The 144179-nt window shown below is 48.4% G+C and overlaps 2 protein-coding genes across 3 annotated transcripts; both read left to right on the forward strand.

Annotated features, from left to right (window-relative positions):
* Positions 1-2432: 2432 nt before the first annotated feature.
* On the forward strand, positions 2433-66398 carry MEGF8 (multiple EGF like domains 8). Its single transcript, XM_078857194.1, has 43 exons — positions 2433-3441; positions 14609-14856; positions 16187-16350; positions 17148-17372; positions 17885-18065; positions 18652-18740; positions 19435-19651; positions 21770-21950; positions 22547-22692; positions 24693-24809; positions 25380-25549; positions 26914-27033; positions 27215-27395; positions 28024-28178; positions 29499-29708; positions 30084-30257; positions 30673-30915; positions 31408-31511; positions 32139-32270; positions 33029-33142; positions 33697-33948; positions 34728-34912; positions 35112-35325; positions 36509-36764; positions 39622-39766; positions 40291-40529; positions 41227-41337; positions 41828-41943; positions 42719-42950; positions 44470-44641; positions 45650-45813; positions 46549-46693; positions 47435-47675; positions 48166-48289; positions 49956-50166; positions 50808-51022; positions 54479-54740; positions 56874-57039; positions 61078-61270; positions 61755-61925; positions 62066-62196; positions 62812-62938; positions 63859-66398. The coding sequence occupies exons 2-43, from the start codon at positions 14640-14642 to the stop codon at positions 65323-65325; spliced, it is 8679 nt and encodes a 2892-aa protein (XP_078713320.1). The 5' UTR covers positions 2433-3441; positions 14609-14639; the 3' UTR covers positions 65326-66398.
* Positions 66399-87111: 20713 nt separating this feature from the next.
* On the forward strand, positions 87112-134446 carry LOC144932766 (uncharacterized). Of its 2 annotated transcripts, none has more exons than XM_078857195.1 (4): positions 87112-87218; positions 93163-93222; positions 116862-116968; positions 130421-134446. In XM_078857195.1, exons 1-4 carry the CDS (start codon positions 87120-87122, stop codon positions 130878-130880), a joined length of 726 nt encoding a protein of 241 aa, XP_078713321.1. In that variant the 5' UTR covers positions 87112-87119; the 3' UTR covers positions 130881-134446. The 2 variants fall into 2 exon arrangements, with proteins under 2 accessions (XP_078713321.1, XP_078713322.1); XM_078857196.1 differs by lacking the exon at positions 87112-87218 and adding an exon at positions 90601-90822 and having other exon boundaries at positions 130421-134444.
* The last annotated feature ends 9733 nt before the right edge of the window (positions 134447-144179 follow it).

A 144179-nucleotide genomic window follows, 5' to 3' on the forward strand; every position in this document is an offset into this window, starting at 1 on the left:
TTGCTCCACCCCTTACGCCACCACATTCTGGTACACGTGTGCGTATGTTTCAATTGGCGTCGGCTGGGCGCACGGTTTCGTGTAACGCTGTGCCATTAGATGCTTTAACTCTAAGGTGAACATTTCTGACGAATACCAACATAAATCCCTGCCCCCAAAACTTCAACTGCCAAGCTGCAATTTTCGAGGGGTGTGTGTGTGGTTTTTTTACGGAAAGCAAGGACTTAAATAGCAGATCGCATCATGATCTCGTGCAGTACAAGCAGACAATGCCTGGCACAAATGCAACAAAACAGGAACCCCCCCACCACCAGGGGTTAGACAGGTAATAATCGCTTGTGTCTGTGTACAGGAATGGCAGGCTAAAGCTGCACGCATGCAGACGTCAGCCAGCACCTGCCTACATAACCCTTTGACGGATTTTCCACCTCAGTTGTGATTGCCAAGTGATGTTTTCACGCGAGCACAGTCTTTCAGGCGCGGACACAACACATTTTCACACATTTCTATTCCCCTCTATATTTCACCAGAGGTGTATGAAATATTTACTTAAAAGAGTACACGAGTTATCTATCGTCCTCTGTAGCATGTGTGTATGTAATCGTGCAAGAGGCTACAAGTCCTGACCGATGTATTGAACTATCTCTCTCACACACACACACGCATGCCACTATTTTCACAATGTAAATTACGAATTTTCTTGAGGATATCAAAGTAAACACAACATTGAGGCTTTATTATTGCCAGCCTAAAGCTCCAATTAAGGTGAAAGCTATAGTCCTTCCAGACCAATGTTTTACAGCAGTATTCGATTGAACAGGAAAGCTGTGGGTTGGTGCAGAGAAGGCATGATTGAGACGCAGTGCCTCAGTGTGACACCAATGTCATAAAACATATCACGTTAAACATAATAAGAGATGAGAAAATTCTAACTGACAGGGCACACATATGTAAATCACGTTGAGTTTTATCGTGGCATATTTTGGGGTCGTAATTTAAATGTAGTAATGCCAATCCAAATGAAAATTGACAGGAAAAAATTACATTGCCACCACACAAACGCTGGCTAAATGCTTGCGATCAGTATTAGTGTGGCATTTTGTTTAAAAAAATGCATCCGCAGATATTTTTGTACGAGAAAAAATTATTGGAACGTAGAAAGGCACTTGGGTTTTTGTGCTCATCACAAACCTGAAGGCGGTGAGGATTTACTCACACTATACCGTGCTTCCAATGCTGTAAACCCCCATAAACCCGTTGACACATTCCCTTGATGGACAGACACTTACACGTTCTCAGATTCCAAAACACGTAACAACACGTTAAAGACTCAGGGGCATGGCTCTGGACAAACATAGTAAATGAATGCGAGTTTACTCTAAAAAAAACTGTAGACCTTCCAGAGAAATGTTTTCCTGCACAAATGAAAAGGAAAACTACGGATGGCTTCAATGTCTCATCAACAGTGTGCACTGTTGCACGAATATCATTGGGTTGTCGGGGTTTTTTTTAGACAGGACCTAAACACTGATGGAAAAACAAACAACACTGATGGGAAAAACAAAAGTGGTCCGTGTATATTTATCACGCCTCGTGTCCATAAATGCAACGTTTAAAATAAATTATTTCAAAGTGATGAGAAGCAGCGATGAAATCAGCTCGCGTGCTGCTACCAGGTAAGGACTGTTACATCGCAGGAATATTTGAATTTTCGTGTGGATTTTCCTCCGGAGTTCCTCCGTTTTTTCCTCCTCCCTCCATATTCAGAAACATGCGTTCAGAGCATTTGTCTACCGCTATAAATGCCCACACGATAAGCCACTTTCGTTGAGATTCTATCACTTGTGACCCAGGTCACTTGTGGAACGAAAAAGAAACAGAGGGCTCTACAGCTCAGTGGTGGCACCAAGGGTGGCACAGTCGGGTTTTTTACAATCGGGTTTATTTGTCTTTTTATATTAAACCCGATCATCTGAGATTGGGAGAAATCCGGTTTAATTGGTTCTAATTGCAAAACCGCACTTCGCCAACTTCTCAACGATGAGCTTCATCCATTCCAAGCTAAGGAACTCACTGGCGCCCACGATTGTGGAGAAGTTCGTGTTCATCAAGACCAACCTGCCCGCCGCATTCTACGACTACCCCGTGCCCGACGGCCCCCCGAGTAGGATAGCAGCACCGACGAGGAAGCAGCCTAAGCCTGTCAGCGTTTCGTATTCATTAAACCAGGTTTTAATTCCCCGAATTCGGGTTTAATTGTATTAAAGAAAACACCCGATGCCTGCCGCTGGAAAAATCGTTTTTTTTCCACCCATGGGTGGCACCGACATCTCCAACATTGACCCCCACGCCCCCCCACGAGACTGACCCCCCTCCCTCCACGCCACCCTCCCACGCCTGGCGCCCTCTCGTGGCCGCAGCTGCGCTCCGCTTCCCCATCGAGCCGAGCTCTCATTCCTCCGCCGACAGAGACGCGGCGGGCCAGACGGCAAGGCGGGTAGACATCTTCCTCATCATCATCATCCTCTTCCTCGTTGTTGGTCGACCGGGCGAACACCCCGAACCAGCCGGGACACGACTGAGCTTCACAGACCGACCGAGCGACGGACTTGGACAAGACACGATTCAGTGATCGGGTTGAATCGCCGAGTCGACGGGTTAGTTAGCGATGTGATGCAGGTCACAGCCACAGCTACTTAGACCGCCGCCGTCAACATCAGCTACAGAAGGCGTCCACTTGAGCCACGACAGCCCAGCGATCACCTCTGCGGGCAGCTGAGTCGGAGGTGCGGCCAGTCGGACCCACACAGTCAGACGTGGCCACATGGACAGCCACAGCCGGGTCCCCGTGCCACCTAAGACAGGCAGACGGGGAGACGGCGCTTTAGCCATCTGATTAAGCCAGATAGGTGAGGCAGATAGGTAGATGTACGAGATAGCGAACTAGCCAGAGAGTTAGACAGACGGCCAGGTAGTAACTCAGTCGTCAGGTTAGCCACGGGGTCGCCTTCAAGCCAGACAGTCAGTCACTCAGTAATCACCTTTAACACGAATTCACATGGGCAGCTAGCGACTCAGCCACCGCGTTAGCCACGAAGTCAGCTCGCTGTGTAGTAATCTAGCCATCAACTCAGCCAGCCAGGCAGGCAGGTGACTGTGTCAAGCCCCCTCTGAACGACAGCTGCCTTGCCTGTCAAGGCATCTACGCGCCTGGAACTGCCTGAAGACATCAGTGGCAATGGCGAAGAGACCTCCGTGTTTTTAATTACGATGTGGACGGTGTGTGGCGAGTGCGTGTAAGAATAGTGAGTGAGTGAGTGGGTGAGTGAGTGAGTGATTGGTGAGTGAGTGGTGAGTGAGTGAATGGTTGAGTGTGTCGCCGGGTCATGCTGCGCGGAGCTGGCGGTGACTGGAGCAACGTTGACATCTCCACACGCAGCGGTGAGTGAGGGCACACAGGCATCATGCAGCCAACCTCCTCCAAGGCTGATCACAGAGACCTTGGGAGACACTCACACACACGCACAGACACGCAGAGAGACAGGCACAGACAACTACACACAGACGTCGCAGTAGAGGACGAGAGATGTGGCCGGGTGACATGGAAGTGTTGTGACATGTTAAGGTGGTTAAGGACGGTGACTATGGAGGGTGGATAACATGGTTGGGGGTCACAGGTCAGGGTGGGTGCTGATGAAGGGTGGTATGACTGGGTGAACGACGATTGCAGGGTTTTCTTGTCATTAACACGGCATTGTGAACGACATGATTGGGTGACAAGCAGGGGTTGGTAACGAGAGGATGACAATAATGGGTAAATAACTCGATAGGGTGACCAAGCAGGTCAATAAGGCGTGGTGATGAGGGCGGGTGACAATGTAAGGTGATTTGGGCTGGGTGTCAAGGATGAGAAGAAGCAAGATAAAAGGGTGACAAGCCATGGTGACAAAGATTGGTAATGAGGGTGGGTGATAAGCCAAGGTTGAGTGACAAGGTAGGGTAACAAGGCAGGCTGGCGACATAGGTGTGGGTGACACTGGGTGATGAGGGTTCGTGGGTGACAAGGCAGTCAGGCTGACAAGTCGGCGGGGGTGAATTACAAGGTACGGTGACTTGGCAGCTTGACATGTTAGGGTAACTGACAATGATGGATAAAAAAAGATGGGGTGATATGGGTTATCGACAAGACAATGTGACATGGCTGAGTGACGAACAGGGTGAGATTGGCAAAGCAGATACGCACCAGGGGACTGTTCTAAAGCACATAATCGCGGCCTCTGTGGGGTGTGTATGTAGAATGGAATGTGCATTATACATTTGAATGATTATTATTATTTTATGTGTTTTGGCCACGTTTATGATTTCGTTTCATCACCAGTGAAAATTGATACTATTTGACCCTGAGCTTGTCCTTCCCCGAGGTCCATTCCGCGTTACACGAGTGCCATGTGTGTGTGTGCTCGAACCAGAGTTGGATTTCTTGCGACAATCATCATCATCGTCGTCGTCATCATCATCCTCCTGGTTGCTCTGCCTTCACGGCAGCTCCTTGGCTGCCATCTTCTCCATCCTTCTCGCTTTTTCTGCCATGTTATTCGCCACCAAAAACGACACTTCTTCCTTCAACTCTTCCAACATCCCAATCCTTGGTCTTCCTCTCGTTCTCTTGCCTTCCTTGCGTAATATCCTTCTTCAAAACCATCCACAGTGTCCAGTCCAGTTCGTCCCATGACTTTTATAACCATTGTTTTTATGATGCCATGGAAACTTCTTCAATGATCTTCCCTGACCAGCGAGATAACTTTCTGCGCCACACTCATCGCCAAGTGGAAATTGGAATCTGAACTTTGCCTCATCCTCCCTTAGGTTGACTCAGCCTAAAGTGGGAGCACCTGATGTGACGTGATGTGACTACTTTGGCTGTATTCGTGGTCACAATAACCAATGGAAATTGGTTTCTAAACCATCAGATGTGGCTGCTCTGGTTGAATTCCTGGCCAAAGTCACTACTATTGTAAATTGCTGTCGCATGCTGATCCGAACCAGCCCTTGGTTGACTTAAAAAAAAACTCAACAGATTAGTCAATAACATTGTGGTCTTAAAAAGCAAAAGTATTTAAAAGGCCGACGTTTTGAGCAATGGCCCCTGACAGCACATAGGCCAGACAGAGTGGTTGGCTGAAACTAAATTAAGTACTACGAGGTGTGAAGACTTGGGTTCTATTTCTCGCTATGATGCAGAATAACAGTTGTAATAACTGAGCTTGTTCTGGACCTCAACTAGGTTGCCCCAGCCAAAAATAAGCACATTACTGCATCGGGTGCAGTGTGGTCACGAACATCAGCACAGGGGAGAGACAAAGGCAGTTGGGCATGCTCACTAAGCGTGTTATGTATACGTACATATGTTGAATTTCTTTCGCACCGTACGTAGCCAACCGTGCTAATCAGAGGTGCGGTAATGTATACTCTCCACCATCTGTATTAGTGTGTACACTGTGTTGACATTTGTTCTGTAAATGTACAGGACACTATATTGTATGTGTACGCAATGTACATTGTGAGCAGGGTTTTAGCCCAATGGATACTACGCGTGAATAAGCAGGCCAAGTGCTGTGTACTGTGCAAGAGTGCACCCGGGATCTCGGGTCGTGTTACTCCAGTCCCACATTTTCGAGGCAGGTCTTCGCTCGTCTCTCTCTCTCTTCTCCTACAGGGCTGGTGGTGCTCCAGAGGCTTTGCTGCTCCCCATCACGTGGCCAAACCATTGCAATTTCCTCTTGACGGACGGTGTTAAAGAGAGGGCGGCTCCTGTATTCCACCTATAGAGTGTTAATAATCGTCTGCTACACCCGTTCATTTGATTTCTGTTTCGGATAAGAAATCCGCAGGATCTTACAGTAACATTTAATTGCAAATGCTTGCGGACGTTTCTCCGTCACGGCTCTTAAGAGTTCACGTTTCACAGCCGTGCATGACAATGGGAAACAGCTGAAGCGATGGAATTGCGTAAAAATGAATGTGTCCAGATACGCCGCTTATCACACTGATTTGGAACTAAGCCTGATGATGATGGTGGTTGTAATCACCGGCGAAATGTCCTACTTGAAATTGTTAATGTCTTGGGTTTACTCTCCAACACACCGGTGTGCTGAACGAGTAACGAATTGTCATGTTTTGTTTCCGTGACAAACCTCACTAATTGGCTGTGTTGGTTGGTGGCGGGTATAACGACACATGTATATTTACGATCTAACCCAAAAACCTCGAATGGATAATATTGGTCGCAACAGCCGACGTGTTAAACTAAGCCGACTTGTATTTCGAAAACACGTCGCCCTCACTTCTCAAACCAACTATTACTCTGTGAAGCTCACCAACAGTTGAAGTGAGGTTTGTTGCAGGAATTCACAAAGAATCGGAGCTTCTTCGCAGATCGGTTGGTTTGGGACGTGTAAGTGATGTGGTTGTGAATATCAAACGAATCTCGGAAGTTCCTAACCAAATTCCCCAACGTTTTTCTTTCGGTATTTAGTGGTTTTTATTGTTTTTCGGTTGTTTTCGGTTTTTAGTGGTTTTTTTTGTGTATTTTGGGTGTTTTGTGGTTTTTGGGTTTCTTTAAACGGTTTTTGGGGATTTTAGTTTTTTTGGGTTTGTTTCTCCGTTTTTTGGGATAGTAGTAGGTACTTAATGTCAATAGTCGTATGTTTGTACGACGTACACATGGCATTATTTGCACGCACATGGGGTTACATGCCGTGTGTATACGCGGTGTGCATTCACGTCACAAGAGAGTGCACGTGGACCATCACACGCTCCCTCCCGTTGTTTATTTAATTGGCATATATTTCACTGTGACTATCTGCAGGGGAGGCCGAAGGTGTTTTGGGATTTAAAGATCGTGTTTGAGCACAGTGTGCTGTCCAGTGTGCTAATGAGCGAGAGTGTTTCTGTAGGTGCTGGAGAGTGGAGTGCGTGTGTGCGTGCGTGCGTTTGTTTGAGGCCCATGATTTATAACTGTGGGAGAGTGTGTCTAAGTGTGTGCTTATGGTACATTAGCAGAATAGTATGTCTGAGTGTGGTCTGCGTGAGGAGTGGTAGTGTAGCGGTTAGTGCGCACTGCGTTACGAACCCGGTAACCCGAGTTCGATTCCCGCTCACGGCCAACACCAGTGACAATTATCTGAGCGAGTCCTGGGCCTCGCTGAGGTCGTCTCTGCCTCAATGAGTACCCGATGCGATGTGTAAACATCGCCACTTTAGAGACAAAGACGGTCCGGCGTGGTTCTTGCCATCTACCCCCTCGTTTGCAGTGCCGGCCTTCATAGGTGCTCACTAACAGCACTTGCCCCAACAGTCTGTTAAGGCTATAGGGGGGATTTCTTGTCATTGTGTGTTTGAGTATGCCAGGCATGCTTTTGTGATTGAGTCATTGCACGTGTATTCGGGGAGTGTTCCCATATTTCTATTTCATTCAAATTATCATAACATCGGGCCTAGATGTGAAATTTCGGATGATCAATTTTTTTATGATTTAAATTGATAAAAAACGTGACATCGCTTAACATGATGTCACTTCCGTGCTTTTCCTGCTAATAGTGCAGTCATATGACGTAGTTTTTACATAGTGATAACTTTTTATTTAATTATTAAAACGTTAAATTATATACAGTACATGAATATTACAATTTTCCTGATGGAACTTTCTATTCAAAATTTAAATCAATGATACATTTCAATTAATTATTAAAGTGATTACATTTAGTGTATTAACAATAAGAGTTCTTAAAATTTAAATTAAACCCAAATTTGGGCCTGAAAACCAAAGATCTGAAATAAAAAGAATGTCATTAAAAACTCATCCCTCGTGTGTATATGTGGGGACAGTGGTGCAGCAACATTAGTTTGATTCCCACCATAAGATCAGTGGCGAGTGATATCCTAATTGGTTCTGGGCCATCCTGTAGGTCAACTCAGCTTTGAACACAAGGAGTTGGTGCAGTATGTAAGTAACATGAGCAGTGGGGAGACATCACTTCCGAGTTTACCGTGCTGGCCTTAATAGGCCCTCACTAACAGTACTTATCGCAACGGTCTATGTAGGCCATCCAGAGGAGTGTATATCTATGGCATTGTGTGTGTCAGGTTGTTGTGTATATGTTTGGTAAACTCTGCCTTGTGTATGTATGGTTTACGTCTAGGGAGAGTGGGTGAACATTTGAGAGAGTTTGTCTCGTGTATATGAGTCCGATTTGCCAGTATAGCATGGTGACTGAGCATGCATACATGCATAAGAAAGTGCGAAAATACGTGTGAGATTTCATATACATATAGTATTTGCCATGAAGCTGCATCTCAGCTCAATTATTCATGGTAGAGTTTTGGTGGTTTCATCAAGTAAAAGCCAGGTTCGTACCTCAAACTCAGACCTTTGTTTTTGTCCTTTGCCAGTCCCCCTTTCCAAATTTCCCCATCTCATACCACATTCGATTTCTTTCATATTACTCTTCCTCCTCCTCTCCAAAAGCCTGCTTTCCATTGTTAACTTTTCCCATCTGTTCCCCAATATCCTACCTAGCTCCATTTCAGTTTTCTTTTTCACTTTGTAAATTTACATCCGTTATCTCCATTTGAGACTTTTCTTTCATGGGTCCAACCCACAGCTCTCGTGACGTTTTGCTTTGCACACACCAAATACTGCGGTGGCATTTCGTGTACCCCATAAAGTACAACCATGCACAAGTTATGCTTTTTGTAAGCCAGCGTTTGGAAGCCAGTGTGCGCACTTCCAATGTGTCCCCATTGATGTTGTTGCCATTTTGTTCGGAACACTTCTTCTGTCAATTTGATTAACGGCTTTAATAGGAATGAGGAAGGATTAGCCTTTTGGTTCCCATGGCTTGCTGGCTGGTCCACATGGTAACACCGGTAACATTAGTAATTGCACCAGGCCCTGCATGATTGCTTTTTCCATCCTGCTGTTATTTGGGGCCGGGGCTGTGTCCACAAGACAAAATTGTACATAAAGTTTAACTTTGATACCACTTAAGTAAACAATGTATTTGGTTACACTGGCAGGAGCACAATTAACAACAAAACTTTACACGTTTGTAAATAACACCACGGTGGCCTTAAAAGTAAAACAAAATCTAATTACGTGACATTTGTGGTATTGGCCTTTCTTCATAGCACGTAAAATATTTTAATTATATTTATGCCATTCAAAACATTTTTATTGACGAATTTGTTGAGTTTTTTTTACCTAAATAAAACGCAATTTTATTGTCGCCAATACGGTACATCCAAGCTGGTGTTTATACAACATCTCTGGAATGGACTTATATTATTCCGTAACACTGTAGCATGTATTGATGCATTGGTGGATTTTTAAAAATATATAACCACATCATGTTTTGTGACACTCTATACTGCCCTACTATGCTATTATAAAGCAACTTAATGTGTCTTTTAATGGTCATGAGTGATAATTAAAATTAGTATAATCATTTGTATTTGTTGACAAGGGTCAGTGCTGGAAAATCCACATTCCTATGACTGAAAAGAGTATGTTTGGTCGTCACTGTTGACTTCCCAGACGGTTGACAGTATCAGGACACACCACACACACACACGCTATTCATGTGTACACAGCAAATAGGTCCCCATTGTGTGTGGTTTAATTTGTTAGGAACCTGAGATCGGGGGTCCCTTTTTGAAGCACTTCAAACACCTTATTTGCTTTACGTTTCATAATCGCCAACGCGGCAATTTCACTTGCTTTCGTTTATTTAAAGCGCTGAGTAAATGCAGTATTGGCAAACGTGTAAATATTACCCTTTTTCAAAGTACAGATGGGGGTAATGTTTTTTTGTTGTTTCAGAATCAGCCACAGCATTCGTATCTCGATAAAGCGGTTTCATGGGCTGGCTGCGTTTTAGCGCCCACATTTCACTCCACCCCACCCTAACCACCTCTGCTGTGGAAGACCGTAGTGCCACGTGCTGAAGAGAGGACTTTATGTGCCGTACTCTCATCCGGCTGATACAAGGCTCCTGAGAAAAGTAACAATCGCGAATAAATGACGTTGATACGTTTGTCATTTGCCCAGCTCAGGCCTAATCAAGAACGTGGTCATTTGTTTAGCAAATTAGGCACACAAAGACTTTGTCTTTACTTCATAACAATTAGTATAATTTACAATTCTTCGTCAAACCAACATCTGGACGAAGATCTCCCCGCGCCAAGTCAGTCACGAGGGTTGTCTGCGCTTTTACCACGCTGGTCGGTGCGGCCTGGTGAAGTGGGGGACCCAGGACTAGTTCCGATATCACTCACAGTGACATCGCTCACTGTGACACCCCTTACTGTAACAACACATTCCTCCTGCGGAGGGAGCTGGTAGGAACGGTCGGTTGCTCGGTCAATGGCCAGGGTCAACGGCGGCGTGGTGTATTCCGCAAATATGCCCAACTGTGAGGGCGGGCACAAGCCGGCGTGAGTAGGTTAAACGTTGAGTTTTATAAAGGCACCACGGGGTGACTAGTCCCTCCCCACCCAGCCCCACCCCTCCCACCCCCCACCCAGCCCCTCCCCTCCCCACCCTCCCCACCCAGCTCCTCCCCACCCTCCCCTCTCCACCCAGCCCCACCCTTCCCAAATTTTTGATGCAGGACGGACGGACAGAATAATCCCCTGTGGGCTGGTGGAACCCGATGGTTCCTACCAGTATCACTGTGACACTGCTCACAGTGATATCACAGTGATATCACAGTGACACTGCTCACTGTGACACAGCTGACAGTGACATCACAGTGACGTCGCTCACAATGACGCCGCTCACTCTGACATCGGTACTGCTTTGATATCGATTCGGATATCACGCACGACTGATGTTAGCTGCGGATGGGAATCAAACTCGTGTGGCCATGTTCATAGTGTTGTATGCAAACCACTGCCTTGTTTGGGATTATTTTAAGCTTGTTTACATGAATGTAATATAGCATATTTAGAGATGCAGTGGGAATATAAAAAAAAACTATAGTAATCACATGAATCTATTTTTGTTGGTCAAATTAGTGTGTAGAACACGCTCCCTTTAAATAGAGGTTTTTAAGCATTCATGCATTGTATATTTTGGCATTGATTTGATAACACGTGGTGTAAATTGTGTTCTGGAGATTAAGCTCATAAAGCCGAATACAGATTTCCTCGAATTAATTTAAAATGCCTGAGATTTACATTTCAAACCGAGTAATGCGGACATCACGGAATAATACGCCTGTGTTAAACGGAACTCTGTGGAGTTGTGATTAATTTGATGTTTGCTGATACTGGCAGATCTGCACGGGCTAAATGTAAAAAAATAAGTGCGTTTTTTTTACATATTACTACGTTGGCAGTGATGCACAAGTGCAAAAAAAATACAAAATACTCAACACATACGTCAAAAACCACTGCCCTAAAAGTGAAAAAGTACACATAATAGGCGACATTTTGGAAAATGGTACTTCTTTTAGCAAAGTGAAATTAAGATATTTTGTAAACATAGCAGAATGAATAAGAAAGTACACAATGTACACATTCAGAAACAATATATTGCATCAGATGATTGAGACAACTTAGGTAAACACTTTAGGATATTCAAATAACCATTTTCCAGCAATCGGCCTTCTTTTAGCCTCGGACCGTTACCTGAAACGTCGCGTATTACAAAAAAAAATCCCCATTTATTCACGAATGTGTTGAGTTTTTTTGTTGCTGTACAGGCGAGAGCATTTTTTTTTGGATGAAGGTATTGAAACTCTTTCAAAAGTGTGGCTTTTTCCATTGCATATGGTTCAACCATTTGCCCGTTCACCACAGCCAGCATTGATTTAACCTTTAAGAAACACAGCGGAATGAATAAGACCCCACGTTTTACAAATACGTCGTTGTAATTGAGTCGTGCATCTGATCGTAAGGCTAAGTTTTTGCATGCAGTACTGTAATTATGCTCAGCACTATTTAGAAAGCTCATATTTTGCTGAATTTAATGAGGTACAACTTGAATCGCATTGTATTTCAGACACAAACGTTCGTCCACGTTCTATAATGTATTTCATATTTAACAACCAGCAACATTTTCAGCGTGTTTTGATATTGCTGGTAACTTGTTCAAATTTAGCAGACTACACGGGACCAAATGACGCTACCTCACAGTGTCACTGCCAATCATGCCACGGTGTAATTCCTACAAGTTATAAAGTACCATTCTTCTATCCTCATTGGGATATTTACTACACAGCACCTCCTGAATTCACCATTGTAAATGTGTATACCGCAGAATCATCTCCCGGTAAATCCCTGTTCACTACTATCTTCGATACCCTTGTAACGATGCATGTAATCGCCCGTAAGCACTCATCCTATATTCACGATCAATCAAGCCCCTCCATTTGTAACTAGGTCAGAGTTACATTATTCTTTTTTGGTATGGCCGATGTAGATGCAGAGCAACGACTACAATTTCACATTCAGGTGGTCGGGCCAGACAACCGCATCAGGAGCAGCGGAGTGTATCGCTGTGATGTCTCCTTCGTATTTGTGGATCGGGAATTGCGTTGTTCTATGTTGTACAGTCTATTCTGGACGACCACAGTCGCATACTGGAAAGTTTTCCATTTTCCATGTGTGTGTCATGTATCCGCATCTTGCCATGGTTTGTGCAGCGGATGCGGTTTAGGGAGGGCCATGAGCTCTGTAGAAGATCAAACCCAGGGATATCGTTCCATTGAGAGAGACAGTGTAGGCAAGGGTCGACTATTAATAAATCGTCATCTTCGGTCGTAATCCATCCACTGCTGGATGAAGGCGTCAACATCCCTTACAGCCCTGTGATGCAACAATATACCTCCTGCCTGCACACAGGCAGATTTCGTCATTCCATCACAACGTTTGACGACCTGTCGGACACATTCCAGGAGAAATATCCAAAAAGTATATGAGTTGTCACCATAGCGCACGTTAAAAATCAACAAGGCGATGAAGGTTAACTTATTGTCCATCTGGGCAGAGCAGTGGTGCAATGGTAAGCGCACAGTGCTATGAACCTGGCTGACTTTAATTCGATTCTTGGCCATGGCTAACAGCAGTGCTAAGGGATAATCTGAAGTGGCCCTGGGCTTTCCTTCTGACTTCACCAGCCCAAATTGACCGGCAGGGTGACATGATATTTTATAATCTACTCTCTGACAACTGTCACAATCGTTTTGGAGCCTACACAGACTCCTCTGCTATATATACTGCGCCATGGATAAAAAAATACTATATTTCGCAGCGGTGAGCGCACGAACCCGGCAACCCGAGTTCGATTCCTAGCCATGACTGGCGTTGGTGGGGAGTGATATCTGAACCGGTCCTGGGGCCCCTTCCACACCAACTTCACCGACCCACATTAACCAGTTTGGTGAAGTATGGTCAATAAACCTCGATGGGCCGACATTACATGAGGATTAAAGCCTTCATCCGGCAGTGGATTGACAAATGACTCGGTATTATTCATCTCAATTGAATAATCACATTAACCGTGTCAAGCTTTTACATGTGTGAACTTTCACGTGGTAATACACAAGAGTTAGTCATTCTTCCCAGCACCCTCCGCGCGTCACTGTGTTCCCCATAACAACCCTCCCCCTGTGTGTGTGCGTTCGCCCAAATCGCCTGGTGTCGTGTAAAGAGCCTGGAGGTACGGCTGTATTTAGAATACGCCTGCAGTGTTTTTTCCCCTCTAAATCCAGATTCCTCCGCCAATCTGCTTAATTAAACGTGCAAACGTTCGACCAACATTGACCGATGTTGGCCCAACGAGAGGCCAACGTTGGCCCAACATTGGTTGACTGTTGTCCCAATGTTGACCCAACGTCGCATGTTTATTGGGATGTGTGCTTAATGCAATGGCAGTAAAACAACGCTTATCCACGTGGGGATTTGACCATTCTTTATTACACGGGAGCATGTAAGTGCAGTACAACCATTGCTTTTGCTACACTGTCCCGTCACATGGAATTCTTGAGTTAAACCACTTCATTTGAGACCTTAAAATGTATTTAATGAACACAGTGTGACCAGAGATCGATGTGCTTAAAGACACTATTATGATTTTGCGTTTCTTACAACCATTGCTTTTGCTACCGTGCCCTTTGCTGCCCACCATTTTGCCCGCTAATAAGCCCATTTAAAACCTGCGTCTGTGTGTGGTGGTCAACCGGGGAGCGGTAGTGTAGCGGTTAGCGTGCTGCTCTACGAACCCGGCAACCTGAGTTCGATTCCTGCTCATGGCCAACACCAGTGACAGTTATCTGAATCTCTCTGGGCCTCCCCTAGGTCGACTCTGCTTCAAATGAGTACCTAATGTAGTGTGTAAACATCGCTACCAGGGAGACAAAGGAAGTCAGGCGTAGTGCTGGCCCCCCACCCCCTCGTTTGCCATTCTGGCCGTCATAGGTGCTTGCTAACAGCACTTGGCCCAACAGTATGTTCAGGTTATACAGGGGATCTTTGTATTTGACGGTCACCCGACCGAGTGCAATCCAGGTTTGACTCAGCTTCGCTTCTTCTTGTTGTTTTTCAGCGTGGGCTGCCGGTCTGGCCAAGCGTTTGGGATGGGGTTTGGGCTGCTGCTGCTGCAGGGCTCAGGGCTGCGCAGGACCCTCCGGGGCTGCCTCTGCTGCTGCTGGCTTCTGCTGGCGTTGCTGGTGCCGTGCGCGAGCGGGGGTGACTGCCGGGGGAAGAGACTCGTTCTTAACGGCACTCACGGGGAGGTCACGGACGGACCGGGCAACTACTCTGCCAACGGCAACTGCGAGTGGCTCATCACAGGTGAAAGGGATAAATAATTCACACACCTTCGCATTGTTCCACCGCAGTGTGCCGAAGTCCGACACAAGACTAATGTACATATGCAGCCCATTAGCCAATCCACTGCTGGATGGCTGGCCTCACTACCTCATGCAGGTCGTGGGGGCGAGTGAGTGATGGTGAATGCGGGGAGCATAGACGTTGGAGTTTAGCGAGGACAGCACAATAATGGACGACCTGCAACAGGCCTGAGGAAGCCTTCATCCACCAGTGGATTGACAAAAGGCAGCGATGATTATATTCTTGCACATTTTTTGTGACATCCCCACATCAAGCAGGTGTAAATTATTGTTATTTAGACAGGGACAATGTTGGATTACATTTTTAAAATCAAATTGTTCGACTGCATCAACTGGCAATGCAATCACGTGCCTGTAAATCATACTTTGACTCACGAGCATCTCCACATTGCCAATGATAACAGCAGCAAGAGCTGTTGTAGCAGGAGCCACGTTGCTAGCACTGCACTACAGCGTGCACTACAGCCGTTACTGCAGTGAGTCTGTAGGTTAGGTTGTGCAAGCCCAAACGCATTGCCGTGCCCCGCGGGACAGCTGCTGTAAGTGTTTTCTGGCGTTGAAACGTGCCAAAGATTCTCATACACGGGGGGGGGGGTGTTATCGTGGTGAAAACCTACGCTTGGAAGTGTGATCTTCTCCAAGGAAACCCCGGGTCGAATTGTAACAACGTGTTTTCAATGTACGCACACTAAATTGGTCAGATTCTCATCACTTTAAGGTACCAACCAGTCCACGCGGGGAATTACGGGGAGCTTTTGCAATAAATGTAAGTGATTTTACAGCAATATCAAGTGAGATGTACCTTAGAGATGCTGCATAAATGGCATTGGCCAGCTGCCATGAACGTACATGTGCTGCATATTTAACATTGAGGTTCAAAACCTCGATGCATTCATTAGCGTTGCCCGTCTGTCCGTAACGGGGGTGGGCGGGGGGGCGGAGAGGTAGGGCGGGGGTAGTGGGGGGTGGGGGTTGGCGGAGGGGGCACTGTAACACTCATGAAGATGTTTCAGGGTGAACCGGCCTATGGTATTCAGTTATGTTGCTGTCAGGAACTTAACCAATTGAAAACCAGACAAATTGATCAAAGGGTTTTCCAGAAATTGGAAACCCAGTCCATGCTGCTAATCAAATTATTCCCGAAGACGGGACGCTTGTTCGAAGGCATTAGTTCGGTTAAAATAACGCCCGCGTCTTTTCTTCGTGCGACAAGGCATATTTACTTGTTTAACTGAGTGTTCAATCGCTTCACGTTGAATGTCGCTTTCTAGCTCCGAGCCAAGGTGATCACATTGTCCTCAAGCTGAGGGCGATCGAGACGGAGTGCTCCTATGACTTCCTCTTTATCTACGACGGCGACTCGTACAGCAGCCCTCTCATCGCGAGTCTGAGCGGAAACACTCTCCCAGACGTGATCGTGGCTCAATCGGGAAAGGTGAGCTTCCACACACACATCAGTACAAATGTCGGTGTCGTTGACATACAGTCCATTCTGCTAGAATGCATAGTATTCATCACGCAAATTGGATATAACGCTATGAATGTATTAGGGAACACATTTTTTATAATGCGAATTGGATAGAACGCCATCGAGTGAATGGAACTATGTCGCGCGAGTAGGAATAAGCGGTCGTACAGCCGGCTCGGCGTAGCATCACGCAAGGCTTTGGGATGCTGCAGGATGCTTCTAGAAGTTACCCACTTGCCTTAGTCTTTATTCAGCCTGTGTACGCACCTCACGTTTTATCGTGGACTCTGCTTTACCATATATTATACATTATTTATTATAACGTGTTCTAAAGGGCCGCAAGTCCCGCATTTGAGGAGAACAGACTGCATTGGATGACTAGAGCATGTAAAAGTATTCCCCAAAGAGGCCACATGAACAAACCAAATTTGTCTCTCTGACAGTCGATTTTGTTAGGCTTCCAGCGTATTGACTTAATTAACTGCTTAATTGAAAGGCAGTGAAATCTCACCGCTTTTACTCTCATTTGAACGGATCAGGTTTTTCAGGATAAATTCACGCTTCGCTAATTACCGCATCCCAAACGGCAGCTCGTCGTTTGTCACATTCCCTCTAAGCTTGCATTTTAGCACACGCTTTATCATTAGAACACGCTGTAATATTCTTACCGTGGCCGTAAAACACTGGCAGCTGCAATAAAAGTCTGTTCAATTATTAATCCGCCGCAAACTGCGCCCGTGCCATGGCGGGCGGGCGGTCTGTAGATGCTGATCCACCTCTTCAGCGATACGAATTACAACCTGGAGGGATTCCTGGGCACGTACTCCATCTCACGGTGCCCGGCCAATTGCTCCGGGCACGGCGACTGCACGGGCAGCGGCAGCTGTGCCTGCTCGCCAGAGTGGGTCGGCGAGTCCTGCCAAAGCCTGCGCTGCGACGTTGCCACGTCCGGCAGTGGCACGTGCTCTGGCCAGGGGACCTGCTTGTCGGTACGGGCGACCGCTTCTCTGTTTTTCGCGCTGTCGCCTCCAGCGCTCAGACGAACCCGAATGTGTCGTTCTCTTATGTCCTCTTATTGCGCCTGCTGCCTTTGCTCGCCACTCGAAGAGTCGTAAATGTTTTTTTTTACTGCCGTGAAGCACTTCAGTTGCCGACTGGTGATTTAATGGCATAATGAGCAAATGTTTATTCATGCTGTTCGGGTGGTGGGGGGGAAGAGTGTGCTCAAAGGGAAAGTCAAGCTCAGGATAAAAAAAACCCATTGCAAAGGCACATTGTCAGCAACAGAAGCTGACTGCTACACAAGGAGCCCTCAATCGAGCATTAGTCAGCCGATTGCCATTCATTTTAACTTTAATGGTCTTTTGGGCACCTGCTTTATTGTGGCATTAAAGTTGCAGTCTGCAATTCGTAATTACCAATCGCATGTTACAATCATTTTCTTATCGTTCCCCCTGGGGCTGATTGTTTTTATATATTTTTTTTTATTTCCCCCTGGAAGAACGGACAATGTCAGTGCTCCTCCAGCCTGCACGTTGGCGTGAACTGCAGCCTGGCTCTGCGCAACAACTCGGACGGGAACAAGTGGCACCTCATCGCGCACACGCAGGCAGCGTTCACGCCGCGCTTGGGAGCTGCGGGGGTTTTCATCCACTCCACCGGCTGCCTCTACGTGTTTGGAGGCAAGTCGCGGGTCTCCGCCCTCCCCGGTGTCAAGATGCTGCGGTCGGCTCTCCCGATTGCGTTTGTTAGGTGTCGCGATGCGTTGTTCGGCTTTGGTGTCCCGACGGTTTGATCCACGTGCTGGAAATTTCTTCTGTTCCTGAAGTTCCCAGGAGGTTGGGCGAAACGTCGCACGTCATGCCGGGCAGAGTGCGGGCCCAACCCGAGAAATACGTGGGAGAGAGCCACTCACTCAGCGCAACCGCGAACGCCTACACCGCACGCACTGCACTGTGATTGGTTCAAGGCCGGTTTGACTTCGTGACACATACATAGGCCCAGTGTAATTGTATATATGTATTTTGTGAATCTGTTTAGACACCACATTTGTAATGCATATGTACTTGATGTATAATCTGTAAGGAAGGCTGCCCACGCTTTTCACCTGTGCATGCTTGACCCACTCTTCCCCACTCCTTTGTACATTAACTGGAAAGCCTGAATTATAATAGTAATAAAAATACAATAAATTATAATGTGTGCACAGGGCCACCTTGTAAATAAGAGGGCTTTTCTTTCTCTTTCTCACCCCTGTTGCCCTGACAGGTTTCACACTCAGCACGGTGCTTAATGATCTCGTGAAATATAACATCACCAGCAGCAAGTGGGAAAATGCCACACCCCCTGTTTCACCGGTAAGCACTAACAATTCTCGCTCTTTGTGTCATTGGTCACCTTTACGTCACGTCCAAAGAAGCATGGAGGGAGAGGCACGTGCCTAGAATCACACAGACAGAGGAACAACACATGAGAACATACGCAAGTTTGAGACATCGTTCGGCAGGATGCGTCGCTAGAAAGGATTATGGCGATTGGTCAAGACTAGCGACGGGTTGGCATCCAAAGGAGAGAATGCGCTCGAAAGGAAATCCACCGTGGAGATGGAACAATAATCTCCGCTCATGTGTAAGAACTAGATGGATTGATTTATCTCAAGACCGTGAGAGATGTCGATGGCTTGGAAGGCCTTCATCCACCAGTGTATTGATCATGGGGACTGTTGTCATGAGTCCCAGACCATGCAACGTATCGCATCCACCTTCCCACTAAGATCTGTTGCGGGAGGCACTTAATTTCTCCACTTAGCATCTCAGGAAGCCATTGAGTGGATCGCCAAACTAGATGTCCAATGGTAAGCTTTTCCCATCGTACGAAAGAAGAAGATGATGATTTTTGTCCAAGCGCAAACATTTTCACTCATTACTTTTCCCTACGATCGATATATAACCTTAGCAGTGCTGAGCGTCCCCCCCCCAAACCCCCTAGGCGTCGTGGTTTTTTGACGGAACGCAAATGACGGCTGGCACGCGCGTGTCGCCCCCGCCATAGGAGGGGAGATACCTGCACACAGCGGTGGAGTGGCAGGGCGGCATGCTCGTGTTTGGAGGGGAGCTCGCCCGAGGCCGTCTGGCGAATAGCCTGTGGTTTTACAGCCCCGGCGCGGCGAACTGGACACGGCTCTCGGACGAGGCGGCGCCCCCACCGCCGCCGGGCCTCGCAGGGCACGCGGCCGCCTTGGTTGATGACACATTGTACATTTTTGGAGGTTGGTGAGACCCCATTGGCAGTCCATTACTTTTATTATTCTTATCACTTTTATAACGCACGTCTTGCTGAGTCAGGTGATGGCCCTGCGTGTCTGTGTACTTTGTATTCGTTTATTTGTTTATTTGTTTTGTTGTTTCACGGTTGATGAGCACAAGGCCCGAAGGCCCAAAATATCAAGCGGCCAACAACAAATCTGCACCATTGAAGTTGTAATAGATACGAGTTCATACGCTTCTTGAATTGAGCAAGGTTATTGTCAAGAGCTGAGGAAACGAGACGATGGAAGAAGGGAATTCCAGAACCGAACAGTGTGAGGGAAAAAAGCAGAAAGAGAAGTCTTTTAACATGCAAGTGTGGTGGTTGTACGAGTTAGTTCGTGAATGTCATGGTGTGAGTGAGTGTGTTGTTGTGGTGAGCGGTAGTGGAGCGGTAGTGTAGCGATAGTGTAACGAACCTGGCTATGACCCGAGTTCGATTCCTATTCACGGCCAACACTTGTGATGATTATTTGAACGAGTCTTGGGCCTCCCTTTGGTTGACTCGGCCTCACATGAGTACCTGGTGCAATGTGTAAACATCGCCACTTTGGAGACAAAGGCAGCCCGGTGTAGTTCGGGCCACCCACCCCCTCATGTGCCGTGCCAGCCTTCATAGGTGCTCGCTTCCAGCACTTGCCCCAACAGTCTGTTAAGACTATAAGGGGGTTCTTTGTCTTTCTTGTTGTGACCTGACATGCAACGGTGTCTGGTAGACCGAGTTTGTGTGAAGTCTTGACATGTGCTTATTCACTGTATATATTTGTAATGACAATGCATCACCTTCCAATATAGTGATTAGCTTTCTTTACCAAGGCGCGAGGGCAGATTGAGATAATGTGCATATTTTGTAATGGAGACCCGTAGAAAAGAATCGGGAAATTACCGGTGCTAGAGTATAGCGAGCGAAATTCGGCTGTAAGTGATTACAAGTGAATATAGTAAATCATAGTGCGTTGCCAATTTAATTTGAAACAATGCTTTATATGTATGCGATATGCTTTGTAGACTAGTTGGATGTAACATTTTTTTTATCTTGCCCTTTTCTCTGAAATAATTTTAAGGGGTATTTATTGTGGAATTAGAGAACTTTGACAAAATGCAGGGATTGTGACTAAAACCCTACACCATGTCATTACCCTAACTGAGAATATTCTAATTTGGACACCGCAGGCTTTACATAATTCCGGGCCTGCATATTTTGAAAAAATCTCAATGGTTTGAGGGAGTGGTGGTACTCTGGTGAGCACATTGAGCTATGAACCCAGAAACATATAAATTCCCGGCCATGGCTAACACCAGTGATGGGTGATGTAATGTATCAACTATTTCCCCCCAGCCCCCCATCATCCTGCTCTGACCAATGTGATTAGTTATGGCCAAACCACCCCACACCTCCCTTCCCCCGCTGCTCCACCAATGAACGACAGGCTGTGAGGAGGCCTTCATCCAGCAGTGGACTGACAAGATCAAAGTGATTGTCCTGCTCAAATGAGCACTGAGGCGGTGCTCGTTTACCGTTTTACAGCACCAGAGCCAGTTGTGTAAATTCCACGTTCCTGTGGTGGGGGCAAGTCTGTCCATGACACAACCACTGTTGGTGACTTGCCCACAAAGAGATATTCATGCCATGAACCCCGGGAGCGATGATTTTCTGAGCCAACCTCCAACCAAGATTTGAACTCTGAAACCTTCCAACTAAGGGTAGCTGGGTGGCGAGATGTTATCTGCCTCGCCTGATATGCAGGAGGTCGTGGATTCGATTCCGACCCTTGACGCCTGCTGTATATTTGGAGTTTGCAAGTTCACCCCGTCGTCGCATGGATTTTTCTCCGAGTCCTCCGGTTTTTCCCCCCCACATTTAGAATCAACATTCGTTTAGAGTGTTCGGCAGCTATAAATTTCCACACGATAAGCCACTTGGTTGAGCTATCATTCATGGCCAGGGTCACTTCTGTAAAAGAGCTACATAGCTCAGTGGGCCTTACCTAGTGATTAAAACAAAAACCGCGAGCCTCTTACACTACCGCCGTGCCACTCGGCCGGCTGACAAGGAGCCATTTGTGTCCATCGATTTGCAGGGAGGACCGAGCAGGAGGAATTCTCCTCGGCCATTTATGCATTTAACTTGACGAGCAAGGCGTGGAGGAAGGAGGTCCCGCTGGCGGGGCAGGCCCCGGCGGCGCTGGGCCACTCCATGGTGTTCTACCCCGAGGGCCGGATGCTGCTCGTGTTTGGAGGCCACCAGCCGTCCAGCACCAGGCCCGTCGCGTGACCACCATTGCGTTTCCCCCTTCTCGCAAATAATTCACAGCCGGGCTTTTCTCGTGGGGTTGTAACCTTAGTGTGTGATCATTAACTGCCCCCTAGTTTAGTTAGTTTTTTTATTTTATCTTTACATTGTTTGTTCGAAATGTAATTAAGTTCATGAAAGTGTGAGATATGGAATATCTTTGCTGAGAGAATCTCATTAACATTGTAAGCTGCAGAAGTGTCTTGGCTTTTTATTTGGCTTATTAAAATTGAGGAAATTGCTTCGTGTACTTTGCAAATATACTGCACAATTTATCCTGCTTATTTATTTGATAGAAATGTTGTTATGAAACATGGCACGTAACGTCTAACTGAATGTAATTCTTCAATAACAAATGGAGTGCCTTATTTTGAGATTGTCATTTTTACCTCAGCAATGATCCAGAGTTTGCATAAACTACAGTGATAGTACAGCTCTTACGGCTCATTATATAAAGATCTGTATGAATAAAAAAGCGCTATTTTATATATATATATAAATCAAGTACATTTTACCCTTTAATCAATGTTTTCCCAATGCCTGGCATCGCCCGCTAACGCGACAGGTTTAGCAATCGCGTGAACTCGGTCCACGCTTACCATGTGGACCGGCGGTACTGGGCTCACCTGGGCCGTGACGAGAGCCCAAGCGTGCCAATCGAGCGCGCCTTCCATAGCGCCGTCATCATGGGCACCTACATGGTTGTCTACGGTGAGCCCCTCCTTCTCTCTCTACCGTGGCTGAGTGGCTGCTGTTGTGAGAAGGTTCTGCCTCAATCGTAAAACCACGCAAGAGCTCAGTGAGGCTCGCAGGTTGGCTACGTACGGTGTGAAAGAAGTTCAACATACGTTTTCATGTTGGCTACGTATGGTTCGAAGAAGCTCAACATACATGCATGTTAGCTACATACAGTGCGAAAGAAGTTTAACATACACATACCTCCAATTAGCACGGTTGGCTACATATGGTGTGAAAGAAGTTCAAAATACATGTTGGCTACGTATGGTACGAAAGAAGTTAAAAATACATATGTTGGCTATGTACGGTGCGAAAGAAGTTCAACATCCACACATACAGGGTCATGTTTGAAGTGGAGTCAGGAATCAAACACAGAAACAAACAAACAAACAACCAATAAATAAACCGCTCAGAATCAAAAAGACCAAAAAGTCTGGATCGACCCAAAAATTGGCACGAGTAACAACGCAATGAGATAACTAATCTAAAGTAATGTTACGTGCTCCTGTAGCAATACATAAACATCATAAATATACGAAGAGAAAACAAAGAACAATGGGAAGCAATGATGTACTTATTGGCCAAGGGGCGAGTCTGTGTTCGTTCGAGTCTGTGCTCGTTAGACCCAGTGGCTCGGGTGCTCTGCCAATCGACTCGTTTGAGTGCAGAGACGTTGCAGTTGTATAGTGGACTTTGTCCAATTACAATGGAGGTGTAATTTTGCAGGATTATTCCACACGTAGAGTTAAACTTGATGAGTATAAAGTATATTTGGCAGCTGTATTAGTTAATTACCCAACAAATGTCCCCGCATTGTGTTTTTTAACCGAGTTATTGTCCACATAATTCAAACGATGTCTCATTGTGTGCAGTTACATTTTTGAATGATTCTTTGGTCATTGAAAGTGACTCAAACACAGACAACTTGAATTAGCCCACGGCATCTGGGATGACCCTGAAATGCTTCCAATTGTGTTGAGACCTTGCAAGCTAAGTAAGGACTGAGCTCATTTAGCGCTTGGACGAGAGATGGCCTGGAAATACCTGGTGTTGATGACTAGTGCTGTGAGGTGGCCAAGATATGGCATTAGAGCATAGGATATTTGAATCCAGCTGTTTGGAAATTTGAGTGTTAACCCCTCCGGCCTCTTGCGTGCATGGGTTCCCTGGCGTGCTCCCACACGAAGCCAAATCCTCGAGCAAGGCTGAGATGTTAACTACCTTACTTGGTATACAGGAGGTCGTGAGTTTGATCCCGACCCGGACGCCTATTGTATATTTGGAGTTTTCATGTCTCTCTCATCCCGTGATCGCGTGGATTTTTTCTCTGGGTCCTCCGGTTTTTCCCTCCAAATTTAGAATCAACATCATGCATTTAGGGTATTCTGCTGCTGTATATTTCCACATGTTAAGCCACTTCGTTGAGCTATCATTTGTGATAGCCAGGTCGCTTCTGAAAAGAGCTATATAGCTCAGTTAGTCTTACCTGATAAAATAAAAAATCGTGTAGTAGTTTTATAGTTTAGAGGTGCTTGACAATCTGTGAGGCTTTCCTGTGTAAATGGATGGAAGGGCATTATTCGGTAAAGTCACGTAGGTAGAATAAAATAATAATAGATCCACGTTTCAATTGCAACACAAGCGACTGTCATCAGGTGAGACAATCACAGCAGGGAAACTGCTGAGGCAGTTGCGATCGAAATGTCGTGATCTATTTTTTTTTCTACCTACGTGACTTTACCGAAAGAACCAAAGAGTATGGATTCCTGCAGTTACGAAAGCTTCAAATTTAGATGGAAGGGCATTATTGTCACAGTAGCACATAACAGAATAGCACACGGAGTAAAAACAAAACAATCCATACATATGAAGCATATCCTTTACCGCCTGGCTGTCGATTTTTAATAAGTGTAGAATATTAACAAAAATTTGTTTACTTTATATATTAATGTTATATCTTGATGCTGCCGCAGGTGGAAATGTTCACATTCACAATGGAGAAGAAAAATGCTTTGCCAACGATGTCTATTTTTACCACCTGGGCTGCCATCAATGGGTGAACAAAGATGACCTCATTCAGAGCATCCCTGGTAAGTTCTGATGTTTTCCGTTTGATCACTGGCACAGGTTCCATTGACTGACGAGATGAGAGCTTTCTTTTTGTGTGCCATGGTATCGAGTGAGATGATTGAACACCGTACTGTTGATGGAATATCCAGAAGTTCCTGAAATTGGTGTTTAGAATCATTGGCTCTAAGGCACCCGGTTTAGCTTCAAAGTGTGATAGGGTTTTGGGCGGCATTAGTGAAGGTGAGAATAATACCATTTTGTTTGAGCGAAACTGATTTTACAAACGTCGCGTTTAAAGGCTCTGTTGTTTCCTGCCTCGGGGCCTTGCACTCAAATCGAAACTATACCCAAGACAAAACAAACACACCACGTGGGCAGCCAGTGTAACGCTGCTACGCCGGTTTAATTGCAACGAAGAGGGTTGCCCACATTACATTTTAACTTGAGACGCGTGCGGTTATGCATGAGCTGAACGGGGTGGCGATTGTGCTGATCGCGGTTTCGTCCCCATTCCCCACCTCCTTGCCCCCTCTTCGATGCGAAACCTCCTGCACCGTCGTCAACGCCACCGGCACCGCCTCCGCACGCAGTTGCCGCCGATGACCACGTACCGCTGCAGGGCCGCTTCTCGCACGTGGCGGCCGTGATGAACGGGAACGTGCTGCTGGTGGCGGGCGGCTACAGCGGCGTGCCGCGCGGTGACCTCATTGCGTACAAAGTGCCCATGGCTGTCGCGCAGAACACCTTCGCCTCCAAAACGGTGCGGCGGTGGTGCGGTGGTGCGGCGCTGCGGTGGTGCCATGGGGTGACAGTGCAACTGTTTGTGTGTGCGGCGAGGCAGTGTCGCAGTGGTTTATTTTCATGTTTTGTGTGTGCGGGGAGGCGGTGTCGCAGTGGTTTAGTCACGCACTGCACACTGAGTTAAGTCTCTCAGCTATGGCTAAAATCAGCGGTGGGTGCATTTTGACCCTAAAAGACCTTTGGTTGACCTTTGGTAAGACAGCGACAGACGTGCAATTCCATACAAAAGTGATGTGGTGGAGCAGTCACGTTGTGGTTAGCGCACTGCGTGCCGGACCTGAGATTGATTCCCGGCCGTAGCTAAGATAAAGCAGCGAGTCATATCGGAACCGGTCTTGGGCTCCCCCACTTTTAACCAGTTTGTACTGACCAGCATGCTGAAACACAAACAACTCTTGTGACCGACTTGGCGTTGAGAGGGCCATCATCCAGCAGTGGATAGGCCAGGGGCTTTGCATTGTTTTATCTATCATGTGCCTGGTTGCCATGATTATGAATGGGAGGTGGACGAGTCCACAGCAATCACTCGCCCCTGCTTTTGTTTTCTCTCTATCTAAGAAGTCCATGCTTGCTTTATTTCGGTCCTATGGCGGAACGCTTCTCAAATTCCAATTTTCATACCTCTCTTCACGGTTTAGCTTTCTGTATAATTTTTTAGACCCAATTTTCATGTAAATTCTGTTTTCATTTTATGCATGTATAATTTTTTGGAGAGAGAAAAATGGAAATGATGTGCAAATACTACACTCCGCTGATTTTGGTCTTTGCCTCCAAAGGTTTATTTGGAATTGATTAACGTTTAACAAAGTGATGCCACGCACAATTAGCACGTTTGGCTACATACAGTGCAAAATAAGTTTCACATACATACACAATAAAGAATAAACGTGGTAGACATAGTAAAGTAAAGTCAGCAGAGCGAGGCATCCATTTGTATTTAACATTTTCATCGTTACCATTATCATTTCCCTCAGCATACACACTGCTTGTGCTGCCACTGCTTGCATTATTATTAACCTCACCATCGTCAGCATCTTCATCATCAGCATCATGCATACATTATCAACGTACATTTGTTGCCATGTTCTACCACATGCGTGAGTGGTTAATGCAGTCTCAATGCCTTGTAATAGCTGTCTAGTTGTTGTTGGAACACCTGAACACGTCTAATTGACAGAAAGGATAAAATCTTTGCTTTCTTTATCATCTTGCGACCGGCAAAATGGGCCCCGCAGATATCATCATCATCTTCTTCTTCGCTGAGGTGAATTTTAACGTGAACTCCGTGAACGGCATCCTTTGCCCATCTTCTTCCCCACGCAGCTGCTGTCCCCGTGCTCGTTGAACACCGCGCTGGAACCATGCACCAAGGACCCCGAGTGCGCCTGGTGCTCCACCAAGAGCAGCAACCAGGCCTGCATGTCCCACCAAGAAGCCCTCCTGGTGAGAAGAAGTCACAGGTCACGTTGACCTTCCGCCCAAACGGAGCGCTCCTCTCACTCACGAGCCGGCAGGAGAGTGCGAATTAACGAGTTTTGGCGATTAGTTGGTGTGTTAACCACCGGGCCCTCCAACACCCCCCCTCCCCCTTTTTTGCTGCGAAATTCCTCGTCTCCCGTCGCAGCTATGCAGGGAGGAGAGCACGGTGTCGCTCTGCCTCGGCATCCACCGCTGGCTCAGGGGCTGCCAGGCCTGCCTTGCGTTCGCCGCGGGCGGGAAGCGTCTGCCTGGCAGCGTCCCCCTGGCCCGGCTCGCGGAGCCCCTGGGTTGGTGCGTGCAGCGCCCCGCGTGCCTGCGCCGCCAAGGTGCGTGTCATGTGATCCCCAAATCGCCTCTCCTGGTTCTTTTAACGTTTTTTTTTCACATAAATCCGGATTCCCGCCGCCTGCAAATCAACCGGGGTTCTCTAGTGCAGTGAGTTAATGGGGTCAGCCTGGTGACCAACGAGCGACATAGAGAACCATAGACTCACTTAGAAACCCATAGACTGTCATAGACACCCGTCGATTTACATAGAGACCCATTTACTACATAGACCGAGTTGTGATGAAACATTGTTTAATTGTTTGTGAACTTGGCTTATCTTATATGCAAAACATTGCTTTGAATTTCTAACATAATTCCCGATTGATATTCAAACACTGTTAGCCTTTTGCTCGGACTGTTTGAATCACATTAAAAGGACCAAAGGCTTAGCTTGCTAACACATGTTAGACTTCGAGTAATGTATTTGTGTGGAAGAATTAAAGCAGCTTTCCTGAAAATAGGCAATAATTCCACGGCGATTACTTTGGCAGCTTGAGCAGGGATGAAATCTTCCGTCACACGCTGTAACTCCTCGCTTTTATAACACCTGTAGCACTCCAATTTGCATCGTCGCGGAATTCATTCAAATACCGCGACATGTAAAGCTGTGCCCGCTGCCACCTGTAGATAACGGCAGCTGCAGCAGCGGCGGCGTCTCCGGCTGGTGGGGCACCAACCCCTCGTTTCTCACCGCCTTCGAGGATTGCCGCTCGCGCGACTTCCCGCCCGGCGTTCACTGGATTAAGCATTTCCAGCCGCAGAACGACAAATATCCCGACGAGGTACCCCCCCCCCCCCCATTCCCCCCTTCCTCGCCCACCACCCCTCCTTTCGGGGGCGTCTCGCTGTGGCGTGCGGTGCAGGCCGGCACGTTGGGCGACGACGCCTCGCTAACGCTCGCCTCGCTGACACTCACGTTCACCTTCACTCTCGCACTTGAGGCGTGAGAGTGGCCCAAGTTTAAGGCTTCTCTATATGAAGTTTGATGTTATAACCGCGGCGGTTGTTTATTTGTTTGCGACGTGCGGAGCCCCGGCACGTGGATTCACGGTTATGGTGAGGGCGTTCAGAGTTATCGCTGCAGTCCCAGTGTTTACAGTTATGGCTAAGGCTCCATTATTCTAGTTATGCCTGTGGTACCTTTGCGCTTCGAGTTACATTTACAGGTCCGCTCTGGAGAGGTATGGTTAAGGCGCCATTGTTTATAGTTGTGGTTGAGGCGCCAGTGTGTGAGAGTTGTTGTTCAAGCTGTAAGTGTGTGGAGTTTTATGTGTTGAGGCCTCGGCATAAATTGTTACGGTTCAAGCTTCCCATGTTTGCAGTTATAGGTTAAAAAAAAAAAATCAGCGTTTGCAACTCGGCGGTGATGTATTTCTGCGTACACCGTGCTGTGCTACATGGTTCATAAGAAAAACAATTATATCAACCGACTTTGGATTCTCGACATGCCCCTTGATTACCGATTTTTTGCAGTGCACCCATTTAAATGCATCAGCGCCAGCTTTGCACATGCCCACGCACGCGTTCACATCGCCACTTTTAATCTCCCGGGGACATGTGCTGGAACACTGGACGTTTATCTCTGCTCATCCGCATGTTCCCAGCATCTCTGCATTTTTAATTTTAAATCATGGTTATTGAGCTCAGACCCAGAGCCGGAATATGCCACGTGGCCAGCTACAAGGGTTGATAGAGTTTTAGGGTTATTTTTATAATTGAGCAAGGATGTACGAACTTGGGAAAAGAGAATTCCAAAATGGAGATGCAAAAATAGAAGTATTTAGTCCTGCAGTGTGATGGTTGGGACGCAGTGTGAATAAGATGAAACAATCAGCCTGGTAGCGCAAGTCCTCAACATGGCTGGAGGAATGAAGTTTACGTGAACAGTAACTAGTTTTATGTGTTGAGGCTATAGAATAGTGATATGGAGGCGACGACCGCCGGCGAGCGAGTGACTGGAGTGCATACGGGAGCAACTGGGAGTGAACGAGCGAGCGACCGGTGGTAAATGAGCGAGCGGTCGGTAGTGAATGAGCGAGCAAACGGTAGTGAGCGAGCGACCGGTAGTGAACGAGCGAGCGACATCTGCCGACTTTCCGCAGGTGTATGTGATCCAAAACGTGAGCACGGTGCTGCCAGCGCTGCTGCTGGTGCGTGGCCGGGACGGCCGAGAGAACGCCAACGTCACGGCCGTCTACCGTGGCTTCTTCCACACTCTCGGATTCTTGCTCCAGCTCTCCGTGGAGGTGATGAACATCAACGCCCGGTTCCTGCTGGGCTCCACTCCAAACTCCAGTTCCCTCGCCAACCTGGTCAGTATCCTCAAGCTCGGTTACTCGACTCTATTTTCTGGCGGGCCGCATTGTAAAGATGAACATGCGATGGCGTGCCACGTGACGTCACGTGTCTCTCGTTGCAGAGGTTGCAGCGTCATATGGAGTCATGGTGTCTTTGAATCGTCACCTCTCATCTGAAACGTGTTGTCTGCAGATCTCTCAGTTATCTCGATGTCACCTGTCTCCACGTCTTCATCTCGGCAATCAATATCTCACTCTGGGGACCACTCCGAGAGCCCCTTGTGGGCCATGTCTGACCACCCCCTCCGAGCTGTCGGTTAGCAAACTCTAATTTAGACAATCGCGTTCCTGCCGTCTCACTGAGCTCGTCAACATGTTCCCTCGGCCTAGACGTTGGAGGCGAAAATATCGCTGTCGCCCAACCTGGAGAAGGACGACATAACGCTGCCAAACTCCGCCCAGAGCAGCCGATACCTGTTCGTGATGGAAGGCCAACAGGACAGCTCCTCCAACCTGGAGAGCAGAATGGCGCTCACGTGGAACACGGACAACATCGACAGTCGGGTGCGTGAGCGCGCGTCTTGTTGACCTGCCCGCTGTCACGACCTATAAAACGGGCAGGGGCCATCTCCCTGCTCAAATGAGCTTCGAGGCATCGGTGCTCATCACCCGGTTCGCAGCTCTGAGCCAGTGGCTGGAATTCCGCATCCCTATGGCAGGGGTGAGTCTCCCCATAGGACAACCACTGTTGACATCCCCACAAAGTGTTACAAACTGTATAGACCCCGCAGGTATGATCGTCTGAGTTAACCCCCTCCACCCACCCAGAATTTGAACTCGCACTCTTCCACTTGTGAGGCACTCGCCCGATCAGATGTTTCCCTAAACCAATGTGTGATGTTAACGCTCCCCTGTGAACAGCAGCAGCAGCTCGCAATGTGAATATGAACGTGCCTCTCCCTCGTCGGTCTCCCCGCAGCCAATCAAGAGTCTGCACTTGGAACCGTACAAATCGGGCGACTGCGACCAGCACTCAAACTGCCCGGCGTGCCTCTCCGATCAGCTGTGCGGCTGGTGCCCCGTTAAGGCGTCCTGTCAGCACCGGCTGGCACCGGCGGGAGCCGCGTGCGCTGCCGAGGGCGGCATGGAGGTGGCTCCGACGCTCATGCCCGAGGAATGCTCGCTGTGCTATGTCCGCACGGACTGTCGCTCCTGCACACAGGTGCGTCTGCACATGCACGTGTCACCGTGTGTGTCTCCGTGTGTGTCTCCGTGTGTGTGGGGAGCGGGAGTGCAGCGGTTAGCGCGCTGTGCTACGAAACCGTCGACCGGAGTTCGATTTCCACTCACAGTGACCAACGCTAGTGATGATTATCTGAACCGGTCGACTCGGCCTCAAATGAGTACCTGTGCAATGTGTAAACATCGCCACTGGAGAGACCAAGGCAGCCGGGCGTAGTGTTTGCCACCTGATCCCTCATGCGCCGAGCTGGCCTTCATAGGTGCCCGCTAACAGCACTTGCCCCAACAGCCTGTTAAGGCTATAGGGGCACCTTTGTCTTTGTCAGAGCCATGGTGGTGCAACGGTTAGCACACTGTGTTATGAACCTGGTGACTAAAAAATTATTTTAAATTGTTAATGTCTTTACAGAAATAACTCTAAATTCAAGGGAAAGAAAAAGTTATTTAATGAGAATGTACTTTCTCTGCCCAGGATGGCCTGTGTGAGTGGCTGAGCAAGGACCTGGTGTGCATACGGAGGGGGAGGATTCAAGGTGCAATACAAGACCCCAAGAGCTGCCTCAAACCCTGCTATGAGTAAGTCTTTGAAAACAGAACAAGCACACGTACACATAAGTTGTACACTCAAGAGCACAGTTCAATGAACACAAGTCCAGGAATGCTCATGAGAACACATCAACAACAACAGCCGCCATTCACCACTAAATGTCGGTGACATGACCACGGCGCTTGTGCTGGGCTACGTGCACTTTGAGGCCACTTGAAATGTCGAAGGCTCGCTGGCAGGAAGTCATGGGACAGACGCGGGTGCCATGGGTTCACTGACTTGCTTCCAAGGCAGCCTATGTTATCCACCACACAAGGAAGGATTGGGCAGAATGGGAATACGTTGGTGTCAGGGCAGGATATTACAGGAGGGAGGTGAGAAAGCAAGACTCAGCACAGCCTAGGACGGGCCCAGGACAAACAACAACGACTTACAACAACAAGCCTCAGGGGCAGCCAGGGCAGAACCACCGATTCCTCACGCACCGCTATACAAGTGTCCCGAGCATATTCTTCATCTCATGTACACTGACTGAACAATTTTTATAAAAATGGCAGAAAAACAATAAAATAACCATGTGGCTCAAGCACACTGTGGTTCCTGAGCGCGCGTGAACGGCACGTTGTGATGCGGCGTCTCTGTCTCGTGCCTTGCAGAATGCGCTCGTGCTCGGAGTGCCTCTCCGAATACAGCGAGTGCGCCTGGTGCGCCTCCACCTCCGAATGCTTCCCCTTTTCCATCTACCTCGCCAAGTACCCCAACGGGCAGTGCCGCAACTGGCTGGACAGGTGGGGGCACCGCTGTGGCTACCTCTCAAGTGCAACCGGGTTCAACCCCGGCCCCAGCTCTCAGCGTCACCCAAGCGCACATTCGTTCGATTTGAATCGATTGAAAGAGATGTTTACGATCATGATATAAATGCACGTGGAATTCCGTGTGTCCATAATGCACTGTTCTACGTCTATGCAAGTTGCTCACGAATGGTCTGCAAAACTGAATGTGCCACGTAATCGGGCAGATAACATTGACAGGAAAGTGAGAAAAAATGCAAACGAGAGGGGATAGACGAGACGCATTAAACCACCATTACCATGAATCGTAACTAATAACAATCGAATCCTCACCACGAACCCTCGCCTGAACGCTGAACGTGTCGTAGTCACACCAACAGTTGAACTTTTAATTCAAATCTTAGAAGGTCAATTTGTAGCGTTGTACAAATCAATTTCGCTGTATGAGTGCAACCAGATATTTTTTGTACACTTTACAGATTTAATGTAAACCCACCACACCGAGCACTCATTTTAGTTCCAGTTAGTTAAGGTTCGAGACCACGAGAAATAAAGCCGTGCCCTCCCAGTGGCTCAGTGGCATTTTTACACGGTAAACGCTTTTCGTGTTGTCCCCCTATTTGCATTCCTATTGTGTTTTTGTATTATTTGTTTTAACGTTTCTGATCTGTCCCTACTTGACGTCTGTGAAAAAAGAGCTTCATAGCTCATCGGATCCCTCCAGTATAAATCGGCCTGATTTTCATTCTTTGCAGTGTCACGTCATTACGCCTGTGCCCCAACTGCTCGAGCTTCGACAAGTGCAGCGACTGCCTGCAGAGCTTCCAGTGCGGCTGGTGCTGGAGCGTGGCCAACCCCACCAAGGGCCGGTAAGCACCGCCTCGGTGACGCGGTCCCGTCTGCTGGAAGGCGCCGCGAACGAACGGCGCGATGGCAAGCGCGGTAATCTCCACAGGGCGACGAGTTGCACTCGGAGATGTAAAGAGGAACACGCGGATCGGAGAGCGTTACGGAGGTTAGGAACGTTTAGTTTCACGAGTAGGATTTTACGATCAATATTGTAATTCATAATTAGATTCGTTTGCAAGTAGGGGTGATAGGAGTGGTCAAGACTAACGTCGGAATGGCATCCAGGGCAGAGAATTCACGCGAGAGGAAGTCCACCAAGGATAAGGAGCGACAAAATCAGGCTGTGCGTAGAGCCACCGTTGGGGGGAATGCCACATCGCAGAAGAGCTGGCACGACGGCTTGGAGAGGCCTTAATCCACAGCAAAGGATCAATCATGGCCGGTGGCGGCAATGATGATGAAGACAACTGGAACCTTTTGTCAAAATATTAATTCCAAGAACGGCTGCAGCTGCTGCGAAAGCGTTCCGAAGCAGGTCAGTCGTGAGAACAATGCGTGGGGGCTGTGCCCGCAGGTGCCTCCTGGGAGACTTCGAGGGCCCGTCCTTCGGAGGTAACTGCTCGTTGGAGGTGCGAGCGGCGCACGCGGACGTTGGCACGGACCAAGAGGTGGCCTGGTCTTACGGCGCCTGCCCCGATGTGGAGGAGTGTGCCCTGCGCCTGGACAACTGCCACGCCAATGCCTCGTGCGTCAACACCCCCGACTCATTCACCTGCCAGTGCCAGCGCGGCTTCCAGGGCGACGGCGTCGTGCACTGCAACAAGACGTACGTACGCGCTGCGAACCCGGCGACCCGACTCCCACTCACGGCCACCACCAGTGACAATTATCTGAACTGGTCCTGTGCTTCCCCTGGTCGACTCACTCTCAAATTAGCACCTGATGCAGTGTGTAAACATGTCCACTACGGAGAAAAAGGTGGCCGGGCGTGGTACTGTCCACCTACCCCCTTGTGTATGGTGCCGGCCTTTAGAGGTGCTCGCTATCAGCACTTTCCCCAACAGTCTGTTAAGGCTATATGGGGGATCTTTGTTGTTTGTGCTTGTGCACCACTGCCAATGCAGCAACATCGCCAAATAAGCTATTGTTTAATAACCTAGGGACCTTGCTTGATTATAATTTGCATCGACTGAGCTTAAATTGTCTGTGATGTAGCGCAGAGTGTGAGCGTTTTCAAGTTATAACCTCCCATGGGTGATGGAACGAACCGCTTGTGCAGGGAAGAATAATGTCTCATCGCTATTCGTAGCTAAAGCTGCTCTTGTTATTTTAAGGGTGTTATTAGCACCCATGTTAAAATAGCATAAAATAGCAGAGCTGTCTCATTCATGGACAGGGGGTGGGAACGTGTCAGAGAGAGGATAGGAGGCATAGCATGGATTATTTGAGAGGAGGGGCGATGGAAGGTTGGAGGTGGAAGCAGGATAAGATGGCGGCCGAGACTGGAAGCTGGACGTGTCAATAAAGAAGAGCCCTTCCCTGTGTGCTGAGCCTCTGTGTTCCTTCGTCATACATTCTTATTATGATCGTCATTGTTATTTGTAGGTGCTACAACCACTGCCAGCACGGGAAGTGCAGCGGGCCCCCAGACTTCGTGTGCCAGTGCGACCTGGGCTGGACGTCCACGTCCCTGCAGACCAACGCGTCCGGCGAGGAGTGCGACGTCAACTGCGGCTGCAACCTCCACAGCGCCTGCTCCGCGGGCGTCGGCCGCTGCGACGAGTGCCAGGGTAGGCGCCGTGACAATTCGTCCCGAGCCGATATTCGTTGCAGCAGAACGGCCCTTCTCTCACGCCGATATTCCATTAGTGGCATACCGTGGGTTGTTTTTGCTCCGATTTCTCTTCGCTCCGTTACTGTACTTAAATTTTTTTGCTCGCGCGGTCACTTTAACCGAAAGCGCGCGACCACGGCGTGCGACGCATGCAGAGTGGACGACGGGCGACCGCTGCCAACTGTGCCGCACGGGCAGCTATGGGAGCGCCGTGCAGAGGGCGACGGGGTGCCACCCATGCCAATGCAATGGGCACGGGGACTCCGCGCGCGGCGAATGCGACGTGACCTCGGGCGCCTGCTACTGCGCGGGCGACACAGAGGGGGAGCACTGCGACCGGTGCCGCCCGGGCTTCTACGGCGATCCGAGGTCAGCGCCGCGGGGCTGTGTGCCGCCTTTTGCTAGAACTTGGTGTGGGGGTGGGTCGGGGGGAGGGGGATGGCCCTGCAATTGGGTGAGACTGGCAATGGGATCATGCCCAAGAGGATGACCTCGCTTGGAAAAGGGAGGAAATGAGATGAGCTCGCACTGTCACGGGGTGGTGTGTACTGTGCGACCACTTGGGAAAGGCCTTCATGCAGCAGTGGATAGAACATGGCAAACGATGGGTGAAATTTGACCAAGGTGGCGTTGCATTATACCGATAAGGGGTATAGCACCACAGCACTCTCTTGTGGCCACACGCATTCTAAATCCATGCATTGTGCATGTGTTTTTTGCGTCTTGTACCGCTCTACAATCCTGTCAATCTGGGTTACATTCTCGGCCATACGCATCAATTTCAGCTGGTGTCTGTGCCTGGCTGTGGTTTGCTTAGCCTAAAGTAATTTCTTGGAGTGCTGCTGCGTTGACTTCGATCCTGCACTGGGCCTAATCGGTTCTTGCTAATAGCACGTGCTCTAGCAGTCGAATGTATGTATGTTGAGCTTCTTTCACATCATACATAACCAACCGTGCTAATCAGAGGTACAGAGATACCAGGGGCGTATTTGTAATTATCTTGGTGGATCCAATTTGTCCCACACGTCAGTACCACAAGTGTCATTTGGCGCCCTTGGTAGATGTGAAGCTCACACCAAACAAAGAATGTGATTGGAGAATTTATTGTTGGCCATGAGTAGCAACCAGGTTTGCGATGATTGATTGCTCAATATCGATTCTTACTCTCATAGTCTATGAGAGCAAATATCAACCAATTTACTATGGATGTAGATTATATGCAAATCATATGTTTGCGTTACATATATTCTTTTTTACTAACCGGTGGCAAAGCCACGTTGCGTGAAATTCACAGCATAAAAATACATGGCATGTTGGTTTTTCGCAACGGCTTGCAAAATCCAATCGTGGTATTCCTGGTTGTAGTTGACTCAACTCCTGAAATTGGCCGCGGTAGCGCGTGGCCTAAGCCCGAGAATAAATTCTCAACACGCAGCCCAACCAAAATAAAACCACGCTTGGGACAAAGATATTTTTTCGATTGCTCTGCAACCAACGCGCCACCGTCATGCGCGCCGTGCCGCCCTGCCGCCGCGTGGTTTCCCCCGCGCAGGGCCAGTGGGAGGTGCTACCTGGTGTGCGACGGTCGCTCCTTCCTCTACAATGTGGGCGGCTCGTCGGCACTGGGCTCCGCGTGGGGCGCCGGCGTGGCGCCCGGCGGCCGCGTCTACTGCGTGTGGGTACTGCACGCAGCGTCGACAGCGGCGGTGAGCTCGCCCTCGCTGCACCCCGCCAGTCGCTCCATCCAGCCCCGACTGCCGCCGCCCATCGTCTTCCGCCCGGAGCCAAACATGAGCCTGCAGTGTGGGGTGAGGTGACCCATGGCAACTCCAGTCCTCGCGGCCCTCCGCACCACCCGCCCAGTCCCCCACCCAGCTCCTTTCTGCCTCCCCCCACCCCATCGCGTCCTACCTGCGTCCTCTTCAAGGAGTCCCGTGTTACAGCCCCACCCAGAACGCTAACGCAATGTCCGAGCGCTGTAGGCAGTAGGTTAACCGTTTCACGTGTGATTAGTGCAGGGGTTGGCAACCTCCGGCTCTGGAGTCGTGTGCCACTCTTTAAGGACTGCTCCGTGACGTTATTTATTATTATTTAGTAAGTTTTTTTTTACCGAATTCGAAATAAATGGCTCTCGTTATTTTGTTTGCTGACCGCTGGATGAGTGTTCTGCAAACCCCTCTCATGACCAAGAGCAGTGGAAAATATTTCAACCGATCCTGGGCCTCCCCTAGGTCACCTCAGCCTTAAACGAGTACCCAGTACACTATGTAAAACATCGCCACTCGGGAAGACAGACGGCCCAATGTGGTGCTGGCCTCCCACCCCCTCGTGTGCCTGCCAAGCCTTCAAAGGTGCTCATCGTTAACAACCCTCACAGTCTGTTAAAGGCTACAAGTGGGATATTTGTATAATGATTCACCTCGCTTATGAATTGTCACGATTCTATTACTTGATTATTTAGCTGCCTCTAGTGGCTGCAGGGATCACAGGACCCCCATGGCACACGTGATTTGATGTGCGTACTGTGAGCTTAGAACAATAGTTATACTGGTAGGAACGAAGTGGACCAGCCTACAATAGATTATATCGTCCGTCCGTTTGTCCGTTTGTCCGTCCGTCCGTCCATCCGTGTAGCAACATCGCCCCCTACTGCAAACACTTGGCATGACCCTACAAAAACCTTTAGACTCTGTGAGGCTTTCCTGGCTAAACAAGTGTAACATTCCCTTATAATTCCCTCAGATAGCTTTTAATTAAAACATTTAAATTAATGAGGCTTTCCTGGCTAAACACGTGTAACATTCCCTTATAATTCCCTGAGATAGCTTTTAATTAAAACTTTGAAATTAAATAAAAAAAACTCACAGCGCCCGAAAGCCTACAGCTAGGCCTAAAGCCTAGAACTAGGCCTCAAAGTCTCCCTTCGTATCGTACCCCCGCGTGTGTGCAAGGGAGTTAATGTTTAACGATGTTACATTCCTTGATGCTTTTAAATAGAAACATTTAAATTTAAAGCTTTTACATAAATAATAAAAACATTTAAATTAAAAATTATCTCACGGCGGCCTAAAGCCTACAGCTAGGCCTCAAGCCTCGAACAACGCCTCAAACTCTCCCTTCGTATCGTTCCCCCGCGTGTGTGCAAGGGAGTTAATGTTTAACAATGTTACATTCCCTGATGCTTTTAAATAGAAACATTTACATTTAAAGCTTTTACATTAAAAACAACTCCCTACCCCCTCCTCGTCGGCGGCTTTCCAGCCTAGAGCCAGGCCTGGGAATCTCTCCCCCGCTAGGGGTGTATTGGGCGGGGCTACAGCGGCAGGGGGCGGGGCTGGGCGGGGCAACGGCGGCAGGGGGCGTGGGCACGAGGTGGAGGGCGGGGCTACGCGGGGTTGGGGCGGGGTTACGGCGGTAAGGGGTGGGGCAACGAGCTGGGGCCGGGCACACCGAGATGGGGCGGGGCCACGGGTGGCCGGGGCGGGGTTACGCTGGTGGAGGGCGGGGCCACGGGGCATCTACTTATTGGCGGCCATTTTTTGCCATTTCATTTTATTATAGCCATTCAATTGTTCGTTCCTACCAGCCCACCCCGCAGGGTCCTGTTTGGTCGATGAATCGATGCATTGTTACAGCCCTGGTGATCAGTAAATGGGGTGGGTCTGGATTTACTGAAGCAATCAATCAATCCAACTTTATTTCTTCAAATATGCCTTTTCTTAAACAATGGTTCCTGTACATAAATTATAAATAGACCATGCAATAAAAAATATAATTAAGTTAATCTAAAACCATACATTTCGTGACGTTACTTTAGTTTCGCATTTAAATGCCATGCTGAACTGGTAACATTTCAAGTACATTTTGTTTGTTACTTTGGACGGTCAGCTGAAGACGGTGCCGTGAGAGAACCATCTGTGAGAAGGAAAGCACTGATTTAAAAACGGGGCAGACAGATCTCGCAAAGCATTTTCAGGCTCATTAATTTCAGAGGATTACGCGATTATATAATTAATTATCGGAGTGATAGACTTGACCGTTTCTCTGCATAAACAAATGAAATGTTTTGTATTCAATCAGCTGCTTAGATGTCCAGGCCAACGTAATGCAGGAGCATTCGTTTAAGGAAACAAATTCTCAAATTTATTTCGACTTTATAATTCTCATTGGAAGTCAGGCTTGTTAAACAAATACTTCTTGGTTGCAAGATGTCATCGGCAAAGACTCTCCCTTGAAACAATGGGGCTCTCAAGCGTAAAAAACCTCTTTTAAAACGTATGTATTGTCATTGAGGATCATGGGTACATAAATAAAATAAAATGTTCACTTCAGTGTGTCCTCACAACAACAACAACAATCCATCAGCCTCTTGGGCAATGTTTAATGTTTGTTGGATTTTGTTACCAGGGCTTAATTTCAGCCGGGAATGTATGGGTCAGTGACCCTGAAAACGTCCTCGGCCAGAACATCACATCCATTGTGGCTAATAGCCACGTGTCAACTCCAGTCTATCAGCGACCTCGAAAATATTCGTTGAGAAATTAACCCCTGGCTGTTCGTGGCTTTGTGGATTTTCACCGGTTCCGACTGTAACATTTGTCAACATTTGTCATTGCCCTGGCCCCCCTCCGCCCTGCCATTCCCCCTCCCGCCTTGTCTCTGCAGAGGGACTATGTCTACGTTTATGACGGCGTCCCCAATTTCCTGAGCAGTGGCGCGACGCAGCAGGCCGTGTGGGCCGACCCCAGCCTGATCGCCGCCTTCTGTGGAGGGGGAAGTGGGCAGGCGCTCTCCGTGGAGGCGCTTTCAGGTTGGATGGCGCGACAGATGCACGGGGGCTCACAATTAAACGCCTGACCCCGCAGACAATTCTCACAATGGAAGTTTTATCTTTAAGTGAATTCATCATTGTCGTGTTTCTCGTTTGGTGTACGACTGCGAGCGGTTTATGGATTTTCAAATTTATACGTTGACATTCCCTGGTGGTGTCAAATGCGATGATTGAGAAAACATGCGTAGTGTGTATTGGTCAGTATTGTCTATTCACAGTGACTTAGTGACTTGATGTAAGAAGTAAAATAAGAAACAAAAATACACCTGTGAGGCACGTTATTGGCCCTCCTCTTCATGATTAAATTTATTCCCACATTCGTATGGATTAATCTAATCCAGAAGACCCATAGACTCAGAATGAGACCTACGATTGACTACCTCTCCATATAAAATTAAACACGCCCGCTCTTTCTGCACGGCTTACAGCATCGTGTTTAGACATCACCGATATTAATCCACAATCGCTCGCCGCATCGTTAACGTGTCCCTTCGTGGGAGCAGGCATCCTGACGGTGTACGTGCAGGGAAACTTCTCGGGCCCATCCGGCGGCACGATGGGCTTCAACGCCACGTTCACCGTGGCTGCGTGCGACGGCGAGGGGGGCGGCCGGTGTGCGGCAGGGAGGGTGTGCCAGGAGGGACGCTGCGTGTGCCCGGCCGGGTACGAGGGCCCCGACTGCAGCGCCCAGAGCTGCCCCGGCTCGTGCGGCCAGGAGCTCGGCCACGGCTGGTGCAACCCGGTAAGGCGTGCGGGCGAGCTATTTTTCGCGCGAGTGGGCGAGCTATTTTTTGCGCGAGTGGGCGAGCAGCACGATTGGCTCATCACGTGAGACGGGAGCGGAGCGCCAGGTGGAGAGACCCCCCCCCACATGCTTTTCCCGTGTACGCAGGGAACACATTTGGGGGTCTCTCCACCCAGAGCATCACGTGAAGGAGCGTTGAGCCATTGTGAGCAAAGCGCGGGGGCGGACTATTTTCGTCATCTTAGGACTTTCAGTGTCAACAATAGCGACGCGTATATAGGCATACCAAAGGCGTTTCTATTCGCGCCTACGAACGTTCGATTTCAAACAGTAATTTCCGTATTCTGTTACTTGCGTGTGATTTTCAAGGCTGGGTGACTGAAGCTTGGTGCAGCTGGTTTAGCAGGGGGACCGCCGTTACATTTGTTACAAAGCTAACAATGTTTTTTTATCTGCACGTCCTATTTTACAATAGCTACGTTCTCCCTTAATGAGTTCTCACATTCTTATTAAAATGTTAATTTGTATGCAGAATTGACTTTGCTATAAATTTTATGATTACTACTATGACAATGATGATGATAATGCTGTAGCTGAAGAGGCTCTCTTCACGCACTGTGAAGCAGGCAATTAATTATTGAGAGGCACTCCTGTTCCATTAACCCATGCCTCTGTGTCCACTGCCATCTTGCAGGTCAGCAGGACATGTGTTTGCAGCGCCACCTATTCTGGACCAGACTGCAACTCTACCAAGGACCCCGACTGGGGACTGTGGGAGCTACTCATGGACTCGTTCATTGAAGGGGTCAGACAGGGTTCAAACTACTTTAGCGTGCACAGTTCCTTGCCCCCGGGAGGTTTAAACTTCATAAATTGTACACGCAGACCTTACCGCTCATTGCACATGGATGTATCAAGACACAGGAAGCGCCTATGTAGGCACGCAAATATATCCTGGCCAGCTTTGCTTTTCTTATTAAAGAAATTACAAAACATACCAAAAGACTCTTTTAATGAATTCACATTTCAACTGAGTAGTCCGTATTTATGCGCTGGGTGACATAGATTAGCGAACTGACATGGAATTACGACGTAGGCCTGACATTAATTTGTGACACATTTGATTCTTAAAGTATGTATATATATAATCCTTCTGGTGTCTGCTGCTTTGGAAATGAGAGCGCAGTAGCGTATTAACGGCTAGCGATAACATTTTTAATTAAATAAAAAATATGCTCTTTTTAAATAAACGTGGCCTGTTTCCTGACCGCTTTTACCTCTGGTTGCCATCGCAGATAAACGGACACGTGGTTAAACGCTTTGGCCACTCGCTCGTGGCCGGGCCCAGCGAGACGTTGTGGCTGTTTGGAGGCTACTCCCCGTCGCTCGGGATAATCGGAGACCTGTACAGGTGAGACGGTTCAAACCGTTGTCATATTTTACCTTTCACTTCACGTTCATTTTTCGTCGGCTTTACATGAGTACGTAGGCTGCTTGTCCCTCGCCTTAGTTGTGCGATCGATGCCTTGAGATGCATTCACTGTGGATTCAAAGTTAGGGTCAAGGTGTCTCGCCGTGGCCCCGGTTGTTGATGCCACCACTCCCCGCCAGCGCTTTGCACCCCCTGCCAAATCCCACAGCTGCTGCACGGTAGACACGTGACCTCTAAGACGTGCCGTGACAGTCTCCCAACATATTGCTCTTTCGTTTTGTCGAAAGTCACACTAGAAAAAGAGATCGGTGATTAACACGATGCTGATTTTTCCTGCGGACATCTGTGATGGGACATGTCATTTGCTTTAATGTGAAATGTGTATTCCCTTTTGCTTCACTTACCGTACATTGCCAGCATAGTAAGCTGTGATCTACCAGGTGAAGGCCTTCCCAAGCCGTCGCCATCTCTCTCTATTTCGCGATCTAACAATCCATCTCACTCCTGCACAACAGCTGATTTAATCTCTCCTAAGCTCTGAGGTGCATGCCCTCTGGTGTGTGTTTCCTCCGGACAGTTAGAAGGGAAAAATATCCTTCCTAAGAAACTTTCAGGGCGATTGTTTGCAAATAAGTGGCCAGCCGTGTTGAAAAATGCCTGAGAGAGAATTCGTATTCAACGGTGTCCGACGATGGTTGACAAATCGACACGGTTACACTTTATGTGCTACATTTGCCGTGGTACGCGCGATCAGGTACAACGCTTCGGAGCTCGCGGCTGGATCGTGGGAGGAAGTGCAGCCATCGTTGACGGTGGCACCGGCCGGCGGCAGCGCCGCCTCGAGTCCCAGCGGCCGGTACTTCCACGCGGCCGCTTGGTTTGGCGCCAGAGGCCTCATGATCGTGGTCGGTGGGATCACTTCAGCTGGCGTCGCCAACGACACCTGGGCATTCAACGCGTCCGCTCTCACCTGGCAAAGAATTGAGGTGGAGGACAGTCTTTGTTTTTGATTTTTTTATCATCATCTTTCGACGGTTTCATACCGAGTGTACTGCCAGCGAAGTATCCATTTGGATATCTCCAAGAGCCAGCGCGACCCTTTCGTGTTGAGAAAACAGCCCACGGAAGTGGATATCGCAGTATTAATTTGGCTGGTCGAGCTGCAACGTTCAGCAATTCTCTGGCCAGAGAGAATGATAGGAATGTTGTGGTGTCCGTAGGAGAAGTAAAATATGTTATCTTAAAAACAAAGCTGCCTCGGCTGCACTCGAAGTTTATTTCAAACCGGTTTTCATGCTCAACGCGTAATAAATAGGACCAGACCGAAATTTAAATCCTTCGGTGGCCTTTCCAGTGATTGGCATAGATGCCCTCAGCAAACAATTCTTTTTCATGATTATTGTATTCCAAACCCCACGTTTTAATATACCCCTGCTGCAGTGGTTCTGTAAAGGATCGATCGCAGCGAGCGTGGAAGTGCAAGGTGGCTCCTGGGCTCCAGCCGCCGTCATTGGCAACGGTGTTGCAATGGCTCATTTAAATTACCCACGGCGGCCACGAAATAACCATTGATAAGCGTCATAGAAATGACACAAACGAAATTGGATATTTAACGCGGTGATTGAGAGAGAGAAAGAGAGTGCGTTTCTTCGGCGGAACAGTAACTGAAGCACTTTGCCCATGTTCCGGAGGAAATCACTGCTTGAGGTATCTGTCTCTCTCAGGGGGGGGAGGCCGGGGGAGCGGCTGTAGGCACAGCCGCTGCGTCTCCAGCCGAGGGACTCTCCCGCTCACTCGCGAGCGACAGTGTTCAAAGGCTCCGTCTCACCGAGCGCACATGGCGCACTCCCCCGCCGCCGCTAGCCATCGTTGCGTTTGTAGTGACTCATGCACACGGCTTGCTTTTTTTTTTAAGCAAAACTAACAACAAAAATTCCTTCTCACACGCGTAAATAAATAAATCTTCCGAGTTTGTGTTCCCTCAGGGATTAAAAGTTTTTTTAACGAAGTCTAAAATTTGAGGAATAAAAAAAAGCTTCAAAGCCATGTAATGGGAGCGAGGAGATTGTACCCCCACAGCTAAGCACTGTATTTTATTGGCAAGCGTTGACAACTCCGAGCCCTTACCTCACTTACGGTGGTGCACTGTCAGCCCAGCTAAACCCTCCTTGCGCTAAGAGGTAACACAATGAATTAGTTAGACCTCTACTCAGGGCAGCTCCCAATGAGATCTCTGCAGCTCAATGTTGCGCCGTAGTTAATGGCGGTTATTGAGTTTTGTGCTTCATAATGCTGTGCATTGCGTGCGTGTGTCCATGCATCCATGCCCTTGTGCTTGTGTCCGTGTATGGATGCGTGTATCTGCGTGTGTGTGTCTGCGCGTGCATGTCCCTGTGCTTGTGTCTGTGCATGCGTGCATCTATTTGTGTGTGTGTCCATGCGTGGCGTGTCCTTGTGCATGCGTGCGCGTGCGTTCCTGTGTGTGTGACACGTGTGCACCACCAGTCGGGGACGCTGCCCCCGGTGGCTGGCCACACGCTGTCGGAACGAGAGGGCGACTCTCTGCTGCTGGTCGGGGGATACTCGCAGGAGAACGGCTTCAACAGCCGCGTGTACGAGTACAGCGCGGCACGGGCGGCGTGGCTGCCCCTTGCCACGGGGGGCTCCCCCCCAACCGGTATTTTCCAAACAAGCTCACGCAGCGACTGCGAGCGGCCTTGTGCCCCAGGCGCGACATAAATCCACGCCTTGGGCCGCAGCCAACCCTGCCCTTATGCTCATTCGTGATAATAGTGCGGTGTTAAGGTTTACCCACTTCACAGCAAATGTATATTATCGGTGTAGCTCATTTACATTGCTGGTCTTTGAGCCGCTGTTGGACATTCCACGTTGAGCCCAAGAGCTCAGTGTTGCGGCCTCTGACCCTTGAGCCACCCAGGCACCTCCTGGCAGGCAGGCGCCGTTTGGTTTTGCGTCGCGATTCAGCCCAAGGTGTTCTCTCTGTGGCCGGCCCTGACTGTGGGCCTCACATAGTGCTGGTGACAGCATCGCCCCTTGCATTCTCGTAATGACATTCCATGTTGTTATAGCTCGACCAGTAGTAATCCAGTGGAATAGTGAGTGTAATTCTAGATTTGAAGCTTTCGTGACTGCAAGGATTCATATTCTTAGGTTTTTTCGGTAAAGTCACGTAGGTAAAAAATTAAAATTAATAAAAAAGGCTCAGTCTTTTGTTATGCAGTCTATTCTTAGTCTTAAGCCTCACCTTACCATATTAATAAAAAGTGTGCCGTACTTGGCCCTTCCCCTCTTCAACCATTATATATACGAGTGGTAGCTCTTGTAATCTCTCATTTACTTGATACAGCTGTCGTGGCTGTGACGGTTCCACCTGAAGACGGAAGCTTGTGTTGCCTCCGAAACGTCGTGATTTTTATTTTATTTTACTTTTATTAATTTTAATTTTTTACCTACGTGACTTTACCGAAAAAACCAAAGTGAGTGTAATCATTGGTAATAGTAGTAGTAGTCGTTTTCTTTATTAAGTCATTTGCATTCTCAATTGCCCAATAAGTACTTGAATGACACGTGCAAATACTAGTGAACGAAATGCCAAATCAAGCAACGCATTTGCGTAGCGTCACCACTGAATCGTTGCCGCCCCCCCCCCCTTTCCTGCCGCCAGGACTATATGGGCACACCAGCGTGTACCACAACGCCACCCAGGCCCTGTTTGTGTTCGGCGGTTACCGCTACGCCCTCAACTCCGTGGGCGTCTCCGACGAGCTGCACGCCTTCCACTACCCCTCCTCCAACTGGAGCCTCGTCAGCCCAGCGAGGAACGCCAAGGTGGGGGCCCGCCGCCACCTCGACACCAAACAGCTGTCCCCGCGGTCGCACACGCGGCGACGTCTTTACCTTTCTTACAATTTTTACACCAGATGCGCTCTCGGCTTTGCGCCACGAGGCGAGGCAAACGTCGATTCCGAAAGCTCACAGAGAGGTGCAACCGCGTTGTGTTTAGAAAAACGGTCGGCGGAAAGCGAAATTTGCCTCACTACTTTAGGAGATCCCTTTTCAAGTGATCCCCGGTACGCACAGAGTGGCGCTCTGCCCGGTGTTGGAGATTGGCCTCCGGGAAAGCCAGACGACCTCTGACAACTGTGATCCACTCAAGGGGGCCGCTGCACTTTCTCACGCATTGCCCAACTACATAGCGCACGGCATTCAAACTGAAACTTGATATTAGTAATGTTTTCATGAGAGCTGCAATTTTGGCCAAATAAAGTGAAAAATCTCATTTGTAATACGAACTCCACTTTAATGCAGGAAATGTATGGCTGGACAGAGGCCGTCGGCTAACGGCGCTTAATGCCATTGTGGTCGACTGCCCATTTTGAGCCCAGAATCTCAGTGTTGCCAGCTCGGTCGCTCCGACCCGGGAAGCCATGCGGGCACCCCCCCCGGCAGGTGCCAATTTATTTTGCCGTTGTGATTCGAGCCGCGACTGTGCCGAGTTGCGCTCCGTTCGCTCATCCCGATGGCGTTTTTCGAAAGCGGCGATCATCTCTGTGTCCTCCGCAGCCTGCTCCGCGGTATTTCCATGCTGCCGCCCTCCTGGGTGATGCCATGGTGGTGTTGGGGGGACGCACTGATGCCCAGAACTTCTCTCGCGCCCTGCTTCTCTATCGCATCGACTGCAATACGTGGATCAACGCAGAGGACATCGGTGATGACACGCACAGCCAGAGCGGCCCCTGAGTTTGTCCGCTGTAGACGGTGTGGTCGTCAAAGCTGCTCATGTCACTGGGCCATTTATTAGTGTAGACATCGCTGTTGATTCATGAACTTCTTTCACACCGTACGTAGCAATCCTCCCTAATTGGAGGTGCGGTATTAGAATTGCACTCTGATTATATTATAATCGCACTGCTCATTAGAACCGCTCTGTGCTCGTATTAGAATCGCTCTGTGCTCGTATTAGAATCGCACACAGATGTGTAGTGCGCTGCAGATTATGATAGGCCTGGATTAAGACGTGTCATGTGTTTTATTTAATATCAGTGGTTGTTTTAATCTTAGTTAAACGTCTAAGTGATGATGGAATGAATATCAAAAGAAATGGTGTTAGCTGGAATGAAATGCACATATCTGTTTGAAGTGAATTCCCATATGCATCCTTTGCTATCAATAAAATATGATGGCTTTTTATCTTTGATGCAGGTTACTCCCAGTTGAAATCCAGTAGGCATCATCAATTTTTATGCGTTGCTTTTTCCTTGGTTGAAAATAGAGAATTGTAAATAAACTGAAGATGGTGAAAAATAATTACATTTCAAATTATATTTTTTTATACAATTTCTTTTTTCACATTGATCTCTGAGAAAAGTAGAAATTGTAGAGATGTGTGCCTAATTCTTTACTCGCCAGGCAAGTTAAATGTATTTTTTTTCCATATTCTTACGTAAAGATGGGAGGATGGCAGGTGAGCCGATGGAGAGGATGACAGCCTCGGCGGCCGTGGAGGTCGGGGGTCGCGTGCTCGTGGTCGGGGGCGTGGACGGCGTGGCCCGGGGTCAGATGGGAGCCCTCTCTCTACCGCGCGACCCCTGCGTGCTGCTCGCCGCCCCGGGCGCCTGCGGCGCGGCCGGCTGTGCGTGGTGCCTCGACGGGCGCAACGCCTCCTGCCGCTCACGAGAGGAAGCCGAGAGGTGACCGCGGGGTGTGACGAGCGATGTCGGAACCAGTCCTGCCCCCCCCCATGCCCCCCCCCGCCCACCCCCAGCCACCCACAGCCTCAGTAGTGCTTGGACGGGTGACCACCACGCGTGAAGTAGGTGTTATAGGCTGCTACGGGGCGAAGTTGTGGACAGCAGAGGGCAGTTAAGCAACGTCCACTGCACCTTTATGATCCCATATCTACGCTTCTCACCTTCACTAACCCACACTGGCTGGCGTGGTGAAGTATGCCCTAACAACCCTCACAGCTGGCACGGAGTGGGGAGGTCTTCAGCAATGGTTTGACAAACGCCCGTGAATCATTATTGTTTTTAACGATCACGGGAAGTCGTAAACGCAGGCCGCTGGAAGAAAATCTGCCGGCAGTCTCCAATCCGTTGCCTCTGTCTAGCGGTTCATGAATGCGCGCCCGCTGAACGCTAACGAGCGTGCATGCATCCTCCCCCCCTCCCCCCCCCGCAGGCGCGGCTGCGCTACGGCGAACGTGACGTGTCACGTGGCAGCAGCGTCCGACTCGGAGTGCCGCCTGCGGACGTCGTGCCCCGAGTGCCAGTCGCGCCACCCGGCCGAGCTCGGCCTCCAACCTGTGAGCCAACGAGCAACCCCCCCCCCCCCCACAAACACGGCGGGGACACGCCGTGCTCGTTCCCATTTGCGAGGGTCCCATCTCGTTAGTGCTTTCCAGCTGAGGTCGTGAGCGTTCGCGCGTCAGTCACTGTGGGGGGGGACTATTACGAGAGTAAACGTGATCCAATGTGAGGGTAAACTTGTGTCGCTAATCGCCACTTGTCTGTTTGAAAGTTGGGTCAAATTGATCAAGGGGTCGCCCAAAGCTTGGGAGACACAAAGCAAGAGCAAAACACACAATTATCCGTTTTTAGCCGAAGAAAAAGAACTGACATGAGGGTATGGGGCAGCAGGAGTGGGGGGGTGCCGGGTCAAGAGACACATGAGAGAGAGAGAGCATTACGATCAACACCGCGACACAGCTAGGGACCAAGCAATTGGGGTCCAGCACCAACAACAACAACGATGGCAACAAGGCCCTGGGGAAAGCCAAGGCAGCCAGGGCAGTAACAACGAATCCCAAGGCGTACAGCATACTGTAGTGGGATAAAATAAATGTGGCTTTGATGACGACCATCGTAACTGGGAGGCCATTCATTGCCACTTGAGAGCATTGCCATCATCACGGCAAACTTCCTGTGGGTAAGACGTTCCCACGAGCTGCGGCCTTCCCTTGCAGGGTGCACACGGCAAGTGCCCAGCGAGAATCTCTCGCGCAATTCTCCCGGCAATCCCTGCGGAGGAGCAGTGCACCATCTGTTGTTGTTCAGGGAGGCCGATGTGGGTATTTGTTTAATGCTCCGTTTAATGTCCTGTCAGTTGGGAAAGACAGGCACCACCATGACTCCTCGATAAGCAAATGCGCCGCGCAAGTGTTTCTCATTATGGCAAGCAATGTTTACTCTTTGAGTTTAACATTCAGTTACTCGTTTTTTTTCTATACGTTTTAACAGGCAGATTATTTTATAGATTAACAACTCCTGAGGCAATCCGATCTTTGAGGAGCCATGATCCGAAATGGATTAAACAATGCACTGCATAAATTACCTACCTTTACGTTTATATACGCACCGACATGTGTATACAGTATTGCAATACTCTTTGGTTCTTTCGGTAAAGTCACGTAGTTAGAAATAAAATAAAATAAAACAAATGTGATTTGTTTTATTGAAATAAAACAATTGTGATTTGTTTTATTTTATTTGTAACTAAGTGACTTTACTGAAAGATCCAAAGAATATGGATTTGGATTCCTGCAGTCACGAAAGCTTCAAATCAAGTATTGCAATACACCTCTGATTCGCACGGAATGCACATCCGATTAGCACGGTTGGCTACGTACGGCGTAAAAAAGTTCAACGTACATACGGCAATACAACACGTGTCTCATGGCTACCAGATCTCAACAGTGCCTCAGCCCATCACCCTACCATGGTCGATAAAATGAATACCTCTTTGCATGGCGAATTCAAGAGTGTGATTGCACTGTGGAGGCAATAGGAATGCAGATTTCCCATCTTTTGGCTCAAGAGCTCTGCAAACAGGAAATGAGCACCGCCCTCAATGCTTGCCGGTTTGAGCAGAAAATCACTTTCGAAGAGCTACGGTCCAAGCCCCCCGTGCGAGTGCGTGCGAGCGTGCGTGCGAGCGAGCGAGTAAGTGCGTTTTGCCTCGCGAACACGCAGGTGTGCAAGTGGTGTGCGGCGTGCCCAGCGACCGCGGCGTGCGTGTGGCACGAGAGCGACTGCGCCGACGCCACCGCCTGCAGCGAGAGGCAGCAGCGGGGCGACTCGATCCAGGCGGGCGCGTGCCCCGAGGCCACGTGCGAGGCCTCCGACTGCGCCAAGTGCCTGGCCGCCGGCAGCTGCATGTGGTCGCGGCACTTCCAGAGGACGGGTAAGAGAGGCTCGGGTAAGCTAGGCCTGGGCCAGCACCCCTCTGTGGTTGCTGGGAAGGGCTGTGAGGATTGGCGGGCTGCGTCGTTGTGGCCGGTATTTTGGGTCTTTATCGGCGCAGGACCACCACAGAGAGCCCCCCCCCCCCCGCCTGGTCTAAGTGCAATACCAAACGGTGCCACGAGGGGTCCCCGGGCAGCTCCCGGGGGGTCACCGCACTCGGACAACACCGCTAAGGTTCTGCGTCCGAATTCGAGCAGTCGCCCCAACCCCTCCCCGTTAAACCGGGTAAAAAAAATGTGGCGAGTTTATAGTTATATTTCTGTAACCACTGGCTGCGCAAAATATAATTTTGTTGGAACTTTTAATTCGGCATGCTTCCTGCCCTGGGAATTACCAACATTTTACTTTGCTAGGCGAGCGACGAACGTCTTTATAGCAGGGCGTGTGAGGAGACGGAGTGATCTTAGTGGATAAAATGAAATTCAAAGCATCTCGAAGGTAGTTCTACAATACTACCATCTAGAGGATGTTCCCTTCACACGGGGTGGCGCTCCACATGCCGGCAAGACTTCCGGAATGAACGATTTCCACCCCCCCACTCCTGCCCCCTCCCCCCTTCCCACGACTTGTCTCTTGTAGCAGGGGAATCGTGGCGCATTAACGTGCAGCCGGCATACAACTGGCGGTGCCTGAGCGAGTCGCTGCGGAGCGCGTCGCCCCTGCGCGTCGAGTCCTCCCCGCCGCTCGCCTGCCCCGTGCCGTGCCACAGCCTGACCACGTGCGAGGACTGCGCGAAGGCCAAGGGCGCCGGTGGCGGGTGGCAGGAGTGTGTGTGGAGCGGGGCCCTGCGGCAGGTACAGTGGGTGTGGACTAGCGGCGTGGGAGGACAGGGTGGGGCACGGTGGTAGCAATCCTGCCTCACGGCAAATGGTTCCCGGGTTCGATTCTCGACTGGGGGCGCCTTTCTTTCCGTGTGGAATTTGTACGTCGTCTCTCTCTCTCACCCTGTTCTGCGTGGGGTTTCCCTGTGGGTTTTCCGGTTTCCTCTCACGGCCAACAAGAAAATAACAATGTGCATTGTGACTGGCAATGGGCAAAATATCCCAATGCTGAAACATTACCTGCAAATCACTTCCACGACGGTTGAGTGGCGCATAGCGAGATAGGCGGCTCGGACAGACATCCAACGCGGACGTGTAGGACCGTAGAAATCACTGCAATTACACGCGGCATTGCCCCCCCCACCCCCCGGCTGCAAACAATTGACAGGATACTCCTGAAAAAAGTTCCTTGAGACTCGGTGCAGCTTTCCTGGGTTAACGAGCTCAGCATCCGACAAGAGCGCGTATACCCATAGGTCGTTGGTGTGTGCTCTATCGCCTATTCTAATAACCCAGTTCACAGTTACCCCACCTACTATCTCATCGGAGCACCGAAAGCCAAGCAGGCTTGAGCCTGGATAATGCTTGGGCCGGTGACCACTATCATGAGCTATCACGTGATTACCTTCGTCGTGATGGACAGCAGAGGGCAGTTCATAAAAATATTTTTGTTGTGATGTACTTCTATGCCCCCTACACCTGTTGTCCTTGCCTTCACCTATTCACACTGACCAGTGTGGTGAAGTATGGTAAAATAGCCCGTATGACCCTCACAGCATAGGTAAAGCCATCATCCAGCAGTGGATTGACAATGACATCAGCGCCGTACCCACTCACATGTCTTGTTTACAATGTGATGGCTCAGAAATCATAATTTGTATTATAGGTCACTGGGGGGGATTATACGATTATTTAATTTCAACAATTGGGAATTGGGCCTGCTCTTCATTAGCTCTGGGGGGGAAAAAATACATTCTTAATTCAGCTGGTGGGGCGTGGTGGAGCAGTGGCGAGCAATATCTGAACCATCCCTGGGGGCTCTCACCTCTTCACTGTCCCTCACAGACCGGCATGGTCAAGTATGGTCAAACAACCCCCAGTGACTGACACAGCATTGTAAATGTTGTGGATTAGCTCTCCAACACACCGGCGTGCTTTTCTAGTAACGATTTGGCACATTCTGTTTACGTGACAAACCTTACTAATTGGCTGTGTCGGGTGGTGGGGGGTTTAACGACACATTTATATTTATGCGATCTAACCCAAAAAAACCTATATGATGGATGATATTGGTCGTGAAAGCCTACGTATTAAACTGACAGCATGGGGAGTCCTGCACCCAGCATTCTATTGGCAAAGGGGGTTGTGAAATTCAGTCTCTTACGACATTGGTATGCAATTGTAAGCACACAAGAGACGTCATTTGCAGTGATTGGCTGGCACTGGAGGGTAATAAGTTGGTGTAAAAAGTGTTGGAACTCTCCTGGATACTGAACTTTTTCCAAGACTTAGAAGGCAACATAAAAATGAATTTTTAAGTGGCATATTTGAAAATAAGTTTCCGGTTCTTTGGCCATATACGACACGCCACCTTCTGCCAGTGTTTACCCAAAGCAATCCATTTTAGCTCAGGAAAAGTGCATGTGGCTCTCGCAGTCATTCAGAAATGTAGTCTTGTGAATTATCAATTGTGGGAAATTATTAAAATGTTTGTGGTTGATGCTGTTAAGCAATGGGTTAAATGTTCACTGACACCATATGATGTTCTGGTGACTTCCTGACACCCAGTATGTGCACATAAAAAGTGTGTGCTCATCAACTACGTATCCTGTCACTACTTCAGTTGTCGTACATTAACTTAAAAACAATAATAATCACAATAATATTTCACGTATTATACAATTACACATTTTGAACCGCCGCTCATTTGACTTATATGTGTGTCTCGGTGGCAGGAGGCCGATTTCCTTCGGTGAATGCTTGTGCAGGCGTTTTCATTCGTTGTCTTGTGCGGTACATTAATAAGTCTCGCGTTCGACCCGACATTCAGGCGGCGACGGCAGTAAATGGTGACCTTGTTGGGGGCTGATGCTGCAAGTTAGCGGTCGGGCCACCTCACGTGAAACATAAGCCCGACCGGTGGCTCGTTTTCTCAGACGTTGGCGATTTTTAATTTGCAGTCCTCCCTGTCGTTCGGTTGAGCGAAGCACAAATTCTCACTTTAAAATGAAACTCTCCCCGTGGGAGGCGGCCGGCTGGCTCGGAGAGGTTGGAGCGCTGAGCCGGCGACGCCAAGAACCTGAGTTAAAATCCAGGCAATCGGTCCGTTAATTTAGCTGGGGTTCTCAAGTAGGGCGAGTTAATCGTCTGAGGCCATTTAGAATACACGCGAAATAAATAAAAAAATTGGCGTTTTACTTAATTTGTATAACTGCCAACAGGTCTGGGAATTAAAAATAAAATGTGGGTCTGTCACATGACGAAGCGATGCTGTCATTGCAGAGCAGCTCTTGTTGTGTATGGATCTAAATTGTCAAAGGATGTGAGGAAGAATGCCTGCACCTCTGCACATGCTGTCGTCTGCACTGCTTTGCAAGATTTCCAAATGGATGAATCGCTTCTTAACGCAACCGACAACCACAATTGGAATACCACTGGGGGGAGGGAAATGTCCATATTAAAACATATATTTATTGGCGATGCTGCTGGTGCTGTGTCGGCAGTAATTGACAAGCACAGCTAACAATAAAACCCGACACTTTCATCGGTAACACTGCCCTAAAAGGAAAAAAAACACAATGTGACTTTTCAAGCGGTGGCCTTTCTTCATAACTTTTCTGTGCTGTGAAGAAGGACCCCATTGCCTGTAACGTCACCTCTTGTGTGTTTACTTTCGGGGGGGTAGTGTTATGGATGAACGTGAGTGTTTTTTTTATACATGGTGTGTCTTTTAAAAGTGGGTATCCTGTTTTTTTATTGTTTTTATTACCATTCAACGCGAGCCCTATTACAAAGCGCCGATCACAGAACGGAGGGGAAAAAACATTCCGCAAACAACAGGTCTTGGGTATACCTACAAAAGAGACGCCCTTTTATAACTGAATGGTGGCGTGCATTGCGCAACCATTTTGTATCACGGTGATGCACCAGCGGCCAGCATGATTGTCACTCACGAACGTGCCGACTTTCGTCAATTTTGCTCGTGGCACCGCTGCCAACGCAGCGGCATCGCCAAGTAAATTAGTCTCGTCTCCCGTTAAAGGCGGCGCGCCGAACTCGCGCATCTCGGCCAACTTGGCGCTTCGGCGTGCGTTGCTCTGCCGTCGCTCGTTCGCGATCTGCGCGATCTTCGCCCGAGAGCCATTTATTTTTGCCCTTAAATCTTGCCGCTCCCACCCCTTTGCCCCCTTCCCGCACCATATCTGGCAGTGCGTGAGCCCGAGCTTCCTGCCGATGCGCTGCGCGGGCGGTGCCTGCGGCCAGCTGGTGTCGGGCTCCGCCGACGGCTGCCCCGCGCCGTGTCTGGCGGAGCGGCAGTGCTCATCGTGCCTGCGCCAGCTGGCGTGCGGTTGGTGCGCCGTCAATGGCCTCAATGGCCTGGGCGGCTGCATGCCGGGCAGCCTGGTGGGGCCCAGCCCTGGGCGCTGCTCCGTTGAGTTCATCCCGCTCTACGTGCTCGCCCAGATCCCCGGTGAGAGGCACCGTGTTTGTGTCCAGCAGACGTGGGTGCGTAAGCATTGATACCCTATCAACGACGTCCAGGTGCGCTTCCATGGCCGTCTGGAACTCTCTTACGATATTAGGAAGTCACTGGAGCTGTGCATTTTAAATCGAGATTAATAACCCTATTTCTTTAGAATTGCTTTTTGTGGTTAGCGTGTTGTCCTTCCCCCGCACCTCCAATTAGCACGGTTGGCTACTTACGGTGTAAAGGAGTTCAACATACATACATCTCGATCAGTCGTCGTACCCTACAAATGGCTTGGTGCGTCCAGTGCAGCAAGCGCTGTCCCTCCAGGTTTGGTCTGTGGAGAGCCGCAATGAAGGAAGACCCAGCAGAATAGTCGATGATTGTCAACCCAAGGGAGAGAAGAGACAGAGATTCGTACCGTGATGAACACACCGTGTTTTACGATAGGGCAAATCCACCGTTAAGTCGGTTATTGATTACAAACAATTAGTATACGTCATTGCATTGTGAAATATAAAATAACAAACGTGTAGATATAGTAACGGGAAACATTAAAACCATTAATGCTTTGTCGAGATTGCATTCTTTTACTTGGTCTACTGTAACTTACGTGACAGGTTGAGGAATTACTTGAAACTGAATATGGCTTGAGCAGGGAGACCTCTTCGCGTTTGCAATGTTACATTTTACAAACGCCCTGCTGCACATATTACAACGAATCATACATTACAAGCTGGCACCCGCATGAATTATCCATAATGTTATGACCAGATAATGTATTAACAGCATTAGCTGTGGGTTGCACTAGCACAAATAAATAAAACCTCACCTTGTTTGTCTTTAGCACCAACTTATAACGTCAAGAATATATTAAAATTAAATAGAGCAGACAGTACACCTCTAAATCGAACCGATGCATTTTGTAAATGCCAAACATAACGGATTATAGAGAACTAGTGATTTTTATTGGTTCCCATATGTTGTGTGTGCAATTGAAAATCAAATATCAAAAAATATACATATAAAATAACATAAGCCAATATTTCAGGCAATAGCTCTGAAAAAGGGCAGTGACTTTACCGAAAGAACCAAAGAGTAATTCCTGCATTCACGAAAGCTCCAAATTAAGTTTTAGGGCAGTGAAGAATGGATCTAAATGCCAACACATTATTACCGGTAATTTAATTCCACGCTCTAAGGCTGTGCTAAATGGCAAATTTTGCCCATCACTTAAGCAGCTCACAACAGACATTGTCGTTCGGTCATTTGGTGGCTTTTATACGCTGGATGTCGCGAGATCGCTTTTTAAATCCTTTATATTAAGTTCGCTTGCTTGCTTGCTTGCGTGCTTGCTTGCTTGCTTACGACCGTGCAAATCTTTCGGTCGTTTTTTAACCCACTTCCCGTGATCCAATCGAGCTGACATTTTCCACACAGACTCGTTGTGCGAGACAATTAATGTTCGTGAAAAAAAATTCCCAAAATGTTACACTTTTTAGGCAAAATTTTTTTATTTTACATATATTCAAATAGAACTCATTCATGGCTTTGGCTGAACGTCACAGTGTAAGAGCCCAGAGCGTAACCCCTCCACAGGCCGTGGCGGAGTAGCGCAGTTGGTAGCGCCCTCGCTTCCCATGCCAAAGGTCGCGGGATCGATCCCCGCGTCCTCCACAGGCGAATATATTTTTAAATCCTTTATATTAAGTTCGCTTGCTTGCTTTGGACCGTGCAAATCTTTCGCTCGTTTTTTAACCCACTTCCCGTGATCCAATCGAGCTGACATTTTCCACACAGACTCGTTGTGTGTGACAATTAATTTTCGTAAAAAAAAATTCCTAAATTTTACACTGTTTAGGGAAAACAAATTAAATATTTAATTACCAATTGCTTAATGGTGGCAGACAATCATCTGACCCATAGGTGGCAGCCATCTCAAGCCAGAGGACGAGAGGACTCTAGCCGCCACGCATATAAAGGATTTATAGTGAAAAACTTTGTTTTTACGGGTTTACTTGTTATCCATTTTTTTCTTACAACCCTGGAAAACAGCTACATGGGCCTTGAGCGCCCTCACCCCCCCTAACTTTGCGCTCGTTCCTTCTCTTTCTCTCGGCTTGACTTGGCGAGAAGTGAGCAACTCCACAAGCACGCAGCCCTTTGGGAGCTGGGCCTACGAGGCGTGCCCCGCTGAGAACGAGTGCCTCAACGGCCACAACAGCTGCAACGCGAGCGAGGATTGCGTCGACCTGCCGCATGGATTCGAGTGCAATTGCAAGCAGGGCTACGTGCGCGATAGGTGCCCGCCGCGTCCTCACTGCACGCACGAGCACGCACGAGCACGCCCACCACACGCGTTCGCACCCTCGGCTGTGGTCAAACAGACCGGCTGGGCTCCGGTGTCCCCTAACCCTGTTCAAACAGGGACGGAAACGCTAACTCGGCCACGTGCGGGAAGGATCCCCCCAAACCCCGCCACGTGCGGTGTTGGTTCGGTGGGTGGGTGAGTGGGTGGGTGCATGTTGGGGCGAGTTGAAGTAGGTGGGGAGGTGCTTGTTGAGGCGAGCTGAAGTGGATACGTTTTTTGTTCGTGCGTAAACACAAACAAAGACACACCGGGACTTCCCCCGCTTCGCCCCTTAACGGAACGGTAGCGGGAAAACTGCGTTCAGCGAGCAACGGTTTCTGCCAGCGGGGTGCACGAGGGGGTGATGTCGGCAGCGCCACGCCCGGCCACTATCGTCTCCCCACTGCTCGTGAACAGGTGCACATGTGCCAATTCGGAATTAACCATAACTAAAATATGACACCGAATGAAAACATTTTTTTTGGTTCAGCAAAATGGTTGCCTAAAAAAACCTTTACGCACCGTGTCTGAAGATTTTCTTCAGGTCATTATTTTTGTTTATACGCTTTGTTAAATCAAACATTGTTATATCATTGCTATTTATTAACCGCGAGTCATTACATACACTGTTACCTTCTTTAAAAAAAATTACCCTTTATCTTCACAAAATATCAACATCTTTCATCTGTGCACTCACTCGTTGAACATTAACCATTTTTTTTTATTGACTTCGATACATAACGACACGGTAATGCGCAAAAAACACTCCTTTTACTTTAATTCTAGAATTGAAGCTTTCGTGACTGCAAGGATTCATATTCTTAGGTTTTTTTGGTAAAGTCACGTAGGTAAAACATTAAAATTAATAAAAATAAAATAAAAATCACGACGTTTCGGAGGCAACACAAGCCTCTGTCTTCAGGTGGAACCGTCACAGCCACGACAGCTGTATCAAGTAAATGAGAGATTGCAGGAGCTACCACTCCGTTTATATAATGGTTGGAGAGGGGGGAAGAGCCAAGTACAGCACTCTTTTTATTCATTTGGTAAGGTGAGGCTTAAGAGGGTGAGCCTTTGTTATGGAGAGGTACGGTTTGTGACTCAACCTGTGACAAGGAGAAAACAACTGAACATGGTAAACCTGTAATAGTTGTCTGTCAAATAAGATTGGCCAAATAAGTGTAGTTAAATCTTTTTTGCATGGTTGATCACATCTTTCCAATGATTACTCAGTTTGTAACCATCATCACGGTTGAAATTATGTCTGTGTTTGTATATTTGTATGGCTTCGTGTACAAACCTTTGATGGTAGCCAGGAGGTTTGCAGAGAACCTTGGTCTCGGAAAAGACAATTTCATGAGAGCCCACCGAGTTGTAGCAATGATCGGCAACGGCCGAAGAATCAGTTCTGCCGTGTTTCAGATCTAACTTGTGCTCGCGGACACGATCAGAAACATGACGTTTCGTTTCTCCAATGTAGCAATCACCACAAATGCAACTCAATTTGTAGACTCCAGGATACTGTAAGTCAGGAACGACATCCTTCACAGATGGAATCAGATCACGGATTTTATGCACTGTACTGAATCGGACTTGGATCTTATGTTTGTTTAGAATTTTTGGAGATCTTTTTGGTCACGCCTGCTATGTATGGTAACGTGATAGTTTTGGTCGGAGTTTCATGTGGCTGTTTCTGTGTGGTGGGAGAAACAGCTTGGCGGATAGTGCGGTCAGAGTATCCGTTCATCCTGAGGGCCCGATGTACATGTCTTAATTCACCGGCCAGGTGGTGTTGGTCAGAAATGCCATGGGCTCTGTGGTATAGCGTTTTGATGAGATAATTCTTTTGAGATGGGTGGTGGTGGGAATCCGGTTTCAAGTAGGAATCTGTGTGGGTGGCTTTCCTGTAGACAGAATGTCCCAAGGATCCGTCAGGCCTCCTCTCAAACAGAATATCCAAGAATGGTAGTTTACCGTCTTTCTCCACTTCCATGGTGAATCTGATGGATGGGTGTCTAGAATTGATGTGGTCCAAGAAGTGGTTCAATGCTGGGAGGCCATGTGGCCAGATGACGAAAGTGTCATCCACATACCTCTTCCACAGGGAAGGGGTGCCTTCTTTATGGATTTTGGGAAGAAGGCACCCCGCTACGACCCATCGTGTCGACGATAAACTCTCCTACGTACAAACTAGCTCGTTTTCTATCAGATACTCTGCTCCCCTTCACAGGCAAGACCTCTTCGGCAGTACTCAACTCAACCCAATTAGTCTCTGGTTAAGGACATGGTACTATCTCCTGATGACATCCTCGTCAGCTTTGATGTAGTATCTTTGTTTACCAAAGTCCCAGTACCGGACACCCTAACAATAATTGAGGACTTAGTCCAACATGGATTGAATTCTGATGTACCTGCGCTGGTTAGGCATTGCCTCACCAACACCTACTTTACCTGGAATGGCACCTTCTACAAACAGAATGAGGGTACCCCTATGGGCTCCCCCTTGTCACCAGTTATAGCCAACATGTTCATGGAAAAGTTTGAATCAGACGCCATCCAGACATCCACCCTGCATCCTTCCCTGTGGAAGAGGTATGTGGATGACACTTTCGTCATCTGGCCACATGGCCTCCCAGCATTGAACCACTTCTTGGACCACATCAATTCTAGACACCCATCCATCAGATTCACCATGGAAGTGGAGAAAGACGGTAAACTACCATTCTTGGATATTCTGTTTGAGAGGAGGCCTGACGGATCCTTGGGACATTCTGTCTACAGGAAAGCCACCCACACAGATTCCTACTTGAAACCGGATTCCCACCACCACCCATCCCAAAAGAATTCTCTCATAAAAACGCTATACCACAGAGCCCATGGCATTTCTGACCAACACCACCTGGCCGGTGAATTAAGACATGTACATCGGGCCCTCAGGATGAACGGATACTCTGACCGCACTATCCGCCAAGCTGTTTCTCCCACCACACAGAAACAGCCACATGAAACTCCGACCAAAACTATCACGTTACCATACATAGCAGGCGTGACCAAAAAGATCTCCAAAATTCTAAACAAACATAAGATCCAAGTCCGATTCAGTACAGTGCATAAAATCCGTGATCTGATTCCATCTGTGAAGGATGTCGTTCCTGACTTACAGTATCCTGGAGTCTACAAATTGAGTTGCATTTGTGGTGATTGCTACATTGGAGAAACGAAACGTCATGTTTCTGATCGTGTCCGCGAGCACAAGTTAGATCTGAAACACGGCAGAACTGATTCTTCGGCCGTTGCCGATCATTGCTACAACTCGGTGGGCTCTCATGAAATTGTCTTTTCCGAGACCAAGGTTCTCTGCAAACCTCCTGGCTACCATCAAAGGTTTGTACACGAAACCATACAAATATACAAACACAGACATAATTTCAACCCTGATGATGGTTACAAACTGAGTAATCATTGGAAAGATGTGATAAACCATGCAAAAAAGATTTAACTACACTTATTTGGCCAATCTTATTTGACAGACAACTATTACAGATTTACCATGTTCAGTTGTTTTCTCCTTGTCACAGGTTGAGTCACAAACCGTACCTCTCCATAACAAAGGCTCACCCTCTTAAGCCTCACCTTACCATATGAATAAAAAGTGTGCTGTACTTGGCCCTTCCCCCCTCTCCAACCATTATATAAACGGAGTGGTAGCTCCTGCAATCTCTCATTTACTTGATACAGCTGTCGTGGCTGTGACGGTTCCACCTGAAGACGAAGGCTTGTGTTGCCTCCGAAACGTCGTGATTTTTATTTTATTTTACTTTTATTAATTTTAATGTTTTACCTACGTGACTTTACCGAAAAAACCTAAGAATATGACTCCTTTTACTGTTACGGACCAACCTTCCGTGACGGCCAACAACGTCCCGAGCGGCCGTTGCTGATGTTTTTGTTTGTTTCGCTCTGCGCGTTGCGCGGGCGCCACGCCGGCAGCACGAGCGGGCCATGCAGGCCCGAATGCACGCAGGGCTGCGTCAACGGCGCTTGCACGGAGCCCAACAGCTGCCGCTGCCTCTTTGGCTTCGTGGGGGAGAACTGCTCCCTCCCGTGCCCGTGCAACGGCCACAGCGACTGCCAGCGAGTGGGAGCTCGCACCGCCTGCACCCAGTGCCTCAACAACACCGCGGTGAGGAGCCGGCGCGGAACCGCATGCTCTGCATCTCCTCCGTCGGATATTTCAATTCTGGTAGATTTACCCGTGCTCGTTTAATTAACGAGCGAACGATCGTTGGATTTTATTTTGTTTAGGTTTTTTTCCCCGGTTAGGCAATGGGTGCGTTTTTTCTTCATCGTTTTTTTTTTTCTTCACGTGTCGTGATTTGTATCGGTGACGCGACGCCGTGGTGGGTCCCGCGTCACAGTTTCTGTTTACGAAGCGCTTCTCATGCCACCCTCACACAGAACCTCCGGAGCGCTCGTCAGTTGAATTCAAAACCATTGCATATTTTCTTTTGGTCATCTGTGAGTCAGACTCTGTAAAGGAACGGTAATTTTCAAATAAGGGTTTCTTAGAAATTCAAGGAACAAGGGACCTATGATATTGACGATGCAATATGTACAACTTTTGACCTATGTAAATTACGTGACTGTCTCCGCCTGACGGGAAACAGGGCGACACCTGCAACAAGTGCCAGCCACTGCACGTGGGCTCGGCGCTGGGCGGCGGCCGGTGCGAGCCATGTGCCTCCTTCTGCAACCAGAACTCAGACGTGTGCATGAGCCACGAGGACCTGGAGCGCGCGCGGCGTGACCCGCAGAGCTACCCGCTCGCCCCCGACAAGGTACGGGCGCTAACACGTGTGCACCGTGAGCTCAAGCGAATCGATAATTATTGGTTGACGAATCAGCGCGTGCGAGTAGACTGCCGCGTGATCCTCACGAGTGTGCCCGCTTCACCTCGTGTCGTTGCTTGGGACCTCAGGTCATCCAGTGGATCCAACAGGGGGCGACCAAGGACAACCTTGTGTGCGTGAACTGCAAAAACAACGCCTATGGCACCTTCTGCGAGAGCTGCGTCAAAGGGTACTTCCTCCTCAACAAAACGTGCACCAAGTGAGTGTCGTCACGGCATCATCGTCATCATCGCGTCATCGTCGTCATTATCGTCGTCATTATTATCGTCATTATCGTCGCCATCATTATCGTCATTATCGTTGTCGTCACTGAGCTGTGTACATCTGCATCAATCTCGCCACGCGAATGTCAGTCGTCGCAGCTATTCTCATGAAAAAAAGTAATCCGATCGGCGACGTAAACCTCTTACCATCATCGTCTAATCCTTCACACTTCCATCGTGATCGTAATATGAGCTGCGACTAAAGGATGTCCATTTAACGATACATTACAAATGTATACGTTCATATGATTATATGGGTATGTGTTACGGCTTATTTAAAAGTGCAAAACTTGCGGTGATGACTTAGTTTCCACAACAGGTGCCGATTTAAACCCCAGACTTCAGCAGCATTATTTGTATTTTTAGATTTGTTCTTTTCCGACCAGCAATCTTGCTCGAATTTTTTTTGTGTTCTGGTACACTGTCGGTCGTCAAGGCCACCCTTCAACGGTGTAAAAATGTCCAGACATTATTTCTCTTTTGTCCCCTGTTATTGCGCAAAACCACTTAAGTTTGTCCCGGTTTGTGCTGAACCGCGCGCGCTCGCGAAGGTGCCAGTGCAACGGCCACTGGGATTCGTGCAACACGGCCGACGGCACGGAGTGTGTCTGCAACAACAACACGGAAACGAAATGCCCCAGCACCCAAGCCGATCGCAAGGACTGCTGGAAATTCCAGGTTTGGTGCTAATCCTGCACGGTTGCCCATGTCGCTGTCAATATAAGAATAACAGTAATTATAAGAATAATAGTAATCTCGAATAACAGTAATTGTTCACTTGTAACGCTGCACCGCCGCACTGCATCGGCCCAAATTTTCTCCCCCCCCACCCTCCCAAACCACCAAGCTCTGCGGTCCTCTGTGTATTAAGCTGTGATCAGTGTTTACATTTCCAAAGCATCCCTGCATCAGCGCCAATTACAGGGGAGAAAGACGCCAATTTAAATGTTATGCCACGTAAAAGGCTGTGTTCCTATTGTTTCTGGATAGCCTCTCCACTGGTGTAACATATTGGATTAACCCATGATGATGTTTAACCAAGGCCTCATTAATCACAGCAACATATAAGTAACAACACATTCCTTTTCGAAATCCTAAGCTGAACCTGTGTGCGAGACACTGACATGAATCATTTCTACTCGAGCTTTGCTCGAGTAGAAATGGTTTACACCTAGATCCCTTGAATCCTGCTTAAAATAATAAAATGTTGTTAGCCTAATAGCCGCCGGGCTATGTTTAGTCTTTGATCGATCGATCGATTTTATTTGTTGACACGGGTAAAAAAACATTCAGCCTTAAACTGTTGTAAAAGAATGACCCGCAGGCAGCACAGAAATATAGCGCCAACCCGTGCGGAATCGCTAACCACACGTGTAAGAAAAGGGAAATCTTATATTAAGGAGCAGTGTTGTGTCACGGGTACAAGCTAACGACCGCAGCTCAGAACCGACGTGCGGTAACAGAGCGACTCGTGTTCTTGCGGGGACGCGGCGACCACCAGGGCAGTATTTTACATGCTCGAGCCGGCAACCGTAAAAGTAGTAAAAAAAAACAATTGTTCGATCACCGGCTCCGCGGCACGTGTTGCGTGCGTGCAGTGCGCCGGGTGCAAGGAGATGTTCCTGGGGAACGCCACGGATGGGCGGCAGTGCTACCGCAAGGTGACGGTGGAGCAGGACCAGTGCTTCGACCCGAGCTCGCAGAGCAACTGCTACAACGACCAGGTGCAAAACCTGCCGGCTGGACGCACCGTCTTCTTCGCCGTCCAGCCAAAGTTCACCAACGTGGACATCCGCCTCACGGTGGACGTCACGTTCGGAGCCGTAGACATCTACGTCTCCAACTCCTTCTCCACCTTCTCGGTGGAGGTGAACAGCACGACCGGGCGGCACGTCGTGACCGTGCGCGACCCGCAGGTGATCGCGGTCGTCAGCAGCAGGGCGGATCACGACACGGTGAGGAGGAGGAGGGACGCCGGGAGCAGCAACTCGAGCGACAGCTCAGGGAACGCGAGTGCCGGCACCACCGGCGCGATGACAACGCAGCAGCAGCCGTCGTCGCTCACCGACATGGGGCCCGTGAAGAGGCTGCAGCGTGAGACGGCGCAGGGGCTCATCACCTTCATCACGGTGAAGCATCCGGACCCGATCCTGCTGGTGCAGGGCGTCCGCGACCGCCTCGTCATCACGTTCCCCTACACGGTGCACGCGCTGCGCACCAACGGCTTCTTCGTGGTGGTGCTGGGCGTGGGGGCGGGCGGAGGGGACGGCGATGTCAACAACGGCGAGTCGCAGGGCGTTCTGTTTTTCCGGCAGGACCAGGCGCACATCGACCTATTCGTGTTCTTCAGCGTCTTCTTCTCGTGCTTCTTCCTCTTCCTCTCTGTCTGCGTGCTGCTCTGGAAGACGAAGCAGTACCGCGACCTGCGCCACGAGCGGCGCCGTCAGATCCTCGAGATGAACAAGATGGCGAGCCGGCCCTTTGCCCGCGTCACGGTGCACCTGCTTCTCCAGCACGCCGGGAGCCGTCGCGCCACCTCCACTAACGGCGCCGCCGCCGCGCCGGCCGCCGCGGCCGCCGCGGCGACGCCGGATCCGTCGCTGCTCGGGCGGTCGAGGCAACACGGGCGCCTGGCGCGGTTCTACGCCCGTGCACAGCATTCGGACTCGAAGAGGGGCACGGCCATCGGATCGTCCGCCGCCAAGGGGGCGATGCTTCCGCCGTTCGACGGCAGCAACGGCAACGTCGGCAGGCCGCCGCACCACACGACGAACTTCGGCGGCGATTTCGGAGGCTCGCGCCGGGGCGACGCGACCCTGCTGCTGCTGCGGCCCGGTCCCGTGTCGCTGGAGCCGACGGACGATGGCATGGCGGCCGTGGCCACAGTAATGCTCCAGCTGCCGGGCGGCTCGCAGGCCCCGAACAGGGCCTGCCTGGGTTCGGCGCTCGTGGCGCTGCGCTACAACCTGCAGGACTACTGCGGCGGCGCCAGCGGCACGGCAAACTCGCGCAAGGGAGGCGGAGCCCATCATTCGGAAAACACCCCCAACGTAACCCTGCAGTGAGCGAACGAGGGAGGGGGCTGGGAGAACCCCCCCCTCACCCCCGTTGTAAATACCTTCACGGCTTCTACCGCTTATCGTGTCGAAACTTTTTTGTTTGTTTTCTCCCTGGAATATACATAAAAGCAAAAGCAGAGCGAACAATGAGCCCCGTTGCCAAAGCGAGCCGGTTGGCTGGGCCGCTCGGCGTGCGCGTACCAGAAGCGATCGCGACCACATGCACGGCACGGTCCGCGCGGCAACAATCGCCAGCGTCTGCCTCAAGAGACGCTGCTACTCTCCGGCCCCTCGTACAAAGAGGCATTGCGGCCCAACTCCATGGCATCTGCTATTAAGCACAACCTGTGCAAATCGCTGAAGTATATTTCTTGAGTATATGCACATTATTACAGCAAAGCTTGGTTATGTATCTCTGCAACAAGTTTATATTAGTTGGGCCCATCAGGCGTTCTCTTTATTTTGTCACACAGCAACATATTACGTTTCTCAGTTGCACATTTTTTGTAAAAATTTCCTCCGTTTTTTTTTTGTTACTGCGTGCGTGCGTGCATCTGTGTGTGCCGCCGGCCCATCAATATTTGGAAATTGACACCGTGCTGAATTTTTGAATGTGATGAAGTCTCCTAAAATATGTAAAGTGTGTGCTCATCTACTGGAAAAAATATAAAACTTGTGGATGTTATTTTTTCTTTAAATACTCTGGGTAACCACTGCTGACATGAGCACTTTATTTAACAATAACTGTGCACTGCTGTGCATTTAACGTTTAAGTTAAAGAGTTTGAACACTGTACAAAACATACAGGATTGTGGGATGTACATTGTACTTGCACTTTTATATATATATACCTGAATGTTACGTTTGATTTCGATCAAAGTATTCGTATTCCTTTTTGCGTTTGGATTTAACTGATTGTATATTCAGGACAAGCGAACATTGGATAATGAACATTTATCCTTTTTTTGTACATTGTTATCATTCAGTGCCACCCGTTAACTTGTCAAAGATTTCCCACAAAGTGTTTATTTCGATGCTCCCGTTGGAGTTGACGTTCAATAAAGAGCTTCCAACGCTGCTATGTCAGTGTCTTGACGCGCTCCCTTCCTTTCGAAGTGGTGGAAACCGCGAATGCCTCCCTCTGGGCCAGTTCTCAACCTGCTGCATGTAATTGTGTTTGCCAATTAGCGGACATTTGTAAAGTTGTAATTGTCCGGTAGCCGAGGCATAATTTACATGTAAATGGAGACAGGTGGTTTAGTCATGGCAAGAGACTCGAGGGATCTGAAGGCAGGAGTTGAGAACCATTGTTTTTTAGACCGGCTGTTGACGATTCTACTCTGTAGGTTTCTCCAGCCACATAAACCGTTCTTCATCACTTGCAGAGACACACGGCACTTGACATACGAACCGGTAGTCAACACGTCTTCTCCCTCTTGCTCAATTGAGCGTTGGGTGGTGTTCCACCTACCTTTCCTTTTCTGTGCCATTCATAGCAGTTCCACGTTCGAAGTGGCAGGGACCCAGTTTATCTTCGTGACAATCTCTGGTGGCGTTGATGATGACGACGACGACGATGGTTGAAGATCTGCCGCCCCATCTGGCGAGCTTCATCGCAGAGCGGTTCCCCCCCGCGAGCGTAACATCCGCCGCCTCCGCACGCCCCGCTATCCAGCCGAGCTTGGAGACAGCGATTAGTGACATGGGAGAACGACAGCTGCTGGAGGTCCCGCGTAGTCGCGGAATGCGCTCGCTTGCGCGCCGAGTGCTCACGCTACCACGGCGCCTCTGTCTCCGCAAGCCTTGTTGTTGGCTGCTTTAACACCGACTGCTAGGATTCCACCTTCTGAACGAGCCAATTTTTTTTATTCGCCGAGGAATGAACGGGGACCTGCTGTGCGTGCCCTGAATTCGCGCACGTGGCTTTCCGGGTGAAGTCCCGCACGTTCATCCGGATGCATCAACAGCAGCAATCGCTGAAAGAATTAGTAAGTACATCTTAATTGAGCGAGCTGCTTTAACCATCGGAAGAAAATCAATTGGTGCAACATCACGTTAGAAATCGTATCCGTGCGTTGATATTTGTTCGCTGGAGTCTAAACGCCTGGGTTCGAGTTGACCAGAAATCTCAGCTGCTTGCACAACCAAAAACTCAAAAGAGTGAAGCACCTCGCACGTACGTAGAGTGGCACTTCTCGTCGCAGTAGCACGGGGCAAAAAAATGTTTCGAAGGAAATTTCACTCGGTTTGTAGTGGGTGCATTTCAAGATACAATCAATCCCTTTATGCAGAATCATGTACTGGTCTGTTGGGATTACGAGATGCATGTTGAAAAGTGAGAACGAGTGATTGTACAACAAAGGACATTTTTAATATATATAATTACGTCTTGAGTAATTTGACTATTTCAATTCAAGATGATCGTTTTCAAAGAAACACAACTTTAAAATAGAGCGTGCGCCGTGGTTACGTGTGTTGGGGAGGGGGCAGTAGGTTGTGGCCTATTTTCGGTGTTGTCTTGGTTCCTGCTGCGATGCCAAATAAAAAAAATGATGAGGGCAGTGTAATATGTCAGTGAAGTCACCTCTTAGCATCGTGTATCAAGACCCTCTTTTTTTTACCCAAGGGACTCCAGCCTGGATTTATGGTGGCTTCTTAGACACTCCAAAGCCAGTGCTGGGAATTCATGTGTTTGCTTATAATAGGAAAGATATTGGTTTGAACCCAAGTCGAGTTAAAAAAGAAAGGTGAATATATTAGGCGCCTAACAATGACACGTCCTTTTATTAAAACCGTTTTTTATGCAAATCATAAACCCATAACAATCATGCGCGTAAGAATTGGCTATTTATGATGTATACAGTACTTACGATTTATGCAAATGATATGCTAATGTTACATTCGCGTTAATGGATTGGACAAAAACTGCATAAACGTGAGATTACAAATGACGGTAAAAAAAACAGTCACAGTTTTTGCGGAAAAAGAATTTAAGTGCAGGGAAGGCTGAATCATTACATGCTTTATTTTTTATTTATCATTTTGGATAATAGCTAAAAGGGAAAAAGCCCAAGAGGATGTAAACCAAAGATGGAGCGATTACATCGGCTCGCGTGCTGGAGCTAAGAGGGATTGTGTCATGTGACCGGACACATTTATTTAACACCACCAGGCTAACTACACTAATTATAACGTAACTAGCTACAATGGACCGGACCACAGCTCGGGTCCAGGTCCACGTGTTGGAGACTCGGTAGAGCGTAGAAGAAGGTTTCTTCAGGATGAACAACAACGCCGGCCCCTCTGGGGGACCTGGCTTCTATTCTCTGCAGCGTGGCTGGCTCCACCCTTGGCCACGACCACCTTCCAGAACCCTCTAGCAGGATCTGGACCCGGACCACGTGACCACCCCTAGCCCCCACTTGGGGCTCCCGTGTAGACTTAACCGGTCACGTGTCCTCTCGGGTCAACCAAAGTGCATGGCCTTGAATAACCCCGGCACACCCACACCCTATCCTGTAGGGCTGGCACTGCACGCCGAGCGTGATGCCACCCAGCGCAAGCAACCAGCGCTCACCGAGCCCCTCTAGGGCCGGCACTACACCCACACCATCGTGGTGTCCGCGATGTCGTTACATCGCACGCCGTGCCTCTCTAGGGCTGGCACAGCACAGTGACATCCCGCGATGCCACTACATATGTATAACACGTAGACTTTCGCGACCAATATCCATAATACAGGTTTTTTTGGGGGTTAGATCGTGTTTATATAATACAAATACAGGAGGATTTTTTCACAAATCTGGCTGTCCGCCTGATGATGCTTGTAAGTACTGGCGAAACGTCGTACTCAGATTGTAAATGTTGTGGATTTGCTCTCCAACACTGGCGTGTTGTACTCGTAACGAATTGTCTACGTGACAAACTTTACGAATTGCCTGTCGGGTGGTGGCGAGTTTAACGACGCATGCATATTTACGCGATCTAACCCAAAAAAACTTGTCTTTTTATACATATGTATGCATGCCGAACTTCTTTCGCACCGTACGTAGCCAACCGTGCTAATCGTAGGTGCGGGGGATAGGACTGGCCGGGGAGTGTGCCTTCATCCAGCAGTGAGCAGACCATGGCTGAAGATGGGGATGACGACGATGACGACAATGAAAACCGTCATTGTTTTAATCAATCTTGACTGATGGATGCCTGCAGGCACAAAGAGCACCTCAAGCTGCTGAACGAGAATGAGGAGCACGATAATTCGTGGCGCTTTCACAAAGCCCAAAGACATCCGGCATAGGCGCACTTAGTTTGGAGCCACTGTCACGCACACAGGAATAAACAAATTAGCAGATTGTTGATAACTCGAGCATCTCTGAGGCCGCGTTGTGACCCCCCACAACTGGGGCTCCCGTATTATAATCGGCGAATATTGGGCTTTTCGAAATGCCGGCAACTGATCGTATCTGTGTGTGCGGTGCACATCACCGGGCTGTCGACGAGCAGGTTGAATTAATTCGGCGATGGTCATTTCAGTTTTATCAACAACTAGCGGTAAGTACCCGGCGTTGCTCAGGCGAAAAAGGCAGACACACACATGGACTTATACACAGACATTGACCCACACACATAGAAACACATCGACTTTCACACATATATGGTTAAACCCAGGATGGATCGTTAGCAGGCCAGCCTAAATGTTTCTAACCGGCGAAGATGTTCCATTAGGGGGATGCACGTTTTGCAAGCATATAGAAGGGAAGGAATTACCGTGGCCGAGAAGACCTGGAGCTTCATGCGGAGCGAGAGACCAGGTAACTTCCACACAGCGTAACGCAGCCGATGAAAAGATAATGGCGCTCGACAGATTTGAAGTGAGACCTCTGCTGTTAAACCGGAGCCGGTCATGAGCACACTGGCCAGGTATGGGAATCTCGGCAATCTCTCCACAACTGCCGCATCCCGAATTGTAAGCTGTGGGGGTGGATTGTTCGATGGTACAAAATACCCAGGCAGGTGCTTAGTTTTGGTGGGGCTGATGGTAAGGCCCCACCTCTTATTGGCAAGCTCCAGGTTCAGCAGCAGTGAGCAGCAATCACCAGAGCATCGGTTGAGCAATAGGGAGGCATCCGTTAACCGCACCCGGGCATCGATCAGCCTCCCATTGTATCTGCACCATATGGTAATTAATCGGGTACAGCCATTGAAGGCTTCACGAACTACGTGGTCAAAATATATGTTAAATAATGTGGAGCCAGAGGACATCCTTGTCACACCCCAAGGTGTACAGGGAATGGCTCTGACTGACGGCCACGTAGTTTGACGTGGGGCCGCTCACCATCATGAAGGTCCTTAAGGATCGTGAGCAAAGTTTGAGGGACTCCGAAAGCATGAAGAACAACCCAGAGGCCAGGCCTACTGATGGTATCATAGGCCTTGAGCAGGTCAATAAAGCACATACATTCACTCACACGCACACATGGACCTCCAGACACGCAAAGAAATGGACTTACACTGACTGACATGGAGCCATGCACACAAAGCGACTAACACAGACGCCCATGGACTGATACACACAGACATATCGACTGACACACACAAACCCATGAACTTACACACACATATGGACTGACACACGCATAGACATGTACTTTAGATACACATGGAGTTACACACACATATATAGACTGACACACATACAACGACTCACACACATACATCGACTCACACACAGACATACGTGGACTCACACACACATTGACGTAAACACACATGTACTTACGCACACATATCGACTAAGACACACACACATGGACTTACACACACATACATAGACTGACACACACATTGGCGTACACACACATAGACATATCTACTGTGACACACAGACATCTACTTTAGATACACACATGGATTAACACACACACATCGACTGACACACATAGACACACAAACGCACATTGACTTACACACTCAGATGTAACCACACACACACATCGACTCACACACACATGGAGTGAAACACACGTATGGACTTACACACACGTATGGACTAACATACACGCATGTGGACTAACACACACACAGCGACTGATACGCACACAAATGGACTGACACACACACTTGTACGTACACACACACACACGGGGCGTTGTTTGTTTGAAAAAGACAGACACACACATGGACTTACACACAGACATGGACCCACACACATAGAAACCCATCGACTTACACGCACACAAACACATATGGACTCACACACACAGACATCGACTTTAGGGACACAGATGTAGTTTCTGCACAGGAACATTATAATTGTAATATTAGGCAACTTATTAGTTTAATAAGAGTAAACAATGAAGCAGAGTTGTTATGTGCACAGAAACATTATCATTGTAATATGTGTAAACGTATTTGTTTAATAATAGTAAACAATAAAGGTCAGTTCTTAGCGAAAGATGCAATAAAATTGTACTTTACATTGGCGTGGTGACGCCTCGTCCCGTGCAGAGCCCGCGGCCTCGCCTAGATTGGCAAGCCGGAGGAGGTGAGACATTGCCAGGCTGCAGGCTGGGCCGCTACCCCCCCCACCATCCCCCCGCCCAAGGCAGAATAATGCTATGTAAGCGCTGTAATAATATTAAATTAATATCTAAGGACTTTATAGCAGTAACTGCACGCATTGGGGTGGGGGGGGGAGAGGACATCACACTGTGAAGAAATATCCGCAGCGTGATGTATGTGTTGGCTATAAAACGCGTAAAATAAAATGTCCCCCGTGAGCTCGAGCGAACGCGCATCAGTTGGTGGGGTCCACCCCCCCCCCCACGCAATTGGCGTCACTTGGTACGGTCGATGTCGTGCAATAAGTGAATAATGAATAATAGAAACTGCACAAATGTGTTAATTAAACTACTTTAAAGTTTACGGATGGGAAAACGGAAGAGCCTATTCCCACCACGGGGCTTAGGGCATGCCGCCTGGCAAATTATTTCGGTCTTAAACCCCACCGTCCGAGAGCCAAATCCCCCGCAAGCGCAAGCGCAAGGAGACTTTTATATATAAGAAGACAACAAAAAACCCCGACCCTTCCGTTGACAGCGCACGCACACTCGCAGAGGTCTCGGGAGAGAGTCGCGTGCACGTTGTTCCCAGACTCGGAAGAGCTTGGGAAAGGAAGGAGGAGGAGGAGCAGGAGGGTGACTTCGTGGAAGAGGGAGCAAGCCTCGTGTGTGCGTGTGCTCGCAATACCTCTGCAGCAGCGCGCAGCAGTGGTCTGCGCGAGATGGCTCGGTGGGATATGACTCACGAAAGCGCCCCCGATAAACCTCCTGCCCCCCACTCCCCGCGTTCCTGGGGAGTGTTTTGTTGTTGGTCAATGTAAGGACTCCCCTATTCCTTGCATTTTGCAGAGCAATGTATGCAGCCGTGCAATGCATTGTGTGGGACAATCAAGGCAGACGATTTTGCTGGCGATTGTCAAAATATACCCTGCAACGGTTTCCTCTGTGAAGAGCACGATTGCACAAATTTGGATACATCTGATCGCTGCTCCCTCCACCCCCACCCCCGAGTGAGTGCCTGGGATGGCAGCTCCCAGTCCGATCAAAGAGGGGGTCACATGACTACCCGAGGTTGTGTGCTCTGTAGACCAATGAGTGTTCATGGAACACACGTTTTTAACTGTTATCACTGGCCAGACAGAACTCTGTTACTCTATGCCATTGCCGTACTAAGCTGATATCCACAGTCGCACACGGTAAATGTGTCAAAAGCACACAGCCTTTGTGCATCGTGCAAAGCCCATCAGCATTTCCCGAGGTAGTGCATTGTGGTTCTCTTATCTAAGGTCACCATTGAAATACATTTGAGCAAATGTGACCGATTGACAGCAGCAGAAGAGATGTCGTGATAGACGACGTTTGGACCCACCGGTTCCATCCTCTACACCACTGCTGCTGCGAGTCTGTCACATTTGTGCAACTTCTTATTTGATGGTACCCTCCGCCAAGAGGCCCATAATTCACTTTTTTAGGAAATTATATTTGTTTTAGCACGATGCACAGAAGCTTTGTGCGTTTTACAAATTTCTTGAGTGTTCTTTAAAACATGTTGTTTTCCAAGCCCCTGCGATTGTTTTGTTTATGCTGGGTTTTTTTTTATTCAAGACTGAGAATAAGTTATCCCCTTTTTTCTGGCAACAGAACAGGTGTTAAGATGTTAAAACACCAAACTGAAACCTTTTACAAGGAATCATGCCTGCATTAACCACAATACTTGTGGTCAGAATGCAAACAAAAAACATATTCTGATAATATATGCATTGTCTTTGATCTTGATTGGTCCACACCAGAGACAGCTTTCTTTGGAGCCTAGTCTATAAACGGTGTTAGACCAGAGCACGCCAAAGGGCGTCCTCTGGTATGTTTTTTGTTTGCATTCTGACCACAAGTATTGTGGTTAATGTAGACATGATTCCTTGTAAAAGATTTCAGTTTGGTGTTTTAACATCTTAACACCTGTTTTGTTGCCAGAAAAAAGGGGAAAACCTATTCTCATATTTTGGTACTGGCAAAGGGGGTCCGATTATTTATTCAAGTACTTTGCTCAACCAGCGACGTAAGATGTTCAATGACTGCTGTTTTTGTCTTTTATATATTTGCAGGATTCAGTTCAGTCACGTGGTCTTTTATTGTCGATAGAATATTTGAGTGAGTAGGTGACATCTCGAGCTCATTTGAGAGGTGCATGCTGGGATTAATTATCATGACCAAATAATAACTTCATATTCATTCCCTCTAAAATCTAAAAAAAATTGTACACAGTTTGTTTCATTTAAAATAAAAATATGTGTAAAAATATTCCACGTTTTAAAAGGTTTAGGAGCTCTGTACCTGTTTTGTAAATAAACTATTTACCAAACATTTGCTGACATTTCATACTAGTGAGGTTCGCGTGGTCTCATTACAAAAACACTGCACTGTGCTTGTGTAGCGTTTTTGACAGGCATTGTGTATAGCGTCTTGTTATGTATACTTACCTGTAGTAGCAGACATGTGTCCATAGGGGGTGGTAACCCGGGATGGGTAGGGTCAGCCGGGCCGTTGGGACACTAGGTTCTCCCAGCCCCAAGAGAAGGGTTGGGGGGGTTATTCCAGAGCCCCCTAGAGAGTTCCAGAAGGAGGGCGTGGCCATTGGCGGAGAGACCCTGGCACGAGTATAAAAGCCGGACTAGGACCCTGGGAACCCCCAGACCCACCGTCCTTCTAAGGGCCGGGGCTGTAGTGGGCCAGTGGTCAGAACCTGGGAACCCCCGGGACCCGACGTCCTTCTAAGGGCCGGGACCGAGTGGGCCAGTGGTCGGGACCCGAGGACCTTGGCTGGGTCGGGTCAGATAGCCTCCCCCTAGGTCCCCTTAGCCGGAGGAACGTGAGTATAGTCCCAGTGATTAGGACACGCTAGCCCGGAGGCTATACCTCTCTAGGTATCGGGTAGAGGGGCCGCTACCCCTCTGTGATAAGGACCCGTGTATCCCGCAGTTATATTGAATAAATGTGTTGCCTCAAGCGCTCCGTCTCCGGTCTCCTTGGACCCACTACATTTGGTGTCGGAAGTGGCGATGGAGACACGGGGGAGAATTCGCACCAGGGGCCCGGACGGGGACAAAGATGACCAGGCAGCCACGGGATCGGCAACCCTGGCTGAGGAGGGAGAGATGCTGCCGGCCGGGCAGCTGGCTGCCCCACCACCCGCCGTCTCACCGCCACCACGCAGCTCACTGCGGTAGGCGCATTGCCGCCTCGCGGAGCTGCTCCATGCCGCTGCCTCCATCCTCGGTGACATCCACCGCGAGGAGGCAGCAGCGGGGGTGGAGGATGCGGCGCAGCGAGCAATGGACTCCGCCGCCGTTGCGCCTACGACTCCTGCCAAGATTTTTTTTATTTCCCGCCACGACAGGGGGAGCTTTAGCAGGACACGCAGTGCATCCTGGGGCACACGTCACGTTCGGTCCCGGCGGGAGCCAATCAGACGGCGCTACGTCATCGGCGGTGCGACGGACCCAGGAAGAGGACATCTTGCCTGCCGCCAGTGACGCCGTTCCAAACAAGAGCGAAGCTACGAGGCTGCCCGGGGGACGCTCGTCGCCCGTCCACCAGCGACTGCCGGCACTAAAAGGATTTTCGACTGCGGGTGGCGACTGGGCGGCTTTCCAGCACCGTTTCATGTCCCACCGGGAGATGGTCAGCTGGTCGGAGGCAGAGGCACTCCGAGCTCTCCCGGCCGCACTAGATGACAACGCCCTCGCCGCCCTCATCACAATTCCACAAGCAGACCGGTCCACGCTGCAACAAGCTCTTGGGCAGATGCAGGTGATTTATGGACCACAGTCGGACTCCCGCCATCGCTTCAACAACCGGAGGAAGGGTGAGTCGGAGACTCTGTTAGCTTTCCGTAGCACGCTGCTGGCCCTGGCCAGGGCCACTTTCCCGCGTATGGATCACGAGGCCATAGACGCGATGGTGTTGGAGAAGCTGCTGAGTTTGGTATGGGAGCTGCTCATTGACATGCCTGCAGTAGACGATGACGAATTCTGCTCCCTGCGCACCGCAAGGTGCATCCTGCTCCAGCGGGACACCAGCCTCGCCGCCTGCACCACTCCAGCCGACACCAGCAGCTCCGAGGAGGAGCCGACGCATGACCAGGCCTTCGCGGCAACCCAGGTGAGGAGCTGGAGGTCCGACGACTGCCGGCCTCGGTGGGACTCCCACCAGCAGGGACGGACAACTCCGCGGCCGGACGTGTCGTCTATCACCTGCTACAATTGCGGTCTACGGGGACACATGTTGTCCGGCTGCCGGGCCCCGTGTTGCCGCATCCCTGGACCACGATCCTTGGCACCGCACTCACCTTTGGCTCCAAGACGGACTCAGGCAAGTCCCAGCACCTCACACTCTCGGCCCGCACTTGCCACCCGCACACACCATCACAATTCGCGTGATAATCATGTGTAGGTCGGATGTGGAGTCGAGTAACTGTAACATCGATTGGGCGCTCAGACCGGGTCAGTGGTCTGAGTTGGCCCACAGAGTTGTTGCCGCAGCTGCAGGTTCCTCCGCCGTTGTGGGTTTCATAGAAGGGGTCGAGGTCCGGATGTTGGTCGACACAGGCGCATCAGTGACCATCATCTTGGACCTCATTTTTAACATACTACCTGGTAATTGTCATTTCTTGCGGCCCGTTGATGTACCGCTAATGGGGGTTCGTTGGGCACAATTGGCCGGATCGACGCCCAGATCCGTATTGGCGATGTCTAATTGAATGGTCCTATTTTGGTTTCTTCAACCCTTGCCGTTCCATGTTTGCTAGGGACAGATTTTTTGGGCAAGATGCCATTAAAATGCATCGAACTCCCATCTGGCTGACGCATGTCCTTCTTGCCCTCACCCTCTCGGTTGCGTATAGCTTGCGCTATCGTCCAGGCGTTATGCACTGTACGTATTCCGCCCAGGTCTCAAATGTTGGTTCCCCTTCGTCTTCGGAAACCCCTTGACTCGGACGTGATAGCAGCAGGGGTTTTGTTGGGGCCTTCGAACACGGCGGTACGCGGTTTGAACTTAGTCAGTGCACAGACGCTCGTTTCGGGTGACAGAGAACCCTTCATCCAGGTCCTGAATGCGGGGTTACATGCTACCGTCAACCCTCAGGGTACTGTGCTCGCTCATGTGGCACCAGCACTCCTGGGGAACTCGGTGGTGAGCCACGTGGGGGATGTTCCTACATCCAAACTGCGTTCAGACCTCGATGAACGGTGGATCGACTCCCTTTGCTCAGCTAGTGCTAACCTGACGGACTCCCAGCAGGGTAAACTGCATGCGTTGTTGCGCAATTTTTCGGACGTCTTCAGTAAAGGTAAATTTGACATCAGGTGTATCGATTTACTTATCCACCACATGGATACAGGAGACGCCGCCCCAATCCGGCAAAATCCATTCCACCTCAGTCCGGTGGAAAAAGGTATCCAACGCGCCCGTTACGCAAGATGCGCTGTTAGGCCTGAGTTCGGACGATTGGGGACATCTCCATGTGGAAGACGCTTCCCTCTTTAAATTGCGCCATCGCGCCAGTGAGCCACACGAAGGTAGAGGTCACGAGGGCCGGTTTCATTTACCATTCGGGACGGCCTCTTCATGAGATGGGACGGCTGCGCACAGAAGTACAAATTGGTGGTACCCACTTCCCTACGGGGGAAGGCTGTGTGGGCTGCTCATGAGCGCCTCCTGCATTTGGGGATACACAAGACCCTGGCCATGCTCCAGCTGGACTTTTTCTGGCCGGGCATGGCAAGGGATGTAGCCGACTTGCTCCAGGGCTGCACCCAGTGCGCTCGCCGGAAACCTCCCTCTATACCGTCCTGTCCGCCTCTTCAATCCATTTGTGTGTCTCGCGTGAATGAACTTGTTGCGCTGGACATCTTGGGGACCTTTTCCGCCACTTCCCGGAGTAATAAGTATCTTTTGCTTGGGGTAGATTACTTCACTCGTTGGCCTATGGCCTGGCCGCTCCCCAACCAATCGGCAGTGGCCATCACGGAGGCCTTTCTCCAGGGCTATGTCCTGGATAAGGGTGCTCCCGAACGGCTGCTAACCAATCAAGGGAAACATTTCTCGTCGACCTTGTTGCGGGATGTGTGCCGGGCCCACATAAAATTCGTGTCTCGCTATACCACCCACAAACTGACGGTATGGTCGAGCGGCTACACAGAACACTTACCTCTATGTTGAGCCACCAGGTGTGCGAATCACAGGTCGATTGGAACCTACATATCTCCGGAGTCCAGGCCGCCTACAGGATGGCACCCCATGCGGCTACGGGGTTTTCACCATTTTACTTAATTTACGGCAGGGAGGTCAACCCCCCCGTGGACGTCCAATTACACGCAAAGAAGCCCTCAACAAAGTCCAAGAGGGCTGAACACATTAGATCCAATGTTCGGAGGTTGGTTAAGGCGCGAGAGGCTGCTAAACACAACGCTGAGACTCGCCAATTGGCTAACGAGCGCCTGCGAAGCCTCCACGTATCCAGTCATAAATGGGCTGAAGGTGACAGGGCTTGGCTGCATTGCCCCCAGGTGCCCTTGGCGACATTGCCAAAATTGCTATAACCCTGGAGGGGTCCGGTGGACATTGTGCGGGTTGTCCAGGATGGTAAACAGTGCTGGTACGTCCACCCGTCGCGTCTCAAACCTTTCTTCTCTCCTCACACTCCACCTACACTACACAGGGGCCGAGAGCGTGAGGTGTTCAACGGGCCGAGTCGTGCGTGCACGGAGTCTAACCATTAGCCCAGCCATGTCATTATGCCCTCAGACGCCGCAGGAGTAACGTCGCCACGGCGGGCCACGCTGGCCGCTCCTGATGGTGAGCACTCGTCCGCCAAACTACGGAGTAACCAAGATGCTCAGGTCCCTACGGACCCGCAGCTACGACTCCCCCCCCCGCCGCTCCGGACGGACCAGCTACGAGAACTCGCTCCAAATCAAAAACTTTTTCATAAATCCCACCCACATTCTCACGGCCTCCGCACTACTCAATTACCTTCCGCCCGGTTGGTCGTCGCTCAGTGCTTGTCCTTGCCTCGTCATGCCAAAGGTCGACCTCGTCCGCATCGGCTGCATTATGGGGGTGCGGGTGGGCATGCGATAATATGCATATGTGTAAATAGTATAATATTTGTACAGGTGGGTTGGGGTATTTATGTGGGGCCGCTCGCGTTATTGTTTAATGAGGCACACGTACTCGTTTTTGGTTTGTTCACGGATTTTATTGTTGTTTGACAGCTGGGACGGCTGGATGCTACGAAGGGGGTGGGGGGGTTGATGTAGTGTCATTGACAGGCATTGTGTATCACGTCTTGTTATGTATACTTACCTGTAGTAGCAGACATGTTTCCATAGGGGGTGGTAACCCGGGATGGGTAGGATCATCCGGGCCGTTGGGACACTAGATTCTCCCAGCCCCAAGAGAGTTCCAGAAGGAGGGCGTGGCCAGGAGCAGAGAGACCCTGGCACGAGTATAAAAGCCGGACCTCGGGACGAGTCCGGCAGTCTTCATCAAGCTGAAGAAAGAAGACCAGCTAGGCTAGGACCCTGGTAACCCCCAGACCTGCCGTCCTTCTAAGGGCCGCGGCTGTAGTGGGCCAGTGGTCGGACCCTGGGAACCCCCGGGACCCAACGTCCTTCTAAGGGCCGGGACCGAGTGGGCCAGTGGTCGGGACCCGAGAGGACCTTGGAGGAACGTGAGTGTAGTCCCTGTGATTAGGACACGCAAGCCCGGAGGCTATACCTCCCTAGGTATCGAGTAGAGGGGCCGCTACCCCTCTGTGTTAAGGACCTGTGTATCCCGCAGTTATATTAAATAAACGTGTTGCCTCAATTCGGTTGAAAAATACAACTTGACAGTCATGGCATGCAAAGTAGAAACATGTAAAGTTATTGGGACAAAAAGGATAACATGCTCATCCGAAAACACTTAGCTCACTTTGGACAATTAACATAACTGCCTGCCATAGACACGCGCGTGCGCACACACACAAAGACATGCGCACGCACAAAGAAAAAGATCCCCAATATTGCCTTAACAGACCGTTGGGGAAAATGCGAGTACCTATTATAAGGCTGGGATCACACACGAGGGGGCGGGTGGTCAACACTACGCCCGGCCACCTTTGTCTCCCCAGAGTTGATGTTTAAATATCGCACCGGATGCCCATCTAAGGCTGCCTCGGCAATGCCCAGCACGGGTTCAAATATTTATCACCGATCTGGGCCGTGAGCGTGGATGGAACGCGGGTTGCCGGGTTCGTAGCGCAGCGCGCTAAACCACACACACACATGCATATGCACCAAAACCATTCTGAACTGTTCATTGCTATAGAAACCCCGAGACAACTGTTGGTCTGCTCACACATTGCAATTACCGCGTACACTTGTCTTGGGGAAAGAAAAAAAACGGCGCATTGTGTCATTGTTGTGGAACACAGTGCAGATGCATGCTGCGTCTCGAAAAAATGTCGAGGATGTGCCCGCGTGTGACGGATGAGCAAGGAGGCCTCTTGCATCTCTGCATCACCCCCCCCCCTAACACACACCCACACATCCCCCCCTTCCCACACACACCACATCACCGCCACCTCCCTCCCTTTCGCCAAAACCATGGAGACGCATCCGCCTTGCTGCTTTATTGAACCAGCTGTCAAGGGCCTTAAGAGCATGCATGTGCAAGTGGGTGAATTATGCCTGTGTGTATACGTACGCGCGCCTGCGTGTGTGCGCGCGCGCGCGTGCGTGTTAAGTGCGTGCACACGTGCTCTCGCAGGTACCCGTGCGCGTGTACACTTTGTGATGGATGATGTTGTGTGTGCAGTGCGATATTGAGAGATCACCTTTGCTTGAATGTGCGGGGTTATAGTTGCGGCGTGGAGGGAACGGTGTTCAGGAAAATGTAAGTATAACTGGCCGGATTGGCTCAGAGTGCCAGAGTGCTCAGCTGGTACCGCTGAGAGCCAAGGTTCAAATCCGGGTTTCGGCTGCCCCCGATTAAACCGCCTTCTCGAGTGTAGCGAGTTGATTGATGGTCTTGCTTGCTCCGAAATGACTGCACAAAAAAAACCCATCATTAAATTTGTTCCTTCACTTACTTTGGTTCAACACCAGCTCTCAGAATTGTATTCTACTCCGTATGGCTGTTCTTACTGTAGGCCAACCACTAACATTTGACATTGAGTTGGCTGAGCCAGGTAATTGCACCAGGAGTCGCCGAGCGGTTGCATCCCTGTGACGCCTCCTCCGTATTTGTGAATCCGGTGTTGAGTCGTTATATGTTCTATAGTCTGTCCTGGGTGACCATAGTCGCACACTGACCGGGAGAGTTTCTAGTTTTAGTTTTTTTATTGAGCATCAAGTTTGCCTTTAGAGGCTAACCCCCTTTTCCTGATGACGACCGCTTGTGTTGCGATCGAAAAGTCGTGATTTTTTTTATTTTTGTTTTTTTATTATTTTTAATTCACTTCATGATTATTTTTCTATCGACGTGACTTTACCGAAAGAACCAAAGAATAAGTAACCACATCTTCTGTTGCCGCCATGGTTTGTGCATTGGATGCGGTTCAGGGTTGTGGCCTAGAAGCTTCGCGGAAGATCAAAGTCAGGCATCTTCGACGTCGGCTCTTTCACGAGGAGGTGTTCGTTTGGTTTTCCAAGCAGCATCAGATTTTTTTTGAATATGAATAAGCATCAGATTTATAATTACCAGTGTGGCCGTCGTGCTACGATCGCAGAGTTTCTGGGATCGTCCAACCCTACTGTGTAAAAATATCAAATCTAACTTGAAGACTTTCTCTGTAGTAGCCCTGTGTGTGTGAGAGAGAGAGAGAGAGAAGAAAGAGAGAGAAAAAACACTTCCGCAGTCATTCTCTACAATATATCAAAATGGATTCCTCGTCTCACAGCAGATGCTGACAGATCAATTGCGATATATTGGAGTGAAACGGCCAAAATGTATAATAGAGTAAGTGATCACTTTTCAAAATTTTACTGCATTGATAAAGTAACCTACGATGCTTTTTTGGGTCGTTTTGCAACGCCGTGTCCCAAGAAGCACCATCAATTAATATATAAAAAAAACTCAACACGTTTCAATAACACTGTGGCCTTAAAAGGAAAAATATATAATATACAACGTGAGCACGTACAATCATTTAAATATTTACTTTTAAGGCTACAGTGCTTTTGATGACTGTGTTGGATTTTTGTTGTTTGTTAATTGTGTTTGTGCACCAACTGCCAAATGCAGGCAGCATCAGACAGAAGCGGCATTACCAAATAATTCACCAATGAATTAGTGATGTTCCGTGCAAAAAAAGTACGGGGCCTCCACGTATCATAAATAAGTGGCGTGCGGCTACGCTTGGGTCCTGTTACGCAAGGGTCGTGCCACATGACTGCAAATGACCCTAAATAAGTCATCAAACCGTGGTGCATTAATGGGCGGGTAAGTGATCGAGCAAAGTAGACGTGGAACTTCTCTGAGCGCGCCCTGATAATAACAATGACGATGGTGATGGGGCTCGCCAAGCGACAACTTCGTTAGGGATCAGAATGCGAGGAGGCGCTGAACCGCGAGCTATTCAATTACGGGGGATCGATGCAATAGCCTCCCGCGGTGTCATGGAACCAAGCGGCCCGGCTCAGAGCAGCGTGACGGGCCCTTGTGGTGGCGTGTTCCATCACGTCTCGCCACGTCCGCGTAAAATCATCTCCCTCCCCGTGCCCTGCACCGGTACCGCCGACCCGCTGTCGCGACACACCCCTCCAATGACACACACACTCCGGTCACTACACCCACTCTGGTCGTTGTGCGTGTACGCGTTGTGTGCCGAACTTCTTTTGCGCCGTGAATATCCAACCGCGTTAATCGGAGGCGCGGTGGAAAGATGACAAACTAAACACACACAAAAAGAGTTATACAGAAATGAGTTTTCAATTTAGATGATTTAAAAAGTGCGCAGCTACAGTGGCTTCTAAATATCGTGAAGGAAGAGCGTTCCAGACGGCCGCAGCAGCGCATCTATAAGCTCGCGATGCGGTGACCGCCTTTGTTCGATGGCTGAGCCAACAGCCGCTGCTGCGAGGATGACCGGGATTCGCGTGATGATGGTTTATGCTCCTTAACGAGATCACCTCGCTGATCTCGTCAATGACATCACCTCTCTCACTACACCCACAACCATCACAACACCCACCATCATCACGACACTCACCGCCATCAATAGCAGCATTAACCGTGGAAATCGGCAGCAATTGCTTCGTCTTCATAGATGCTGGATCTAACCGTTTTAATAGCTGCTGTTTCCCCCCCGTATCAGTTATAAATAAATTATTAAAAGAAGCGAAAGCCAAAGGCGAAAGCCAAAGTAGTCGCGGGTCGTTAATTGCACGCGGCCGCCGCTGTGTTCCTTAAACAAACAAAGCTAGTCATGTTCGAGCAATGATCAATCACATAATGCATGCCAGGTGTTTAATCAGCTCCTTAACCATCTGCAGTTGCTCAAGCAAAGTCATTCCAAGTGCATCGCTCCCACTGCTTCTCTCCTCAAATTGACGGCTGTTGAGGGTTGCCGGCAGGGCTCCGACAGGGAAACGCCCGCGTCAGCGCGGACGTGGCACGGTCGGGATCGGAGTTCACATCGTAGAGGCCACCCGGGATAACGCCAGCTCCTCGTTGGTGAGAGACTTCGATGGTTTCAGCCCGGCCACTAATTTACTCGCTTCACCTTACAGCCCCTTTGTTCAATATACTGCTGGATGAAGCCCACCCCACCCCACCCCACTCACCCCCCCCCCCCCCCCGACGGCGTGTTGTTCGTAGCAATTGGTTTGGCCATACTTCACCATGCTGCTCCATGCGGGTTGATCAAGTGGGAGGAGGAGGCCCAGGATTGCTTGCCACTGTTGTTGACCGTGGCCCGTAATCAAACTCAGGCCCCTGGATCCACCGCGCCGCGAGCTCGAAACCCCGACACACCGTGGCTTAACTCCTCGGTCACCGAAAACTCAAAAGCAAATCCATTGTGGCTTATAATGAATTCGGTATTGCACTCAATGTGGCCCGTCCCAAGAAAATCTCGCTGGAAGCCAATGAATGCATCGTCAGTCCCTGCCAGGACACCCCAGCGCTAATTCTCCAAAACGTTCCAATTTGCGCTACATTCAGTGCACCGTGCATGCACCGTAATTTTGCGCTCCTGTTAATTCCTAACACGCCTCCGCTGACTCCTTCCCATTATCCTTTGACGAGCAGTGCCCTGGAAATAATTTAAGCAACCTTAATGACATGATTTCTTCAACTACGGCACGATGACTTTTAATTCCTCCAGACATGCATTCCCTCTAATTGTGTCCATCAGTATTCGTAATTCCAACACGCCTAGGCGTCTCGTGCTGAGCGAGTCACAATTTGAGCAATGATTGCGTTTCGCGTACTCAATAATCAGTGCACTTTTACAGTAAAAAAAAACAAAGTGTCTTTCGAAATTCCCCGGTCTGTAATATTACCCCGAGTTTACTGCGTAGCCCGTGGCATTCGCTTTTTAAATTGCTCAGCAGAAGTAATCACGACAATTAAAATGTAAGCCCTTTGTTCAGCCAGGTGAGAGCCAATTAAGATGCATTATTTTTTCCAATGGCGTCTTCGGGGAAACTGCCCACGTATGGACGGATGGTTGTTCATCTCTTCTGATGTGCATGATGGCAATGGAGAAACTGCGAGTTATGGTTGGTGAATTAAAAGGAAGATTTGCACCTGCGTGAGATACCGTGAGGGCAATGATAGAGCTGCACGGCCAGTGATGATTCATCCCCCCGCCACCGATCCTGCCAACTTCCCGTCCCTCTTTAAGTCCACGCTGAGACAGACCTTCCTTTGATTCTCTGCCGATGATTGACCGTCTTTTCCTCTCTATATATTAAACGTGCACACCGTGTTCTGCGCACCGTCGTGAGATAAGGTCGCTTTGGATGCTAAATATTTCCAAAGCGTATTGTGCCGTGGAATCGGCTTAACGCACGAATAGTCAGCGGCAAAATCGATTTCACTTGTACATGAATGTTTTCGCTTTACTATTGATCCATAGTATATGCAAGTTAAATCGCTAAATGGTGTACTGTATTTACACTCATCTGGTAGAATAGGAGAAATGAAACAGAGCAAACAAGAAACAATCGAAACGAGGCAGTACAGATGAGACAATACAATTATCATTTCTCGAATCAAAACCTCACAATTCCCATCTCAGCTACTTAGCGATTTGGGGGGTAGGGGCAGTAGGGCGGTGGTGAGTTGCTGCATGCCAAGTGCCTACAGGAGACAGTACAGCAAGTAGGCTATGACGTATCCGTGTGAAGTCTGGGCGTTTCCGTACATAACTGTGGGTTTCCTCTGGCTACCGATTTCCTCCCACGTGACCACCCCCCCATCAAGCAAAAAAAATTCCATTGGAAAATTAAGAAAAAGAGTCCTGAGACTCCATTGGAAAATTAAGAAAAAGAGTCCTGAGACTCAATGATGTTTTTTTTTGTATACAAACAAAATCTTTAAAAAAAAGTAATCTTTAATCATTCTTGCTTTGAATCTTGATTTGAAGCTTTCGTGACTGCAGGAATCCATACTCTTTGGTTATTTCGGTAATTGTTGGTAATTGTATATGTTAACGTTTGAGCACAACTTCAGTATAATTGCTCAGATGCATTTAACGGATAGCGCACGTTGCATCGGCGTTTAGTACAATAAACACTAATATGCCTGGCATTGACCGTTGAATATGGATTTAAGAATTGATGTTGATCTAATTACCAGTGAAATATCGAAACCGTGTGCTTGCGTGTGTTACTTTGACGTTCTGGCCCAGCGTCAATGACTTCGTATAATTATTACAAAGCAAGTTTGACGACGAGGATATAAAATGCCATTCCCAGATATCATTACAAACTGAAAATATATGACGCTAAATAGGTGATGCAGTCCTACAACCAATTCCCATATACGATACCCTTTCATTTTCATCATATTACTTTTTTAGGTAAAATATGAATGTTAAATTCATGTTATTCAATAAATCATCAAAAATAGAGCTGACACATTGCGCGACAAAAACCAGCATAGCAGAAAACTTGGATCAGAGTAAAACAATTTGATGCAAGGAATTCTGATGGTAGGGCTTCCACTCTTACTTAACAATAATAACTAGTACAGTATTGTCATCAGCTTTTACTGTACAGTCTTTCGATCGGATTTGTATCTATACTTGGTTTTTTATGTGCAGCGCTTTGAGATAATTCGATATGAAAGGCGCTTTTATAAAACAAATAGTATTATTTTTGAAGATAATTAGTGCGTGACGTTTGCCCATATTTTCATGAATTCAAATTGTGGCCACCTTATCTGATGGCTTTGATGGAGGAAAGTGTTTGTGCGCAGCCAGCCCATTGGTTTGAGATCGGAGCACATGAACATTTCCTCCAAAGTGATTTTATTGCCGCTTCGTTTGTCAAATTCGCCTCGAGGAATGAAGGCTTTCAAGTGACCGTGCCCTATATTCGCCCGTAAAGGTGCTGTTGCATTCACCGATGAGCTAGAGAGCCGAGACGAGATCCCCATGTACCTTTGCTCTGTGCTGCTCACCCTGGCCCAGCGTTACTCATTGGGGCTCCCAAGAGATGCACAACGGCCACGTGACAGTTCAGCGATTCGGATCCCAATGCGAATTCACAAATACATTATTTCCACCTCTCGTCTTTACAGTCTAGGTGGCATTTCCCCCCCCCCACAGTACACTCTACATTGCTCCTCGTTTGGCACCTTCGTTTGCGCAGTTAAGTTTACTCCGTGAGCCTAAACATCACTCTGTTCTGCCTCGACTGTTGCGGATGAAGGCCTCCCCAGGCCATGTCGGCCATTGGGGGTTGTTTGACCATACTTCACCAGGCTGGTCAGTGTGGATTGTTGACAGGGAAGCTCAGGACAAGGTCGCCGATGTTAGCTGTGGCTGGTGAATTGAACTCAAGTTGTGCGGCGTAGTTCTCCAACCACTGCACCAACTCTTCCTCCCTCCCACACAACAACAACATATCACGTTGGCATTTCCGAATTGTTGACAACTGATTCTTAAGTACACGACGTGTGTGTGTGTTATTTTTTTTGATTTTCAGGCTCCTCTCGTCAGGTGCTTGGTTCGCGAGGAAAGACAACATGACAATGATGCGGAGGGAGACGAGGCGGATCGGACAATCGTCGCAAGACCGCGCCCGCGGCGAGCAGGAGGGGTGGCAAAATGTGGCATCTGCGGTGGTGAGGGGGGGGTGACTTCTGGTAGCCTTATGTTCCCACACATTCGTAACCCAGATGCCAATTAAAAGTCTCAACAATTATTGTTTTTTTTATGATTCTAATTCATAACTTTTCCCCCTTACAACATTTTTCTTCTATAAATGTATGATGGGGCATTTCTTTCCCAACCCTCTGTTTGCAGTTCTTTCTGGGTCTAAAGACGTCCTTGTCAATTGTTCCTGAATAACGTTGCCGTGTTCTGATCTTCTGATGAGTGTTTCACACTCGGCCTCGCGTGTGCCGAGGCAGTGATTCCTCCTCCTCATCTCATCTCGCACCCTCTCCTCATCCGTTCCCTTTTTTAGTACGTACGCTTAAAAGACTTAAGAATAATGATTGAACGGTTTTGCCAGCTTTCCTCTCCGCCTCCTCCTGCCAATTCCCCACATCTTTCCCTTATTGAGTACGTCTCGATATGCATTCATCCCTGGCTCTACACATCTGCGACCACAATGCCGTCTGTGCTCCAAACCCCCTTATCTCAACTCGTCAGCTCCGAACAAACTCCCCCCCCACTTCCCCTCTCTATCTCTCCTCTCCCCTCCACACTCGACCTCGCCTCCGCCCCCTCAATCCCTCAATCGGACCATTCCGTTACATCTCCCCCGTCACCCGCCATTCTTCAAATCCAACCGGGGACAGCAGCCCAGCAGTGCTTAACAACCTCAACCACCCTCACCCACCCTCACCCACACTCACCCTCACCCTCACCCTCGCCCACACTCACCCACCCACTCACCCTCACCCACACTCACCCACTCTCACCCACCCACACACCCTCACCCACACTCACCCACTCTCACCCACACTCACCCTCACCCACACTCACCCACCCTCACCCACACACCCTCACCCACACTCACCCACACTCACCCTCACCCACACTCACCCACACACCGTCACCCACCCTCACCCACACTCACCCTCACCCACACTCACCCACTCTCACTCTCACCCACCCTCACCCACACTCACCCTCACCCACACTCACCCACCCTCACCCACCCACACACCGTCACCCACCCTCACCCACCCACACACCCTTACCCACACTCACCCTCACCCACACTCACCCACCCACTCACCCTCAACCACACCCACACACCCTCACCCACCCTCACCCACCCTCTCCCACCCTCATCCACCCACACACCCTCACCCACCCTCACCCACCCTTACTCACCCACACACCCTCACCCACCCACCCACACACCCTCACCCACCCTCACCCACCCACACACCCTCACCCACCCTCACCCACCCTCACCCACCCACACACCCTCACCCACACTCACCCTCACCCACACTGACCCACCCACTCACCCTCAACCACACCCACACACCCTCACCCACCCTCACCCACCCTCACCCACCCACACACCCTCACCCACACTCACCCTCACCCACACTGACCCACCCACTCACCCTCAACCACACCCACACACCCTCACCCACCCTCACCCACCCACACACCCTCACCCACCCTCACCCACACACCCTCACCCACCCTCACCCACCCTCACTCACACTCACCCACCCTCACCCATCCACACACCCTCACCCACCCTCACCCACCCTCAACCACCCTCACCCACCCTCAACCACCCTCACCCACACTCACCCTCACCCACACTCACCCACACTCACCCACCATCACCCACACACCCTCACCCACCCTCACCCACCCTCCCTCACCCACCCTCACCCACACACCCTCACCCACCCTCACCCACCCTCACCCACACACCCTCCCTCACCCACCCTCACCCACACTCACCCACACTCACCCACCCACCCTCACTCACACTCACCCACCCTCACCCACCCTCACCCACACTCACCCACCCACCCTCACCCACACTCAACCACCCTCACCCACCCTCACCCACACTCACCCACCCACCCTCACTCACACTCACCCACCCTCACCCACCCTCACCAACACTCACCCACCCACCCTCACTCACACTCACCCACCCTCACCCACCCTCACCAACACTCACCCACCCACCCTCACTCACACTCACCCACCCTCACTCACACTCACCCACCCTCACTCACACTCACCCACCATCACCCACACTCACCCACCCACCCTCACTCACACTCACCCACCCTCACTCACACTCACCCACACTCACCCACCCACCCTCACCCACACTCACCCACCCACCCTCACCCACACTCACCCACCCTCACCCACCCTCACCCACACGCACCCACCCACCCTCACCCACCCACCCTCACCCACACTCACCCACCCTCACCCACCCTCACCCACACTCACCCACCCACCCTCACTCACACTCACCCACCCTCACCCACCCTCACCCACACTCACCCACCCACCCTCACTCACACTCACCCACCCTCACTCACACTCACCCACACTCACCCACCCACCCTCACCCACACTCACCCACACTCACCCACCCACACTCCCCCACCCTCACCCACACACACACACCCACCCACCCTCACTCACACTCACCCACCCTCACCCACACTCATACCCACCCACCCTCACCCACACTCACCCACCCTCACCCACCCTCACCCACACTCATCCACACTCACCCACCCACCCTCACTCACACTCACCCACCCTCACCCACCCTCACCCACACTCACCCACCCTCACCCACCCTCACCCACACTCATCCACACTCACCCACCCTCACCTACACTCACCCACCCTCACCCACCCTCATCCACACTCACCCACCCACCCTCACTCACACTCACCCACCCTCACCCACCCTCACCCACACTCATCCACACTCACCCACCCACCCTCACCCACACTCACCCACCCTCACCCACACTCACCCACACTCACCCACCCACCCTCACCCACACTCACCCACCCTCACCCACCCTCACCCACCCTCACCCACCCTCACCCACCCACCCTCACCCACACTCACCCACCCTCACCCACCCTCACCCACACTCACCCACCCTCACCCACCCTCACCCACCCTCACCCACCCACCCTCACCCACCCTCACCCACACTCACCCACACTCACCCACCCTCACCCACACTCACCCACCCTCAAACGCGACCCTTCTGCTCCCCTCCACCTCTCCAGCACCGCTCACCGTCTCGCCACCAAAACCCCCTCCCCCCTCCCCTCCCTCTCCTCCCATCTCCCTCCTCCCGTCTCCCTCCCTGACCACGGCGCAAGCCGCGGCCACGTGGACCACCCCGCACGAGCGCGCGCAGCCCCCGTCCGTCCGTGCTTGCGTGTGCGGCTGGAGTGGGTGGTGGGTGCCGTGGAGGGAGGGAGGGGAGTTGGTGGTGGTTAGTGGTGGTGGTTGGTGGTGGTGGTGGGAGGTGTCGGCGCGAGGATGGGAGGGTGCGTGTAGCCGAGAGGAGCCCCGAGGCTGAGGCAGTAGCAGCAGCAGTAGCCGCTCGCCCTGCGCGCTCCGCACACGCTGCGCATGAGCTGCCGCACAGCGCTGCGAACATGAGCCAGGGCATCTGGAAGCTGTACAAAAGCAAGTCCATGAAAACGCTCGTACCTGACAGAGAGGACGACGCTCGGCTCTCGACGTGCAAGGTCAGTTCCACTCGCCCCCCCCCCCTCGGCTCCGTGAGCCCCCCCCCCCCCAAGCCCCGTAAGGCTCCCACCCCGACCCCTCTCCTGTCCATTCTGCCCGTCGCTCTTGCCGTAAATTTCACACAAAGCGTTGCGGGGGGGGGGGGTTGTTGTTGCTCCTTCATTCTTTCCACAATTCATGGCCTCAAGTGGGAATCGGCACCGTCGGCATGACTAAGACGATTAGACGGGAGGAATTTTAATGCCGAGGCGATAATGCTTTAATTTCGCCAGCCTCTTTGTTCCGCTCGTAAGATCGTCCGCAGATGTATTTCTCAAACCACCGCGGCGCTGGCTGCTCCGATGAATGTGGCCGGCGCGCGGTTGAGGTACACATTCGAGTGATCTACGACGGTGACGACGACGACGACGATGATGATGACTGCCCCCCTGGCTCTCATCTGGCGCTCGCCGTCATTATTCCTCCTCCTGCACTCCGCGACTCCCCCGTTATTCCGAGCGACCTCACCTTGACCCGCTCTGCCAGACCCCCATGCGCACTCCTCACTTGACAGAGAAGGTGTTCCATTCTGTTGAATTGTTTTGCCTTCAATTCTGAGCCCGTAATGCCCCCCTCCCCTCCCCCCTCCATTGTAGTCAATGGATGTTCCTTAGCCGTACGCAAACCCTGAGTATTCATGCATGGGTTTGCTCTTCCTCCAACGGTGTGATTTTTCTGCAAAAGTTTTGATTCATGTGGGGGTAGCCGACCTTTTGCGTGCGTCCGTGTGGAGATAATTTGGGATAGGATCTCGCTTCTGAACGGTCAACAATGTGCACGAAATGCTGCTGGGATCTTTCTTGCGTTGGTAAACAATGGTGGCCGATGCTGCTGAGATTAAGTTAGAAGTGGTGAATATATGAAATAAATGAAAGCAGAGTAATAATTCAAAGAAAAAACACAAAGCACCACAGCAAAGTGATTAGAGTTATGCACGAGGTTTTAAATCCATGGTACCAGCGCCGTGGCAACGATATCGGAGTTGGCTCTCCATGGTCAATTGAATGAATGAAGCAATGAATTACCAACAGCACCCTGAGAAAATCGTACATCAAGGATGCACGGCAGCAGATAAGCCGTCTCTGGGAGGTAACTTCAGCGGCCTTTGATGGATGAGCAAATGCCCGCAACGACACAAAAATCGGTAGCTTACTACGCGAAGATTATTCAAGTAATTAGTTCAGTCGTTAGGAGTGTGTGTGTGTGGCTCGGAAGGCTGACAAATATCTGTATTGAAGGGAAGCGTTGACTTGACGGAAGCTCGCGGTCAAACACGGAGAGACGGCGATCCTGCGACGGAGAGGGAGGATGAGCAAAGCGGCTGTTCAATCAGTTCGGCAAGAGTGCTCTCGGTGTTTGGAAGCTCACATAGGACGAGGAGGAGGTCTGTGTTCTGGAAGAGTGCTTTCATTGGATTGGATATGTCCTTAGAATCCCCAGATGGGAGGACTGCCGAGGTCAAGCTACCCATCAGTTGGCGAACGTTAAGGAAGGAACGGGGGTGGGGAGAGAGGGGGGGTTTGGCGCACAACCAATACGGTAGCCGGCGGTGGCGATTGCCGAAATGCCTCGGTGAGAATGGGACGATAGCTCAGAGCGACCTCAAGAGTGCCGCGTGTCGCCCGCTACGAGGCACGCATCAGAAACGTGGACGACGTTTTAGAAAATGGAACGCGAGAGGAAAAAGGGCACGAGGAGGCATGGAGAGGCGCAGGGCTTGGAATTGAGAAACGCACACATTAAACAACATGCGCAGGTTACAGGCATCGATGTGCCCACTTGACAGCAGTCTGTTGGGCAGGGCACGTCACGGGATCGTGGCTGGGGGTAGAGGCTTACCGGCAGTGGTAGCCGAGGAAAGGAAGAGATGTGAGAGGACATTCAACACAGAGATGAGCGATGAACTCGGCTCATGTGCCGGCACAGGGCGGATTGCTGCGTCACAATACGGCGTGAGATGGAGATGGCTTTGGGGGGGAGACCTTAACCCAGAAGTGGATTGACCGTGGCTGATGTTGACGATAGCCTCAACACAGCACATCCTTTGAGAGGGTATTTTTGCTCACCTCAAGTGGCCTATGCGGAGGGCTTCATGGTCAGCCGAGCCTGTCAGCAACCGTCGCACCACATTGAGCAAAACTCTCGCTCCGTGGCGACTAGCAGGCGCGTGCCCTACTAGTCCAGTCTAGCGGCGAGCCAGAAGATGTCCGGCGATAAACGAAAGTCTCGCATGCACCGACCGGTAGCTAACGCTCTGCCGGATAACCCCCCCCCCCGCTCCCCGCCCCTTTGCGTTGCAGCCTAAAGACGGACGTCTCCTGGAGGACGTCTCCACGTCCGTGTCCCAGTTCGCCACGAAGGTGACGCGCACAGCCTGCACCGCGCTCCTCGCTCGCTCGCTCACCGTGGCCATACCGCACGCCGCACACCCGGTCGGTAGGACGGTGGGTGGGGGGGGGGGGGCACTTTCCCAATTCAAACGCACACCGCCGCGGTGGCTTGCGAGAAGCTCTTGAGTGGGTGCACGGTTGTCACGCGAATTTAGGACGGACGTCGTTGGGTGCTCGCTTGGTCTCCGTTGGTGTGTACGCGCGTGCGCGACTTGATTTCGTTCAATTCCATCCCTGGGAATAAAATATATATTTAGTATATCGGTTTAATTTGAGATACGACGAACAATTTTTTTTTACACATTTAGCTCGTCGCACTACGAAACCCAGTGACCTGAGTTCGATTCCCGGCCACGGCTAACGTCGGTGGCGAATGTCGGACCCCCAGTCCTGGATCTGGCGCGGCTTGTAAACATCAGGCAAGGCGGCCAGAGTGGTGCCGGCCACATCACCCCCTCTTCCGTCGCGCTGTGTCCAACGTGGTCGCTCGCTAACGTCACTTGACTCAACAGTCCGTCGAAGGCCATACGGGGAGATATTTGTTATTTTGTTTATGCAGTCTATCGTTTTCTAACTGGATCATTGCGTTTCATTAGGACCTCCAGTGCAATGCCCGAGACGACCGAGTGTCTGTAAAAATATACCTAATGAAGGAATAATCACGATTATGAAACACGTGTCATTGTCACGAACACGGGTTAAACGGGGGAGGAACAGAGGCCTCGCATTCTGCCACGAGATTTAAATTTTCATATAATTTGACTGAATACATTGTCCCCAACAAATTATGTTGGAAATGTCATGCCATGCCACAAACCCAGATTCTCACAACACGGCCCCTTGTCGAGCACTCGATGTACGTGCTGGTTCAATGGGGGCCCTAAACATAAATTATTTTCAGGGGAGAGTGAGGGTGATGCCCTAGCACTTTATAATATCCTAGCGAGATAACAGAATAGATATAGACGAGAGATTGAGATGTAGTGCGATAAGGAGCATACAGACAGACGTAAACATGCAGCGAGATGAGCGAAGAGAGAGATTCGGGCAAGATCGAGATTGTCGAGATCGATTGGATATTTGTGTTCATGTTAATTACACATTCAAGAAACTAAACAAATAAGCGGACAATTCACCTCCTTCACACGCCAGCCCCTCTCCACTTACAAAAAAAATATTGTTTTTACACATCTCACACCTCCGATGAACACGGCTGGCTACGTACGGTGTGAAAGAAGTTCAACATCCATAGACGAGTACGTCACGTCTCGTGAGCCGCGTGGCCTTCTGGGAGTGTGCAATTTCTGCCGCGTTGGCTCCACACACAGAAACAAGCAAAACTCCGAGAATTCGCTCTTTGTGGTTTATTTTGGATGCTTTTTCATGAATCCGACACCCCCCCACATTTGATCTACGAGGGGCCCTGAATCTTTGCTCGGTTCGCTTTCGCCGAGAGCCGCCACTCCGCACGCCAAAACATTTGCATGGAAGGGACTGTCAGCAAAATGCACGTTAAAACACCTTCCCCCCGCCCGCCACCTCTCCTCTTTAACAATACGCTATTCACGTGGAATGTAAGCTTGAAAGTGGGGGAAAATCATTGTGTAAGCAACGCCCTTTGCGAGTGTTTTTAACCATCGCGGTTCTGCGGGCAGTCTGCGAGCACGGAGCGTTTCGTTAGGGACCGTCCATAAATGACGTCACGCACCTAGGCGGGGGGGGGGGGGGTCAGACATTTGTGACAATGTGTGACGAGGGGGGGGGGTTGAGAAATGTGACGTCACATCAAAATGCGCAACTTTAAATAAATATAGACAACACGTTCTACTTAATTAAATATACTTTTTGATAAATGTTTTCTCCTACAACATCAGAGTGCAGCGCCACATTAAATACGCACTACAATGACAATAGTTTAAAGCGATTCGAACCATGTTTTTTTTGGGGGGGGGGGGGGGCAGAGCTTTGTGACGTCATATTTGAGGGGGGGTCTGACTTTTTGTGACGCCGTGTGACGAGGGGGGGGGGTCAAAAATCGTCAAAAATCGCGTGACGTCATTTATGGACGGCCCCTTATTGGCCGTGGCCTCTTCTTATTCTCTGCCGTGACGCTGAAGGCATTTGCGACGGAGGAAGAGTAACGATGAAGTAGTCATATTAAAACAGCTTCAAAGCAAATGCGACTCAGTTTAACAAATGGCAACATGTTTACGGACCGTATATTGAACCGGGGGGAACGGTGGCTCACCGGTTAGCGCACTGCTCTACAACCCCGCTGACCTGAGTTTAACTCCTGGCCACGGCTAACGTCAGTGGCGAGTGATGTCTGACCCGATCCTGGCCCCGTCACACAACCCGCACTGACCAGTGTGGTGAAGTATGGTCAAACAAACTCTTAACCGACCAATGTGGTGTGGGAGGTCTCCATCCAGCAGTGGATTGACAAAGGCATGGCAATTGTTGTTTGCGATTAATTGCGATGAAGGCCGCTTCTGTTGCGATCGAAATGTCGTGGGTTTTTTCCTTTTATTAATTTTAATTTATTTTTAATTTAAATATTCTATTTACGTGACTTTACCGAAAGAACCAAGAATATGTATTAATAGTTGACTACATCCGACGTGAGGTTATTGTGCTACGCAATTCTGAATGCGAGCGTGTTTTTTTGTGTGTGTGTGTGTTCACGATACAGTTACATTTCCTGTATTTGTTGCCTTTTCTGACCCAAGCCTCCTAAACAAAAGCGAGGCCCTGCGGTCACTCACGGAGCCCTTTCACGATCCCTAAACAAACACCGCCAAAACGAATCGAGCGCATTTTCAAATGCGAGGTATTTCAAATCATCTCTGCGTTTCAGAAGCCATTGATTGACATTTGCAAAACGTATAATGCGTGACTGTATACTAAAAGACGAGATGTATATATATTGTTTTTACTCATTTGTTGTCGACCTCTAGCTCTGTCGATGTTGCTGCTACCTCCAGGCATCAACAAGCAGCAGATTCTTTGCTCTGTGCTCTGGGAGTTGCACCGCATTGTGAAGGGAAGCTGGCAGACTGGCGGACTGGGCTGTCTGTGTGGCTGACTCGCTCATTAGCTGGCAATGTGTGGCTATCTGACCTATAGCTGACTGTCAGTGTGTCTGTGTTATATAGCTGACTGTCAGTGTGTCTGCCTGTCATATAGCTGACTGTCAGTGTCTCTTTGTCCTATAGCTGACTGTCAGTGTATCTGTGTGTCCTATAGCTGACTGTCAGTGTGTCTGCCTGTCATATAGCTGACTGTCAGTGTGTCTGAGTCCTATAGCTGACTGTCAGTGTGTCTGTGTCCTATAGCTGACTGTCTGTGTGTCTGTGTCCTATAGCTGACTGTCAGTGTGTCTGCCTGTCCTATAGCTGACTGTCAGTGTGTCTGTGTCCTACACCTGACTGTCAGTGTGTCTGTGTCCTATAGCTGACTGTCTGTGTCCTATAGCTGACTGTCAGTGTGTCTGTGTCCTATAGCTGACTGTCAGTGTGTCTGCCTGTCCTGTAGCTGACTGTCTGTGTGTCTGTGTCCTATAGCTGACTGTCAGTGTGTCTGCCTGTCGTATAGCTGACTGTCAGTGTGTCTGTGTCCTATAGCTGACTGACTGTCAGTGTGTCTGCCTGTCCTATAGCTGACTGTCTGTGTCCTATAGCTGACTGTCAGTGTGTTTGCCTGTCCTATAGCTGACTGTCAGTGTGTCTGTGTCCTATAGTTGACTGTGAGTGTGTCTGCCTGTCCTATAGCTGACTGTCAGTGTGTCTGCCTGTCCTATAGCTGACTGTCAGTGTGTCTGTGTGTCCTATAGCTGACTGTCTGTGTGTCTGTGTCATATAGCTGACTGTCAGTGTGTCTCTCTGTCCTATAGCTGACTGTCTGTGTGTCTGCCTGTCCTATAGCTGTTTGTCTGTGTGTCTGCCTGTCCTATAGCTGACTGTCATTGTGTCTGCCTGTCCTATAGCTGACTGGCAGTGTGTCTGTCTGTACAATAGCTGACTCTCAGTATGTCTGCCTGTCCTATAGCTGACTCTCTGTGTGTCGGTGTGTCCTATAGCTGACTGTCAGTGTGTCTGCCTGTCCTATAGCTGACTGTCAGTGTGTCTGTGTGTCCTATAGCTGACTGTCAGTGTGTCTGTGTCCTATAGCTGACTGTCAGTGTGTCTGTGTCCTATAGCTGACTGTCAGTGTGTCTGCCTGTCCTATAGCTGACTGTCAGTGTGTCTGTGTCCTATAACTGACTGTCAGTGTGTCTGCCTGTCCTATAGCTGACTGTCAGTGTGTCTGTGTCCTATAGCTGACTGTCAGTGTGTCTGCCTGTCCTATAGCTGACTGTCAGTGTGTCTGTGTCATATAGCTGACTGTCAGTGTGTCTGTGTGTCCTATAGCTGACTGTCAGTGTGTCTGCCTGTCCTATAGCTGACTGTCAGTGTGTCTGTGTCCTATAGCTGACTGTCAGTGTGTCTGTGTGTCCTATAGCTGACTGTCAGTGTGTCTGTGTCCTATAGCTGACTGTCAGTGTGTCTGTGTCCTATAGCTGACTGTCAGTGTGTTTGTGTCCTATAGCTGACTGTTAGTGTGTCTGTGTCCTATAGCTGACTGTCAGTGTGTCTGCCTGTCCTATAGCTGACTGTCAGTGTGTCTGTGTCCTATAGCTGACTGTCAGTGTGTCTGTGTCCTATAGCTGACTGTCAGTTTGTCTGCCTGTCCTATAGCTGACTGTCAGTGTGTCTGCCTGTCCTATAGCTGACTGTCAGTGTACCTGCCTGTCCTATAACTGACTGTCAGTGTGTCTGTGTGTCCTATAGCTGACTGTCAGTGTGTCTGTGTCCTATAGCTGACTGTCAGTGTATCTGCCTGTCCTATAACTGACTGTCAGTGTGTCTGTGTGTCCTATAACTGACTGTCAGTGTGTCTGTGTCCTATAGCTGACTGTCAGTGTGCCTGTGTCCTATAGCTGACTGTCAGTGTGTCTGTGTGTCCTATAGCTGACTGTCAGTGTGTCTGCCTGTCCTATATCTGACTGTCAGTGTGTCTGTGTGTCCTATAGCTGACTGTCAGTGTGTCTGTGTCCTATAGCTGAGTGTCAGTGTGTCTGCCTGTCCTATATCTGACTGTCAGTGTGTCTGTGTGTCCTATAGCTGACTGTCAGTTTGTCTGCCTGTCCTATAGCTGACTGTTAGTGTGTCTGCCTGTCCTATAGCTGACTGTCAGTGTATCTGCCTGTCCTATAACTGACTGTCAGTGTGTCTGTGTGTCCTATAACTGACTGTCAGTGTGTCTGTGTCCTATAGCTGACTGTCAGTGTGTCTGTGTGTCCTATAGCTGACTGTCAGTGTGTCTGTGTCCTATAGCTGACTGTCAGTGTGTCTGTGTCCTATAGCTGAGTGTCAGTGTGTCTGCCTGTCCTATATCTGACTGTCAGTGTGTCTGTGTGTCCTATAGCTGACTGTCAGTATGTCCGCCTGTCCTATAGCTGACTGTCAGTGTGTCTGTGTCTTATAGCTGACTGTCAGTGTGTCTGTGTCCTATAGCTGACTGTCAGTGTGTCTGTGTGTCCTATACCTGACTGTCAGTGTGTCTGCCTGTCCAATAGCTGACTGTCTCTGTGTCTGCCTGTCCTATAGCTGACTGTCAGTGTGTCTGTGTCCTACAGCTGACTGTCAGTGTGTCTGTGTCATATAGCTGACTGTCAGTGTGTCTGCCTGTCCTATAGCTGACTGTCAGTGTGTCTGTGTGTCCTATAGCTGACTGTCAGTGTGTCTGTGTCCTGTAGCTGACTGTCAGTGTGTCTGCCTGTCCTATAGCTGGCTGTCTGGCTGCCTGTCCGTGGTGGCTGTGTGGCCAGCTGTCTGGATCGCTATCAGCAGGGTAAGCGCCGGCTGTCTCGCCGGCCGCCAAATCCGGCCGGCTCGCTGGCCACCACGCATGCTATCGACGTGCCGTGTTTAGCCACACCACGGCAGGATCGTCTCGTTCCGTCCTCGCCGACTGACCCCCGGAGTACGACAAAGTCGACAAAGATCCCCCGGTGTGGCCTTAGGACACTTTTATGGCAAACGCTGTTTGCGAGCAGCACCCGCCACGGCACACGAGGAGGGGGTGGGAGGGTCAGTACCACGCCCGGCCGCCTTTGTCTCCCCCAGTGTCGGTGTTTTACGCATTTGTACCAGCTACTCATTTGGGACTGAGTCGACCTAGGGGAGGCCCAGGACCGGCACTCCACACACACACACTTGCATCTGCAAATGCACAAAACAGTCTGGCTTTCAGGATTTGCACAAAAGATGAACACATGGGCACACATACATAAGCTCTGCCTCGACTAATTGATTTATTGTGACGAAGCCAATGAGCACAAACAGAATATGTACTCTGCGACAAAGTGACACACGCCACGACATTGTCTCTCGTAGTACACACAGACACACACTCACTGCAGTTGTGTTAATATTGATTGTGCCACGGCTTGGCACGGAGTGTGCACAGACATATGACAAGTGTAGCTGTTGCACATAAATATGTATTCAAATGTGACAAAGACAAAGGTCCCTCGTGTAGCCTTAACATACTGTTGGGGCAAGTGCTGCAAGCGCGCGATACGGCACACGAGGAGGTGGGTGGGTGGCCGGCACCATGCCCGGCCGCCTTTGTCTCCCCAGAGGGAATGTTTTTACACGTCGTACTTATTTGAAGCCGAGTCGAGCACACATATATATACACACACGTGTATGCAGACAAGCCATTGCCCGCAGAATACAAATGCAAGTTCCAGTAAAAATGTGACGCTCAGCAGACCGGGTGCTGAAGAAACTAATAAAACATTTACAACGGAATTGGTTTTAAGTACAGTTAGTGTTAAACTGTGAAGGTAGCTGTACACACTGTACCGGCATGACAGTCGACTTAATGAGGATAAGTTAATGAACGAGGAGAACATTAACACATAAGTATACGATGTAGATTTCCACTGGTGGATGAGGCACGTCCACACTGTCTCTCATGAGGGTCGATTGACCATACTTCACCACAAGGCCGTAGCTATGGAGCCAACATTGGGGGGGACCAAATCTTCCAGGGTGTCTGGGGGTCCCAACCCAGAAAAAAAAACTAAATTTCAAAACTAATTTCCTGCCTAAAATATTTAAAAAATTCACTAACACATGGGATGGACTTTTTATTTTATTTACAATAATGTCGAATAGTGTATTGTATTACATTGCTCTGTTGTTATTTTGTTTACCATTTCCTGTTTCATTGTATGTAATGGCAGAGATTATGGATTAGTAAAGAACAACCATGACCACAATCATATAAACAGAAATCTATGCACTGATTTATATGAAGACAAGTCTAGATATTGTGGCCAAGGTTTAGCAAATTGTTGTTTTTATTTACATAGCATAGCAATTTTTTATAGCAATATATTGGGGGGAACATTTTGAGCATATTTGAATATTTGGGGGGATGTGTCTCCCCAATATATATTATAATTACGGCCTTGCTTCACCACGCTGGTCAGTACATGTTGGTGATGGATGGAGGGGCTAGCATTGGTTCAGATATCGCCTACAACTGACGTCATGAGGGGACGAGAATCCAACTCAGGTCGCTGGGGTAAGATGGAAAGCGAATTTCACAATTTTTTTTACAAATATCAGTTTGGGTGCAAGGTCAGGTTTAAACTGATATAGAGCCACGTACGTGAAACAGCCCATGGGACATAATAACGACCTCAATGCCTGATTCACAAGTTACGAAGGAGGAGGAGGCATCACTGCAGCGATGATACACTCCGCTTGCTCCTGACGCAATTACCTGCCTCAGCCACCTCGGTGTAAAATCACAGCTGTTGGTCTACAGCAGCAACGCAGAAGAAGGGTCGCAAAAATATACATTTGTTCCAGCCATCCCAACATGCCTGAGACTTGCCGGGGATAAGGTTTAGAGGGAGGGGTAGGGATAATCCTGGGAGCATGAGAGGGATTGGGACGGAGTTCTTGAAGAAGGGACACATTTTGAAGCTTTTGGCCAAAACCCAGGTGCATGTGTAGTGTCTTCAAAAATGACTCACACCGACACATTGTAACAAGTCACCTGCTTACACTTTATTCTCCTATTCTTGCACCAGTTGTAGGCACTCCTATTACTATCTATACGGTAACTTCTCTCCACTCTTATCTACCTTTGACCTCGCTTATCCTGCACTCAGCAGCTCTGCTCTCAGCGACTCCGCACACAGCGTCTCCGCACACAGCATCTCTGCACACAGCAACTCGACACCTCCACCGCTGCCCTCACCTATGCTCCCTCAGACCCGCTCTCCCGTCTGTCCCAGGCGGGGGGGGGGATCAGCCAACACCCGCCCAGCGACAGCGTGAAGATCGAGGTCCCGTTGACGGCTGGAGCGGCAGCGGCGAGATGTCTTCACACTTGGTCCCCGGCAACAACTCCCCGCTCCGCTCACGCACACGCCCTTATATTCCTCTGCTAATTATCCGAGACCTTTCGTGCGTCTCTTTAAGCTCTCACCAGTCCGGCGCCTGTCGGCCCATCAATCAACCCTTATCTCCCGTCTCCCTGGCAACACCTCCAGTCTCAGCGTGCACAACCGGGATGCGCCGCGTATTTCACTACTCTACGCATGTGTAGTGACATCGGAGATGTCACTGAATGGTGCCGGCCTGAGAGGGCCGTGGCGTGCGATGCACCGTCATCACGTGTCCGGGGAGAGCTCTCGAGAGGGTTGGAGAGGGAGCTAGAACACTCGAGAGGGTGGGTGGAGCCAAGGGCGGAGCGGCCCCAACCCGGGGGGGATATAAGGTGGGTCCCTGAGAGGGACGGGGTCGCTGCATTCTACAAGCTGAAGCTCCACGTCTACAAGCTGGAAGCTCTACGTCCTACGAGGCATCATCACGTGGTCGGGGACCCGAGTGAGGGTCCGACCCTTCGTAGCTGTAACTCCTCCGTTTAGAGTAGTCAGCAAGGTGGTCACCACCCTAGGCTGTATCTGGTGAAGGGGCAGTTACCCCTTTGTGTTAGTGGGTTGATGTTACAATAAAAGTGTTGCCTCTAAAGAACAACGTCTGCGGCTCAGTTGGACTCACTACACATGTATAATTTATTCCCCACACACATAAACACCCACGGGATCTCAGCTTCTCTTTAATCATTACGCGTTTCGGCAAGGTTCATGAGATGCATTGTACGAGTTAACCAAGTAACGTAACTTTCAGTTCAACAACGCAATGATCACATTTTATTGAAATGCATTGTGGCAAAACAATGTTCTAATTACCCGTCTGGGTGAACGTATTATATTGTATTAATAACACTCTTTGATGAATGTGGCCCTCTGAGTTCTCGCTATTATGACCAAAAGTAAAGAATACAGCAGGCACTGCTGTGTGCAATTAATGTCTCGCAACAAAAATAAAACCATTCAGCGCTAAATACTCTAACTGTAATCAAAATAAGCGTTGACAATTTTGCCGAACAGCATGCAGAGCGCCGTTAACTCTTTCGTGAAGCCATTTTACCACTGAACGATTTGCGGGCACTGCCCAGTAAACAGACCAACGTTGAATCAACGTTGGTCCAAAGTTCTATGCTTACTGGGTATTTACCATACAGAATAAGACCACCGGTATGTTAATCCACTGCTGGATCATGCGAGTCGTGGGGGTTAATTGACCGGGACTCGCCACGCTGGTCAGTACGGGCAGGTGAAGGCAGGAAGCAGAGCTGTGGGAGCATAGAAGCAGAGTCCAACAATATTGTGTTGCTGCACTACCATCTGCACGACGCCTGCGGTCGCCCATACGAACACGGGCCAGGCTCAAAGGGGCCGTCCATAAATGACGTCACGCACCTGGGGGGGGGGGGTCAGACCAGACATTTGTGACGAGGTGGGGGGGGTGAGAAATGTGACGTCACATAAAAATGCGCAACTTTAAATAAATATAGACAACACGTCCTATAACATCAGAGTGCAGCGCCACATTAAATACGCACTACAATGACAATAGTTTAAAGCGATTTGAAGCACGTTTTTTTTTCAAAATGGAAATATGGTTTTGGGAGGGGGGTGGCAGAGCTTTGTAATGTCATATTTGAGGGAGGTCTGACTTTTTGTCAGAGGTGTGGACTCGAGTCATGTGACTTGGACTCGAGTCAGACTCGAGTCATGAATTTGATGACTTGCGACTCGACTTGGACTTGCATAACAATGACTTTGTCCCACCTATGAGATGTGGACTCGAGTCATGTGACTTGGACTCGAGTCAGACTCGAGTCATGAATTTGATGACTTGCGACTCGACTTGGACTTGCATAACAATGACTTTGTCCCACCTCTGCTTTTTGTGACGCCGTGTGACGAGGAGGGGGGGTGGGGGTAAAAAATCGTCCAAAATCGCGTGACGTCATTTATGGACGATCCCAAAATCCCTGCTTAGTCTCTGAGATCGGAAGGGGATTCTGGTGCATTCGCAACGATTTTATCGCGGGGTACACGGAACACATCCGCGTGGGTTTAATCTGATTTCAGGTGCCGCGTTCGTCATCAAGGCAAGCAAGGGTAGGGAAATGAGTCAGCAGATGCATCTGCATTAGTCACCAGCCAGAGATAGGGGGATGCATCGCCAGAGACAGTATTTACTGCCAGGCCAAGCTCCGATAAAACTGTATAATTACATCTACATTCAGTGCTCGGTTTATATTTTTTAAAGATGCAATACAGTAGAACTGTGTGGGACGCAACAAAACATTCATAGCGAGCACAGGTACGCATGCTACTGTACAGCACGTGTGTTAATCCACTGCTGGATGATGGCCTCCCCACGCCGTGCGGATTGTTGGGGTTATTTGACCATACTTCACCACGCTGGTCAGTGTGGATTGGTGACGGTGGGGAGCATGGGACTATAGAAGTACAATACAATAAGTACGGTACAATATTTCGCTGCACTGCGGTCGGTATAGCCCCGTAGCAGCCTATAGCACCTGTTAAGCACGGTGGTTGCCCATCCGAGCACCTATCCAGGTTCGAGCCTGCTTAGCTTCCGAGATCGCATATGATCGGGCACATTCCGTGCGATTTCGTCAAAGGGACATTGTACGATGTTAATTATAATATACATTTCTCGTAACGTATTTATTAACTTGCTTATTTATCCGAGAAAGCCACACTGAGTCATTTGCCTATTTTTCAGAAGGGTTTTAATTTTAAGATGTTTTCATTCAATTAATGAGTGTTTACTATACATCACTTCGTCATTTGTTTCCACTTTCCTCTCTGTATTGTAACAATATTCTCAAGTAGTGCGATATCTTCCTGGCACCAATCTCTCTTATGCCGTCATCAAGCCAGGCTCTATTAGGTCTTGCTCTCTTTCTGGTTCCTTCCATTTTTCCGAACAACACACTTTTACATTTTCCTGTTATTGTCCAACCTACATGTGTGTCCAAAAAGTGCCAGTTTCTTTCTCATTACGCTGTCACTATCTATACACGTGGGAGAAAACCGGAGCACCCGGAGAAAACACACGCGTGCGAGGGGGCACCGCTCCAACCCCGTACAGATGGAAACAGATGCCGATGAATGCCTTTGGCGGTGGTGAATTTGATTCGATTGCTCCGATCGGGGAATTCATTCATTCATATTTCAAACTTGATTTGGCGCTTTCGTGACTGCAGGAATTACTCTGGTTCTTTCGGTAAAGTCACGTAAAAAGAGAAAATAATAAATTAAATAATAGCATACGACGTTTCGATTGCAAATACAAGCAATCGTCATCAGGTACAAATGAAAGAGAAAACAAAACCGAGTAAACTTAGAAATATAATGCAGCACAACACAGAGAGTCGGCTAACATAACAGTCAACATCCTACCTGGTCGATGACGTTCTATTTAAGGCCTCGATACAGAGGCGTTGTTTCTCTGTGTGCCTATCTGTGTGTCTCTGTGTTATCTTTCTCTGCTTATGTGTCTTCGGTTCTGTGCTTAATCTCTCTCTCCTAAATTTAGCAATCTTTGGAAGAACGTAATCAACCAGGTAGGGTGTTGACTGTTATGTTAGCCGACTCTGTGTTGTGTTGCATTATATTTCTAAGTATACTAGGGTTGTTTTCGCTTTCATTTGTACCTGATGATGATTGCTTGTGTTTGCAATCGAATCGTTGTATGCTATTATTTAATTTATTATTTTCTCTTTCTACGTGACTTTACCGAAAGAACCAAAGAGTAATTCATATTTCCCCACGTAAATGTTTGGACCCTTTCCCACTGCCCGTTCAATTTCACACTGCCACGTGTTGCCATGGCGATGGTGGAAATCCAACGAATTCTTGCCCCTTGCATCTTGCACGCCATCGGCTCCGACACTGAGCTTTAGCCAGATTTGCACCGCCGTGTCACCGGGGTTTGGCTTTATCCGACCACAGATGTATTTGTTTGCCTATGCATGCATTCATTTCTTTCATAGCCCTGTGGAAGAGCCACCAACTGAATGTGTCGTAGGTGTTTAATTTTGCCCCGTGTCTTTTATTCTGGAAGCCGTCTTCTGATAACGGTTCACGGCGCAGGCCATGTACACGCGAAGCGTAGTATGTGCTTTTCACCTGCATTGCGTTCTATATTGGGGGGGGGGGTGTGGGGATGGATACGGTGATGAAATAAGGTTGTCTTTGTTTTTGTACAAATCACCTAGACTCGAGCTTGCTCCAAAACAATGGAAGCTACCATGGCAATTTGTATTTGTGGTTTGTTTTTAATCAGATATACACGAGTGGAATTTCAAAATATTTCTGCATGAAAATGCCCTTTAGTTCACGAAAATGAGAATTATTTAAATGAGAACGCACACCGCTGTACAGCCGTTCAGTTTGAGTTTCTTGCATTATGCAGGAATACCACTTGTTATTAATGGCATTTTCACTGTCATTGCAACACCCAATGAAACAGATTTATATTTTTATTCCATTTCAGATTCTCGTTTCAAAGAGATTAACCCGGGTGGGAAATCCCCTTATCCCTAGTCAATCGTTAAGCCACACGCGATTGTGAGCAATATTGTGCCGCATCAACTTTGATATCAATTTGTGGATCTCAACTCCCTGACCACGTTGACGCTCTAACAAGGGTTAAACCAGGCGTGAGACGGAGAGCAGCGACACGGTGGATGAATGCACAGTCGCCCGTCACGGGCTGAGATGCGGCCTCGGACGCCAGCAAATGTACCTCCTCCACAGCGAAGATAATCATTGGAGCGCTCTCTGTTGCTCAGCGTTTTGCGAACAAAGTGATTTTCAATTTGTGTGCTTTAGGTGGTGGGCAGGATGTCAGCCCCCGAAGAGCTTCTTCTGTCGAGGTCACATGTCTTGGTTGCTACTCCCCCACGTCCACGTGCACGTGATCGCGACGTGCCGATTTTAAAATGCGTGCGTCCTTCCTGCCGGTGGCCGCAACGGTTGTCGCTGCGCTGCGCTACGAACCCGGCGATCCGAGTTCGATTTCCGCTCACGGTCAACGCCATCAGTGACGATTTATCTGAACCGGGCCCCGGGCCTCCCACTAGGTCGACTCAACCCGACATGAGTACGTGGTGTGGTGTGTGTGTGTAAACATCAGCACTGGGGAGGCAAAGGCGGCCGGGCGTGGTGCTGGCCACCCAACCCCCCAGCGTGCCACACCGACCTTCATAGGTGCTGGCTAAAAGCACTTGCTCCAAAAGTCTGTGAAGGCTATAGGGGAATATTTGTCTTTGTTGATTTGTAACCATGGCATGCCTGGCTAGAGTAGAGGTCCCAAGAAATGACATTTGCTTGAAAAATGCTGCATAAACAGCTCCGGTGCTTAATCATGGCAAGAGCTATTTATTTTTTAAGTTCTCTTCTGCGTCTTTTCACTTGACTTTTAAAATAATAAATTGTACGACCGTGGTTTCACCTATTAACACATTCTGCGATGTAATATAAAGCAACCAAACTAGGATCGCCCATAAAACGTTTACGTTAAAATGTTCTTTCTTCAAATCGCAGTCTTATTTTTAACCTTTTAGTTTGTTGCTATCACCTTTTTAGGAATTCGTTTCAAACGAGAGTGCATGGGAGTTCTCACTTCACACCCCCTCCTTGTCCACTCGTTCTTTCCTGCCTCTCCTCCCACAACTCCCCCTTACACCACCACCACTAGCGATGTTCAGCTCGGCCGTCCAACACCACCACCACTGTACGTCAACGAATGCTTGGAGCGAAACTTAAAAGTCAATCGCCGCATGAAGGGTGCTCCAAATGTCATTGCACGGACCCTCTGCCCGATCAGCCGAACGCTAATGGGATGCGAGACTATTCTATAAAATGCAAACGACTCGCGAAACATTAATTAGAGACACTGTGTGTGCCACCTGTTCTCGCTTGGCAGAGCTGCCTGCCCCCTCCGCGAGGCAATGAACACCTAAACACCCAAACGAAACACGGCAAGCCCCGAGTGGCGTTACAGCTCTGACGTGGTCGAGCCGTTTCTGAGGGCCCTGCAATTTACCTTGCCCCGTAAGTTATCTTGGCTATGACATTTCTGTTTCCATGTCAACAGCCTTCCGAGAGAAAAAAAATATTGCAGACAGTTTTTTTGTTTAAAGATGTATTTGTCTCGTTTTTTTTCCGTTGCAAAAGTCAAATGTGACGACTGTACTTTCGCTAAAGGAACGGGCAGGAGACAATGTAACAGCCGTTAATCATTGTGATGAGCAGATGGGATAACGTACCAGTCGCTAATGATTGAATCATCCTTGAGGCTTGGGGTTTAAAAGTTGAGTTATTTAATGGAGCAATGATGCCAGCATCTGTGTGATGAATGCAGCGGTGGTGCCAATGAATGGAAACAAATTATTAACTTACAAATCAATTACCTTGCTTGGCAGAAGCCTTTGCGAATAGATCGGGCCTAAGGGAGGATGGTGACGTGTGTGTTCGGAGCCTTTACCCTCATTGCAAATTATGTATTCACAAGTGAACAGCATAAGAAAAAGATATATGCAATAACATTCCTTTAACTAAATAAAACTCTGGAGGTCTCTGGAGAAAAATAAATGAACCTCGTAAAGCTGAGAATGGAAGGAGCGTGCTGACCGCGTAAACTTCCTTCTTCACTTCTGCTGTGCCCCGTGAAAGATTGAATGGGATACGTCACAGACGGATACTTTGTGGGCAGCACAAGGGCAATGCTATGCCCGCAAATTCCGTGCTCCCCACCTTCACTAACCTGCACTGACCAGCGTGGTGAAGTATAGTTAAATGACCGCCACGACCCATTTGGCGCGGGGAGGCCTCATCCATCAGTGGATTGGTAGCGGGCCGTATATGTGTAGATTTAGTAAGACCCATCTGTGTGTCTCGCATATCACAATACCTTGTTAAAGGCATTGGATTTGATCACGTGACTTTTGGTTTATAAAATAAAATGTTGGTATTCGATCATAGTTTTTTCCATCATACCAGCATATGATGAGCATACCGTTCAAGGGCATGTTTTGGCGTGGGGAGGGCATTCATCCGGCAATATATTGATCACGGCCTCATGACGATAATTACACCGGAGTGAGCCCGACATTGCCACGGCTGCGTTGTGCCATTTCTCGGGGGAGGTGCACGTGATGTTATCACTGGGAGATGGCATCAAAGCGTCTCCGGTGCCATCCCACGCTGGGCTGCGCGGACAGGCCGTTGAGGCGAATATCTGACGTTACTCATATAATTCACACGGTGGGGGTTTGCTACAACTTTGAATTCAACAATAATGGACAAAGTTCCCACACAAAAGCGTCTTCGTACTTTAAAGTCGTGTGTCCTGGTAAAATAGTTCTTCTGAGACGAAGGTGGCGTCAAAACCAGAGTTATTTGAAGAGGTAAAGAGTGAAAATAGTGCTGAGTAAGATCCGAATTACGTACCGAAAGCTGTGTACATAATTGTATTCGGGGGGCAACCATTTTTTTACTCACTCTGTTTGTTGTCGTTGTTGTATCCTCAAATCTTGTAACTCAATTTTTACCCACTTACCAATGTGGTATCGACTGCAAACTTGGTATACTTATGTCATACTGATGACAATACTATATTCTATCATAAAAAAGAAACATATTTTAAAACATTATTTTTTATATGTTATGTTTCGGCTTGGGTCTAATTGTCCACGGTAATAAAAATGTTGGCTGTAATTGACCACGGTCCCTTACGTTATGGCAAGCTTCGGGGCCACTTCGTGGAGTCGTGGAGTTCTTCCATAACTAATACGGTATATTTCATTAAAGCGTGTTTTTTTTAAAGTATTTTTTATATATTACGTATTTATCTATCAGCATGTGAAATCAACCAATGTTTTAGTCCATCAGATGTAATGGCTTTCGAGACTCGTATTACCAAGCAGCATTTGTTTAAGCAAACACACTCGTTCGGTTTTGATCTTCTGGGTCTCATCAGCAGTCAGGCTCGCTTAAACAAATGCTGCTGAATTGCCGGCAAGAGCGCTCCACGGCAAATATGGGAACCCACTTTCAATGTAAAAAATAAAATAATAAATTTGAGTCACACATTTTCATCGTACAATCTGAACATTAAAAAGCTGTAATATATACAAAGACAGACAAAGATCCCCCGTATAGCCTTAAGTAGAATGTCGGGGCAAGTGATGGGAGCGAGCACCAATATATACGTAATTACTACTATATTAGCCCAGAAATGTGTGTAACGCACGTGACGTCACTCCACATGCCGCACCCCCCCCCTCATCTCCATATATATAAAAGGCAAAGTTGTGATTATGTGTCTGTTCAAAATGTTTAGCGTACTTCCCGACATGCAACAAACTTTAAATTTAACATGTGGGTACTTTCCAGACTGTACACCATGCAAAAATTGTAAAAATACACTTTATTCTTTTTTTTATTTTTTGCACGGCAAGTGAGCTATGACGTCAAATATGTCACGTGACCTGTGCACGTGAAAGCGTAACGCATTGTAGTGTAGCGGTTAGCGCGCTGCGCTACGAACCCGGCGACCCGAGTTCGATTCCCGCTCACGGCCACCACCGGTGACGATTATTTTAACCAGTCCTGGGCCTCTCATAGATCGACTCAGCCTAAAACGGTCTGCTGTGTGAACATCGCCACTGGGGAGACAAAGGCGGCCGGGCGTGGTGAATCCAAGTCCAGGGCGAAGCCGGGTAGTAAAGCTAGTTAATAATAAAATAATCATGAGCAGGTGGATTTTTACACTCACGCAAAGTCGCTTCAAATATGACGTTTCTTTACAGCAGGGATGGGGAACGTCCGGCCCGCGGGCCATTTAAGGCCCGCGAAATCATTTAGTGTGGCCCTGCCAAGGCAACCGCAGGCGGGACTCGAAATTCAATGAATCTAGGAGCAAACCTGGAAAAGCAGTTGCGAGTAGCAACATCATCAATACCGGCTAACATCACACGCCTCGCCAAAGAGAAGCAGTTCCAGCCATCACATTAGGGGTGAGTTAATTAAATGTTTTACCAAATATAACGGGCTAATTTCTAAGTTGATAATTTTGTATGGCCCGCGAATGATGTAAGAAATATCCAAATGTCCCTTGGCAGAAAAAAGGTTCCCCAGCCCTGCTTTACAGAAAGTGACGGTCAAAAATAAATCTACGCAGCACAGTGCTACATAACGTACGTGAAGTCACCGCAAAAGAGCCCCCCCCCCGGTCATTACTATCATAAGCAAGAAATGTTTTTACGCAAATTCGCTTTAAATTTGACGTTTCTTTATTGACCGTTAATAAAATAAATAGCTCTACACAGACGTTTCTTTTCGTAAATATTACAGCTTCCGTCCTAGGACGGGCAAAAGGCTAGTATGATATAATACAACACACATATATACCGTATGTGTGGGGAAAGGCTAAAGAGAAAGTCGAGCGATAGGAAAGGTTGCGATCTCAATCTTAGATTGTGGGCTTCGCCTCCGGGTCTTCCCCTCGTTACTGTTTTCCATGATGAAATATTGTCATTGCCATCTGCCTTGCCCCGAAGGCGTGCGCCAAGCCTCGGCGTCGAGTTCGTTCTGCCTCGCGAGGCTCCTCCATCCTGTGCGGCGGAGAGAAAGGGGCGGAAAGCAACGGCATCCACCTTCCGTGCCGCCGACTCAAGGCCACGCGGCGTAGGCGACCCCCCCCCCGCTCCCCCATTCAGGACCATTCAGGAACGGCGTGCAGATATTGGGGGCCGAGTGATCGAATACCATCGGAATTCCCACCCCACGCACCTATTCCTCCCCTCCATTCCACCCACCCCAAGCCGAATACTCTACAGGGCTGTGTGCAGGAAGAACACTCTGTGCGTGTGGCATTGCGCTCGAAGCCAAACGTTTGTTAAAGACATGCGGTAGACGAGCAATGCATTCGCTTCCCACGGATGGAAATGCGCGTGTGGAGTTGTAATCTAAAGCGATGTTTGGTGAAGAGCGCGGCGGGGAAAAAAAAATGATTTACTACCCTTGACCTGGAGAATAAACGATGAGACGCACGGGGGAGGCTGACGGCAATTTACTGATTGCTGTCGAGTTATGTTAATGCGATGTAATTCAGAAGCCCCCCTTTTTCCCCTTGTCTCAAGCTATTAACAACGTATTGTTCTTTTGTGCTCCGTTAACCAAGAGAAATATTGCGTCAACACTGCTGCTGTTCCTCCTCGCAATGCTGTTAAACTGTTAAATACTAACTGCGTGGGGTGGGGCGATTTAAATTGGGGCATTCAATCCCTCAGCTACACGTAACAGGGCCACGGGTGCACAGACACATGTGCACTGCTCTACTGGAAGCACATTAATACAAGATAATCATTACGACTGTTAACGTTAACCTAAATTAACCTTCCCAGTAACGGCTAACGTCAGTGGCGAGTGATGACCGAACGCGTCCTCGACTGCCCCTTCACCAACCCGCACTGAGCTGCGTGGTGAAGTATGGTCACATGACCTCTGTGACCACCGACACGGCATGGGGAGGCCTTAATCCAGCAGTGGATTGACAGAGGGCTTTGTGTGTGTGTCCTGCTCACGGCCAACACCAGTGACAATTATCTGAACCGGTCCTGGGCTTCCCCTAGGTCCAATCAGCCTCAAATGAGTACCTAGTGGCATGTGTAAACATCCCGACTGGGGAGACAAAGGCGGTCAGGCGTGGTATTGGCCATCCACCCCCTCGTGTGCCGTGCCGGCCTTTATAGGTGCTCGCTATCAGCACTTTCCCCAACAGTCTGCTGAGGCTACACGGGGTATCTTGTCTTTGTGTATATAAAAGGTTATGGTATTGCATATTCACAATCTGTGAATATAACACTCCCCAATGTAAAATCTGTCTTGCTCGTGCAAAATAGTGATACAGAAGTAATACTGCATGTAACACACGTACCGTGAGCATCATCACATTTACATTCCAAAGCGGCTGTGTTTGTCATAATGCGATCTGCCGTGTTCATCTTCCCCCCCCCCCCGTTAATACTGCAAATGTTTCTATCGGGTAACTTATTATTATCAACATGTGTAAGACTTTTTGGCCAGCCCAGTGGCAAATAAGAAAATGTTTTCCTAAGGCCTCTTCCCTCGGTTAACCATGAAATCCTATTGGGGTTGGCACAATATTTTCTGTGACTACAGTGGGCTCTGACTTCAATAGAGACCCCCCCTCCCCCCCCCCCAAAAAAGATACGCAAAATAGTCAAAATGATAAATGACCGAATTTAATAATCTCATTCAGGCTCAGCAGAGCCCACACACAGCCACACACAAAGCCGTCAAAGTCCAGCGGATTTGGAGCCTCATTCACTCTCCGCGTATCTCACAAGCGTATCTCACGGGCGGCCCTGGCTCATTCCCCCAAGTCACTCATCACCCTCCACTTCCAGAAACGGCCGCCAAAAGGCTTTTGGAGGCCCGGTGCAACGTGCCGGATGAGGCCCCCCCTTTTTGTACCTCATTGAGCCCACCTCCCCCCCCCCTCCGGATTTAAAGCCTGGGTCAAATTGCCACCGCCCCAGTCCCCTCCCCGTTGATGGTCCTGCATGTCCATCAGTTACTCATGCTGTCACACCACCCCACTCTCAATTAGACAACTCACTCGGGCACCCCCCACCCACCCACCCGAATGTTGTGTCACTCAAGAGATTCCTTGCTTTTGATCTGCCACGAAGCTCATGGTCCACCCTAAACCGCATCCATTGCACAAACCATGGCAATGTGCGGAAACCCGATGCACAAATTGAGCATCAAAAACTCTCCAGTAGCAGTGTGCGACTGTGGCCGTCCAGAACAGACGGTACAACACGTAACGACGCAATGCCCCGATCCACAAATACGACGGAGGCATCACGGCGATACACTCCGCTGCTCCTGACGCGGTTGTCTGGCTTGATCACCTGAATGTGACATTGTCGTTGCTGGTCGGCATCTGCATCAGCAGCCGTGCGAACGAAGGAGGACAACTCAAGGGGTCCGCCCTCTGCACTGCGAACGATGCTCGCGCGATCGGGCACACGACCGACGGCGATACAGATTGTTTTTAATGCAACGTGTTGCTACCGGTGGCCAAATAAAATAAAGTGAAAATGATTCAACATCTCCATCCCACAGGCTGAGGAATGCACGGTTACACGCGGAATATTTATCTGTGAAACATGCAAGAGACGGGAGATGGAGTTGCAGAGTAGATGTTGTGTAATTGCCTGGCAGCCTTCCCTGACACGGTATTATGTACGTGTGTGCGTGTGAGTCCACGGATACTTGTACCTATTGACTCATTAACACATTTGATGAATATATTTTTTATATATACCGTAATGTATTCATATAACGAAGCCCCATGTATCATTTCACCGTGAACAACGTGTGGTAATATATGCTTGTAAAACTGTCACGTTATGCAAGTCAAATTTTAGTTCAGATTTAATTGCATATTTATTTTGTGTTTGTTTGTGCAAAGAGTTATAATTCTTTGCACAAACAAACATTCTGATAATTATCATAAGTAATGAAGGAACCCTTTGGGATATCTTTCAGCACTAGCATGCATCACACACTCATCATTATCAATAGCCAACAAAATGTGTCCACTGCTAAAAGAAGGCCTCCCCAAGCTCTCATCATCTCTCATGGTCAAGGTGGTCGATCATGTTTTTTTTACAATACTTTGCCACACCGGTCAATGTGTGATTGTGAAGGGAGGGCCCATGACAGGCTCAGATATCTCTCGCCACTGATGTTAGCCGTGGCCAGGAATCTAACTCGGTTCAAATTGCAGTTCCTGAACCACGTCGCTATCACTGCTCATATACAGGACAGTATTTCACATGGACATCATATTTCCAACAGTACATCTCCCCATGCAAACATATGTGTGACTACCCGCATACGCACGTGCATGTATATCACAAAAAAATATGTATTCATACAGATCACAACAAAGCGCAGCAAATTTATAACTGATGCTTGTTTGATTCATTCGTGAAGACCGTCCTGAATAAAGGCAGCTGCGATTCATTGATTCCATGGCACGCACCTTGGACAGCCCGCGCCACTGCGTGCTGCTGCGCCAGTGATGTAGATGCTCACTGCGGGAGAGCAGTGCTGATAAGGCAGGGAACAGGCAGCCCAGTAGAGTCGACCTCAACCCCGTCCCACCGCTTCCCCATTCGCTCCCCCGCCCCGCACCCCCCCCCGCCGGCAGCATCGGACCTCGGCGCGCAGGCGAGCGGGCAATATGGGATTTTCTTTGTTTTGCAGATAAAGTTCAGGGTGTGTTGCTGCAAAGGGTTTTTTGTTGTTGCGCTTCAGATCAACGTGGCCTCGGCGCCGGTAATTGGAGCGAGCCTTGGCTCTGGCTTTGCTTAGTCGAGCCGAGCTGCTGCCGCAACAAGTCGGCGATAAGCACAGTGCTCGTCGATCCGTCACGCACTCTCCACCGGCACACACAAAAAAATGCCAAAACGAAGGAGCCATAAAAATTCCAATGCGCTGCACATTCATCGGGCGTGCGCAAACTGTCTCATTCCGCCGTGCATTATGGAGGCAATGCTGCGATTTGTAGAGATGTCATCGGTGCGCTTGGGTTGTCGTTGCGCAATACACAACGTTGCAGGTGGCTGCGTTTCGCACGTACGATGAGCACGGTTGGCTACGTACGGTGCGCAAGAAGTCCAACGAAGCTACATTAATGCAAAGCAGCGGCGAAGCTTTCGTAGACTGTGCGGGCGAGAGGGAGAGCAGGCACCGGGCCATGGAATAGAGAGAGGAGAGATTTGACATGGAGCAGACCCCATTTAAATTCTTTGCAGCAGAGACCCCTTAGCCAACGACGGCATATCACCGTCAGATGAGATGAGCGTGCATCACGGTGTGCGTAACATCCGACAACATCAAATGGCAAGGCAGCTGATGACTCAATTTGTTTTGCTGCTGCTATGATTGTCCCGTTTTTGTTGATTACATCCTCCTTGACCCTTCGAAAAGTAAACTATTCCCTAACAACGGATTACAAAACGGCTGACTGCCACAACACCGACAAGATGTATGCATGCCTCGTTTCATTAAAGTACGGCTCATGACGCTGGATAATCGTTTATTGCATGTTTTCCCCTTGCGTAGGCAAAAAAATATCTTGGCAGTTGGTATAAATCTCTCGCAAGGAGCACACGTTGTTTAAAAGGAGATAATGTGTTTATGGGATGTGTCTGCATATTCACACGTTTGGCAGCTTTTGCCTAAATTAGTCATTTTCGATACAAACCCCCATCAAAATTATATATCATTAAATTACATATCATGTCTCTGTTTTCCTTTTGACACATCAGCCAAAAGGAAGAAGACAAAATATAACGCAAGGTCTTTAGGCAATATGTCATTTGGTGGGTGAAAGATGTTTAATGGAGGTACAGAGCAGCTTTTAAACGCTTTTAACAGCACGTGCTTGCTTTGTTTTGCGGCTCTGGATGCTGCCTGCATGTGCCTAATTTTTTCGGATGACAATTTTTTTTGGGGGGGGGGGGGGGGGGTTTAAGGCCTATTTCATATCCCTTTGTGATTTTCTGAGCGTCCTCTCATTTAAAACATCTTCCCGCTCACAACAAGAGTCACATCACCCAAAAGGCCACGTTATTTCAGTTCGGGTGGTCATGTTTTTGGGTTAATCCGGAACCGACACGGATCTTTCCGAGATTCCGTGCCGAGGTTCGGTTTCCGGATTTTATGGATTCATTCGCAAGTCGGGAACGCAACCCTCGCCGTCCACGTACGACGCAGTCATGGCACAGTCGTTAGCGTGCCGCGCGACAAACCCGGAGACCTAACATCAGCGGCGAGTGAGATATCAGAACCGGTCCGCGGCCTTCCCTACGTTGACTCGAATCATCAGCGAGGGCCGCGCTCTTCACATCATCCTCTCCGCGGTGCACCGTGCAGATCTTAACCGATGCTCACTAATAGCACTCGCCCCCCTCATGGTCTATGCAAGGCTACACCAGGGTTGCCGTTGTCTTTTGTGAGCGCCTGTGTGTTTATCTCCTCATAGGTTCAGGGGGCCAGGCTCAAGGGCTGGAAGGATGTGACGTCTCTGTTCTCGGCAAAGCACAGTGACCACGAGAGGCTGACCGAGACTCACTCACCTTTACTTGAGCGGTGAGTTCTGCGTCATTGTCGGCTTCACGGTGAATCGGGTTGCAATGGAACTCTCCCCACTGTCGTGTTGCTACCGTAGGAGTGGCGGTGATTACGCCGGTGATGATGATGATGATGTCGTTGATGGCGATGATTGCCCTCGGGAGATGATTCCGTCATCGTGACAGTGTCAGGCCAGGTGGCTACGGCGGCAGAGGGAGCGGCTTGCAATCGGAGGGTTGCAACTTCAATTCCCGGCTGTGGGGGTTGACTCGGCTCACCGTCCCTCTGGGGGTCGATCATATGAGTATCACTTTGTGGGGAAGTCAACAGTGGCAGTCCTATGAAATAGACTCTTCCCTGCCCTAAGAATATGGAATTCTCACTCCTGTCCCAAGGCTGTAAAGAGGAGACGGAACACTGGGTGCTCGTGTGAGCAAGAAATAACTTACGACCAATTAAGGATAATCTCCATTTATTCAATTTAACATAAACCCGTGACAAATAATTTTTGTACAAAACGAATGCTATGTATTCATACATAATTCACACACACACGTATCTAATTAATATTTGATTCAAACTGCATCTGAAAAAATACTCAATGAAATTTGTATGCAGTTCTCGGGAGAGCAGAATAATACACCAGCCCACCGAACACTCCGATGCAATTGCCTTCTCGTTTCTGGGTTCGTGCTGTCACAGCACGCACCTCATTACGCTGAGCCTCAAAGCTCTCCTGGTCCTTGTGTGGTCCACGCGGCACCGTCCAAGGCTGCACCTTTGAAGTCGATGGGGAAAATGAGGTGGGCAGAATGAACAGATGGCCTGTGTTGGAGAGGCAAGTGAGAGGACCCCATTTCAAGCACCGTGAATCTGTCACTTTTGGGTTGTAAATGTGGTACAATGCGTTTAATTTTAAAAAGAACGAATTTTTAAAAGGGTTTTCTGCTCTTTTTCAACACCAGTTTGGAGGCAGCCGTTTCTATAAATCGGATTTCTGTCTCATAATGTTGGTTGCAACTAGAAGTGAAACGTCGTACCACCCAATTGTTAAATGTGTGTGGATGACGCTCCAACGAAGCGGTGGTGCTGTTGAAGAAGGAATAAATTGGCCACGTTTGTTCACGGGACAATTTGATTAGTTGGCCCTGTCGGGTGGAGGAGGATGTAAGACACAACGCATTTCACTTACGCGATCTAACCCAAAACTCAATTATGACTCATAATATTGGTCGCGAAAGCCTATGCGTTAAATTATCCAAGTTAGTCATTAAATTATTTTTTTATGAATTGGGGAAACTTTGCTAGCAATGATGCTCCCTCCTGCCAAACATGGATGATCACTGGGGAGTGGTAGTGGAGCGGTTAGCGCGCTACGTTACGAACCCGGTGACCCGAGTCCGATTCTCACTCACAGCCAACACCAGTGGAGATTATCTGATTCGGTCCTAGGCCTCCCTTAGGTCGACTCAGCATCACCTTAGTACCTCGTGTCAAATGTCAACATCGCTACTCGGGGAGACAAAAACGGTCGGGCGCGGTGCTGGTCACCCATCCCCTCGTGTGCCGTGCCGGCCTTCATAGGTGATGGCTAACAGGACTTGCCCCAACAGTCTGTTGAGGCTATACTGAGGATCTTTGTGTCTGGTGACCAGGAAATGGCAGTGCTGAGCGTCTCCCCCTCGTATAGAGCGAGGTGGATTTCCTCCGGAGCACCCCGGTTTGCTCCCACACGAATCCAAACACTCAAATAGAACTGATCAAACATCCCAATTGCAGGATTCTGATGAAAAGGATAATCGTGGGAGTCTCAGAAGGGGGCTTTCTCGAGTAAATAAATGGCATAATTTTTTTTATTTGGTTATCCTCAGGAACTGTATGTCACAGTGATCAGTTCTAGAGGCGGCCAGCTACAACATCCAGTCTACGAAACCCTCCTACCCGGGGCCTCCGCTCAGCGCTTCCTCACCCCCCCCCCACCACCTTCCTCCCACAAGACTCCCATAGAACCATTTCATTGATTGTCTTTTCCAATTAGTACACAGCGTACTTGTATAATTATCCTTTATAATATTCACGTAATTACATGTCAACGTTCCGCAAATTGCCATCGTTATTGTGGTGTTTGTTTACGTAGGTTTACTACGAAATTATTAAAGAAGGTTTTTTTATCATCATCGTGAGCCATGATCTATCCACCGCTGGGTGAAGGCCTTCCCAAAGAGCCACCATCACTCATGATCTCGTAAAGCAACAATCCATCTGGTCCCTGCATCGCTCCATCTCCATGTCGAAACGTCCACTAGGGCACGTTCCCTACTTTGGCTGCAACTGCCTAGTTAAGTCTTATTTTTGCAAGCATTTTTTATTGTCATTAAAGAACCCAGAAATACAGTGGGAATTCAAAAGAATAGAAAAACAACATATAACGTATATCAAGCTTGGGCGTAATACACCCTCAACATTAGGGAAGGAATGAGGGCATCTGAGCTCGCTGCCCTACAGCGGAAGGGGTAATGATCGGGAGCAGTGTATATGTCTGTACGTTGAACTTCTTTCGCACCATACGTAGCCAACCACGCTAATCGGAGGTGCGGGGGAAGGAGAACAGGAGTTATAAAGAAATGAGTTTTCAATCTAGATGATGATTGTAAAGGGCATCGCTCCAGCGGCTTCCTAATATCGGAAGGAAGAACGTTCCAGACGGCCGCGGAAGCGCATCTAAAAGCTCGCGATGCGGTGACCGCCGTCTTTGTCTGATGGCGTAGCCACAAGCCGCCGCCACTGCTGCGAGGATGACCGGAGTTCGTGTGATGATGATAGTTTATAAAAGGGGGGGGGGGGAGGGGCCGTCATTTGCCGTCATCCCTTTTTGTGACCTCGTCTGTTAACACACCCTCTTCACTTTTCCAAAGAGACAAATTATGGCTCCAAAGTGCATATATTCTCTGGTCTGTTTAACACGAAGGAGGCTTTCACAACCAATATTATCCATAAGAGGCTTTTTGGGTGTTCCACTTCTTGTTTCTCAGTTTCATTCCCAGCACACACCACCCCCTCTGTACGCTTCTTCGCAAATTTCTCAGCGTTATTCGCAACATTTTTACGAAACCTGCGCTAGGATTGCCGACGTGACAATCCAGCCCTCTCGCAGAACCAACTTCTACGCGGTGCATATGTCCCTCGCTCTGCCGCTGCGTCTGTTCGCTGCCTTTCAAGAACCTTTGCCACGAGTTGGTCAGGGACCGATATTTTTTTCTTCACACGGACCATTATCCAACGTTCCGCCGAGGGAGATGACAGGAAACGTGGGCGGAAGAACCCCCCCCGCCGCCCCCCGCTGTTCCTTAAACAGGCGGAACACGGTGTCGTGTCACCTGCCTCGGCTGGCGTGCGAGGCTGTGGGATTAAACTCGGCAATGAATGGCGAAAAATGGCAAGATTGCCAATCTTGCTGAGCATGCTCTTTCATGTGCAAAAGACATCTGGGGCTGCAAAGCGTCTCGCGTGTGTGCGGTACAACAAACGGCCACATTTTCGTGTTTATTTTCAAATTATGGGGCCTCTTTTTGCTTGCCCACAGGGTTCGAGCTTGTTGGAACGAGCTTGTTGTTAGAGGGGGGAGGGTGGGGGGGGAGACAGTAATAGGAGAGGGGGGGCAGAATGCAAAAACCTTTGAAAGCTATTTCAGCTTTCTGCAACTCTGAAAAATGTGAATATTGTTTGGTCCTGTGATGTAGAGAACATTCAATACCAATTTTCGTCTAGCAAAGCTATGGGTCTGCATCCTCAACGGGGGTTATATATGGAGCTGATGTGTGTGCGTATTTTGAAATCGGAACTATGTTGGTAGCACGTAGCCAAAAAACGGGATTCGGTCCGATATATTGACAATGCATAAATTCTGGTCATTGGATTTGCCTTCGTTGATGTTAAACACTTTGGATTGATAAAGCTGGAGTCAGTATCGCTCACTGTCTCTTTCTTCACTTCTACATTAACGTGTTTTTTTTTTCTTACCGGTCAGCTGTGCAGCGAATTGACGACACGTGCGCGGTTTACAAAACGTCAGCCCGGTAGAAGGAATCTCCCGGCATCACCATCCCCTTAAACAAACACTTGGCTCAGTGGATTTTTTTTCTTCCGTTCACCACAGCCACGTTTGTCGTTGCTCGCATTGTCATCATCAGTCTTGATCAATCGACTGCTGGATGATGGCCTCCCGAAGCAGTCGCTATCACAAACGGTCCCGCCATTCAACAATCGCGCCTCCACGCCCACCATGGAATTCAGTGTTATTAGGACTGATTGGGATTTTTATACCGGCGGAAACATTACCTCCCGATCAACTAAACCTCATGAGTTGAATACAAACTGGAGAGTGAAGATTTATGGAATTCTCTTCCCACTTCTGACGGAGCTTCCCAACGTCTGTGGAATACGCGCCAACTTAAGGCTTCCAGGCTTCGGCCACTAATGCATGCGCTGATTGTTTCGGATGCTCTCTATTCCCTCCCCATTCTCTATTCCCTTTCGCCGCATTGTATCCCAATCGATCTGTCGTTCCGTCGGCATCGTGTCACAAGATCGAAGACGTATTCCACTCCGGACTCTCTTACTGGCAGCATGTCACATACATCTTCACAGCATCGGCTTTTGGCTGCCCGTCGAAGAAAGGCGGTCACTGCATCGCGCGCTTTCAGATGCACTCATGTTTCCGTCTGGAATCCTCTTCCATCCGATATTAGGAAGCCACTGGGGCTGTGCACTTTTAAATCACCTGGAGTGAAAACTCATTTCTTTATAACTGCTTGTGTTCAGTTTGTTGTCCTTCCCCCGCACCTCCGATTAGAACGGTCGGCTACGCGCGATGCGAAAATAAGTTCTACATGCATACATACATACCTTGTGTCAGCAGAAAGTAGCCCGGGAGATGTTGTGCAGCAAAGCGTCTTCTGAAGTCACTTCAATAGGCCACCCACCCTAAGGGCGCAACTTTCACATTCCCTGAAAAGCGTTGTTCTTCGCTTATCAACTGAAACCAAAATGTTATTAAGCCTCCGAAGTTGAAACGCTCCCGAATTAAGTGACAAAGCAAAATGTAACGTTTTTTTTTTTAAACACTCCTTGGTGACCGGGCAGAGACCATCAACTCGACCCGATGCTTGAGATGCAGTCGTTTGATCAGATGCTGCCGTCCAGATGCAAATACAAGGATGCCAGCGGTGCCGGCTCAAGGCTCTCGACTCCTGTGAGCCACCCGGACTCATGTCCGCTCTCAGTGTTCCAGCGGGAAAAGAAAAAAGATCTCCCTCATACAAGTTACACACTCTTAGGTTTTTTCGGTAAAGTCACGGAGGTAAAAATAATAATAATAATGATAAAAAATATAAATAAAATAAGTTACACGTTTGTCACGTCATAAAAAAATGCAGCGTTGCCAGCGCAATTGAATTTATATTTTGCAGAGGCGATCCGGCGTCATTGACTCATGCAGCCAGGTGGAACTAAGGGCAGTGGTACCGTTCCCCCCCCCCCCCCCGCTGTTATTTTTTTAAAGCAAACGCTTGGGGTGCGTCTCATAATCCGGTCGCTGTGTGCTTGCGTAGCGTTGCTGGCCCATCCACCCCCCCCCCCCTCGTGTACCACAGTGCCGGCCTTCAATGCCCCAACAGTCTGTTACAGCTATTAAGTGGGATATTTGTCTTTGTGACCAGGTGTGGATGACGTTCTAGACACCGCGCACAAGTTTGGGGAAGGGGGGGGGAGTGCGGGGTGCGTCTTCCTTTCCGGGACGTCTGGTAATCTGCAGGATAAGGGTGCACATGCATAGTGATACATTACATACCCACGGTCTCTGTTTGGCAACATACATACCCAACGGGTGACCCCCCCCCCTTCCAACCACCCCACCCCTACTTTCCACAAAGCCGTGTGTATGTTACTCATGTCGACTTAATGAATTATTGATATGAAACAACACAGTCCGAATAGGCATGTCGTACAATGAAAAGTCGCATACCATATCACACTTTAAAGAAAAAGTAAAAAAAACATACCCACAATTCACTTTTATTGAACATTAAGAAAGAAAACCAATGGAGCAATAATTGTAAAGGATTTACAATCCTTGTGCGGCTTTCGTGATTTTCTTGAATGGCCAACTCGTTTAACAATAACACTGTAACACAATTTTTGTTCCTGGGTAGTAAGTGTTATTTCGTAATTGGTTATGCCTAAAAAGTATAGAAAATGGCTATTATTCCCGACAAACTTTGCTTTTGTGACCAGGACAGTGATATTTTGAAATTTACCATATTTTCAATGAGAAAACGGGCGAATTTGTGTATTTTCGTTGACATAAAGTAAAAAAGAAAACAACAACAAAATGCCTACAATAGATTTAGAAGTGAGTAGTTTTTCGAGATTTACAAATATACTGTAAATCACTTTCACGAATCAGCCCCCAAATGTAGTCTTCCATCATCTCCCGTTATACTGTCCTTGGTAGCGGCGTTCAAAGTCCAGTATATCCTGGTGGAAGCGCTGGCCTTGCTCCTCCGAGTACGCTCCCATGTTTTCCTTGAATTTATCAAGATGAGCATCAAGGATATGGACTTTGAGGGACATCCTACAGCCCATTGTGCCGTAGTTCTTCACCAGAGTCTCAACCAGCTCCACATAGTTTTCGACCTTGTGATTGCCCAGGAAGCCACGAACCACTGCGACAAAGCTGTTCCAAGCCACTTTCTCCTTACTAGTGAGCTTCTTGGGGAATTCATTATACTCCAGGATTTTCTTTTTCTGTGGTCCGACGAAGACACCGGCTTTGACCTTTGCCTCAGACAGCTTAGGGAAGAAGTCTTGAAGGTAATTCAAGGCTGCTGACTCCATATCTACAGCTCTGACAAATTGTTTCATAAGGCCCAATTTGATGTGCAGTGGTGGCATCAGCACCTTCCAGGGGTTCACCAGTGGCTCCCACTTGACGTTGTTCGTTCCTCCCCACAGAGAAATTGGTCCTCTGTCGCCAGTCCCACCTGTGGTAGTGCGCCTTGGTGTCCCTGCTGTCCCAAAGGCAAAGATAGCAGGGAAACTTGGTATACCCGCCTTGGAGACCCATCAGGAATGCCACCATTTTGAAGTCTCTGATGTCTTCCCAGCCATACTCATCATACTTCAAGGCGTCCAGCAAGGTCTTGATGCTGTTGTCATCCTCTTTGAGGTGCACCGAGTGAGCCAGGGGAAGAGACAGGTACTTGTTACCATTATAGAGCAGCACGGCTTTGAGGCTCCTGGATGAGCTGTCAATGAAGAGGCGCCACTCATTCTGGTTACAGGCGATTCTGATTGCCTTGAACAGACATGTCACATTGTGGCAGAAGCAGAGCCCATCTTGACGGGTGAATAAGCTGCAAAAAGGTTGGTGACGCTTTCTCTGATCTGCGACTTGAACACTTTTATCCAACAAGTTCCACTGCTTGAGCCTAGACGTCAACAGCTAGGCATCGGGCTTGGTGAGACCAAGATCTCTGATCAAGTCGTTGAGGTCTTTTTGTTTGGTAGTATGGGTTTCTCTCCTCAGCTCCACCTCTGAAATTGTCATCTGGATCTACAATGTCTTCCTCACAATTTGACTTGCTGCTCTCTTCTAAAGACGGCTGCTCTCTCTCCGGAGGAGTGGGTACAGGGAGCTCATGGCAGTGTGGCACCGGGGCGATGAATGAAGGAAGGTTCGGATACGTGATGGCAGGTGCATTCTTGCCAGTCCGATGTTTGGAAGGGTCCACTGTGCAGAATTAGCGGTTGCTTGAGTGGTCAGTGGGTTCCCGACAAATTCTTGGGATAGCAAACTTCATGGCTCTCTTTTCCCCTCTGTACCATCCTACAAAAATACATTTATATCACCCATGACTAATGTGGAAGAGATTCTCGCATCATTTTTCATATATGATATATATTTTTTCAATAACATTGAAAATTGTAAAAGATTTAAAAATGAAAAACTTTGACAAATTTTTTTATTTAAAATCCGAGCAATAATTGTCCATCTTACTTTCTAGAGTTTGTTTGCATTACTCGCAAGTGAAATGAGGTGCCCAGGGTTTGTCTTGATCCCCGACAGGCATGCCGAAATATGCCTTATAGGCCTCACACATCTTAGCATATGCTTCCACAGAGTACTTTTTCGCTCTTGTCTTGATAAATTGGCTGCAGACATAGCAAAATGCAGCCTCTTGACGCCATCTAAGAAAATGCAGATATGCATCCACTTAGGCAGCTGGAACCAAACTGAACTGGTGGGCTTAAGGCCCCTGTATTTATACTACGTATTTATATCACTGGAAAGTTATAGAATGTTCTAGAGGTTACTCCAAGTTTACTCTGGAAAATAGGTAAATTTCAAAATATCACTGTCCTGGTCACAAAAGCCAAGTTTGTGGGGAATAATATCCATTTTCTGTACTTTGAGCCATAAGCAATTAGTAAATAACACTTACTACCCAGGAACAAAACAAAATGGTTCCACAGTGTAATAAACGATTGGCCGTTCGGGAATGCTTCCGTCCAATGTGCTTTAGCGATGATGATGATCATTCTTGTTCGTATGTATGATGTATGTTGAACTTCTTTCACACCGTACGTAGCCAACCGTGCTCATCGGAGGTGCGTGAATGTTGAACTCCTGCATTGGAAGGTTGCGTGGCCTGTGGCTCTGGCAGTCTGCAGACAGCGTGAATCTCAAAAGAGCCGCAGGAGTACGGAGGACAGAGTGTTATGTGCAAGCCACCTCTAATCGAATGCGCTGCTCGTCAACCTGGACGTTGTCCATCAGGGTTGCAACAAAAATTCAGACACGCTCTGCAAACTTGTTTGAACAATCGTATACACAGATCTGGTCATCCACGCATATGCAGTGCGCACGGGCACAGAGACTGGATGATAAAACGCATACCCAAAGTTTGTTTTAAAATACGGAGATGGGGAGTTGGAGGGGGGGAGGGAGGTATGCGTCTTATATTTGGGAGAATACGGTAAAATTTCCACAGCTCCCACCTGCTCTGTGATCCCTGCTGCTAGGAATCAATATGTCGTGAGTCCAACTGAGTCGCAGACGTTGTTCTTTAGAGGCAACGCATTTATTTGTAACATCAACACGTAACACAACGGGGGTAACTGCTCCTTCACCAGATACAGCCTCGGGTGGTGGCCACCCAGCTAACTACCCTATACGGAGGAGTTACAGCTACGAAGCGTCTGACCCTCACTCGGGTCCCGGCCACGTGTTGATGCCTGTAGAGCTTCAAGCTTGTAGGACGTGGAGCTTCAGCTTGTAGAATGCAGCGACCCCGGTTCCTCTCAGGGACCCACCTTATATCCCCTTGGGTCGGGGCTGCTCCGCCCTTGGCCCCACCCGCCTTCTCGAGCGTTCTAGCTCCCTCTCGATCCCTCTCGAGAGCTCTCCCCGGACACGTGATCACCCCCTAGTCCCCCCACCTGGGGCCCTCTCTGTGGACACTCCGGATCACGTGTCTACGGGGTCAACCAGAGTGCCATGGCCCGGGGCAACCCTGCCCCTGGGCTTGACACTCTCCCACTTTCCCTTGTGGGAGCCCGCACTGCACGCCATGCGTGGTGCGCGCGCTATCCCAGCGCTCACAAAGCCCCGCTAGGGCTGGTACTACACCCGTCTACGGCGTGTACGCGATGACGGTGCATCGCGCGCCACGGCCCTTTCAGGCCGGCACCCGGCACCATACAGTGACATCCCCGACATCACTACAAATACAAAAACACCACCATTCTGGCTCCCTTAAAATACAATTATTTTGTGTCTAGACAACCCTGATTTGAAGGTGTAATCTTTATTTCCTTAAATATCTTAATTATTATTATTTCAACTTAAAGCTTTCGTGACTGCAGGCATTAATATTTTTTGGGTATTTCCGTAAAGTCCCGTAGATAGTTATTTCCGACTCTCTGGGTTACATTACCTTGTTAAATGTCTTTACATTAACAGGCTAAATATCTCAATAACATAGCTGCTGCTCCGTTTTCCTCGGCGGTGGCGCTCGTTATTTAATAGGCTGAATGTCTCTCATTAACACAGCCGCTGCTGCGGGAGCCGTCTCACATTGACATGCTAATCTCTAATCTCGAGCCATACAATGGCTGCTTCAGCACCATAGCCGTGGAGTTACATTAACAGATTGACATGCTAATCTCTAGCAACACAATAGCCGAGGTATACCTAGCTCTGCGATCTTACATTTATTTGCAAATTCCATCTCTAGCCCTGCCCACTTACCCTGGGGTTGTACCCATCTCAAACCTATATAACATTTGGCTGCAGTAGCTCTCCCGCTACATGTCTTCCTGTCTCAGCAGTCCGCCTGCTGTATTTTTTCACCTGAAGACGATTGCTTGTGTTGCGATCGAAACGTCGTGACTTTACCGAAAGACACAAAGAGTAATTATTATTTAATTTTATTTTCTCCGGAACACACTTTCTGTTTATCGTGGCACCGTTTTCGCATTTGTACGTTAAAACTCAACGGATCATATTGACATTCTTTTCAAACGGAGAGTTACAATATTTTCCACGCGGAGAGCTCTTGGTCCTCGATGATATGCCACGAAATAATGACGTGCATGATGGAATAGGGCGAGGCGAGAATGTAACGTGCTTTTTGTTTTGTTTGCTTAGAAACAATCATTGGTCATTCAATTGGCGAAAATAATTAAGATTTCCCAGGCCATGAGTCTCATTGTCGGATTCGAGAGGAAAAAAGACACCGTAAAATTACACATAAAAATTGAATAGCACTTGAAATAGACTGTACACATTGTTGGGAAATGTAACGTTTGCTGGACAATAACGTATTAAATTAAAACACAAGTCAGACTCGTAAATTCAGTTTCATTGCAAGCTCGCTTAATATAAATACATGTATGTATCCTCGTACCAGGCAGGCAGTATTCTTATCCTTCTTTCATTATTATTATCAGTCATGATCTATCTGCTGATGGATGAAGGCCTCCACAGGCACTCGCCACCTCTGTCAGTCATACGATACAGACATCTATATTGGCGCTACACATGAATTGATCGTTGTATCCCTTCAGTGGACGTTCTCTCCTGTATGTCCCCTCCTTTGGGTGCCACTCCGGCCACATAAAGAGGGGATATGGGAGCACGTTGGAGTGGCTTTTGGAAAACTTGAACATGGTGACAGGAATTCATAATCAACGTTTTTGGGTTTATATGGTGACAGGAAGTCTGTTATCAGTACACGACGCAGGCATATCATCGTCCATAAATGACGTCACGCACCTAGGGGGAGGGGTCCGACATCTGTGACGATGTGTGACGAGGGGGGGAGGGGGTTTGAGAAATGTGACGTCACATCAAAATGCGCAACTTTAAATAAATATAGACAACACGTTCTACTTTATTAAGTAGACTTTTTAATACATGTTTTCTACTACAACATCAGAGTGCAGCGGCACATTAAATACGCACTGCAATGACAATATTTTAAAGCGATTTGAAGCATGTTTAATTTTTTGGGGGGTGGGGGGGGCAGAGCTTTGTGACGTCATATTTGAGGGGGAGTTTGACTTTTTGTGACGCCGTGTGACGAAGGGGGGGGGGGGGGTCAAAATTCGTCCAAAATCGCGTGACGTCATTTATGGACGGCCCCTTTCCAACAACAACTGCCATTCGCCACTAAGTTGCGGTGACGTCACGGCGCTTGTGCCAGGCTATGTGCACGTTAAGACCACGTGAAGTGTCGAACGCCCGCTGGCTGGTCATTTTTTATTAAAACGTCTTCCAAACCTATCCCCACCATTTCAACCCAATTCAATGTTCATTTGTAACACCGGGAAATCCCATTTAGCCAGTCACCCACATAGCTTCGGTGGGAGAGGCCCGCACCCACTGACGACCAAGTTACTGTTGGGGTTGAGAGGTGCCCAGCCAGCAGCCAGCCAGAACACTCGAGGCATAGATATTCTTTTAATACAGTACAGTCGACTAATGTATGTATTCAAGTATTTTTCAGGATGAGTTTGCTCAGTTTTCACGGTAGGAGGCGACAACACACGCTACGTGTTTTCTTCTACGGCCTCAAATTCGAATAACGTCGAGTGGTTATTTATTTTTTAAACCCATCCATGGTGAAGGAGACGCCACAACATTGACCAGGGCGGAAGTGGGGTTCGAACCACTAACCTTCGCAACAAGCGGGCAAAAAACCCCGCAGTGCTGTAGCGCTCGGCCATGAGCTGCGTGCGTACATCTCCCGGTTTCGCCATGCAACGCAACGCAGCGCAAGCACTGCAGTGGCTCAGGGTTCTGCTCGGGCCAACGACTTCCATCCAACGTTTCCCCCCCAGACACCACCGAGTTCCCAATCCGCAGGCCGCAGTCTGGATACCGTGCAGGAGCAATGTCTCGCGTGCACAGGGAACGGCGGCGACACTTTGCCGACGACGAAACGCAAACGGGTTGAACAGGGTGCAACAAATGCCAAGTTGCTAGCACTTTTGACTTAGAGGTGTGAACGGGCGGTCTGTGTGTATTGTGGCCTCAATAAACTGGTGGGGGAGGGGGGGGCACAGGCCAGTGGTTCTGATTTGGGGGGGGGGGGGGCTGCCATTCCACAAAGGCTGAGAACCACTGCCCCCCAGTTGCCCGTCGGCATCTGCCGCAAGAGCCATCGGCTTAAAGTTCCCCGATTTAACATTTTTGCTGCAATGCCTTCACCTTAATTTTCGCCTGTTATTGCTCAATAAACACGAAGTACTTCCATCCTCGGCAAAAGCTCCCAGTTGCATTTTTGTTTCTCAGAAGCCAAAACTCTTCTGAGGACGAATCATCAGCAAGACAGTCAAATGCACAAACCTAGATTACATATCGGATTTTAAACTCTCTTTTTTTTCTCATCCTTTAATATTTGTTTAAAACCCCCCACGCTCACTTCCCCTTTGATGTAGAAGCTGCTGCTTATCAATATGTATTCCATTAAAATCAATTTCCATACATAAGTTGTTTTAGCTACATAACACAAACTTGACCAAGGCCTGGAAATAAATAATACAATTTTCCATTAAGTTGCAGGTCTAAATCGCATTAAAATAACCGCATTCAATCTACAGAGGTAGAATTGTACATCACTGCTCATAAAAATAAAGTATTCATATAAAGTCAGCCGATCATCATTCCGGGGTCATTAAAATAGGTACAATTTTGCAGAAAGAAAAAAAAATAGTCATTCTATAAAGAGACTGTTAAACAGGATGGGAATGTGGAATTTTCACCACCGGTACAGCATTGGTAATGATACTGAGTGACAGTGAAATGCTGATACGAGAAAGGAAACACTTGAAAAAAGAACTCCTAAATTTCGTTTTAATCCACAGTTTATTCCTCGGATGTGCCCGTGTTTTGTGTACTCGTAACAGGGCCACACGGGCTCAGCAAGACGCCGCAGACAACAACGTCGGTGGCAAAGAATTTTGGAACAACTTTGGCCGCAAGCCGCGGGCGCGGGAAAGGAGCGGCAATCAGTGCAGCCCCACGAAGGGAGACCCTCCCCAATGGCCCCCGGAGGCCGACGAAGACGGAGGCAACGACTGGGAGCAGCAAACGACGCAGACGCAGAGGTCGTGGGGAAAGCGGCGTGAGGCCGAGGGGAAATTCCTGCGCTCGAGCAGCTGGGACATCCTGGACTCGGATTTCGGCGAGCGGGAGGGCGGCAAGAAGGGCGGCACGGGCCGAGACACGCACCCGCCGCGCATCAAAGGCGGCGGCGGCGGTAACCGAGGCCAGCGGCAGGGCCTGGTGGACAGCAAAGAGGGCAAAGCGGCAGAGGCTGAGGACGAGGAGGGCTGGGGCGAGTGGGGATGGAGGCCCATAAAGTGACCCGCGGTGGCGTTGATCGCGAGTGCGCGCGCGGGGACGATTGGCGTTCCCTGCCGGCGCGCTCGGCTGTGCTGCAGGACGGCAGAGACCCCGTAGCGATGGCAACTGTACACTCAAGAGTTTGCTGCAGAGAGAAAAGTGCTCTTGCAGGAAAATAGAAAAAGATTGGACATGTTGTCTTTTGATTTTTCAATAGGTGAATGGAAAGATAGTTTTAATTTTGCAAAAAACTATGTTTTGGAAAATATGCTTTCAACTTTTTTCTAAAAAGCTTTGATAATACATTTTGGGATTCTGACTTACAGTTGTATTAGAATTCCGTTTACGTTTGTGATTGGTAGCCTGAATGGTTAAGTACATTGCTGAAACGACACTGACAACTTTAATTGGTTAAGTTTAAAAGAAAACGATGAAGCCCTTTCTGAAAACACCAATGCGGGTCCTGCCCATTCATCCTGTCCCTGATTCCATCGCCACATTTCCTTTCCATGCTTGAGGCGTCATTGTCTGGAATTTCTTTTGTCAGTTTTCAATAATTTTCTCCACAACTTTAACGTGACCTTTACATGCTTTTGTATCCGAGGCATTTTGTAACTTGCCTTCGACAAGAACATCAGTTCACTCTCTTTGTTATTCCTAGTATCCCTTTGCATTTTCAGCCAGTTTTCTCATTTTGCCCGTTTCGTTTTGCATTTATATACAACAGATGAAAATGCAACAACTTTTTAAACAGAAATTGTATCCATATAGTTCTCTGTTACACACTTAAAATATGTAATCCCCATACACGGTATCCATGCTATTTTTTCTCAGAGGTAAGTGAGCAGAGAGCGCGACATTTCTACCAATGGTGAACTCTTCTCATCGACATAAACATGAGACTCATTATATCTGACATCGTTTTAAACAAATCCCCTGCCAGCCATACGTTCTGGAGAGACGGGAAACTGTAACATTCAAACTCGGGGCGTTTGACCTTTAGGACAGATCCCCGAGTTTCTATGATGCAAAGGGCAGATGATCGAGAGGGGTGTACGTACTATAAAGTTCTTTCGCACCGTACGTAGCCAACCGTGCTAATCGGAAGGATGTAAAGATGGCTGCACCCAAAACGATTCTAAAGCAAGAACTATTCAAATGAAGGATCCTCAAATTTGGGAATAGTCAACCCTGCCCTTGTGTATAAGATTGGTCTTTCATTATTCACTGGTGAACAGATACGTAGGCGCTCACAACCAATATCATGATTCATCATTAATTTATTTGGGTTAGATTCTCATGTAAATGTTTTTTTACTGATTATCTACCATCTGACAGCCAATAAAATCAAGTTGTCACCTTGGCAAATATGCTAAGTGATATCGGTGTTTCAGCAAACTGCGATGTTGAAGAGCAGGCAAAAGTAATATTGGCAATTGTATGAAACCGCATGCTATTTTGCTTTGCTATTCAGTTTCATTTCAGTTTCATTTATTTGGTATAGCCCTGTGAGCCATTCGGCTCTTGAATCGGGTGCAACCGCAACAAACAAACAACAAAAGCATGAACAAGAAACCATCTTAAAGTGACTATGTGACAATGTGCTTCATCATCCCAGTTCGCAAAAGAAAGAAAAATACTGAAAGTTCGCCGAGGTGACAGCTTAATTTGATTGTCTCTGCCCAGCCGTGACAGGTTTTAGTTTAAAAACGAAAATGTACACTACACCTACATGATCTAACCTTAACGATTCACTGGTGATTCGCTAAGGGAGACATCCTGAAGGTATCCCCTTTGGTACATATTGCAGACCTTCCCCGTATTGCTTCACCTTCCCAATTACCCTGTGGTTGCCAAGAGTAAGACATAACGCACACTGTTTTGCCTTTGGCGTTGTACTCGATGTGATCGGTAGCAGAGGAGTCCTGAGCTCATGTGAAGCGATCAGCCTCACTGGCCCGCCACATTAATCCGCAGTTTGAAGGGTCGAATTAAAATCGCATCTGTCCCGTGCTATATTTTCACTCTCCAGGTGAATGCAATTAATTTCAATTATAATGGCAGCTTTTGAAAAGACGATTAACAAACCCAAGCCTGGCACAAATGAGTCATCTCTACGATACTACATCTCAGCTGCCTATGCTGCAATACACTCTAAAGTCTGCGTGAAGGATGCTGCTGTAACGCTAGTAACGGCCTGTTCATTCGTGTCAAATCCACAATGCTGGTGATTTTTCTCATGTTAAAAAAGTGCCAAATTATAGGGTTTTAATTTTCGTTCTCCAAAAAGATATTTTCAGAGGTTGCGATGAATTTGCGTGATTGCTGTTTTCTGAATGCTTAAAAATGTATTCTTTTAAAACGTCGTGCCAAAAATAACCCAGCTCAAAGCATGTCTTTACATTCATGCTAAATCAGTGATGTCTTAGTAAAAACATAGCTTTAATGCCACTGCACAGTTCAATCAGTATTATCCTACTAATTTTCTGTTAAGTTAGACACTGGGCTAATTTGGAAATCTTAGCACTTTAGAAAGCACTGCAAAAAAATGCTGTTAGGCGCAACTGTTGTGCAGCTGTGCGATCTGACGGACTCTTTGTCACGAGAGAAATGTGCAAGCGTTGTATTTTGCTTCATTGTAACTGCTGCTTAACTCTTCTCCATTCTGTATATTGTAGGTCGAAGAAAGATTCTATAAAAAATTGCATTTTCCAGAAGATGTATTTTTAATGATTGTGTATTAAATAATTTCAGAAATGACATTTCATAGACGTTGACAAATGCGCCACGCATGACTGAAGTTTCCCTCTTTTACTTGGACTCTTTCATGTTGCTTGCCAATTATTTGGGCTTATTATCTGAATGATAGAATTGTTTAAAATATTCTTTGGTCTTTTCTGACAAATGTATCGCAATGACGCTCTCGGCATCGCGACGGATCAATTTTAAACAATTATTGCGTGGTAGAGAATGGCCACGGAAGAGGCAGGTGTTTCCAAGACTCCCCCCCCCCCCCCGCCAAAAAGAATCTTTCAGGTGACCTTTTTGTTCTTTACACAGCAGGGGTCGTTCTTTTCCACACACTCTGCTGTGAGGTTGTTCGTCACGTGACAGACCGAACTGATATTATTTCATTGTTTTTCTCACAGCTGGAATTGATACAAATTTAGTGCCAAACCAAATATGAACGTGATGGGAGTTGTGTTTGTGGAGTCGTTGGTGACTGAGCTGAAACCGTCAGCCTGCCACATGTGAGAAACCCAGATTATTTTTGCAGGTGGCTGAAACTTGGATTCGAACCCCAGGATTTGGAATTCAAACCGTGGATTCGAACCTAGGATCTGGATTCGAACCCGGGATGGTGCTGGGTCGGCGTTTTGATCTCTTGAGTCACCCGGTCACCTCTTGAATGGCCGAATTTAATTCTGCAAATATTTCCAATAACACGTTAGCGTCTTCTTGGTCAATATTTCGCAGCTTCACAGGTGAATAACGTATTTATTTATCAGTCGAGTATATTGGTAAATTGAGCAGCATTTTCAATTATTCAGGGGAATTAATTTATAGATACCCCATTGATTTCTAATTACCTTCTTCTCAACAGGCGATCGTTTATAGTGAAAGCGATGGCTCCATATGTTACAGAGGAACAGAGGTTTACTCAGCGTATTGAGTTTGGCGGCAGACAGAATGTTGTTTTGTCTCGTGGCGATCTGCCAGATTATTATGCACTTTCTCTGTTTAAGTTTCACGTTTTTTTATGTGTTTAACCAAGATAAGAACTCAAGAGACCAGAATAGTCTCATTTTGCAAGAGAGACCTGGGGCATCCATAGAGCGTGATCACTGCTATGTATAATACCAATTGAATAATTTGCAAATACATTAAAAATTTGAACTCAAACGCCGACAACAAGTGGCCTAACGCTTGCGAATGACGTCGGGGGGTGTTTAACATCAACTGAGAAGCATACGACGTGTTATTATTTCGGTTATTACACACAACGCAGTATTAACCAGGGCAACTGCTGGATGCGAACCGGAGACCTCTGGAACAAGCAACGAACACGCTACGGCTGGGCCGTGTCACAGCTCATGATCTAGATTGAAAACTTAGTTCTTTAGAACATATTTTTTTGTGTTTAGTTTGTTGTCCTTCCCCCGCACCTCCGATTAGCATGTACGGTGCGAAATAAGTTCAGTATGCATACAAGAGAACAATATTGTTGCAATGTTCTCTCTCTCTCCTTGGAGATTGAGATTAAGTGAAGCGAAGCAGAATGAAGTCCTTGTCTTTTTTTTTCGACAATTCAACAACTGGCCTGAGATGATCAGACTCAATGAACGTGTGGTTGTGTTTCATGCTGAGGTAAGACGGGTGCCGACTGTACGAGTCCTATCTCCAATCCATCCAGATCACCGTGCATCTCAGGTTATACTGGTAGGAACCTCCTGGTTACACCAGCCCACAGGGGATTATTGTGTCCGTCCGTCCGTCGTGCAGGGAGGGACTGGGTGGGGAGGGAGGGGCTGGGTGGGGAGGGGAGGGTGGGGAACGGCTGGGTGGGGAGGGTGGGGCTGGGTGGGTGGGGAGGGGAGGGTGGGGAGGGGCTGGGTGGGCTGGGTGGGGAGGGTGGGGAGGGGCTGGGTGGGGAGGGTGGGGCTGGGTGGGGGGTGGGAGGGGTGGGGTTGGGTGGGGAGGGGCTGGTCACCCCGTGGTGCCCTTATAAAACTCAACGTTTAACCTACTCACGCCGGCTTGTGCCCGCCCCCAAAGTCGGGCATATTTGCGGAATACACCACGCCGCCCTTGACCCTGGCCATTGACCGAGCAACCCGACGTTCCTAACAGCTCCCTCCGCAGGAATGTGTTTGAGATAGTCTGTGTGTGTCCCATGCTATGTTTAAATCGGATCCATTGATTTTTATGAAATGCCAGCAGATATGGCCTTGTGGGAAACAGAGGACAGAGCAGCAACATACATTGTTGCGTTGTACTGTACCTCTATGCCACCACTTCTAAGCTTCCTGCCTTAAGGCAACCTGTGGTGACCGGCGTGGCTAGTGGAGGCCCTCATTCAGCAGTGGATTGACTAAAGGGGCTCTACATCTACGCGTACAACATGGACACATTACTAAACATTTACAAAATTTTTTTATAACGCATTGGCTTTGACAGCGATGTAATTTGCATAATATTCTTAACTTTCGATTTAAAGCTTTCGTGACTGCAGGGATTCATATTCTTGGTTCTTACGCTAAAGTCACGTATAAGGGAAATAATAAAAATTAAACATAATAAAATAAAAAGTTTTATTTTTATTATTTTATTATTTCCCTTCTACGTGACTTTACCGAAAGAACCAATCCAACATAAGCACCACGCATGGCTGTTTGTAAATTGCAGGCATAAACCTATTCACCACTCCCGGCGGATTTCATGAATTGTCGAGGATTCACGGTTGTGATCTGACTCGAACTGATTTTTTTTCTCCCCCAACGCGGTGGTGGTTGCTTTTGCGCCTGCGGTGGCTGCAGGGAATGACGTGATCCCATTAGAATGGTCCTTACATATGGGCTAAAGAAGTGAGAGATATTGAGTACAGATTTCCCTCGCTTTATGCTTATTCGGTTTCTGTGATTACGTGTATGTGCAGCTCACCGAAATCCAGTGGCGCCACTCGGGTTGGTGTCACCCAGTGCGGTAACTCGTGGTGTCACCCCCACCCCCCCCCCCTGGGCCTCCTCCCGTACCACACCATACAGAATCCTTAGTCATGTTTTTATACTGTTACTTGTAAATCGTGATTCCCGTATATCACTGAATGTAATGGCAAAAGTTGTGATATAAACAACTAGCAAAAATTAAATTACACCGTTAAATAACAATATCATACGCACATCCTAAATGTATTTACATAGTTTCACGTGGTTAAAATGAAAATTCGGTAAGAAAACAATATAATTCTAAGTAAAAACGTTTAAGAATCTTAATTTTGGAGCTTTCGTGACTGCAGGAATTATTCTTTGGTTCTTTCGGTAAAGTCACGTATCTTTATACGTGACTTTACCGAAAGAACCAAAGAACGTTTAAGAACTACGTAAAAATTGTGTTTATGTTAACATTAAACTTTACCATTACATGGGATACATTAATAGATTAGGTTTGCATAATCAATAACGGCCCATATAATGTAGAAACTGTAGACAAATGCATATGGAAATATACTCATAAATGAAATAATACCAAAAAAAGAAACAGGAACAAATGCACAAGCATTTCAGCACTTAGTGAACATCTCGACTAAATCAGAACTTTCCTTTCCTGGCCTTCCAAGCTGCAAACTTGTGAATCACTTAATCGAAATCAATGCCTTTCGCCAACTCACTTTCAATTGATAATATCGCAAGAACGGAAAGCCTTGATGACTGTCCCATAGTAGATCGCAAATAGTTATTTATAAGTTTCAGCTTTGAAAAGCTCCTCTCACACGAAGCCACAGACACACCGATCGTCATAAATTATTTTAGGCTGAGTGAAAGGGTTGGGAGAGATTCTACGAAGTCCCATTCAGGTATGAATGTCAAAACGTCTAATGTTGCCCAATCTTTGGCTTCTTCCAGATCAATCTCTGGTGCTTTCAGGTGCCTTCTCAGCCCGAGTATTTCTGTTAAAAACTCACTCTCAGATACCTCATCATAGAAAGTGGTCAATTTTGGAATGGACACCTTTAACGCTTCTTCAGTGGCAGATGAGACTATTTGCTTGAACGGCCTCAAACATGCCTGCTGCTTCCTTGATGGCTCTTGATCGTATCTGGAGTTCAGAATGAAAGCGATCAATGCACTCAACCATCGCCCTCTTATTTTCTTCTTGCAGAGTGAGTCCAGCATCGCTTGCCTGCTCCCCTACCATCCTCTTCTTGAACCTGGCTCTTCTTTCGAGATTTGAAGTTTTCGTGACTGCAGGGATCCATACTCTTTGGTTCTTTCGGTAAAGTCACGTAGGTAGAAAACATAAAATTTAAATTAAATCACGACGTTTCGATCACAACACAAGCAACCGTCATCAGGTGGAACCGATACAGAAGGACAACTGCTGAGTTAGGAGAAAGATCTGCTATCAACAAGAGGTTATAAAGGGTTTTGATGGGCTCAACCCCAGGGGTAAGTGGGCGGAGCGTGAAAAAAATAGCATGCCAATGGTACAGGAGGGTTTAAAGGGAATTATCGGCTCTTCTCTCTACTGCAATTCCATATTCGTCTGATTTTAAAATCGCCTGTTCAACTACATGCTCCACGAGGTGACTGCACTCCTCGTGCAGAAAAAGTCTGAGCGCCTCGAGCTTTGTCACCACCTTGTCGAGAGTTAAGCCCTTAGTCTGCAGGTACTGCTGTGTAAGATTAACTTCCTGAAGTACATCACAACAAAGTACGGGCAGCACAGAAAAGTGAAATCACAGACAGCAGGCAAACGACCTTGTGCTGCTCCTCTTGTGTCCAAATTTTCACGTGGATCACAAAGAGCTTCAATCGCCGCCACAAACTTATCGAACTATTCTTTAACTGGCTTAACTGCAGCATAATGAGCACTGCAGCGTGTTGTTGATAGCCTTTTCACTGACACTCCAGCAGAGGCGTAGCTAGGGGGCGGCAGGGGGGTACATATGTCCCCGGGCGCCAAGGTAAAGGTGCGCCAAAATGAGGCTTACAACGTTACATTATAACTTATTGCGGCGGGCGCAGCAGCCTGAAATTACTGCACAAATCTACACCTCAGCCTAGAAGTTTATATATCCCGCCACACACAGCCTACATGTCATGTAATTACATTTTGGTACGCGCGCCTATTAAGAACTTACATGGAAGAACGTCCCAAACAACAGTCAGGCGCAGTCTTTCAGCCTTAGTCACTGGCCTGTTTTTTGGTGGTGGAAACTACGACGGCCTATTTTTAAATTTCGATTTAAAGCTTTCGTGACTGCAGGGATTCATCTTCTTGGTTCTTTCGGTAAAGTCACGTAGAAGGGAAATAATAAAATAATAAAAAGAAAACATAATTAAATAATTCTCACGACGTTTCGGCCACCACGCAAGCAGCCGCCCTCAGGTGAAGAACAGGTCTGTCGGAAAGACAGCGTCTGAATGAATCACCACATTCAGACAGCGTCTAAATGAATCACCACATTCAGACGCTGTCTTTCCGACAGACCTGTTCTTCACCTGAGGACGGCTGCTTGCGTTGTGGCCGAAACGTCGTGAGAATGATTTTATGTTTTATTTTTATTATTTTATTATTTCCCTTCTACGTGGCCTATTTTTAGTTCTTATTAGTGACACCACGCTCCAGGCGGCTGCAGCAGCAGGAGCAACCCACGCACGTCAACAAAGCGTGGCCTTCATTTAGCAGCATTTACTACAAGGCTCACTTATACGTGTACGTCGCTCGTACCTTATATTTGAACTGACCTAAGAGCCGAGCCATGCTCGCTGGCGGATACTAAGTGAGAGTGTTACTGTGTTAGCTAGACCACCGTGCCACGACTACAAGCCACCGGACGAGCGTCAACCTCGGCGGGTAAGTCTATGCCGTTACATGGCCGCGTACGACCGACAGTAGAAGCTTATAGGCGGTGGCGTCCAAAGCGGCGACCTATTTTGGTTACTTGAACAACAAGAGGTATGTTTTATATTTTTTGATAAATACATTTTTTTTTTAATATAGACTATCGATATTTTTAAATATATGCAGCATAATCTGCCTCTAAGCGTATAAATTATGTACTTTTAATCTGCATGTATAGCCTAATTATTGTAATAATTATTTATTGTAGTAGTACTATGCCAGTGCCACTTCAGTGTACTCAGTGATATAAGAATATATTTATAATTTTTGTCAGCCATGTCAGGAAGAAAACGAAGTGGAGCTCAATGTCGTAAAAGAAAAAAAGCTGAAATGGCATCAAAAAAGTCAAGTACATTACTGGCTAGCTTTTTAAAGAAAGCCAAGAAGAAAGAAGCTGACGCTGCAAACTCCAACTCTTCAGAATCAGAAGATGGCGGCTATCAACCACCTATTTCAGAGCATGTAAACGAGAAGGTTGAAGACATTGAGGACTCGGAGAAAAACATGGTTCAGACAGATGTTACTGTCTATGCTGAGGAAGACTCCGAAAACACTGAAGACCAGGGCGTCGTCGTTGAACAGGTTCAACATGATGATGAAATTGTTCACAGTAACGGGGAAGATGAGATAGAAGAATCTTCTGATAGAGAAGCTGAAAATACTCATTATGATGCTGTTCCTGCTGTACTAAGGTTTCACGATGTTGGCTACTTAGAATTTGATAAAACGACAAAGCTATCGAAAATATCACAGCCTCTTCGCAATGAAATGATTACTCTCGGATCCTTGCCTTTTTAGCACAGAAGACAATCTATCATCAGTATCCAGAGAACGTAAAATTACATCAGCATGGTTTAAACGCCGACTAGCGAACGGAGAGGAAGTGAATCGTTCGTGGCTATTATATTCACCAATCAATAAAGCTGCTTACTGTTTCTATTGTATATTATTTACATCATCGAGTTCAAACTCACGAGCTTCGTTTGAGTTAACAAACGGTTTCAACAAGTGGAGAAAGCCAGAAAAACTAAATTCTCATGAAAACAATCCTAGCCACCGCACAGCTTTTACTACATGGAAGGAAGCCGAACGAAGGATAATTGATGGTACTGGAATTGACGCAGTGGTTCAAGCTCAGATTCATTTGGAAAAACAACGTTGGCGAGATATATTGCAAAGAATACTCACCTGTATTAAGTTTCTGGTTTCATAAAATTTGGCACTACGTGGCCATGAGGAAAATTTGAATGCGGATGAGGATAAAAATGTTGGAAACTTTCTCGTGCTGATCAAACTCGTTGCTCAGGATGACCCATTGTTAGCAAAACACGTACAGCACGCAGGAGAAAATCCGGGATCAGTTTCTTATTTGTCACCGGAAATCCAGAATTAATTTATCCACTTACTTGCGTCGACTGTAAAGAACCGATTATTGAGTGATATCAGGAAAAACAAGTACTACGGTATCTTACTTAACTCAACTCCTGATCTAGGACATCGGGAACAGCTTTCTCAGGTCATAAGATTTGTGGATGTGGATTTTCAAACTAAAAAAGTAACTATCAAATAATCATTTTTAGGTTATATCGAGATACATGCAAAAGATGCAGCAAGCCTAGAAAGAGTCATCGTTGAGAGACTGAAATCTGACAACATACCTCTAGCCAACTGTCGGGCACAATGTTATGACAATGCTGCTGTGATGACTGGGCATATATCCGGCCTTCAACAACGAATATGTGACAAAAATCACAGAGCATTGTTTGTCAACTGTGACGTGACAACCACAGCTTAAACTTAGCAGGAGTACACTCAGCTAAACAGGATCCACTTGTCGTCACATTTTTTGGAACAGTTGAAAGTATATATTTGTTTTTCTCTCGTTCAACAATTCGTTGGGAAGAGTTTAAAAAAGCTGTGCCCATCACAGTAAAGCAGGAGTCTGAAACACGCTGGAGTACACGATCAGAAGCTGTTAAAGCTATCTATGAAGGACTGGATGAACTAGTAAGGCTGCTAGACAAATTATCGGAGGACGTAACTATGACGCCTGAAACCAGAAGTGATGCAGAACAGTTACAGGCATGCGTATTAAATTTTAACTTCATAGTTTTCTTACATTTCTGGGATGTCATTCTTGTAAAAATTGATCGTGTTCAGAAGCGCTTATAGGATCCTACTATGAATTTCAAGGAAGCAGCAATTGATCTTGAATCTTTGGAGCATGAATTTGTCAAGCTTCGTGATGATTTGAGCTAAGTTGCTGTAGAAAACGCCAAAATAAGATGCACAGCCTGGGGGATCGATGTGGACAGAAGAATTAGGCGACGTCGGAAGATGCCAGGAGAACTAGCAAGAGATGCAGGACTTTCAGCAGCAGAAAAAATTGTGCGCGTTATGAAGAGCGTATTTTATCGACTTCAACAGGAGATGTCAACACGGTTTTTACGACTAAAAGACCTGAACACAAAATTTTGATTTCTGCTGGACGTCAAAACTTTTCTATCCGGCACAGATGTCGATGCAATTCGTCGAAATTGCACAGATTTTGGAAATTTCTATGACACCGACATCAATGGCCACGAACTTTTCACAGAAATTGGAGATTGTAAAATGCTGCTCAGTAACCGGAATGAAGTTCTACTAGAAACTCCTTTGGATCTTCTTGGTTTTATTGTGTTTTATGGAGACGACATTTCCGAATTTGCGAATTTCACTGCAAATTTTATTAACATTAGCAGTTTCAATTGCAAGCTGTGAGCGATCGTTCAGCAAATTGAAACTTATTTTGTCGTATTTGCGTGCTTCAATGGGGCAAGATCGTCTCAGCGATCTTGCTCTTCTTAGCGTTGAAAGAGAAACATTGGAAAAAACAGATTTTGATTACGTGATTGACCAGTTTGCGACAGTGAAATCAAGAAAAATGTATCTTTTGTAGACTATGTCAACCAGTCTACGACAGTGACTGAGTGAGCCATGTAATATAATTTCTATAAATTTGGTTCTTTAAATACAATGTTTCATTAAAATTTAAATTGTTATTCCTTATTCGATGTAATAGGAAAATGTGATTAAACGGGGGGGGGGGGGGGGCGCCAATTGTATAGTTCGTCCCCAGGCGCAAAATATCCTAGCTACGCCTTTGCACTCCAGTATGGTCAATTAACACATCCCATCGAAGGAGGGAAGCAGCAAAGAAATAAAACATTGTCTCGAATTAAAAAAAATGTCACGATGCATTTTCAGCAAAAGAGTGCTGACCGCACAAGTTAAGCGAATGGTCCACACAACCATTACAAATAGCTTTCTTGTTCGTTCCTTTTAGAACGGCTTGTACACCTTCATATATTCCAGCCATAGTGGCAGAATTATCGTAACCTTAAGCGCGGCACATCATCATGTCCAGTCCATCATTTTCCAGTTTTTTTAAGAATGTCAGAACTGAGGTCAGCAGCTTTTTTCCCTTTTAAAAGGAAAAATCCTAGAAATACTTCCTTCACTTCAACTTTCCTATTGTTGATTTTTGCATATATGATCACTTCGCAGACTTTATGTCAATGACAAACTTCTCCTCACATGACTTGCCAGGGCACTTATAAACTCATTCTTAGTTTTTGGTGCAAGAGACTGATACTTTAAGTTTACATGTGCTCCGCTTTAATCTCATTAAGTGCTCTTTCAGCACTGGATCACATTTTGAAAGCATCTCAACCATCTCAAGAAAGTTCCCTTTATTCAATGAAGATTCATCTTCCTTGTGGCCACGGAATGCCAGATTCTGCTTGGCAAGAAACAATGTGATATCAAGCAATCTGTGCAAGATGTCCCCACTTTTTCTTCTCCATTTACATCAAAGCAATAGTTTCGGCGTCAATAGGTTTTGTGCAGCCGCAGTCCTGCTGCCAATGTTTTCCACTTTTCAAGGCAACGCAGGTGCTCTTCGGATGTCTCATGGTTATGCACTTTCTGGCTCAGTTTCCACCACTTCTGAAACCCAGTCACAAATGTGGATGTCGTATCTGTAGCACTTAACGGCAAACAGTCGGTAGCAAAAAGAGTATAAATTCTCGCTGACGAGTGAGTAAACCATCCATTATCGCAGAATTTTCTCGCCATTTGGCATCACCTTGTAAAAGCCACTCTTTTGCAAGCTGGCGCACATTTCCCTTTGCTTGTGCATCTTGCCTTGCCGCAACACTGAAATTCCCAACTTTGTTCTGGAAAGATGATTTCAACCCGAAAATGATCTGGAACTGGTATCTCCCAGAAAGAAACATCACGTAAAATTTGCAAATCTTTCTCCTTAACGTCACTCCTCTCGTTTACAGTAACATGGCACATTCAGCACTCTCTTCTGGTTCAAATTCTTCCATTTCCACTCCTTGCTCTTCTGCAGAATGCATGCTAGCATTAGAAGAATCAGCTTGAGCAATTGGAGACTGACGAGCAGTGAATTCTGATGAACCCTGAACATCATCCGGTCTTTTGACATATTGAAGCATGGATCCAGCAAATGTCTTGAGTGATTTCATTCTTGCCTCTTTTGCTATGCTTTGCTGGCATCCACTTGGTCTCTTTGAGTTATGCACTCCATGTGGCATGATAGAATATCCCTGCACAATAAAAAGAGACGAATTAGCAATATTAAAAACAACAAGAAAATGTAAATCTATTGGATATGTTAGTTCTTCTTTA

The sequence above is a fragment of the Lampetra fluviatilis genome, chromosome 5 (genome assembly GCF_964198595.1).
Source record: "Lampetra fluviatilis chromosome 5, kcLamFluv1.1, whole genome shotgun sequence".
Lineage (NCBI taxonomy): Eukaryota > Metazoa > Chordata > Hyperoartia > Petromyzontiformes > Petromyzontidae > Lampetra > Lampetra fluviatilis.

Coding starts and splice junctions, on each gene's coding strand:
- LOC144932766 (XM_078857195.1), top strand. CDS start 87,120: ATGACAATGATGCGGAGGGAGACGAGGCGGATCGGACAATCGTCGCAA. Junction 87,219..93,162: donor AAAATGTGGCATCTGCGGTG/GTGAGGGGGGGG, acceptor TTTGCGTTGCAG/CCTAAAGACGGACGTCTCCT. Junction 93,223..116,861: donor TGTCCCAGTTCGCCACGAAG/GTGACGCGCACA, acceptor ATCTCCTCATAG/GTTCAGGGGGCCAGGCTCAA.
- MEGF8 (XM_078857194.1), top strand. CDS start 14,640: ATGGGGTTTGGGCTGCTGCTGCTGCAGGGCTCAGGGCTGCGCAGGACC. Junction 40,530..41,226: donor GCCACGGCTGGTGCAACCCG/GTAAGGCGTGCG, acceptor GCCATCTTGCAG/GTCAGCAGGACATGTGTTTG. Junction 45,814..46,548: donor GCCCAGCGAGGAACGCCAAG/GTGGGGGCCCGC, acceptor TGTCCTCCGCAG/CCTGCTCCGCGGTATTTCCA.